Below are 139,924 nucleotides of genomic sequence, written 5' to 3' on the forward strand. Positions count from 1 at the left end.
AAAGGCTGCACTCAGAGCCTAAGGTGAAGAGACGGCAAGAAGAGTTGGAGGTAGTAGGATGTCGCAGGATTATCTACAGGGGGTCCAGCTTTCTGGGGACATTACAGGGATGGTCTGGCTCGTAGCCTGGTCTGGCTCGTAGCAGTCCCTGGAAGAGAATACCTCGTCGGAAAGCCCAGTGTTGCGGGCAGAGGAAGCCGAAGTGAGGCGAAGCCAGAGCCAGCCCAGCGGTCCCCTCCGACCCCGCCGCGCCCCGAGACACCGAATTCCCGCGCCCAGCCAGTTCTCTAGGAGTTGCCAGGGCAACGGACGCCGATTCTGGCCTCGCGCGTTTTCCAGACTGAATCTCCCCGGAGGCGGTGCGCGGCCCGGCCGTCAACCCCCACCAGCTCCTATGGAGAACGGGGACCACACGCTAGAAAGCGAGGAGTGCCAGAAGAGCCTCGAGAACTGCGAGTCTGTTACTGAACAATTCCAGACCCACTCCAGGTGACCGCGCAGGCTGTAGCGTCCCGCGCGCCCTCCCCTTCCCTTCGGCGGGTCCCGCCTGCCACGCCTCGCACCCCGCGCCCAGAGCCTCTTTCGAGCCGCCGTCAGGCCCCAAAGCTGCTATTTTAATTTCCTAAAACTATTACTGTACAGTAAGAGGGCAAACTCTGGAGCCAGACTGCCTGGATTCAATCCTGACGACCCTCTTAGAGGGCCCATGAGTTGAGCAAATTACTTCTGTGCCTCAGTCATCCCATTGGAAAACAGCAATGAGGATTTTAAATACTGCCTACTTCATAGTTCGTACTGAACATTTAATGAATTAACCTGGTTAAGGTGTTTAGTAGAGTGCCGGGTATATAATGCCATCTCTTATTCTTTGATCATTTTTTTAATTTTTATCTTTCACACTCCTTCTTTGCCCCCTCTCTTCCAGTTGTTTATTTTGATAACACAGAGCTGATATTTCTGGAAAAATACATTTTTCCTTTTCAAACCCTTTAAAATCGGTAGGTAAGGAACAATAGATTAGCCTTTATGTAAGTACTTAAAATTCTCTAAGCACTGGTGCCAGATGGCCCAGCTCAGAGAGTCAGAGAGAGAGAGAGAGAGAGACAGGAGAATGAAAACCACAGCTGTACTGGCCCGGCCCTGGGGCCTGACCCAGTGATACTCTTCCACCAACTCAGTCTCCCTAGCTCAACTCTGTTAAGTGGATTCATTTGTTAAAATCAATCAGGGTACACACAGGACCTGGTTTATTGGTTTTGGAAGGCACATGTAGGCTGTAGCCTGTGGTAAGCACCATAGGAACACACTGTCTAATCTGTTCTAGTTGTTTACTTATAGGAATGATTCCTGCTTTGGATTCTTTGGCATTACCTGGTGGGTAGTTCTGCAACAAAACGCACCCTCTGGACTCAGTGAGCAGACTGACAATGCCAGGTGCTCAATGAGGGCATGTTGTCTGAACAAAGGAACCACTGAAACCCATGTTCATTTCTCTTCAGCCACCGGGGCAGTGTGTCACTGACTTGGTATGAGTGTATGAGTGGGAAAGGCTCCAGTATTGACTGAAACGCTGGGATTAAGGCAGAGTTAGTCCCAAGGGAGACAGCAGTCTGCCAATGGACAAAAGCCCTGCCTTTGTGAGGTTGACATTCCAGTCAGGAGACCAATGACAAACAAGCAAACTATATAATAAATAAGTTAGATAATAGTGGTAAGTGCCAGAGAAGAAACAGAGCAGGAGAGAGCAGAGGGAATCCTGTGCGGAGTGTAATATTAGGTACCGTGGTCAAGGATGGCTTGGCCAAGATGACATTGGGATGAAGACTGCTGGCTTGAGAGGGAGCCATGTAAATATATAGGGACAGAGTGTTCCAAGCAGAGGACAGGAAGTGGAAAGGACTGAGCCTGGGTGTTCTAGGACCATCAAGGAAGCCAGCGTGGCTGGGGCAAAGTGACAGGGGAGAGCAGAGGAGATGAAGCCAGAGGTGTGAGGTCGGTGCCAGATGGTGTGGGACTAAATCACTGTGAGACATACAGTTTTGAGTTTAAATGAGATGATATGATTTTTTTAACACTGCCAAGCAATTCTCCAAATTCTTAGTGGACACTGAGTGGGTGTTCTACAATTTAACTCAATTCTGACACTGTCTACCTAGCGCTAGTACCAGATCCCACAGGTTAAGTATTCAGTCTCACAGGACTGTCCCTCTTTTTTCCCCTTCAACTGCCAACAGCAAGTCCAGGTTTTCACCTGTGCTTCTGACCACGAGTTATAAACTGGGGGTTCCACAGGTTTGATCAACTTGCTAGAACAGCTCACAAAACTCAGGTTGCCAGTTTTCTTATTAGGTTATTTGTTTATTACAAAAAATATTAAAGGATGCATATGAACAGCCAGATGAAGAGACACATATGGTGAGGCCCAGAAGGGACTCGAGCACAGGAGCTCTGTTCCTGTGGAGTGTGAGGTGTACCATCCCCTCTGCACGTGAATATGGTCTTGTTCACCAACCTGTAAGCTCTCTGAACCCTGTAACTTAGGGATTTAATGGAGATTTCATTATGTAAGCAAGATTGAGTAAATCATTCACTTCTGATGATTGATTCAACCTCCAGCCCCTTTCTGGAGGTAGGAGTGGGGAGTGGAACCAAAAGGTCCCTCTAATAGTGGCTGGTTCTTCGGACAAATGCCCCCATCCTTAAGGGCTGTCCAAAAGTCCCTAATTAACAAACTCAGGTGCTCACGTGATGTTGAAAGAAGTTTGTTATGAATGACGAAAGATACCAGTTTACCTTTTCCACGCTGAAGCTGTTTTAGAAACTGAGGACAAAAGACACAAATATTTGACAAAAGATGCTCCCATTGCTCTTGTTTAGGAAATTCCAATGGTTTTTGGGTGCTATGAGGCACAAAGAGCAAAATATCAATATATATTTATTTTAAACCACACTATCACAGATGGGAAGCCATGAGGGGATTGGAGCAGAAGAATGACATCATCTAGCTAAACTTTCAACAGGATCTCTCGGGTTGTGGTTTTGATAGTAGATTATAATGAGGATAATGGCTGAAACCAGGAAAACAGTTAAGCATCGTAGGGGAGGAAAATACTTTCTTCTCAACATTTTTAGGTTATTGGCTGAGACAAACCCCCACACCACCCCCCACTTTCCTGTAATATAAAATAGATTAACAGGAGAAGAAAACAAAAATTTAATAACATATATGCCTCTTGTATACATGAAGGATAACAGGAAAATGAAGTAAATCCCTGAAATAGCTGAAGCCACCACCTTACATATCACCTGTAGCTAAAGACAAAGGCTGTTATGGGAGGTTACCAGGGAAAGTATGGTAAAGTAGGGTAAGATTTGTCAATCTAAGTCAGTGCCCTCTGCATTGATGAGACCCTCTTCCTGTGGTCTACTCATCCTTCTCTTCTTGGCACAGAGAAGAAGACCCTTAAAATGGAGATTTCCTTTGTAAATAAAAATTTCTCTTACAAGAGGGCAACCTTTACTATTTGCAAAGCTTCTTCTGTGTCTGCAGTTTCTCAAAATAATCAAAATAATCCTTATACCAAAGAGATGGATTTTGGGATGCCACATTCTATTAGTTTTCTAGTCTGAGTTCAAAAAAGAGGTCTAGGCTGGCTACTATCAACTTGGGAGTGGCTGCCACAAAGATGGATCCAGAGCTGGGAAACTTGGTGAGATAACCTAGAAAGTGAATGAGCCTGCAAAGAAAAGTCTCTTTGAGCCTTGGGGCCTATCAAAATGGTATATTCTTTGAAGAGGAAGAAAGAGAAGCAAATTTTCTTTATTTTAAATTGAGCAGTGCACCACAATAAAAGTTGAGCATACCTAATGTTACCAAACCCAAATTTGTGTGACTGATGCTTTGAAAGGCCAAAACTCAAAACATCAGAGCATGGGGTAAGGAAAGGTTTATGGATCAAGAAGGCACCAGCTGAGAAGATGGGAGACTTAATAGTGTCTCAGATCCATCTTGCTCACTGGACTAGTTTGAGAGTTTTTAAGGGCTTGGGAAAATACATAAGCAGAAGGGCTGGTGGGGGCAAGCTTTAATTAAAGGACTGTGGAACTTGGCCATTCATGTTAAAGGAGCATCAGCGCTGGATCTTCCCAGATGATGAGCCCTTTTGGTAGGTTTCTGGTCTTCAAGTTCTGGTTTGTCCCTGTCCTTTGGTTTTGGGGAGAGGAGGGAATGAGACTTTGGTTCCTGGTGCAGCCGTTGGAGGTCAAAGCTCTCTCCTCTGCACAAGCTTGGGCTTCAGACTTGCGGTTTTGGTCTGTTGTCTCTGAAAAGCAACCCAATATCTTATTAAATAGGATAAGACCATTTTGAGCTGGTTACACTAATACTATTTTCTTTGACTCATTCACTAATGAGTATTTATTAGGGTAGACTATTCTAGGGTTCAAGAGAAGTATCATTGTATTGTATTAGGAAATATTCATTGATCTGTTTTCTATAACAAATTAACACATTAATTTTATATCTAGTTTATTAAAAATTATAATTGTTATCTTTCCAAAACTATATTGTGCATAACAACCAAGCTATTATTCAGAAATCAAATTATTGAGACTATAAATAAGAGTGTAGGAACCACTTAGCTAAACTTGTTGTGATGTGGTTTCTATTCTAGGCAGTGGGGTTTTCACCTGTAATTAGAGACATTGGGATTTGACAGGAAACTGAAGGATGAACCTTCAGGTTTCACTTAGATTCTGAATGGGCTGTATCTTTCTGAATCAGTCCTACAATAAGTTAGGACATAAGGAACATTAGAGCTACAGTCCTGTTCTCACTAGGGATGGAAAACAGGAACCTGTCACTCCAGGCTCATGATGTTAGATGAGTTATTTACTGTATTTGAACCTCAGTTTTCACATCTTCAAAACAAGAAAGTTAATATCTCTTTTAAGAGATTATTGAGAGTATAACCTGAGGGGAAAATGTGTGTGTTGATGCATATGTCTTAACAAAACATGTGGGATGAATTAAGTGCTCATTACATAGGCACACATATTATTTTTAGGTACTCTAATGGGGGTATCTGTAAAATTTCTGAACTTAATTTAAAAATATTTTACTGTAGTACTTCAGTATTATGACACCAGAAGGCATAACTGAAAACATTATTGTACATTTAAAAAATCATATCCTGAAAATGTTTTTTGGTTTTTATTTTTTATACTTTTATTGTTTTCAAGCTTCTTGGGATAGAATTGACATATAACATTGTATTTTTGTAATACTAACTATCCACAGTTCATACACTTACTGCCCACAATAGATTTTTTGCTTATAAAGCTAAGGAACGAAAGAACATGCATGTGAAGCTTAATAAAACATGAAGTTGAATAGTAAAAAGGAGTGCTTGGCACTGAGGAGGTAGAGGATGGCATTCGTGGACTGGAAAGGTGAATCACAGGGCTCCGTCAAATGTGCAGCATTGTAGATTAAAAGAAGCAGGTAAAGTTCAGTTGGAAGTTTGTATTTTTTATACTAATGTAGCAGCACTCAGGGTGCAGACAGAAGGCAGAAACCTTACCAGTATTTGAACAGGTGAGGTTTTTTCTTTTCCTTATTAAACATTAACAAGGATTTTTAACTAGTAAAAGGCAGTGAAGTGGCAAAACACTTAAGCAGTTACAGTAGATGCAAATGCAGAATGCAGTCGTAACACCCAAAGGCTGAAATGAAGTCCTCTCTTAGATGCGGCTAGTGGCGGAGGAACTGGCCCAAGCTTGGAGATCCCCATCTTCATTCCTGGGGGTCCTGAGTTTCAAAATCTTGTTTTTTTTTCCTTTTAGAGGAGAAAAATGTAATTTTTGTTTTACCCTTCTGGGTGGTTGGCTGAGACCCCCTTTAATAAAAGACAGGTTAACCAGAGAAAAACAGAAGTTTAATAACACCTATACCTCCTATAATTTGAAAAAAATATATATATCTCCTATACACCTGGGCAATACCCAGGAAAACAAATTAACTCCTATAACTGATCCAAGCCACCATCTTAAGTACTTCTTACAATGAAAGAGTAAAGAAGATGTAGAGGGGAGAGGGGAAGCCCGTCGTGGGAGGCAATCAGGCAAAGCCCGGTGTGGTTGTGTGCGACGTTAAGCCTGAGCCTTCTCTACTGATGAGTTTCTAGAGATTGAATCTCCCTTCTCTTCATGGTAGAGAGAGAGAGAGAGAGAGAGAGAGAACCTTAGAAGCGTAAATTCCCGTATAAATGCAAATGTCCCTTACAGAGGGCAACTTCTACTCAGCTTGGAATTTCACCTGTGCCTGCTGTTTCTTAAAAACAATCATCTCAAGATAATACTTACGCCAAAGAGGCATATTTTGGGGTGGCAAATTCTGTTCCTCTTCGGCATGGAAATGCTAAGAAGCATCCCAGAGATGCTCTTGAGTTCCCAACATAGTTTTCCTGACTCCACCGAACACCAACAACCCAGCTAAAAGCAGTCACTTCAGCCCTTAGAGTGACTACTTTCTTTGCCTTTGGTTAAATGTTTCTGGGAGGAAGCATTCTCCCCTTGGGAACTAAGACCTCCAAGCTAGCAGATCATAGAAATGTGGGGCCAGGAAGCAATTTCAGGAGTGGGTGATTAGGTGTATTAGCACAAGATGTAAATTCCACTACTACCTTTTGCTTCCTGGACCCATAGCATGGGAGAGGGAGCACCACCACTGATTCAAAGTATAGCACCACTGTACTGCATCTTGTAAGACAGGACCACATCCTTTCATGGACTAGGCTTTCAACTGCCATAAGTGAATCTTCAATAAACTATTCTATCTTTCCATTAAGCCAGCCATACAGGGTGATGGGACCTGTGATAACACCAGTCAGTTCCACTGGCATTAGCCCATTGCTGCACTATTTTGCTACAGAATTAGTACCTTGATCAGGAGTGGTGCTATGCATGATGTCATGGTGGTAAATAAAGCATTCTGTAATGCTTTATCAATGGATGGTGGTTCTGGCAGATGCATTATGGTCAAGGAATGCAAATTGGTATCTAGAATATATGTCTGTCTCAGAGGGTCAGTGTTATCAGCTTACCACCAAGTGGCTGACTATCCCTGTTCATCGGTTAATACTTCCATATTAGGGAATCAGTATTGATCTTTGCTGTTGACTGATTAGGCACTCAATGCTTGTCACATCCAGACCTGCTCTGGTAAGGGGAAGACCATGCTGTTGAACTCCATCTCTGTCACCATAGCTATTTTGTTTTGGTAGGAGGAAAACATTATCCCATCCTCAAGGATGCTCACTGTAAATACAGTTCTGGAGAATGGCCTGTGGAAAGCATGGTAAAGGCTTCACAGTCTCGGCTTGTACAGAAAGAAGGTGCAGGGACGCTCAGGGCCCAGGGAGACTTCTTCTCTGAGTAGTACTGGGCTAGTGAGAAAAAATACAGCCTACTGCAATAAATTAAACCCAATCTAAAATATAACTTTCTGTGGAGAAACACTAGAAATTTTCGTTGAAATTGAGATACGGATGCTCCCTACCCACCCAGATCATACTGTTGACAAGGTATACTTGATGTATACCTTGTATACAACATCAGTATATCATAAGTATACTTGATGTGTGTGGAAGATTAGTTGAAATTTTAGTGAGATTAATAGCAAATCATTATTCTGAATATTAAAAAGTTTAAAAAATTTAAGTAGTCTTTGTTAAATGAATATTGCTATGCCTTAATAGTATTCTTCAAATATGTTGAAAAAAATATGATATTTTACAGCATAGTAGTAATAGTCCTACTCATGACCACCACAGCGTCAATAACAGGTTACATTTCTGAACCACTTACTATGTGACATGCACCATTCACAGTACTTCTAAGTGTTAACACACTAATCCTGACAATGACTGCATGTAATGGGCACTATTATTTTGCAGAAGAGGAAACTAAGGCACAGAAAGTTTAGGTAATTATGTTATGTCACATAGCTAGAATATCAGTTGACAGAAACTCTCACCAGATGCATTATTATATGGTGTTACAGGAAGACCAGAGGTATGACAGGTTTCAGAGTTAGTTGAGTCAATGTTTATACAAAGTCATCAGTCAAAATGATTTCTGTCTTTTTAAAAGCTCATTATCTATGTCCTGGCTTTGCCCCTCTGGCTGGACCTTCTGGTGGTCACCAGATAACTGTGGCAATTCTTGGCATCATTTCTTGTCACATGTGACTGACATGTGACAATGTTCACAGTCACAGAGAAAACCTCTCCCCTTGGACTCCTGTGTAGACAGAAGTGCAGACACAGTGTCTTCAGATATGGCACTGAAAAGTCTGGTAATTCTGTTACCACTGGTATTTAACTAGATGTTGATAAAGGAAAGAGAGCAAAGGGAACTAGATATTCAACTTAATAAAATGGGAAGCATAAACCCGCTTGCTAGCCAGGAAACTATAGCTCCACACCCTGGGGGATTACAGCATTTCTGTGCCAAGGGGATTAACACTCCTCCCTTTCCCCCTCCAATACCAGATTGGTGGGAGGCACAGGGGGAGGCTCAGGATCACAGAGGCCTAACTAGAAGGTGCACACCCATGCAAAGCCCATGGAAATTTGAGAAGTTGATTGGTGTTTTTGAGAAAGCACCTGGTCAGTCCCAAACCTAAGCTGGTTATAACCCCAGGGGAACAAAGAAGCTCTCTCTCTCTTGCTCATGACCTGCACTTGGAATGTACACACACCTGTTCTCTGCATGGCCGTGTGGCCCATGGATATGCAGCTCCACACACCACCTCCAGGAGGGAGCCTGAAACAGACTGCAGCTGGAAACGCATGCTAAGCTAGCCAAATGCTGGACTGGACTTCAGTACTGAGCATAACCTCTGGATAGTGGCCTTCCTCCTGGCCCTGCTGAAGACAAGACTGGACTTTCTCTGTGGCGATATGGACAGAGATGGGACACTGGGAAGTCAGGAGGGGAACCGCCTTCATTGAATATCATCAATAAACCACACCACAGAGCCTGATTTCCACCAACAACAATTTCACTTGAGCTTTTATAGCTTTCTTTTTTTAGCTGACATTTCATGAACCAATAGGCATGGTACGTTTCATCAGCCTCAAAAAGAAACATTGCATCCAGAATATTGGCCTTCTTGTTATTATTTGAAGTGCTTGTCATTAAAGGTCGGTGGGAGGAGTTCACAGATACTTGCTCTTGGCCTACTCAAATTTTTCAAGAACTGACTTTGAAAATCAAATACAATACAGTTACGTGATCGTCACAAAGAAGCAGTTCTCAAAACTTTTGGTTTCACGACCTCATTACAGTCTTAAAAATTGGGGGCATCAAAGAACTTTAATTTATGTTTTCTCTATTCCTAGTGATCATTTAAACTTATGATAAATCAATTCTGGGTTAATATAAGTAATATTTCACAGAAAAACAGACTGTATTCTCAAACCAAAAACTTCAATAAAACTACTGTCCCTTTTTTAGGTTTTTGCAACTCTTTTCAGTGCCCGGCTTAATGAAAAAAACCTGAATTCTCATTCAATCCACCATGCAGTCCTGTACCCTGCTGCCTCTGGAAAACTCCACTGACCACTTGTAAAAGAATTATAGTGCAAAGGCAAACAAAATCTTAATGTTATTATGAAAATGATTTTGACCTTGCGGGCTCCCTGAGAGTCTTGGAGTCCCTGGGGTCCTCATACCCCACTTTGAGAACCACCATCTTAAATTAGTTTTTCTTGATATGCCTGTGCATAATATAATATAATGGTCTGAAGTGGTAGCACACATAAAACAGTAGATAAGATACATAGAAGGGGCTTATAAATTGATCAGATCTCAGAGAATGGAAATGAGTATCAGTGGAGCAAAATGCTGCAGTCCAGGAAATAGGGTAACCCATCAGAGTCCTGGTGAAAACCCCGAATTATCAGCAGGTAATTCAGAGGTTTCCTCGTTTTACTAATCCCTCTTTAAAATATAATATGATTCGTACAAAAATATACTCACTAACATATATTTTTAGGAAACTATCTGCTACATAAAGCGCATTTAATCTTTTTTTAGACTTAACATATCAGATGATTTGAAAGTTGGGTTTTTCAGCACAGACCATGCCACTCAAACGGAGTCCAGTGAAATTTCACCATTAAAAGAGTTAAGCTCATCTACACAAAAGCTAATGCAGGTAAAGCTGGATTAATTTGAAACTTCTGAAATAATTTTTTAAGTATTAATTGCCTTTATGTCTCTTTTCTTGACAGACTGAAATGATTAAAAAATTAAAAATATTAGCATCTTTTACAAACTGAATTGGATGACAGTTGTGCTTTTAAAATTTTTCAATAAGGCCCTGGCTGGGTGGCCCAGTTGGTTGGAGTATTGTCCTATACACCAAAAAAATTATGGGTTCGATCCCCTGTCAGGGCACTTATGTGAGGCAACCAATTGATGTTTCTCTCTCTGTCTGTCTCTGTCTCTGTCTCTCTCTGTCTCTGTCTCTCTCTCTCCCTTCCTCTCTCTCTAAAATCAATGCATATATTCGGGTGAGGATTTAAAAAAATTATCAATATGAACTATTACTTATAATTATGGCATATTTATGTTGTGCTTATGTATGTTTTTTTAGTGAGGTGTTTTGATACTCTCTTTGTAATTCGACCACTGTGAACATTTTCTATGCATGATACTTTTTAAAAATTGTAGAAAGAAGAGAATAATATAACAAATAACTATGTTCCCTAACATGTAACTTGTCAAATAGTTACTTTGGAATCTTTTTTATTGTAAAGAAACAGAACATTTCATGTATGTCAGATATCAAGAGTTATTATTAAATTTCCTAATACATAAAACTGTCACATGGGTTGGCATCTCACTACTATAAATACGCTTGTGTGCTTTGTTTCTGTTTCTTCACTTAACAGTAGAACTTGAAAAGTATTCCCTAATAAGATTTCCACATTTGTTTCACAAGTGCATCATATCACAGAAACGTGCATATGTATTTAGCTGTCCTCTTATTGATGGACATTTTGATTACTTAAAATCTTTTACTGTGATAATTCTGTACAAACTCACATGCCAGCAACTCTGTGGTAGAAATTCTTAAAAGGGGAATTTTTGAGTCAGAGGATATATGCATTATTCATTTTGAAGGATATTGCCAAATTGACCTGCATAGAGTTTGTACGAATTTACACTCCCACTAGTTAACATCTGAGGCTGTCTCTTTTCCTACATATTTGACAATTTGTTGTCTTTTTAAATGACTTTGGGAAAGTTTGATAACTGCATTCCCTTGCAGCTAAGGATGTCTAGATGACTAAGTTCTGGTCAACAGAATTTAGATGGAAATGTCATCTGGCTGCTTTGAGAACTTTAGTTTTTTTTTAAGATTTTATTTATTTATCTTTAGAGGGGAAGGGAAGAAAAGAGGGATAGAAATATCAATGTATGGTTGCCTTTCTTGTGTCCCCCGCCGGGAACTGGCCTGCAACACAGGCATGGGCCCTGACTGGGAATCGAACCACGATTGTTTGGTTCCCAGGCCTGCACTCAATCCACTGAGCTACACCAGCCAGGGCGAGAGCTTTCTTAAAGACACAGTTTACATGCACTTTCTATGTGTTAACTTCTCCCTCCCACTCCCCCTTCCCTTCCTTCCTTCTTTCCTTTTTATTCTCTAGTGTCTTTTGAGTTGTTGGTTGTGTTTTGGTCATATATCTAGAGTTTATAGTATCAGTGGGAGTCTATGGTCCAACAGGAGTTTGTTTGACCACACCAGGATCCCTGTGCCTCCTTTCTTCTGAACAAGCAGTCTGGTTCTTGTTGGCAAAGCCACAGGGCTGGTTCTTCTAAAGGCAAATTCATCTCTACTTGTTCCAGCAATTAAAGGAATTTCTCAAGACTTCACTTGCTCTAAGATATATTTTTTAATGATTTCTTAACATAGTACCATTATATAAGGAGAAAGGAGTATAAGTCAGTGTCTGTTCAAATCTGGGCTTTTCTCTTTTCAGCCACATAGTATTAGACTAGTTAGTTACTTAATTTCCCAAAGCCTTGATATCCTTACCTGCAAAATAAAAGCATGCACAGAGCATGAGGATACTAAAATGTGATTCTTTCCAGGGTGCTTTCTAAGCATCAAATTCTAAAGTGGATGTAAATTAGATCCCATTTGCAGAATTTGGAAAGGGAATGTTGCACATCAGACCAGTGACTCTCAGCTCTTAAATCAGATCAAGAGCAATAAAAAAGGAGATCAAGAGGTAAAGAGAAAAAAAATTGCGAGAGCAGTTTCTTTTGAAAGCACTTGTGCCATGCTCTTCGTGCGGAATAGGGCAGCAGAAGTGATCTTCCTCAGCTGACAGCTAGTAAGGCAGGCTTTTATGGAACTTGAAATGCTTTCTGTTATTGGAAGACATAGAGGGCTACTGCTTGATTGCTTGATACGTGTGTAAAGAAGCTAAAGTGGGTTGGGACAAGAAGACAGAATGGCTAAACTGGGATCAGTCTACACTTCAGAGTGATTGTTTTCTGTGGACCAGATGTGGTCTGTGAGAGAGAGAAGAAGAAGGAGGAGGAGAAGGAGGAGGAGGAAGAGAAAGCGGGGAGGAAAGGGAAAAGGGAGAGTAGGGGGAGGAAGGGGGACAGGGGAAGGAGAAGAAGAAAGAGCAAAGTGCTAGTCAATGTGGGATATTCCAGGTCCTATTCAATAGAGTGGTCTAGGAAGACAGAGGACATCAATAGCAGGGAAAGGGAAAAGGAGAACTCCAGATTCACAGGGACTGAAGAAGGGGCAGCCATGATCGCCACAGTAGAGAAGCGTCTGCTTGGGTCACTAAGCATCCTCGGGAGAAAGGGTCCTGGCAGGAAAGAGGGTCCCAGCAATGGGAATCTCTGGAGAAGTGATGTCAGTGCCCAAGAGAAAAAAAGTTAGTTCTCTCAGCCTGCCAGTCTGGGGGGGGGGGGGGGGGTGAAGCCACCCCACCACGTAGGAACAGCCATGCTCCTTTATCTCCTCAACCCTTTCCATGTTGGAGACCCAACAACTGGAGTGTGAAAGGAGAGGTGAGACAGGAGAGAGTTCAAGAGTGGATCACACTCTTTTCCTTAAAGACAGGCAGCTACTGCCCTTATCTCTTGGTGCACAGGGAGAAGTCTCACCTATGAATGAGGTTGGAAGTGGTCATATTAACTCATAGTGGGCATATTCCACATGATGTGTTTGAGGTTGTGATTTGAGTCATGGTAGGACTTCTGTTCTCAAGAATGAACAAAAAGTCATGGAATTGCCTAAAGTTTTCATTCAGGACAGGGGCAGATTAACTAGGAATACATTTTAAATGGACTGTGAGAAACAAAAATACATTGTGTTTTAATGATCATGAATAATAATGATCAACACACTGGTTATATAGTTAAGTGGTTGGATAGTAGATTCGTAACAAATAGTGACTTAGCCCATCTCTTCTGATCCAAATTTCACATCTGTAAAGCTATATATTTTGAGGTATGATGAAAGATCATTGTTAGCACAAGCGTTTTATTCTGTATGAGAGTAAATTACTAGGAACCTCCTCTCTCTTATTCCATTAGCTTATAATCCTTTAGCAGCACTTCTCAATACTGCATACACAGTATTTGACAGGTAATCGTAAAAGGCAGTCCAAGCCCTGGCTCAGTAGCTCAGTTGATTAGAGATTTGTCCAAATACTCCAAAGTTGTGAGTTTGATCCCCAGTCAGGGCATGTGAAAGAATCCACCAATGAATGCATAAATAAGCTGAACAACAAATTGATGTTCCTCTCCTTTCCTCTCTCTTTCTAAAAAATCAATAAAATTTTTTTTAAAATTAAAAAGACAGGACAATCCCCTGACCAGGTACCCAGGTTACATGCCAAACACTAGGCATGGTGTTACAAGTCTAAACACAGAGGACCCTTACTCTGTATAATAATGCATATTTTTCTTTTTTTAGATTATTAAATCCTTTCAGGTAGATTTTGGGTTCCTGAAACAATTGCTTCAATTGAAGTTTGAGGACCGTCTTAAAGAGGAGTCTTTCAATCTCTTTACTGCTCTACACGACAGGATTGTAATGGTCGAAAAGCATTATCAACAGGTAGAAGTACTCTCTTTGTGTGTGTCTGTGTGTGTGTGTGTGTGTGTGTGTATGTGCGGATTGATCTTGTGCTTAGATATGTAGGTACTACAGTCTTGAACTTAGCAACTTTTGAGGGCAATTTAATTTGGGTCCCATATAATAGCAACATAGAGCTACATGGAGCTATATGATACATACAGCTTTGCTGCGTGTCAGGAACTTTTCTAAATAGCCTGTATATGAATTTATTTAATCCTTACACTAACCTTATGAAGTAGCACCATTATCCCTCTTTTATAGATGAGAAAACTGAGGCACAGAAAGGTTAATTAACTTGCTCCAAATCACCAGTTTAAAACTGCTGAGTTTAGGCTCCAGGCCAGTTTGATGACCTGGCTCTCAGCCACAGTTTTATGTGCTCTTGTGCTTTAATGGCTTTTGGGATCCAAAGACATGAAAACTCTGCTGCTTTGAGGAATTTCTTAAAATCTTTGGCCAAATTAGCATATTTATCTGTCATTATGAATAGGCATCACTCTTACTTCTCTGTTATAAAACAAAGAATCCAACTCCATCTATTGTTGACCACAGCAATTTAAGTATCATAAGCCGTCTAAATCAGTTTTCTCAAGTCCCTTAAAAATCCTGAAATGGAAATGCTATTATCCCTGATCTACAGGAACTGAGCTGCCAGCCCTGGCTGGTGTAGCTCAGTGAATTGAGCGTGGGCCTACAAACCAAACAGTCACCAGTTCAATTCCCAGTCAGAGCACATGCCTGGGTTGCAGGCCAGTTCCCAGTGGGGGTCACACAAGAGGCAGCCATACATTGATATTTTTCTCCCTCTCTTTCTCCCTCCCTTCCTCTCTGTCTATAAAAATAAATAAAATCTTTATTAAAAAAAGAGAACTGCGCTGCCAAAATTAAGTACTATTTTGCTGTGTATAATACACACCCACATTTTTGTGCGCATTATACATGGGATTATTATACCTTTGACATATAATCATTAGACCCATGCATAATGCCTATTCTTATCTTTCCCTCAGTAATTTGGGCATAAGAGTATGCATTATACATGGCAAAATATGGTAACGTGCTTAAAGGAAGACAGATAGTAAGTAAATGGCACAATGATACTGAAACCTGATTCTTCCTGACTCTAGACCTACTGTTGTTTACACTCCATGCTAGAATCAGCATTGGTATCAGAATCAAGGGTATTTTTCTAAATGTACCATCGTTCATTGTAATCCTAAATAACAATGGTCAAATGATTTGATTAATCAGACAATGCACAGTTTATGGATTCGTGGCTCTAGATTTCTTTTCTTGAGCTATCCCATTCAAAAAGCAGAAGGACCAGAAGAGGTTGTGAATGCAAATAGATTTTACTACTTTCAATAGCAGTTCTAGAAATACACTAAAAAGACTTTGATATATAAAATGGAATAAAATCTTCAAATTATCTGTATTTATTTTATCCATGTAGACTCTATTGCTTTGGTTACATGTAAATAAAAAGTGGAATGTATTATAATAGCTGTAGCATAGGAGAAACGATTATAAAATAAAGTTTTTAAGAGGTTGTGATGATTTGAATGGTTTTATACTGAGTTCCTCCCTGATAGGTGTGAGAGCTGTTTTCAGAAATACATTGTGGTGCTCACTGTACTTATTTTTGGATTGCAGAATGAGGATAACATAAGAAAATGCTACAATCAGCAGTTGGCAGATGCCATAGCTATTATCAGAGGAATGTACAGGGTGAGTTTTTAGTGCTGTCTGGGCAAGGCCAGCTTTATATCCTGGGAGTGAACAGAGTGTAGCTCACTATGGCTTCCCAGTCTGTGTTACGTCGATGTAAAAATTCAAACCTCTAGATAATTTTTATAAGAGTTTATTTGAGAAAAGCTGATGGCATATGCCAGCGAGCAAGATCTCAAATGTTCTTCATAATGATAGTTTTGTAACTACTTTTATGCATTTAAAATCAAAGGGGGAATGTAAGGAATATTATAGGGAGGTGGGAGAAAGCAAGGTGGAGACTGGATTACAGGTTAACGTGATTATGTGCACTCTTGAGGGTGATTACAGTTTGTTTCAAAGGTGTGTTAACCTAGATGCACAGAAACAATGGCTGTGGCTTGCCTGAGGTAAAGTCAAACCTTTTATTAAAATGTTGTGTGACTGGGGTGTGACTACCCACCATGATCTGCCCAGTCAGGAGTCTATGATCAGCTCACCCTGTGAGGTTACTTTCTATAGATTCCCTTTTGTCGTCCAGCACTTACCTTTGAAGATCTGTTTTCTCAATTCTTAGGTTCCTGAAAAGGGATGAGGCCTACGATTGTTCATGCTCACATTAAACGGAACAAAATAACACATTGTGGTGGTGGATATAACTTTCCAGATACTGGAAGATTCCAACTGGGCATCCAAAGTGCTGGGCACATGATGAAATAATCCAGCTTGGTGACAATGCACTTGAATAGAAGAAGGTCAGATAGTCTTAGGAGAGAGTTCAGTGGGTCCATTGTAAATCCCAGTAAATCATCTCTGGCCCTTGATGGAGTAACTTTTCTAATGATGAGGACACTTCTACCTGCCAGACTGGTGCTCCACTTCCCTATGTAATGGAAATATTCATAGTCTTCAATGGTTACTTTTTAAAAATATATTTTATTTATTTATTTTTAGAGAGGGGGAAGGGAAGGAGAAAGAGTGGGAGAGAAACATCAATGTGTGGTTGCCTCTCATGTGCCCCCTACTGGGGACCTGGCCTGCAACCCAGGCATGTGCCCTGACTGGGAATCGAACCAGCAACCCTTTGCTTCACAGGCCCGTGCTCAATCCACTGAGCTATACCGGCCAGGGCCAATGGTCATTTTTTAGGCTTCATAAAGACCTTGTCCTTCTTCTACTACAAGTATAAATACAGAGTGTTTAAGCCACTGTCAGCTGTTCGTTCAGTCACTTGCAGCTGAGAATATCTATCCCAGGACCCATTGCTCTGAGTCTATACCCAGATCTCTGAGTCTATACCCAGTTGCATTTCCAAAGGTGGCCTTGACATATCCCCAAACACCTGCTCCTCTACAGTGTGACCTTGCTCTTCTCCCACCAGAGGGAGAGCATAATTCTCTTCCCCTGAATCAGGGCTGGACCCAGCGACTTGTTCATAAACACAGAATGTGGAGGAAATGATGCTGCATGACTTTGGAGGCCAGGTCAAAAGAAGCCTTGCAACTACATCCTTATACTTTTGGAATGTTTGTCTTCTGGATTCTACCCTCTGATTCCAGCTGCCATGGTGTGAGAACCCCCAGCTATTTTGAGGGTCTATATGGGGTACTTGGCCCGCAGATCCAGTTGAGCCCAGCCTTCAAATCATCCCATCTCCAGCCATTCATTCTTCCCATCCAGACATTATGGAGCAGAGATAAGTCATTTGCTATGCCTCTCTGACCCACGGAGTTTGTGAACACAATAAATGGTTGTTTTATGCTAATAAGTTTGAGGAAATGCAGCAATAAATAGATAACTGGAACAGTATCCCTACACTCATATCAATAACCAATTTCTTAAACACATTTGTTGGATAGATTACTTCTCTAATGGTTCGGGCAGCACAATATAATATTGTAGTTGAGAGTTAGCATAGTGTGTGTTTTTTAAAAAAGACTCTGAAGTCAGACTATTTTGGTTCATATCCTGACCCTGCCACTTAATTGCTCTGTGACCTCAGGCAAAGTACTGAATCTCTCTGTCTCAGTGTCCATACCTGTCAAATGAAGATCACAGAAGTCCCTGCCTCCTAGGCCTGCTCTGAGGATGGAATGAGCTGATCTTTGTGAAGCACTCAAAGGGCGCCTGGCACCTGAAATGTGCAATATTAGCTCTTGTTAAATAAACAAACACTTTCTCATATTCACGGCACTCCTTGGTATTTTTTTCTGACCCTTAATTATCCTATCTCAGTATTTAGGAGGGCAGTGCCTTACCCATTACACTACCGGGGCTTCTAATTCTCCTCTCTTAGTATTTAGGTGCGTAGCTTTCTGTCTCCTGACTGCAGAATTCGGATATGATCAAGAGCTTTAAAGATATCCGTAATCATTATCAATTTTTATTATGTTGAACCATATGAAATTGACATTCTTGGAGTCAAAAAGGTCAAATATCGAAATTTTATAAAGTGATGACAGCAAGTATACTTATTTTATATCTAATCTTTCAGGGAATGAATATAATGTTTGAATATTATGCATAATACTTCCTGTAGATACTCTCAGGCTATTTCTTCTGAGACTTTTTAAAACAAATCATGAATGCATTTCAGTTTTATAAAATATGAACCTTATGCATCTACTGAGAGGCCATTTGATTTTTCCCTTAACCTATTTCTAATTAATAATGTGATAAAATTAATTGAGTTTTTAATGTTAAATCAGGCTTTCTTTGTATAAGCCCAACTTGGTCGTGATATGTATTTTTTGGAAAATTTTCCTTGGCTAGTGTGGCTCAGTGGATTGAGTGCTGCCCTGTGAACCAAAGGGTCACCGGTTTAATTTCCAGTCAGGGCACATGCCCGGGTTGGAGGCCAAGTCCCAGTAGGGGGTGCGCAAGAGGCAACCACACATTGATATTTCTCTTCCTCTCTTTCTCCCTTCCTTACCCTATCTCTAAGAATAAAAAAATAAAATCATTTAAAAAATTGTTGTTGAATTTAATGTGTTAATATTTTGCTTAGGATATTTCAAATCTACATTCATCAGTGAGGTGACCTGTTTGTTGTTTGTTTATTTGTTTTTGGTTTTTTGCTGTCCATGCTGGGTTGGATATCATGGCAGCTTCACAAAATGAGTTGGATGGACTGTCAGGCCTAGTTTGTTCCCTAGGATCATTGGCATAAAATTGGAAATTTTTCTTCCTTGAATATTTAGGATTTGCCAGAGGATCCAGCTGGGCCTGGACAGATTGATTGATTGGCATTATTTTGGGCTCATTCAGTTTCCTTAACAATTATAAGACTATTTGAGTTTTCTATTTCTTTTGAGCTGGATATAGTGAGATATTTGTCCAGGACCTTGTCTATTTCATTTAAACTCAAAAGCCTGGTGAAATAAAGGCTTACTAATATATGCTTTATTGCTGTTCTATATCTTAATCCTATATTTTAAACCCCACTACATATTTTTATCACTATTTTATCTATTTTCATTGAGTTTTTAAATATCACATGTCTTTTATAACTAGAAATTCTATCTGGTGCTCTATGCTTGATTATTTAATTTTTGTTTTTACAACTCTTGCTCTTTGTTCATAATTTCAGTATGGTTATTCTTATGTGTTAAATAAACATATTTAAATATTCTTGATTTATATTCTATGTTTCACAATTTCCATAACTTCCATCTTTGAGTGTCTGATAAGTATTGGCTGTCACTTATGATGTGTCTTTTACTTTGGGGTTTCATGATTTTTGTGACTTCTTATTTTTGTGGGACTTCTGTGAAGTCTGAAATACAAGTGGGTTATAGTAGAGAATATTTATACTTCCCTTTGCGAGACTCCTGGATTTGTGACCATTTTAATCTAATTTTCAGCTAGATGTATGACTTTGGGCCATAAAACTGTGGGCCATCTTATGCTTATAAGAAATTTTTCCCCTCCCTATACTTGGAACCAAGTTTCCAGACACAGGAAGTTTCACTTTCTGTGGGGTGGGAAGGGGTATAGAGTTCCAGGTGGTAATCCTAGATTGTTCTTGTACTGAAGGGGTAGTCCTCAGGTATCTCAACCTTTCTTAGAATTGCCATGCTGAGGAAGACCTAGGTAATGTCTTTTCTCAGTGCCCTATAAAAAGGTGTGAACCAGGGTTCCAGTTCACCTGGCTCGCCAATGTGCTGGAGTGAAGGCTGGCTTCAGTATGCACACTTCAGTGTTGTTTTGGTTTCAACATCCCTTACCTTTTGTTTATAGGTGTATTTTACCCATGTTATCTAGAATATTTGTTGTTTACATTGAGAGGGTAATTCAGAATTCCATGAATTTTTTAATATGTTTTCATAGTACTTTCTGTCTTCAATGATTTCTGGAACACTGATATACTTCTAATGCATATCAGATGTTCTAAAAATGTGTCTAAATGACTATGGTACTTCATATATACTTTTTATACTTCTAAGAGTAGAAAGTCCTAAAATAGTTAAGTGCTTTATATTCATCAGTTTTTTTGTAAACATGTGCTGGTTAAATATGCTTAGCCAACAGTATATTAGTTGTGGTTAGCTGGTTTATCTAATTTAAGAATTGTTTTAATGATACAAAAGTGATTATTTGAATCTTTGCTTCGGCTTTTTGGTATGACCTCAGAAAGCCTTCCTAATTCTGGCCACCCAATTTGTAAAACAGGGCTTAGTCATAAGAAAGAACAGAACAGTATTGGAAAAACAACCGAAGTGTACACTTTTGGTTAAAATGTAATTTTTGATTAAGTGTAAATAACTCTCTGCTGCCACCTGGAGTCCAGCTGAGGATACAGGTATGAGTACTTTCTCAGCTATGGGGCAAACGTCTAAATCCATTCAATTTTAAAAACAATTTCTTGTGTATTATTATAGTATTGTGTACATTTCAAGGTAAAATAAAATATTTTCTAAAAATGTATTAACTCAGATTCAGGTAAAAAAATAGAAAATACGCTGGCATTTCAAACACAAGGATTTAATAAAGGGGTCGGAGAGCTTGTAAAAAGCTCTTGGAAAGACTGGAGGAGCAAAAGTCAGGGATACTGTCACTAGCTTTCAAATTAATAAATGATTTTCCAATGTCGCTCATCAAATATATTTTCCTCTTCTATTGATTTATGATGTTTTCCTTATCTTTAAAGATAAATCGAGTTGGGCATATTGAACATTTTAAGAGTCTATTGAGAACGGATCTATTCCTGTTGGGCAGTGCCCAGCCAGAAGTGGTTAGGACTGCAACACCATGCCAATAGGGGCATTCCACTCAAAGGAGCATTCCACCAACAAGACTTATATAGAGAAAAGGTGGGAGCAAAGCAAGGACAATTTGGTTATAGCTTAAGCATTTGCCTTATTTGGAAAAAGCCTCGTTGACTGTTTGTGATTGGTTGTCCTTAGGTTTCTACTTCTTAACCTTGAGGCATTTATTTACTGGCTTTGGTTTTGTTAGGCTGCTAAGGTATTAGAACCACCTCAGTCTAATAGCCTCCTTGTTAGTATATTCATCATATACCAACAATAAGGTTTATGTCAAAGTTACTTAGGGTGTTTTGTAGCTCTGTGTTAACATTATCTATGCAGCGTTGTGGCCTTCCATTGCTTTTCTGTAGTAAATATTTTTAGAACTACAATGTGTTTTAATATATGGTAAGTTTAGGTCTTTTTTCACTGAATCTCTCAAAAATGTCTTAGCTTTTTATTCTTCCAGATAAACTTTATTTATTTATTTTTCTTCCACTCCAAAAAAACTTCCTTTGGCACTGTTATTAAAATTGAATTTGTTGGGAATTTATTCAGTCCCTGGTCAGGTAGCTCAGTTGGTTAAAGTGTCACCCTGAGAGGCCACAGTTGCAGGTTTGATCCCTGGTCAGGGCACATACAAGAGTCAACCAGTGAATGGATAAATAAGTAGGACAACAAAGTGATGTTTCTCTGTCTCTTTCTGTCTCTCCCCTCCCTCTTCTTATTTTAAAATCAAGAATTAGAAAAAAAGTAAATTTACATATAAATTTTGGAAGAAATTTGTATTACTTATTCAATCTATCAAGCTTATTTCTTGATTCACATACATGAATTTTATTCTATGTATCTCAGTAAAGTTTTATGATCTTATTTATGGAGGTTGTATATATTTTTTATAAAGTTAAGTTCTTTCTAAACATTGCATTTTGGTATTTAGAGGGGATTAAATTTTCTGGACTCTGACTTGTGAGACCAAGCTGGGTTGTACCTCACCCAGGGGCCATTTCTTTGGATTGTAGGAATTTCCCTCCCTGGAACCTTGTAAATAGCATTATGTTGAAAAGCAGGTGAGAAAAAAACCTGATCATATGGAATGGCAAGAAACTAAAGTCTATACAAGAAAAGAATTACAAGTCACCTCAAACTCACCATCACCCAGTTGTGCACAGCATCTTCCCCCGTAACTCTGTGCTTTCTCCTGAGTCTTCTGGCCTTAGCTGGTGGCACAACAGTTCAGCCAGTCTTCCCACCTAGGAATCTAGGAGTCACTCCCTATGCTGGGTATCACAACCCAGCCTTCAGGAGGTCACACACTTGTGTGATCACTTCCTTTATCTCCTAGAGTGTGAGCAGGACATGGGACTTGCTTCTAATCAATAAAATACAGCAAAGGTGCACAATGATTATATGAGGGAAGAGTGTAGTTCCAGTCTTGCGGAGTTTCTCCTTTGTTGGCTTGGAGGAAGCAAGAGGCCATGTTTAAGAGCCCCAACATTTGGAAGGACAAAGAACTGTGGATACCTCTGGAGCTGAGGCCACTCTTCAGCTGACGACAAGAAACTGACACCCCCACTCCTACAGCCAGAAGGATGAGAATCCTTCCAACAACCTGGGCGAACGCAGAAGCAGGTCCTTTCCCAGTTGAACCTCCATTGAGACCATCACCCTGAACATGTTGATTGGCAGGCTAGTAGCCCGTAAGCAGAGGACTCACCTAAGCTGTGCCTGAATTCCTGACCCTCAGAAACAGTGAAATAATATGTGAATGTGTTTTAAACCACTAAGTCTGTGGTAAAACTGTGACCATAGATAATGGCATAGGTAACAAGTGAACCCTTATATTTTTTGATGAGCTATCATTTCCTGCCAGTTTGTACCTCTGAAATCCTTCTCTTTCTCTCACCACTGAATAGCTCAGGCTGTCAACATTGCTTTCCTGGCCAGCAGTTATCTTCTGGTCTCCTAAAGTCCATTGTCTGCCCCGTCAAGTGACTGGTTTTTCAAAACAAATATCCCATCACATCATCACCTTGTTTAAAACCCATCAGTATCTCCTCCGTACCTGTAGGATGACATCTAGACCCTCAGCATGGTCCAGAGGGCCTTATACGTCTCCTCTCTTATTTCTTTCCACTTCTTGGAAAACTTCACCCTCCGGCAGATGAGCTACGTGCATTCCCCTGTGTCCTTCTGCATACCTCAGGTTATTAGTAACCTCCCCGGAATTTTCACGGAATGTCTCTTCTTGCTGGAATGCTCTCTTTCCTGAATCACCAACACACTGAACTGTGTCGCAATTACATACTTATGGACTGGTGTGTACACTAAACTTTTTATTCTTGGGACCATGGACTAACTTTTATTCATCTTGGCACTCTGCTTCTTGAGAACCTGATACACAGAGGGATTCAGGAAATACTTGTTGAACAAAGGGCTGAACACCAAGACAGGTGCCAGGAGAATTTGACCTACACTATGATCCTGGAAATAGATCATCAGTTTCTAGTAAAATATTCCTAGAACAAAGGCAATGCCTAAAGCTGAGGGTTTTAACTACTCTTTCCCTCAATCATTGATTCATCCACCCATTGGCTGATTTTGTAATAGAGACAAAAGTGGTCCTTACACTCAAGTTATTCACAATCTAGTCATTATGAGAGATAAGAATCTCGGCAACTGCCCTGATTGGTGTAGCTCAGTTCCTTGGGCAGCATCCCACAAAGGGAAAGGTCACTGGTTCAATTCCAGGTCAGGACACATGCCTGGGTTGCAAGTTCAGTCCCTGGATGGGGCACGTGTGATAGAATACCGATTAATGTTTCTCTCTCACACCAATGTTTCTCTCCCTCTCTCTCTAAAGAGAGAAAAAAAGAATTGCCTCTTGGCAATTGCAGGAAAGACCTTTGAGAGGAAGTGATTCTTGAGTTAAGCCTTGAAGGATGACAGATGATGAATTTTTGGTGAGCTGAGGGAAGAATAGGAGGAAGACAAGGAAGCGGCCTATTTGACAGCCACTGGCATTAGGTGCATTCGTAGAGGCATTAAGGTGCCAGGCCCAATCAGGGAGCTGCAAATGACTGGGTGTGTCTGGAAAATGGGAGGGCTAGGGAAAGTGGTGAGGAGTGACACAGGACAGTGAAGCTACAGAATTAATATTTTATCTTGGAAACATCAACGAATTCTAAGCAGTTTTCATGACATGCTCAGATTTTCAGCCTTGAAAGATGAATATTTTTGTGTGCTGAGGAGACTTGACAAATAATACTCCAGTTTTTTACCCAGGTTCTGGACCATTCAGAAATGAAGTTGGGGAGCCAGCAGATGGAATCGTCGGTTTTACTAAGGAAACAGACTGCCTAGTGCCAAACCCCAGAGTCAGGCAGACTTGACTGCCATTAGAGGAGCAGCGGCTGGGCAGGTCTTTTCCTGCCAGGGCTCAGCATGTGCTTCTGCAGTGCTTATCCCAGAGGGCAAGGGAAAAGGAAGGGGAAGGCCAAGGTTGACCAACTCTTTTCTTCCAAGATCATAATCATATCACTGAGTGAAGGATGTCACCCATGTGGAAGGAAACAGTATTCCTAGATTTTTTTCTTTCTCTCTTAACTCATTGAATTTAACCATTGAGTCTATTATCAACTAAGTGTGTGTGTGAGCCCTGGGGGAGAGGAAATCCCTGCCTGTACCTTCAGGATGCAGCCCCCAATACTACCTACTGCTCCTCTGGGGATCCTGAGACCCCTAGGACTCAGAAGACTCAGGTTAGGGTTAAAAGAGTACATTGTTCACCTTTAACTCCAAGGTCATTTTGTACCCAACACTGAGAATTTACTTCCTAGTCTATTTCTTACCCCAGATTATGTCCCGTATGTGGCTTGATATTGTCTATGAAGAGGTTTTACCCGTGATCAAATGACATCACAAAATTATTCTAGTAATGAAAAGCTAACAGTTATTCCCAAGATAGTAATATTAACCCCTTTTACTTTTCAAGTGCTAAAAGAAAAATTAACATGCAAATATTAATTCTTCTTGTAGGACCAAAGGAATTAAAATCCAAAATAAATATTCTTGCCATTGTGAATTCAAAGATCAAAGACATGTATGCCTCTGCAACACTAGGGAATTGTAACCCACCCCACCATTCTTTTGACATTGTTTCTGTACGTGCTGACTCTGACTGATTTGTACCTTATAGACGAACCACATGTTTGTGTAAGAATCATAGGAACTAACTTCAAAAGGTACAGACTGTGGCCTTCAAGCATTCCCGCTCCTGAGACCTCTGAACATAAAACCAAGATGACATAAAACCAGGATGACAAAGACCAGGATGGTGCACACCAGACCGTTTCTTGATCATTTGCAAGGCTCCTATCAGAATAGACTGTGATGGTCTGCACATGGAGAACTTTGTTCCTCTTCCCTTCTCCTTCCTTATGAAAACACCTGCCTGCACTGAAATGTTAAGATGGGTTTTGAGACAAGAGTCTGCCATTTTCTTAGACTGCAGGCATCTGAATAAACCACTTTTCTTTTCTGCCAGCAACTGTCTCATAAGTTTGGCTTTCTTTGTGGCAGGCAGCTAGACTTGCGTTGGGTCACACCTCCCTTGTCTTCTGTTGCATCTGAGCCAAGCTCTCAGTAGCACAGTGTGGTCAAGAGATCTGCTCCAATGTAGGGAGGCTCCAACGTATAAATACATCAGTGCATTGGGCATAAACAGGAGCCATTTTTCTTGCTGCCAGAGCGGGGGTTACTATGGAAAGGAGACAGGCCATAATAAATACTGTGGTGTTGGCTTGGAACTAAAGGTCTAGATCTGAATTTAGGGTCTTGAGATACAGATGTTGTATTAGGGTTCTCCAGAGAAACAAAACCAGAAAGACACTTGGAGAAAGAGAAAAAAAAAGAGAGGGATTTTAAGAAATTTTTTGTGTGATTGTAGGGGCTGAAAATCTGTAAGGTAGGCCAGCTGGCTGAAGACCAAGGGAATAGTTGAGGCTACAGTTCAAGTCTGCTGACAGCATTGCCTCTTGCCCTGGGGACCTTAGTCTTTCTCTGAAGGCCTTAAACTGTTTGGATGAGGTCTTCCTTTTTATTAGACCTTTTTCTTTTTATTTATGAAACTTTTTATTCTTTTGAAGAACTGTGACCCTCTCCATACCCCCAAGTCCAGAGAGATGGGGCCCATCCTAGAGAGAGGCTGGCTGAGTTGTGCACTAGCTCCTACTGAAATTTTAAATGAGTCCCCAGGGGTTGTTTGTGCCATGTTTTGTAGGTGGTTTGTGTTTTCAAGGTATCATCCTGATTGGTCATCCTGTCAGAAGCATCTTTGTTTGGCTGTATTTCAAGGGTTATACAAATTCATCACATTCAGAACATTAAAATTAGTGAGCAAATAATAAAGCAACCCTAGAAGACTGGTCTCAAGATATAGAAAGAACTCAGTGGTGGAAGGCAGGTGGGTAGGAGAGGGGTGCTGAGGTTTCCCAGAGCAGGTGGCATGTTACAACTCACCTGGGTTGAAATGACAAATAGTAACAACAATCATATATGTTAAGATATCATACTTATTGGGAGCTGAGTATCTTGTAGACACTGTTCAAAATTGTTTACATGCATTATCTTTTGAAATTCTCAATGATTGGGTGCTGTTATTCTTTGTCCCATCTTACAGATGATAAAACTGAGATATAGGGTCCTGGATGGTGTAGCTCAGTGGATTAAGCATGGGCCCTTGAAGCAAAGGGCTACTGGTTCAATTCCCAGTCAGGGTACATGTCTGGGTTGCAGGCCAGATCTCCAGTAGGGGACACATGAGAGGCAACCACACATTGATGTTTTTATCCCTCTCTTTCTCCCTCCCTTCCCTTCTCTCTAAAAATAAATATAATAAAATCTTTAAAAAACACCAAAACTGAGATATAGGGGGTCTGAGAAACTGTTCAAGGTCACAAAACTACTAAGGGACTGCAAAGCTGGCCTACAGACACGGCTAGCCTCTAATGCCATTCTGCTTGACTGACAGTAGAAGCTTGTTAGCTGGGGTTGGGCCTCGAAGAGCAAAAGCATAGAGACCTGTGGCAACATGGCATTTCAGAGAAGTTGCATGCTGACTATCAGTACTGATAAAATGCCCCGTTTGGGTGGGAGGAAGTGGAGAGAAGGCTAACACGAGTTAGTGGCCAGGTAAACTGGCAGCATATTGTGAAGGGTGCTGTCTTGTGTACTGTGCTGAAAGAGTTGGATTTTAGCTTGTGAGAGATGCACTTCAGAAAGATCATTTTGACCACAATGTGGAGATTGGTTGGAGAGCACAAAGGAGGAGGCAGGCAGGCAAGTTAACAGGCTATTTCAATAGCCCTGGCAAACAAGGCAAGGACCGCAAAGGCAGCGGGACAGAGAAGGAAAGGTTGGGTTTGGGAGAGGTTTTGGAGTGGACTGAACAGATTTGGAGATTTGGTGAGGGAGCAGAGGGGCTTACAATGACAGTAAATGGGTTTGGGGCATGTGTTGTGGTTAATGGGGGGAAACAGAAAGGATGACAGTGAAGACGATGAACTCTGTTGGGACCCGCTGAAGCTGACGTGGCTGGCAACACCAGGGTGCTAGTGGGACGATGTGTCCTGACCTCTGAGGAGCACTTGATTTGTAGGCGCAGCTACAGTGAATGGGAAGGTAGAGCTACATAATCAACACCATTCTTTAAAAATCACCCAACTTAAAAAGTGATGTTATCATATAGACTATTCTAGATTCACTCTTCTTAAGTGTGCACATTCATATACTGACTTTTAAACTAGTGCTGTGTAGGGTATGTCCGTGTTATGTGCCTGTTGAGACAATTAATGCCACCATAATGTATTATTTTTCTCAGTCTACTGGTGTTCATTATAATGTAGAGCAATTTTAGTTTGTAGATCTCTAACTTTTTGAAATATGGTATTAAATATATTAGCAGTATGCTTAGGTTTTACTCTGTTTCTTGTATGTGCATGTGCCCAAGTGTATTAGTAATGAATCTATGATAAAAATAAAATAGTTCTTCTGTGATTCCCTCAAGAGTACAAAATAGATACTATGGTTTTGAATGTCAGTGTTGAAAATGAAATTTTTATGTGCTGGAAGTCAGTAATGGCATTTAGTTTGTAAGCGTTTCTTACCTGTTTTGGTTTTGTGATACAATTCTTCAGAGTAATGATCATGAACAAGGAAGTATTTAAATGCTAAAAAAGCCTGTCAAGACATGGTACTTATACTCTAACCAATGAAAATAGCAGAACTAATTAATAAAGCTGGTTAATATAGAGAGCAAGGGGAGTTCTAAAAATATTTTGAGTTCTCAATTAAATGGTACATAATTAAAATTGAGTATTTGCAGAATGTAAAACATGTAAATAGTGAGTAGCATATAAAAAACTCACCTTGAATGGTGATCAAAACACGCTGATTAAAACAAAAATAAAACAGTATATTTACTTATTGTCACATTTTAAGTGACAATATAGGATGATTCAGGAAGTGTCATAAGATAAATATCCTTATACTCAAGGTAGGATATAAATTAAATAATCTCTGAAAAAAGAACTTTATAAAATGAATCAAGGCCACTAGAACATTCATATACATCGGCTGGAAATTCTACTTCTAGGGGTCCATATACCAAAAGAAAACTAGATTTGTGGACAGAGACTTATGTATAAAGATTAAGTACAATGGAAAACTTTAAAAAATAATTATTATATAAATTGTGGCATTTCTATAAAGCAGAATGTTATACAATCAGTAATTAAGTCTGTATAAAATGTTAATGATATGGGAAATGCTCAAGGTATAAGCTCAAATGAACTAAAATAGGGGCAATCCTATATGTGACAGATGAAATCAATTAATATTATAATAATTTACTTCAAACTAATTTGTAACTGGGTTTTTAAAAAATTAACCTCTATTTGATTAGGGTCATCAAAAAACAGTTTATTAGGTTTTTAAGAGAAGCACAATGTAACTATCTTTTCTTCATGCAAAGAGAAGGGGTATGATATGTTAGAATTAGGTAATTTTACAATGGTTATACACATAGACCCTGAAGATTATTTTTTTATGCCTGATGGTTCTTAGCCACAACTTTGCATTAAAAACATCCTCTATTTTGCCCTGGCCAGGTGGCTCAGTTGGTTGGAGCCTCATCCTGTCCCTGTGCACCACAAGGTTACAGGCACTATGGGAGGCATCTGCTGGGTCTTTCTCTCTCGCCTTGATGTGTTGATGTTTCCCCCTCTCTCTCTGTCCCCCTTCCTCTCTCTAAAATCAGTAAAAACATATCCTGGGGCGAGGATTAAAGAAAAACTTTAGAAAGCCCCTCTACTTTAATGCATATTCCTCTACTCTGGTCTCAGTTTCTTAAGTTTCCAAATGAAGCATAGTTGGTCTAGATTAAAGGTCAACACACCATTTCTGTGGGAAAAAAATGAAAAAAAAAACAATACTTTTTTCCACATCTCCATTCCAAACCATTAAGGAAATTAGTTTACTTCCTTTTTTACACATTCAGACGATTGCTGTCTCTTTTTAGAGGAAGACTGAAGTAGCACATTCACCACCATCGTGGGAATTTACTATTAAACTTTACTGCTACTATTTGCAGGACCAATGCAGTTGAGTCAGACTGCACACTTTGTTTTGTGTTTTATAGGATAATACTGTGCTACAGGCTGTGACACTTCAGCATATTGTTCAATGTATTGATAAATACATTTACTAAAAATTGTGTGCAAGTTACAAAAATAAAATAACTTACAATACAGTAGCTTAAATAAAACATGAAATGGCTTCTGTGGTGCTAGCCATGGTTTCTGATTTTTAATGCTGCTCCCTCTACTCACCTCCCCGCCCCCACCAGGAATTCTTTGAGGTGGAAGAAGAGTTGGCTTCTATGCATGACTCAGCTGCTGCCAAAATAACTATTTTGTTTAAAAAACTGAAGGACAAGGAAGAATTGATTAAGGAATTAAGAGAAGAATTAGAAAAACATGAAGAATTTGGATTTCAAAAATCTGTAAGTTTTAAAGCAAGATCAATTAGTTGTAATATATATAAATAAAATTATAACTATCTAAAACCTTGGATTAAGAATAAAGGAAATACAAGTAATGTGTCTTGGGGCATCTCTTCATAACATAGGCCAGTCCAATCCTTTTCTGCCTAATGGCACATTCTAGAAAACCCATAATAATTATAAATTGGAGCAATACAATCATTCTCATTGTTTCAATAATGGCAATAAAATAACCTATCTCCCACTGCAACAATGTTCCCACTCTAGAGTAGCATGGGAATAGACTTTTGTTTTGATTTTGAGGCTTGTCACCCTTTTTTGCAGTCAAGATAGTTTGAAAGACATCAAACTATCTCTCCATGGAAATCAGAGGCTCCCATGAAGCCTATTTGGAGTAGGGTGGCCTTCAGGAAATCCTCAGGAAGGAAATTCTCAGAGGGTTTCCCCCCAGTTCTCTATTGAAATGGGAGCCAGAAGTTGCTTCACTGCTCAAAAAGCTGATGGGAACAAAAATGGAAAGAGAAAGAGAGCAGAATGGACAGCCTACACTCCTGTCAAAGAGAAGAATTGTAAGAGTTGTTGAAAGTGTGGACCCAGCCCTAGCTGGTGTAGCTCAGTGGATTGAGCACGGGCCTGCGAACCTCTTCGTGGTTCGATCCCCAGTCAGGGCACATGCCTGGGTTGCAGGCCAGTTCCCAGCAGGGGACCCACGAGAGGCAACCATACATTGATACTTCTCTCCCTCTCTCCTTCCCTTCCCCTCTAAAGATAAATAAATAAAAATCTTTAAAAAAAAGTGTGGACGCTGAGGGTGAATTCATTTTCATCTCAAGCCAGCTCTGAGCCACTAGGCTATCCTGGCCCAATACAGTCCACAGCCATGGAGGGGCTTTATTCTTAATTTCTGAGAGTGAGAAGCTGATCAGGTGAGTAGGAGAGGCTCACAGAGAGAATGAAATAACAGTCTATTGAATATCAACTAGCAGGTGCCAAGTGCCTCCTGAGTAGTACCTCCCTTCATCTCATAGCTTAGTGAGAAGCAGAGACAGGGTGGCTAAGCAACCTCCCCCTAGGCAGACAGCTCCTAAATGGTAAAGGTGGTGGGTAAACCTGAATCCAGGTTTATCCACATAAACCTGGATCCAGCTGAATCCAGCTGAATTCAGCTGAATTCACAGCTGAATCCACATCCCACTGAAGGAAGTGGAGCTTTGTGGATTCAGAGCTCAAAAACCACAATAAGAATTAAAGGGTTTTTTATATACACACGTATATGATTATATTATTATAATGTCTATTATATTATTATAATGTCTATTATATTATAGTGCCTTTTATTACAATTAATATATTTTACATATGTATGGGAGGTCTGTCCAGAAAGTATCCTGCCATATACTATGACAAATAGAGACATTTCTTGAAGAAGATATAAGAAACATTGCACACAGGACAATGATGCCTCAGTCCCCTTTAAAGTAGGCACCTTGGGACCTCACACAGTTCTCCCAGAGTCTCTTCTACTGTTCAAAACATTCTGCAAAATCCTTTGTTGAAATTGCCATCATGTGCTCCATCGTATTTTCCTGAATCTCATCTGCAGTTGAAATCACTTTCCTTTTAAGGTGATTTTAGTTTTGGGAAAATCCAGAAGTTGCAGGGCACCAAATTTAGGCTGCAGTGGAACTAAGTCACCTGGATGATTTGATGTTTCGCCAAAAAACCTCTCCACGAGATGTGATGGGAGGGCAGCACATTGTCATGGTGAAGCCGCCAATCACCAGTTGCCCATAGCTGTGGCCTTCTGAATCATCCAAATAGTTTCCACAGAGAAATGCTCAAGCTTAACACAAAATATGATGCACATTCGTTGCTCTACTGGCTCAGTCATTTTGAATGTGATGGTAACACTGCACACGGGCTCACTCAACAGCATCTACCACCCCCCACTGACTAGTACAGTGAAGTTGTCATTGTTCACACATGCACACTCCAGTCCACTGGTTTTGGCTGCCAGGTTACATTGATGTCCCGCAAACCGTTCTCATTGTATTAACAATGGCTTGACTTTTCCTGGACANGATGTTCTCTGCTTCCACCTACTCCTTTCTTTGTGTGTGTGTGATCAGAGTTGCTGGGCTCCCGCTGAGTCCTCTGTGGCAGACGCTCCAATGCTGGCCGTAGACAGAAGCCTCTGGGCCCTGGAAGCTGCAGCAGCAGCAGCTCGGAGGTCTTTACGCGCCGGCCAATGGCTGCTGGTCCCGCCGCTGCTGCTTTTAACTTTACTCTGGGGTGCCTGGCTCCCGAGGGCAGCCGGCCCTGCCGCTGCCCTTGACTTTTCTCAGGGTTGCGGGGCTCCCGATGAGTTCTCCGTGGCAGACGCCCCTGTCGCTGGGCACAGACGGAAGGAAGCCTCTGGGATCCAACCACTGCGGCAGCCGCGGCTCCAAGGTCTTTACGCCGCGCCGGCTGATGGCTGCCCGTAAATTCCATACTTTAAACTTTAAAGTTAGAAGAAACAAGGAATTTAATATGTACCATTCTAAAGGACTTTGTTTACCAATTGCTGAAGCAGTATTTGCTTAGTTTAATTTATTTGAATTATTTATGTTCCAAAAACAAAAAATTGAGCATCTTCTGAGCAACATAGTATTAAGTATTATTAACATAAATCTTGTAAAATTGAGTAGTGAGTCTTTTTGCGTGTTCTGATTGCCTTGTAGGAGAAGGCATATCCAGTTTTTTCATTTACTTTTTAAAAAATGTTTTCCTGTGTCTATATTTATTCTTAATTTTTGGGGGAAAATAATTTGATGTAAAAGGCTAAAAAACTGCCTTAGTTTCAGATGTTAATTGTGTCTAGGCCAAAGAAATGTAGCATTAATTGGCAAAGCCATTTTAATTCATTTATTTTCCAGTTGTGAACTGGAAAGTGAATCCTGCCTGGCCAAGAAAGAGTGATGAGAAGAATCCCTGTAGTACTAGATATGAACTGCTTTGAGTTCTTTGAAGAAAGATAAGCCTACAAATTCTAGTTATCATTTATGAGGCACTACATAAGTTTTTATGACCATCTGGTTTACATTGCATGAAGTGCACTGAACAGGCCTCTGGATTGTTGATCATGTCCCAATTCGGCAACAGAGCTCATTACACTAAAACATGAGGTCTTACTTGGAATGTTTACCTCTCTCAGTGTCTCAACCAGTGAACTGGTCTGTCTGGATGTCCTGGGTGGTGGCTTTGTGGATGGGTGGTGGCTTTGTGAGGAGGAAAGGAGGGCATCCAAGAGACCCTGCATATTGCACTGTAATTTGCCCCCAAGGAGCCACATCAGTTTTTCTGTTAACCTTTTAAGATCGGAGGAAAGTGAATTGCATATTAACTGGGTCTATACGTTTCTCCCAGCCTCTTAGGACTGCAACTAAAACATACAGCCTCAGCCTCCCACCTAAATTGAGGGCTGCACGGCACCAGTACTGTGTGCATTACAGGAACACGGACAAAGTGCCACAAAAGCAGATGATGTATCATAGAAAATAAATCTCTGGAAAAATACCAACACCTTTCTTTAATTCTCTAAAAACAAGCTTTCCTAAAACCCCATGCCACTTAAGTTCTAGATGATATATTGGCTTTTTATTTAAATTTTCATTTTATACACCTGCTCCCTCTAGTGGAATAAAAAAAGTGTGAGACATCAAGTATCTGAAATTAGATTTGGAAAACAGAATACAGAGAAGCAATTAGAAAAGTTTCAAAGTAGCAATGGGAATAACTTGGGGAAAAAAGTTGAAACCACCAGACTGTATAAACAATAGGGGAACGCTCTAATGTGTTCTTACTGATAGTCAAATCTCCTAAGTAGCTTTACAGTTAATAAGTAGTCCTAGTGTTTCTCCAAGGCTGTTTTTTAAGAGAAATCTGACAAGAATGTGAAAGCTTAATAAACAGCTAGTTTAAGTTCTATTTATAACAAAATTGAAATCAGAAAAGGAAGCTCTTTAAGTTACAGAAGCCTCCTCTCTCCAGGTCAGGCATCCTTAATGTTGAGTTTTCCTGAGAGCATCTTTATTCGAGGACTGAGCTTCTTTTCAGGATTAGTTCTATAGGAAACTGTTGTGACTTAACTGCATGCCACTGTAGTTATCAGGCTGTCATGCCATTTGTTAATAAATCCCCTTGAGAACTGCCGAAACAGGCTAACATGTCAGACTAGTGCCGGTGTGTGTGTGCATGTGAGAAGGAATTTTAATTGCAGTTGAAGTTGTTCTTCTGAAAGACATTTCCTTTTTTTTACCCCCACACGTATGAGCTGTGCAACTGTCACTCGTGCACCCTCCCAACAGGTGAACATAACTGTTTGTTGTTGACAGTTTTGAAAGAGAACCGTCATTCAAGACTGGCAGCTCTGCAGGGCTTCGCTGTCCCAGCATGCCACTTTCCTGGTTGTCACTCATTGGGAAAGCACCTGCTCTGCTCTGTGACTGTCACGCAGCCTGGGCATGCATACGAATCCTACTCCACCCCCAGCATCAAATTGAGATGTCCAAGTAGTATACATGGAGCCTGCAGAATTGAAACGCCAATGTGGCAAAAGGGAGACTGCTGAGAAGGCACACGCAGTGCTCTCAACAGTACTTCTCAGACTTGATTGTGCATGTGGATTGTCTGCAGCAATTGTTAAGAAACAGCTTCTGATAGTCCATCTGGGCTGGAGCTAAGATTCTACATTTCCAGTAAGCTCCCAGGTGATTCTTTGGTTCCTTAGTGTGTGGACCACGTTTTGAGTAGCAAGGTTCTTGAGTATGCCAGTTTTCAGAAACAACTCTTTCAAGGACAGTGTGGCATTCACACACCTGGCAATAGTGAATCTGCACGTCCTTGTGGCTGTTCACAAGAGAAATAGTGCATAAACCACCACCTGAAGTCCTAGTTTTCATGTGATAGAAAAACTTTAAATTGTCAAGTTCCTTTATCAATGTAAAAGTAATTACAGGATGGTCATAGATCACACAGAATTTCTCATTGATTGTAATGTGGTTTTAAATTAGCTACATTTAGTTCACCTTTTAGTGATCTTCCTAACCTTGGTTTATTAATGTAGTATATTTTAAAGAAGTCTCATGATTTAAGTAAGCTAAAACTAGTGGTGTGGGCAGATGGTAGAAGGAACACCATCACAAAACCTGCCACTCAGTGTAACAGATGACCGTAGCAGCCCAGAACTATCCCTTTGTTCATTTTGCTAATGAGTGTCCTCATTGCTGTGGGACTCTGCATAGTTAATTACTTGCAGTTCCTACCGCGGACAGATGGTGGAGACAGAGCTAAAGGTTAACCTCACAAGAACAGAGCTGTGAATGGCTACGGGGAGAAAAAAAAGCCTTTGCATTAAATGTGTTTTCCTTGTTTCCTGCTTTTATACCAGATTTTTAGAAAATGAATTTAGGCATTACCTGCTACCAGTTAACAATTTACACTTCACCTGATTAATTCAAATAGTTCTTGTTTAGTTCATGGTGATGGGTGCTCATGCAGTCCACTGTGGATGTTCAAATTCTGCCACTCTTAGGAAATGTATGCGTAAGCCTACTAAGTCAGATATTGTTTGTCTGTTACTTAAAATCCTTATTTGTTTGTAAATACATTCTGTGATAGTCTCAAATTTAACCATATAGAACAAGAAATTAATGACTGGATTCCCCCTCTAGGAAGAAAACAGTGCTGTTTATTAACTATTAGGTATTTTAAATAGGAATGAATTGAGCTCAAATAATTTAAGTGAAATGGTAAATCAAACTTGTGAAAACTTGTAACTAGGCTTAGTAGAAAATTTAACATTATTTTAAGTATTAACTCTGATATAACTACATTGGTAAGTTGTTAGTTTTTAAAAGAACAACAAACTCACTTATTACCACATTTTGTAATGTAATACAAAACATTGTAGCCATTTATTTTTCTTTTAAACCATCATGATTACAGAGGAAAATATTTTAATAATTTACTTTCAACTATCTCTGAAGTTAAACGAACATACAATTCCAAAAGGAAAGCAGTGTATTGGGAGGAATGATTTTGTTTTAGAGGGGAAACTTTGTTCTCGTGTATTTGCAGCCATGGCATCGCTATAAAAAGAGTAGGTTATAATTCATTCAAAGATTACTTTACAGTTCAAAAGTATTTCCAGTATCTATCAATTTTGAAACAAGACATGTAGAACTTTCTATCTCTTTTAGCCTAATATAATCACTTTTAAACATACTCTTTAATATTTTGAGAAGGCATAATCAGTCTAATATTTTACCACAATGAAACATAAAGTTCTGCAACAGCTTCCTCAACCCATTACATCTTAATTTCAAAAATAATGTGAGGCAGTAAAATGTAGACAGTCATAGCAAGTATGTTCAGATGTTTTCATCAGCTTTGAAACAGACAAGAAGAAGAAGAAAGAAGAGAAGCTGTCCTAATACGCTTCCAGTGCACAAGAAAAGCCTCTCCCATAATGGACATGGCAAGATTTAAACAAAAGACTCACATAATAAAAATGTAAATGAGTTTGCTTTACTAAAACTATAACTTTAAAGTCTTTTGTTGTAAGTTATCCTGAAACCTTCTTACAAGGTAATCGCTGTTTGCATAGAGATTTAAACCGAAGTCTTCAATAGCATTAAACGCCTGCACAGCCCCAGTGTGACAGGCATGCAAAGCCATGTTAATGTTCAGAATATGAATTGCCTCTGGGTGGCTCCTCCACCCAGCAGAAAACCAACTGTGTGCATATCCGTGTGCCTGATGGACTCCATGCGGCTCCCAGCCTGAAAACGTCACCACTTTGACATGTGATGTGCTCCTCATGACACTGGCGGCGCTGACACTGGGAAATGCCACAAAGGCAACAAGCCCCCCTCCTTAACCGTACACTTTGCTACCCCCTGGTGCTGCCCGTCCATGGTCTCCCCAGCCTGCCTAGTTACGGGCGGACAGCACTTCAGACACACACAGGAGGAAGTGTGGGTGGAGTGGCCCAGCTGCCTCCCCGGACACAGCCCCCGTAATGAATTGACCTGAATGATGAGGGCACACAAACAGTATGATATGCATTATTCCTGTCAATAAAATGTCCCCATGTGCTGTGGTCTTTGTACAGAATGCACTGCAGCCTTTCTTCCAGCAAGCTCTATTTAATCCCCTTCCTTTTTACTATTCATATTATAAGTGTGTAATAGAATTCAGAAAATTATATGATAGCTCTTCTGTATCTGTATTGTCTTAGGTTGCATATTTAAATCCTTGACTCCCTCCTTAGAAATATAAAATTCCCCATCTTTCAGGACTCTTTGGCCATAGAGAGCAGCTTTGCAAAATCAACTCCAGAAAAGGAAAATTTAGAGTTCAAAGTGGAAAATGAGAGACTGCTTCAAGTCATTTCAGCACTCGAAGAAGAAATCCAACTCAGTCTACAAGAGAATTCAGCATTGGGTAACATTTTAAAGAGCATGTATACATTGGTCACTTATAAAATTCGTAGCTGTGTTCATCTTTTTCCAAACATACATTTGTCTGGTTATTTACATTTAAAAGATCAGTTTGATAGCCCTCCTTGATTTTATTTAAAATGGCATTCTTTGCTTGGAACAGAGAATATATTTTATATGTAAATATTATAATTGCACTTCTCAGCCACATCATTTTAACTCAGGGCATTTTTTAAAATTTTATTTTCAAGCCAACCATTGACCTTTGGGAAAAAATGTGCTAATCAATGCTCTATTTCCTTTAGAAATATTATACACAGATAGAAACATTTGCCAATTTCTATTTTATATGCTTAATTATGTAAAATTGGTAACATTTAAATACCTATAAATACATATTGGGGTATGCTTTGTGGAGAAACTGAGTTAGCCTTTTAGGAAAATATGCTTTGACTTACTACTTATTTATCTTCAATTCTGATAGATTTTTAGTACAAATTTTCATTTGTATACCTGTGATCTCCCCTTTTTTTACATGCCATGAACATTGGTCAAAGTTGCATTTTAATCACCAAAGTTAGATTGCTTGAAGTATTTTTCACTTACTGTTATCTTTGATTTTATGTTAATTATATAATGTTGCCTTTAATGTGCAGTATGAAAAACAATGAGTAAGCAACAAAAAAGTCACAAAATATTGACAAGATCATTTATATCACAATATCCCTTGAATATACAACTATACTCTGCCAGAGTACTTTTGCTCCTCTTTTGATGTGGTGTAACAGTGCTTTTTTAGGTTTGGGGAGTCCTGACTGAGTCAGAAACTGCCACCTGCTGAAACACTTTGTATAGGCTATGACTACCAGCAAAAGTGTCCCTTGAAAGTATTGATGAAAAGATTTCAGCCCTCTGCCACACTTGAATCTTGAACTTAGTTCTTAATCTCTATCTGACCAGCCATCTAAACAGCAGGAAGAAGGCTGTGAATGTCAAGGGCACTCGTGAAGGTCACAGTCCTGCTAGGACTTGTGTCCACCATGCCTGCCCATGGTGTACAGCCTGCCTGGAAGCAGGCAGTTTGAATACAGGGCATAAGCTTGTAATTTCATGGTTGGTCTCTCTCTCCTTTTGTTTATAGAAGATGAAATTATAAGTCTGAAAGAGAAGGCAGAGAAGGATAATAGAACCATTCGAAAGGTACTATAACCTTTTTACATTGATGAATGACTCTTTTAAATTGAAATATCAGCCCAGTTGGTGAAATAATGTGTGTCTCTCTTGTCCTGTGATGTGAAGTCAATTTCTGTATTTAATGTCTCTTGTTATTTGGGTAGGGTCTCTAGTTACAAATAAGGACTCCATCTTGATATTGACTTAATGCACAGATACTTCTTTTATTTGATGTAACTGAGTGTCCACCTTGTTGACTGTGAAGAATCGAAAAGTTACATAACACAGGAAAGACAAAGATATATTTATGGAAAAATTACATTGTTAAGCATGATCAGTGTAGTCTCAGGGCAGCCGTTGGTTTATGTTCATCTTTCTGTATATGAATGATCTGGACTTAATGTTATCTAGGAAATTTGCATTTAGCACAGGGAATTCTTTTGGTGTGCAGATCGAGATTCTAGTGCATTCAGAGCAGCGGAACTCAGCACTTCCTGCCCAGCACGCACAGGTCGGGTGCTCCTGCTTTGTGCTTTCTTAAGTCAGTGTATCACCACTGTCTCAGCTTTCAAAACACTTTTCAATGGGGTCAGTCTTCCCTGCCAAGCTAGAAGCCCCACGAGGGCAGAGACTGCGCCATCTCAGTCTCTGGGACAGTCCCAGTGCTGAGCGCAGTGTGTGGCACCCTTCAAAATATTCTTGCACTCGTTCATAGAATGAGACTGTATTTAGAATCCATAAAATTTCCAGAATTTATAGATGAAAAAGTGAATTTTTGTGTATGGAAATATATGAAATTTTTATTTACATTAAATACATTAATTTTTATTTATTCCAACTAAACATACATGCTTTCTACAAACCAAATGAAGTATCAGTCTTTAAATAAAAATTAATTAAGATTAGATAAAATTAAACATTCAGTTTTTCGGTCACACTGGCCACATTTCCAGAGCTCAGTCGCCACATGGGCCTAAGTTTAGGTTCAGATTGCAACTTTAACTAGGTTATTCTTAGGTTTTAGGTAAAATCATTATCAAGAACTATATTTTAAAGACATGGCCTGGCTGGTGTGGCTCAGTGGATTGAGTGCTGTCCTGTAAGGACATGGTTATCCTGATGGGTCAGTTGAGGGGATGTTTTCTATGATAACTGAATCTCTCATAGAGTTCCACAAAGCCATTTCCCTTTCCTGTGCTCCGCCCCCCTGCTCCCCTGCCCCCTGCCCCCTTGCTCTCCTGCCCCCCTGTCCCCTGCCCCCCCTGTCCCTGCCCCCTTGCAGCAGTGACAGTGCAATCCCACTCTTACAGAGATCATAGAGTCTGTGAACAGACAGACACCTTCAACCTTTTTGGCATCAAACTCTGAGGTTAAAAATAAAATCTCAGCTTTCGAGTTTCACTTAAGAGTCTACAAGGGAACAATTTCAGTTTCTTTAAATGTTTCTAAAGCTGTTCAGTCTATCTGTCACTGGTAGAGGTGAGTTGTGCAAGCTTTCTCTTCTCTGTGAGGAGTATAAGAAATTAAAGTAAAAAAAAACACCTCACCTTTTAGCCACCCATTAGACAGAAACATACCCTGGGAGTGGCCACTTATACCTGTGTGAGCTTCAAGATTCCAAGTATGGCCTCAGCTTTCCAGGTCCTCACTGCCCAGTGGCAGCCACTGGCCCCATGTGGCTACCGGACACTTCAACTGTGTCTAGTGTGACTAAGAAACTGACTTTTTAATTCTATTTCATTTTAATTTTTTGAAATTGAAATGTAAAAACTGACACTTGTTTCAGTTATTGGAAAGCCTTTATGTCTATTTTGAATAACTTTGGCATGTGAATTTACTTTTTCATCTGTAAATATTATTAATTTTATGAACTTACAGTGTGGATAGAATGCAAAAAATATGTGAGCGCTTTGTCAACTGGAAAGCACATCAAGGGTTGTTGAGCAAATGAGAGCTGGTGTTTACTGGTTTACTTTCAATATCCTTCACTAAATCAGTTCATTTATCAAGTGCCTTTTAGTGCCATGCATTACTGCCAAGATGATATATACAAGATATATACATTTTATATAAATAGTATATTTTATGCACACCCAGACCTCCCTCTGTGGAAGAAATCAGGTCTAGAGGGAGATATTAAACTAGAGGGCAGTGTGATAGGAACTATAATAAAAGTGCACACAGAGAAGAGATGCCTAGCTTTACCTGGAAGGTTCTATGATGGGTTCACAAAGAGTTCCATGCTTCCCTCATGCTCTTTCTCAGGTTGATTTTTCCAAGTAGGTAAAAGCTGGGTATGAGTGCGAATACATAAGCCACGAGATATGTTTGCGAACCTGTTTGTGATTTGGTATGGCTAGAGTATGAGGCAAGAATCTGGTGAGACCATGTGCTGAGTATTTGTGTTAGGAAGAGGGGAAATCTGGGGTATGGGGAAGAGCGAAGCAGGTAATGAAAGAATGGAAAGGGCAGCTCAGAAGACTGAATAAGTCACACGTTCCCTTTTTTAGCCACGGATGTAATTAAAAGCAAGTTGAAAGTGGGACTGAACTTAGGAAGGCTGACCTCTTGCCATCTTTCTGGGCTAAGATGGGGTTCAGTAGCTTTTTTGTTCTAATTTCAATACTCTAATAACAGCTGGATCTGTATTCCAGCTGTGGTCACAAAAAGAATTTCTTTCTGGGAGGCAGACAGAGCAGCAGTCAGTGATTGCAGCCTGAGGTGTGATCTGCTTCAGGACGCAGGCAACAGATAGTGCCGCAGTGGGGCACTCCCAGCCTGGGGTGTGAGGGACCAGGGAATGTGGGAGGAAGGACGCTGAGCTAACTCCTGAAGAGTGGTCAGAGCTCCAGAGAAAGAAAGGATGAGAAGGAGGTGGGAAGGGTAAGAAACATGCAGAAGAGAAGTAAGTGCACGTGATTTGCAGTAGGTAAAGGGTATCTGAGAATAAGTGGTGTCGAGAAGCAGGACACATGGCAGAGAATTATTATTCATTCGAAGAGGTTTTGAATGACCTGAGTGCACTGGGGAGCTCTGAATATCGAGGCAGGATTCAATTTCTGTTTCCTGAGGCAAACAAACAGGAGAGAGGAAAATCTAGAGCCAGAGAAACCAGTTAAGAGGTTACTTGGATAAACCAGGGAAACTATAAAGTTCTAAAATAGAATGAGGACCATGACGTTGGGGATGATGAGGAGGGATGCACCCCAGACATGATTAAGCAGCAAGGGCTGTGGTCCTTGGTGAGGCTGGAGGCCTGAGAGATTAAGGAGAGAGAGAAGTTAAGGCTGGATAGCATTCAGATGAAAATGAGAACAGGGTGGTAGAGCAGGGGGAGAAGCAGGAGAAGGCATTTCAGAAGCCATCAGGAAAAGAATCTCAAAAAAGGAAGGAAACACTCACAGATGTCAAATGTTGCCTACAGGCCAGGTGTGCTAAAGGCCAAAAAGGGAAAATTGGACAATTTAGCTTTGGTAACAAAATGACCCTGGTCCTATGAATGAGAGTTGTTTTACTGGGACGGTGGAAGCAGCCGAGAAGGGGGGTGCAGTGAGCATGGACACTCTAGAAATTCAGCTGTGGATGCCAGGGAGAGGTTGGAGGGTGGAGTGGGATGGAAGGTGTATTTCTAAAGCAAGTCAATGGAAAGAAGAATGAGGGTAAAAGAACAACAGAGGGAGGACAATACTGATGAGAGATCTGAGAAGGCAGGCGGGATTGGGGCTAATGGCCTTGGTGTTTACTGGTAACTGACCCCCATTGGAGGCTTGGTGACACTTCTTTCCAGACCAAGGTGTGATGGCTCCACACAAAATCTTTTCCTTTCCTTCCACCCCTCTCATTCTTTTGTTTCCTGGAAATCTGCTGTCAACTTCCCACATCTTCAACCACACTCCTCACCCCACTTCAGGGCTCTCATCTAGCCCGTCCCCAGTGTTCTCCAGCCCTGGTCAGGGCCTGCCCTGTGCTACTGGAGATAACACCATCCTGTCTTTCAGCAACATTGCAAACGTATGGAGTTTCAACGCAGAGTAGCTGGGCCCTCCCTCTTCTGTCACTTCACGTGGATCTAATTAGTAGCCCTTTGCACTGCCTACTACAGCTCTCCCAGCCTTCACTGCTTTTCTCAACTCCAGTGCCCCATTCCTCTGCACTGCTCCCTGGCTCACAGAGAACATGATGGACACTGGATTTTTTTTCTCCTTGGTAATTTCTTAGTCTGTCACTTAGTTTACCTTTACTCCTTGTCATCAGAAGAGGGGACATTCTTCTTTGCCCTGACTTCTCCTTCCACCTGTTTGCCTGACTCCATCTCTTCCTTATTTTCTTCTGGGACCTTTCTTCATCGGCCTTTTTCTCTCTGGCCTTTCAAAGCCATGGCCCTTCACTGTTCTTCAAATATCATTTATAAGAAAACCAGCCCCCTTTTCACCACCACCCCCCCATTGCTAGTTTTTCCTGTTGATCAGGTCACAATGAGATTCTGATTGCCCTTAGTCATTTTTAACCTTTTTCCTTCTGGAATTTTCTGTTGTACATGACGGGACTATGCCCCATGTCACAGGCACCCTCTACAACAGTGCTTACTTCTGATCTTTCTCATACTTTCTTCATCCCTTCTGAAGCAACATCTGTCAGTGGCTTCCTCTCCTCCATCTTCCACTGAAATACTACTCTTGGGGATTCTACTAACCCTTGGTCTTTTTTCTGGCTGACTTCAGACTCTTGCATAACTGGCACATCTGCTTACCAGTGACTTCTAAACCTTTCTGTCCTGCTTCAGGTTTTCCCTAAACACCACCTGCTTAATTTGAACTCTGTCCTCATCCTCAATTTGAATGTCACTTGCACTGGAAAGACTTCTTTAAAGGTGCCCATCCATCCCCTTTGGTAATTAGGGACTCCTCTGTTCTCCCACATTCTTGGGACTATTAGCTCCCTGCAAGGCAGGAACTATGTCTTGTTGTTCATTTATATTCTAATTAGCCCTAAAAAATATTTGTGGGAAAATGTCAAAACTTGAACTCATCACCCCTCAAATCTGGACTCTGCCATGATCCTCATTTGAATTAATGACATTGCCATCCATCCAGGGGACCAGATGACAAATCTAGAGTCCTTCTCTATTCTATCTTTCATATCTCACATCTAACTGGTAACTAGGTCTGTAGACTTTCCTTTCCATCTCAAATCTCCTTTCTCTGTAACAGCACTGCACAGATTTGGTTGAGGTCCTCATCATTTCCACAGTCTTCATTTTTTTTGTCTCCATTCTCTTTCCTTTTCAAACCTAGCTTCCACACTGCCTCCATGGTTATCTATATCCTAATCTAATGTGCTGAAACCTTCAGTGGTTTCCCACTGCCTTCAGTATAAAATCGGGCTACCCCCAAAGTGTACTGAGTGATTTTTAAATGTCAGGAACAACTAAACACTTTTACATTTGCTATCTCAAATTCTTTCCACAATAACTCTTTATTATCCTAATTTTACAGAAGAGAGAACTGAAGCTCGAAGCATAGCATTAACTTACCCACACAGCTAGTGAGGGGCAGAACTTTGATTTGAACCAGAATCATTGAGTTGTTCTGCCTTTCCATCCTTAACTGTCCTGAGCACAACCCCCCATAATATTACCCTGACTCTCCTTCTCCCATCATTTCCTGCCATTTCTGTGTGGAAGCACCATGGGTCTCACAACGCCAAAGGGTTCCAAATTCCTCCATTACCCCATGCTTGTCTGTTTGCACCGCTGTTTTGTTGGCTGTTTTCTCCACCTTCTTCCTTCTCCAATTTGTTGGAAAATTTTTCTTGTTGGAAAAATAAGTCTCCTACTTATTTTTCAAGACCCTTTTCAATGACTACTTCTGTGATGTTAACACTGGGAATGGCATATCTTATTATAATTATGGTTGTTAGTTATGTGGATTTTTATGCTTTTTCATGACCCAACGATTTGATTTCGCATTTGTTCATATGTTTTCTAGTCATTTCACCTTGTCCTCCTACCACACTGCTGATGCTGCCGGGGAAGGGGTCTGCTGTAGCTCATTTTCAAACTTCCAAGCTGAACAAATGTCAGGAATCTAAAAAGCATTTCCTACATGTTTATCAAATTAATGAATATAGGAATTAATGGAATTGAATGGATGTCAACACCCAGGGTTGAATTTTATCAGTGTATACACCACACACAAATTTAAAATACTGAGGCAAGTCAGGAGCAGAGTGAGTCATGGCTGTTTTTAATTGCATGAAACATGGTTTGATCTGCATAGGAATATAGCACGAAAACCCTAAATAAGAAATGGGTTCTGTAAAGGGTAAATTGCTCTTTTTCACAAACTAGGACTTGCTTTATTATGTATTTATATCACATTTTGGAGGTGAGGTGAGGAAGATTGTAAATAAATTGGCATTTTCTGTGTACATTTTGCTTGTTTACATGACAAAAATACGGTAATTATATGGTAATATATTATTATTACATGGCCATCTGTAGACATTTAATTTTTTCTTTAAAAATATCGGGATTCATTTTTCTCATATTCAGAATCAAAATATATTTCACTAAATCTTTTGAAGGGTAAGTTCAGCTGTTCTGTTTTTTAATCAAAATGTAATGTTCTGTTTCAGTTAGCTGATGGTAAAGACAAATTAAGGCTTGAGCTTGATGCTGAAAAAGTATTAGTTCAAGAAATGGTAAGGCAATTTACATTATTTCCTAATAAATTGGAATTCAAGAATTTAATCATGAAAATTTTATAAACTGTATTTGTAACTGTTTTGTCATCTATTCATTTTCACTTTATCAATAATCTAAGTGTATGCGTAATTATAAACATTTTTAAACGATCACTTGAGTAGCACTATGATAAATATACTTACTATGTAGAAGAGTCTTATATAAATATTGTTATAATTTAAAGCAGTGTACAAAACTTTTGAATTTCATTATGGAGAAGAAAAGAACAAATATGAGAGCTCAATATTTTGAGGGATTTGCTATTTTTAGTTACAATTTGCCGTAAATGACAACAAAAACAGGACCCCGTTAGATATTTTGGCATTCTGCGTTAGTCTCATAAGAAAACACTGCCTTTTTATGTTCTTTTAAGAGAACTTTCCAGACGGCTGCTCTTTTATCAGTTGACTGCCCACCCCCAGCCCCCACCCCCCCGCCCCAGTTTATGGGGTTGTACTTTGGCTTTCAACTGATTAGGACTCGTATGTCTTTGTTACAGTAAACTGACTGTGTTTATTATAATCAAAAAATAAAACACAGCTTGACTTGCGTTCTAAATGTGCTTCAAAAGAATATGATACTGTTTAGAAGAGAAAAGGTTGTTCATAGGAAATCAACACCACTTCAGATATTGAAACATTCCCCTTTTTACAGCTTGTCACACTTTGTGCCAAGTCATGACTGTTTTTCTAACTCTGTTTTGTTACTCTCGGCACCATGTGTTTTGGGTTCCTTGTCATAGAAATTAATGCAAAACAATGCTCCCGGACTACAATAAAGCCTTCTATGAAACCAACTTGTGAATGCAGGCCAGAAAAAAAATGATGGTTAGCTAGTCACAGAAACCGTGTGTTAACAAACATGTTATTTTGAGCCCTTTACTTTTAAATACCTGGCATATAAAAATCAGCTTCACTATTTGTGTGTACTTGGTGGTGGATCTCTTCTGTCCCGCCCCACCCTCTTCTTTCCCAAGTCCAGGAGTTGCTTCTGAAAACAACTGAATGTGTTTGTTGTCCTTAAACTGGAAAGCGTGGTTCCAGAGGGTCAAACAAATGTTACATTGTCAGTCAGTTTGTTAGCAATGTGAGACAAGAAATTAAACTACTTACTCTGGAAGTTTGTGCCTATACTAGGACAGACCCCATAGTTTTTGAACCACTTTTTCTCTTTATTTGAACTGTAAGCAGTTAACTGGTGCTATTCTATTGCCCACAGGGGAACCAACCACCTTTTATTTTGTTGTTTAGAAGTGTGTTGAACCCGCTTGTTGCCAAGCAGCAAGATCTTTCATCACAAACCTCACGACAACACAAGAGCCTCAGTACCTCAGAACTAGTTTGGGGGGTCCATGTTTTCAGTGGAGGGAATGAGCTTATGACCAAGGTTTCCATGGCAGGTCTTTGGGCCCAGCAAGGTTACTATCGGGTGCCCATTACCCCCTCAGGACATTTTGCTATGCGCTGGGAGGGAGGCTGGCTTTGTGACTACTTGGACTCCCTTTGTTTCTCGCTGGAACGCTTTATTCCAGAAATGAAGATTTGTGATTGTGCCTAGTTGGAGGAGTGGGAGAAAGTGGAGTAACTGGAGTCATTTTATAAAAATTAAAACTCTTTCTCCCTGAAAGGTTTTTGTCTCATGCTTGCCTATGTATTTTATTTTCTGGCCTATTAAAAGCCTAGTTTTAAAAGCCATAGAGCTGGTAGTAAAAAGGCATGATCAATAAGTATAGGTAAACAATAAAATATCCTTAGATTGGTTTTAATGGAAGCATGTGAAATAATTTTATGCTTCCCTGTGATTTCTACTCTTAGTGGCATATGACACTATATTAATTTTAAGTGTATAACAAAATGATTCAATATATGTATAAATTGCAAAATGTTACCATGATAAGTTTTGATGGATATCAATTGTCATGCAGAGTTAACACTTTTTTGTTATAGCTATTAAGATTGATTTTCCGAACAACTTACAAATATATAATACATATTATTAACTATAGTCACCATACTGCACGTTAGGGAGGATTTATTTGCTTTATAAGCGGAAGTTTGTACCTATCAACTGCCTTTACCCAATTTGCCCCCTCCATCCCTTGCCTCTGGCAACCACCAATCTGCTCCTTGTTGGTGTCTGTGAGTTCTGGGTGTTTTTGTTTGTTTGTTTGTTTGTTTGTTTGTTTTTTAAGATTTCACTGTAAGTAATATGATGAGGGATTTGTCTTTCTCTGTCTTACTTCACTTGGCATAATGCTTTTAAGGTTCATCCATGTTGTCACAATGGCAAAATTTCATTCTTTTTTTATGGCTAAGTAATAGTCCATTGTATATATGTACCACATCGTCTTTATCCATTTGTCTATTGATGGTCACTTAGGTTGTTTCCATGTCCTGGCTATTGAAACTAATACTGAAATGAACATGGGGTGCATGTATGTTTTCAAGTTAATGTTTTTTGATTCCTTCGGATAAGTCCCCAGGAATGGAGTTGCTGGGCTACATGGTAGTTCTGGTTTCAGATTTATTGAGGAATCTCCCACAGTGGCTGCACAGCTTTATATTCCCACCATGGTGCACGATGGTTCCCTTCTCTCCACACCCTTGTCAACACTAGTTCCCTCTTGTCTTCTTGGTGACAAGCTATTTTAACAAGCGTGAGGAAGCATCTCATTGTGGTTTTGATTTGGGTTTCCCTGATGATTTGTGCCGTTGAGAACCTATTGGCCATTTTAATATCTTCTTTGAAAAAAAATGTCTGCTCAGACCATCTGCCTATTTTATAAGTGGATTATTTGCAGTTTTTGATATTGAGTTGTATATTTTGGATATTAATTCTTTAGCAGATATATGATCTCCAAATATTTTCTCCTATTCTATAGGTGCTTTTTCATTTTGTTGTTTCTGTTGCTGTGCAGAAGCTTTTTAGGTTAATGTAGTCCCACTTGTTTATTTTTGCTTTTGTTGTGCTTTGAGTATCATATCAAAAAATTATTGCCAAGACCCATGTTAAGAAGCTTTTTCCCTATGTTTTCTTTTAGGAGTTTTATAGTTTCTGGCCTGACATTTAAGTCTTTAATTCTTTAAATTTAATTTTGTAAGTGGTTTAAAGTAGAGGCTTAGTTTTATTCTTTTACTCGAGAATGTCTAATTTTCCCAGCACCATTTATTGAAGCATATTTTCTCCATTGAGTACTCTTGGCTGCCTTGTCAAATATTAGTTGACCACATATGTATGGGTTTATTTCCGAGCTCTTGATTCTGTTCCATTGAACAGTCGTGTTCTATATGACTGTTTTTATGCTAGCACCATTCTGGTTTGATTACTATGTTTTATAATGTAGTTTGAAGACCAGAAACTACTGTATAGTTTGTCATCAAGAAGTATAATACCTCCAGCTTTGTATTTTTTTCCTTTAGAATTGTTTTAGCTTTTGAGGGACTATTGTGATTTTATATAAATTTTAGGACTGCTTTTATTACTTTAAAAACTGTCATTGAGCCCTGGATGGTGTAGCTCAGTGAATTGAGCATGGGTCTGTGAAGCAAAGGGTCACTGGTTCAATTCCCAGTCAGGGCACACACCTGGGTTGCAGGCTAGGTCCCCAGTAGGAGACACTTAGAGGCAACCACACATTGATGTTTCTCTCCCACTCATTCTCCTTCTCATCCCCTCTCTCTAAAAATAAATAAAAATTAAAAAACCTGTCATTGAAATCCTAATAGAAATTCCATTGAATCTATTATAGTTTTGAGTAGTATTGACATTTTAACAATATTAATTCTTCTAACCCATCAACATGGGATATCTGTCCATTTGTTTGTGTGTTTTTTTTATTTCTTTCATCAATGTATTGTAGTCTTTATTGTACAGATTATTTATCTTGGTAACATTTATTTCTAAATGAGTTATTGTTTTTGATGCTATTGTATATGGGGCCATTTTCTTTAATTTTTTCAGATAATCAATTGTTAGTGTCTAGAAATGCCACTGATTTTTACATGTAAATTTTATAGGCTATACTTTGATTTATCTTGAAGCTAACAAAAAAAGAGTCTCCTCATCAGGAAAATGCCATAATCATAATTGAACTCTTACCATTAACTGACTTTTCATCTGTGTCATCCCCCTACACCTTATTTCTGGAAACAATTCAGACTTGAGTTACAAAGGAATTACAAAGATTGCTGTAGCCCCTCATTCTAGGGGCAAAACACTGATTATTATAATTGGCCCTGAGTCCCCAAACTAGGCTCCTTATTGCCTGAATTCCCCCTAAGTCATGCTTCAAGTCCTCCCAGGCTTATTACAAGTAACAAGGCCACTAAGTATGAAAACTAACATTTTGGTAACCCAGACATTTACTTTAAAAAAATGTATGACTAAAATAGACTTCCAGCCAAGATGGAGGCATAGGTGGAAACACTGTGCCTCCTCACACAACCAAGTTTAAAAACAACAAAGTTTTAGTAACAAAAACACAGCCAAAACACAGAAAATTGAACTATAGAGAAGTCTGACAATAACAAACCTTTCAGCCAAACTGGTAAGAGGGGCCAAGCCAGTGATGGCGGAGCGGAGTTGCGCAGGAAAACTCAGCCAGACTGACCCAGGGACCCAGGTGCGCAGCGGCAGTTGGCAGATCCCAGGCGTGGGGTTGCGACAGGCGGACCCAGTGAGGGCACAAGGCAACTGGCTGACCACAGTCACACATTCGTGTGCAGATAAACCAGGCGAAGGAGCGAGCAGTGAGACAGACTGCCCAGGCCCCAGTGGCAGGAAGCAGCAGAGGGGCCCGCCATTGCTCCTCTTTGACCCCGCCCCTACATACAGCGCCACAACCCAGCGACTGAGTTGCCACACCCTGGTGAACACCTAGGGCTCTGCCTCTCATATGTAACAGACACAAACAGACCATAACATCATGGCTCAGGAAGAATTCAAAGCCCCAGAGCCGATAACTCTAAGCGACCAACAAATAGCCAACCTATCAGATGCACAGTTCAAAACACTGGTGATCAGAATGCTCACAGCATTGGTTGATTTCAGCCACAAATTAGAGGAACAAATGAAGGCTAAACTAATTGAAATGAAGGGAAATGCACAGGAAACCAATAGTGATGGAAAGGAAACTGGGACTCAAATCAAGGGAGTGGTCCAGAAAGAAGAAAAAAATGACCAAACAAAAAAATATAAAGAAACAAGAATTCAAAAAATGAGAAGAGGCTTAGGAACCTCCAGGACATCTTTAAACGTTCCAATATTGGAATTATAGGGGTACCAGAAGGGGAAGAAGAACAGCCACGAGTGGAAAACTTATTTGAACAAATAATAAAGGAGAACTTCCCCAGTCTGGCAAAGGAAATAGACTCCCAGAAAGTCCAGGAAGCTCAGAGAGTCCCAAAGAAGGTGGACCCAAGAAAGGACACACCAAGGCACATCATAATTACATTAGCTAAGATTCAAATGAAGGAAAGAATCCTAGAAGCAGCAAGAGATAAGGGGACAGTCACCTACAAAGGAATTCCCATCAAACTGTCAGCGGATTTCTCAAAAGAGACCTTACAGGCAAGAAGGGGCTGGAAAGAAGTATTCCAAGTCATGAAATCCAAGGGCCTACATCCAAGATTGCTCTATCCAGCAAAGCTTTCATTTAGAATGGAAGGACAGATAAAGTGCTTCTCAGATAAGATAAAAGTCAAGGAGTTCATCATCACCAAGCCCTTATTATATGAAATATCAAAGGGACTTATCTAAGAAAAAGAAGATAAAAAATACTAACAGTGAAAGGACAGCAAATTCACAGTTATTAACAACCACACCTAAAACAAAAGCAAACTAAGAGGACAGCTAGATCAGGAGCAGAACCATAGAAATAGAGATCACATGGAGGGTTAGCAACAGGGGAGTGGGAGGAGGAGAAGGGGGAAGAAAGTATAGAAAATAAATAGAATAGACGGTAGGTAGAAAATAGATGTGGGGGAGGGCAAGAATAGTATGGGAAATATAGAATCTAAAGAACTTGAGACATGTGGACATAAACTAAAGGGAGGGAATGGTGGGGAAGGAGTGTGCTGGATGGAGGGGAATGAAGGGGAGGAATAGGACACTGTAATGGCATAATCAATAAAATATATTTAAAATTTTTTTTAAATGTATGGCTAAAATAAATAAATAAATAAATGTATGATTAAATTTCTGAAAACCTGAAAACCATCATATATTTCTGGTGGGAACAGATAAACCCAAGACCCAAGGGGAGGGCCTCTAGTAGTTATCCCATCTTCCACTGCGGTATGTTAGCTTTGGGGTTCAGATAACTTGTGTCTGAAGTTTCTGGTCTTCAGATCAAAGTAGACTGTACTCAAAGGGCCTCATCTGCACCTGGACCTAAGGTAATGAGATCCAAAATCAAGCTGATGCTATAATAGCATGAGATCTTTGGAGGCCACAAGGTCTCCAAACATAGGGTGAGGGTAGATATGTTTTACACATTCTGTCTTTATCTTTAGTCTTGGGTAATGTCATTATGATGTGTCTTGCTGTGTACTTCCTTGGTTCCAACTTCTTTGGGACTCTCTGAGCTTCCTGGACTTCCTGGAAGTCTATTTCCTTTGAGAGATTGGGGAAGTTCACCCTCATTATTTTTTCAAATAAGTTTTTAATTTCTTGCTCATCCTCTTCTCCTTCTGGTACCCCTAGGATTGAGATGTTGGAACATTTAAAGTTGTCCTGGAAGTTTCTAAGCCTGTCCTCATTTTTTCGAATTCTTGTTTCTTCATTCTGTTCTGGTTGAATGTTTATTTCTTTCTTCTGCTCCAAATGGTTTGAGTCTCGGTTTCCTTACCTTCACTGTTGGCTCCCTGTACATTTTTCTTTATTTCACTTTGCATAACCTTCACTTTTTCCTCTATTTTGTGACCATACTCAGCCATTTCTGTGAACATCCTGATCACCAGTATTTCGAACTGTGCATCAGACAGGCTAGCTATCTCTTCACATCTTAGCTGTATTTTTTTCTGGAGCTTTGATCTGTTCTTTCATTTGGACCATATTTTTCTTGTCTTGGCATGCCTGATACATAGTAAGGGGCGGAGCCTTAGGTATTTGCCAGGGTGGGGCAACCCTCCCTGCTGCGTTGTAGTGCTGTATGTGGGGGTCCAAAAGGGAACAATATTGTTTGCTTGGTTCTTGTCAAGCTTTCAGTCACTTCCCCTGCTACCCACAAGCAAATTGGGCCCTTCTGGTGATGATTCTTTGGGTGGGTGGGCTTGTGTATGCTCTAGGACCCTATGGGTCTCTTCAATGAACTCTCCTGTGAGGGTGGGAGTTTCTCCCACTGCTGCAACCCCTACAGATTTTTCAGTCAGAGGTTTTGAGGCTTTATTTCCCTGCACTAGAATCCTGGGTTGTGTGGTTTGCCTTGCTCCCCAGTTCTTTCTTCTGGTTTATCCACATGCAAATGTGAGACTGCCCAGTCTACCAGCTGCCCCCTTGCCCACCTTGGTCCTCCAGCTGCTGCCTTGCTGTGAGTCCTCTCCACCCGGCTGCCCGTCTCCACCCCTCTTACTGGTCTTCTTTAACTCCTTGGTTGTTGGACTTCCATGCAGTTCAATTTTCTGTCAGTTCTAGTTGTTTTTTGTTTTTAAATTTGTTGTTGTCCTTCTTTTGGTTGTGCAAGGAGGCAAAGTGTAACCCTACGCCTCAGTCTCAGCTGGAAGTCAGTTATTAAAATATTGTTGACTATATTCACTATGGTTACTTTGTTTCATTCTTTTGATCTCAGCCAAAATATTGTCACCTTAGGAGAGGTCTTTTCTGACCACTTCATCTAAATTAGTCAGTCCCATCTTTATCAGTCTTTCTTTATTGTCTATTTTGTTTATCACCGTACATTTGACACCTAGGATAGTATCTGACATATGGTATGCACTCGATAAATACTTATGAGGGATGGTTTATTCAATATTTCTAGAAATTTCTTATAGAGGTATGGAGAAAGTTATTTTTAAACCATTATAATGGAGGTGAATTGGAACATTCCCCTTGAATTTAAACCCACCTAAACATAGTCTTTCATGAACATCAGCTACTGTCCTCCCAGATCCTAAGATTTTAGGAGACAAGAGTTGTGTTCTATTGAATTCTGATCTATCAGTAGATCAGAGATGTTTTTGAAAATACATTGTAGCTGATGTTCAGACACAAATGAGGTTAATGGTTAGATTTATTTACTATCATTTTTTAATTTCACAAAAAGATTACCTGAGATTAAATCATTGGCATTACTTAGAAATTTATATTATTAAAAATCTTAATATTGTTGAAGCATACATTAATAATATATATTTTCTCATTTGTGACAATATAAACGGACTTTGAGGAAATTATACAAAGCAAAGTAAGTCAGATAGAGGAAGATAGATACTATATGATTTCAATTTGTGTAGGATCTAAAGCAAAATACAGAAAAAAAAAAAAAAACCCTGCTTGGGCCAATGTGGTTGATTGGAGTGTGGACCTGTGACCAAAAGTTGTAGTTTAGATTCCCAGTCAGGACATATGCCTGGGTTGTGGATTCATGCCTGGTCTGGGTACATGTGGGATGCAACTGATCAATGCTTTTCTCTTGTATTACTATTTATTTCTCTCCCTTCCTCCCTAAAAGAAAAATGAAAAATATTCTTTTGTGAAAATTTAAAACAAACTCATAAATACAGAGAACAGATTGGTGGTTGCCAGAGGTGGGAGGTAAGTGTAGGTGAAATGGATGAAGGTCAGAGGCATGAATTTCCAGTTACAAGATAAATAATTCATGGGGTTATACAGCAAGATGACTATAGTTAATAATACTGTATTATATATTTGAAAGTTGTTAAGAGAGTAGATGTTAAAAGTTCTCACAGACAAAAATTATAGCTGTGTGGTGATGGATATTAACTAGACTTTTGATTATCATTTTGTAATATATAGAAATATTGAATCACTATGTTGTCTACCTAGAATTAATGCAATGTTATATGTAAATTGAATCTCACATTTAAAAATATATTGATAAAATGTGTTTTATTCCTGGAAATTATAATAGACTTCATTACATTATTGACATTTGACTACTTCATTACATTAGACTTCATTACATTATTGACTACTAAATTATCTAAATTTTCTCCTAAAAAATCTTATAAGGCCTGAATTTTATAGCTATTTTAGTAATGTATGAAACAAATTATCACCACATTACCAAACAATGCACATTTACAATTTCTATTATGCTTACAGCCATCAATAAATGCTAATGACTTTAAATATTTACAATTTTGTCTATTCCTGTTTACTTCTTTTAAATGCTTTTTTCCATGTACAAACTTATGCTCTAATTCATATTCATCATTTTAACTTATTTTCCCACAATGGTTTTGTTAGTCTAATGGTTTAAGATACTCTTTCATTGTTATAGGAAGTTTTACAGAAAATTCTCTTTTTAATTCTTTGCAAATGATAACAAATGATATGGGCCTTTAACTTCACAGATTAATAAACATAAGGAAGAAATGGAAACGAGAAAAAAGTTAGAGACCCTAAGTGTCAAGGTTTGTATTTAAGTTCTTTTTTACCTTTATTCTGTGCTTCTCGTTTTGGCATTGGGATTGAAGAATCTACACATAGCATATGGGATTTGCTATGTATAGCAGACATCTGAGTTTGAAAGAGAAGATGCTTGACAGTGAGTCAAGAAGTGTGGATGAGAGACCAGGAGACTGATGTTGAGAGAAGTGAGAAGGAAAGAGTGAGTGTAAGCAGCCAAGAAAGCAAGCCCGGCATAAGGAGAGTGAAAGGTATCATCCTCGTGTACTGATGCTCAGGCACAATGCCTTCCCTCCAGATCTCTGTCCCTTTCCTCCTAACTTTTATTCCCTTCCCCCATCTTCTTGCAAATAAGGTAGAAATCTTAAGCTACCACATCACCCCATTCCACTTTTCCAGGTGCTGCCAGAAAACATTGATCTGATGGTATGTTTTTCTTTGTACATTAGCATCAATGGGAGGAGTGCTGGGTGTGGAAAGCCCAAATTGCAAATTAAATTAGGCCAGGGGGGATTGTGGGACTGGGAACAGTAGCAGATCCAGGTCCTTTGGGACTGAAAACTTTAACCCTGCAATTCCAGCTCAGAACAAAGGAGGAAAAGAAAGGGACATAAATCTGAAGAATGAAGCGAGAATAACAAAGTTGATTCTTTTTTGTGTGCCAGAGTGCAAGATCAGCCGATGCAAAAAAGGCAACTTTATTGCTACGGTCCTCAGGAGCCAGGATTCCATCCAGGACAGGAACCATTTCGAGGCCACATTCTGTCTCCATCAGTTCAATGCATGTTAAGACCAAAAGAATTAAGACTCCAATGAAATCTTTAAAGCAAGAGCACCTTGTGGTAAGAACTGCTCACATGACCACATCCTATGATACCCTCATCTGCACATGGGCCCCTGTTCTGTTAGCAATATTGCAACCACACACCGTACCTCACATCCAGCATTAACAAGATCACCAGTCTCAATACACTTGCTTCTCCCTACTCCTTACACACATCTGGGCAGGGGCTCTGGCTGCTCTTCTCTACACCAATCATCCTTGTCACTTACCCAAGAGAATGCCACTGCTATCCCCAGCTCAGTGATTTATTTATCTTAGGCACTATGCCATAGTAGATCTCTGTTAAATTAGCAGGATAGAGAAGCCATATTCCAACCACTTTCTAAGGCATATAATCTCTAACTCATTACTGCCCAATATCTATCGGAAGCTTACCAAAGTTTCCCTGAAGGACACGCAGGTAAACAGAATGTTTGCTTATAGTTTTCTAAATAAGATACCTGGATTGACTCATGCTAGTAGGGCCAGGCAAGCAGGAATTATCTACTATTGCTATCTCTATTCACCTTCATCCAAAATAATCAGAGTTGCCTTTGCTGGATCTGCAGCAGTGCTGTTGATCCACATAAAGGGCACGTCAAGAAGTAGCTTGGTGATGTTCAATTCAACATGGCTTCTTGTGTGGGCATTGCTGAGGCACTGCTCATGGCATTACACAATGCCTCCCCTTAGGATAGTCCTGTGGGGAACTTTCTTCTGCTTTTAGAGGAATAGTTGTATTTTCTCTGAGCAATTGATCTTTCCTGTTGACACTGTGAATTGTGTAACTAGTTAAGACTCCTTTTCCACGTTGATTCTCAGAAAGGTTAGAAGCCAATTGGTGACTCATCTTGCCAACACATAACACTTCATAGACAGTCCCTCCACATGCACGTTTTGGTTTCCTATACTCAGTCTTATTTCTACATGTTCCCACGTTCTTCTTCTTCTACAGGGAACAGAATCTGCCTCCCTAACATTCAAAGCGTGGAGGAGCAGAGCAGAACCATTCTCTTGTATCATCTTTGCTCCAAACAAGCACAGAGAAATCTAGGCCTCTCCTGCCAACTTCCCAGGCAGATGGCTCACTACTTGTACCCAGCAGAGGAGTGAGACAGCAGGTAGAGAGAGGGCAGGGTGTTATATTAGTGGAAGTCATTCCCCAGGAGTTGAGAAAAAGCATTGTCTTTTAAAAGCATTTCTATTTTGCAGAGAGTTAGGAAGTATAGACCACTGGAAGCCGGTGCAATTCCTCAGGAGGAGAAAGACATTTAGAGGGGAAGTTGGCACATGAACCACCAGGGCTTGGGTTTTAGAAGTAAGATTTTCAGAATCCAGGTCTTGAGAAGTTTTTTTTTAATTTTAAAATTAGTTATTTTTTCTCATTTTTTAGTTGTTTTTCAAGTATAATTGTCTCCATTTTCCTCCCACTACTCCCCACCCCCCACCAGGCCATCCCCATTTTCCACCCTTGATCCTATCCCCCTTTGGTTTTCTCCATGTGTCTTTTTTACGTGTTCCTGAAAACCCTTCCCTCTTTACTCCCATTATCCTTTCCAACCTCCCCTCTGGTTACTGTCAGTTTGTTCTTAATTTCAACGACTCATACACCCATACAAAGAACAACAAAACAAAAAACAAATAAACAAACAGAAAAAGAACCCCGCCCAAGCAGTGCTGCCTGCTGTTCAGCAGGCAGGCTATTTTCTCAGGCAAGGAAACCAGCCATACTGGGTGAGGGACTTTAGTCCAAGCCTTGGATTAGGAAACCTATGATCAAGGCAGCATCCTGCTCCAGAAGGCTCTGGCAGCTGCCAGAAATCAGGTCGAGTGCCAGAGTTCTGTGCTCCAAGGCTCTGCGATGAATGCGGGGCTAAGTTGGCAACTGGGACAGAGCAATGGGTCCTCCATGCAGCAACAGGGGGAGCTGCCCCGTCCCTACAGCAAGCCCAGGGCTGTAACTAAATCCTACAACTCCAGTTTAGAAACTCCAGTGTCCTCAATTTACAGATTGAAATTGAGTTTCCAAAATCACAGCCACAAGGGGCAGAAATACTGCCTATTCTTACCCACAGAAAATGCACGAAAGGAGAGACAAAGGCAGACATGATCTCTGAGAAAGTGACATTTCAATAGAATTTTCTCTTAGTGTAACAGTTTTTCCTTCTGATTGCAATGATGGTTATTTTGCTGTTTCCAAAACATAGCAGTACATTTTCTCAGCTGATAGACTCTGAAGTTAATGTATAACAATAAGTAAAAATTGGGTGAGAGAAGGGGAGAGCTGAGATGGCTGGTGTTTATATCTTTATATTAATTAACTTGATTTTACAGTGTAATGTAGTTTTCTAGTTCATCATTGTTACTAGCATATATACTTCAACAGTTAATAAAAATTCTGTGTTATAAGGGCTCCCTTAAAGCACCTTCCTCTGTGGTCTGTTCTTCACTATAGATTAACTATATGTGTATGCACTCTGATCATAAGTTTTTATTTCTTTCTTTTAAATATTTTATTATACTCAGGTAGCTGGACATCTTAAAAATTACTTTTAAAAGTTTATACTTACTACATGTAAATGTCCAAAGGGAGAGCTTGCTGCAGGAACTTTTAAATCAGCCATTTAACTTATCCAATTAATCATACTCATTTTTTTGAAATCTGTGTCATTTGGTGGGAACAGCACACATGCTTCACTCGGCGGAGTACACAGTGATAAACTGAGTGTTTAGCCAGTCTGAAAAATGCGATATGAACACTGCTGTCTGATTTCTATTTATGAACGATTTCACAACTTAAAATTTGTATTTGTACAGTGTTTTTGTGCAAAGTTTATTTTTGATATCTGTTAAACATTTCAAACACTAAGGTTTCACATATCAAGGTTAAATTGCATTTCCAGGTTTCCCCTACCCCAACCCCCCAACCAGGGTAATTTGTTAATTAAGGTCGCACCCACCGAATGCTTCCCTGGAAGATTTCTGACCTTCCATGGGGTAACCCGGTGTATGCTGATGGAACATATGGTGTGTGCTTAGATCTGCAGAAAGCATCAGCACCCTTCTGTGTGGGAAATGGGACAAGGGACAAAGTGAATCGTGCTCCCATTCTTAAAGTTCACGTAATACAAAGCAATTCGTATATTATACAAGATTTTAATAAAAACTCTAGAGCATTATTCTTTTCATTAAAGAATTGTTAGATGAAATATTTTTGCAATAGTTTTTCAATTATAACCATAGTCACCATACAAACTAGTAAGTTTTGAAAAATTATTCTTACAGGATGCAGAATTATTATTATGGCTACATAGTATTATAGGCTAGGTGGGGAGGGGAGAATCTTTTCTTCTGGAACTTCCATTCCTCTCTTCGACAACCTATTCATTTGACTACATTGCATATGAAGTTCAAAATAAATGCCATCTGACAAGAAAATAATGTCATATGTTCATTATTTTATTATTTTATTCTTCTTTCCTCTTGGCTTGGTTTGATAAAGTAGGCAGTTAATAGTTCTGCAGAGCCTTGTGGAAAGCCAGGATTTTGCTCACTGTTAATTTGGCCACAGGGTGAGGGGAGGGCACAGAAATACAGAGGAAGGACATCTGCGCATGTGCATAGTCTTCAGAGGCTGTCAAAGAATATTTATTGTATTTTGATAGATTATGTTGACACAAAAGAATTTCCTTTGTACTGGATCTTTTTCTTGTACTATGAATAGTTTTAAAATACATAGATAGTTGAAATCATATATTACAATTACTTGTTTTATTTTAAAATCAAAATTTTTGTTTACCATAAAAATGAATTCATCTTTAGATTCTGCTCTCAGAGAACTGAAATTAAAAATCTGAATAAAATCTTACTTAAAATCCAACTGAAAGATGGCTGTTACTACAGTGTTTTATTCTGATAGTTTGATAAATTGAATACTTTCAGTATATTTGGAACTGAAAATATTTTAGTGAAAATAATATTTACTACTTGCACAAATGAAAATTTTTATTTGCAAGACCACTCAGAGGCTTATGATTTGTCTCTTATTTATTTTGCCAGAGGACGATTATAACATTCATTATTTGGAGAATTTATGGTATTTCAGTATCATTTAACTTAAGGACCTAAGATATTACCATTGAAATCAGGAAAAGATGAGTTTTAGATTGGTGTCAATTATTACTCTTCCCTAGACATTTCCAGTCATGGAAGCAGCTGCTAGGTCCTCGCCACTTGTAATGTCACTGTAGTGGCAGCAGAAGAAATGTCATCCTTGACCTTGGGGAGCACACAAAGCAGCCGTCTTACCCCTCACTGCGTGGTGTTGCTTTATTGCATCTGCCAGGGGTTCAGCTGTGGGTTTCTCTCCAGTTCCCATTCGGAGTTGAGACCAGTCTTAACAGCAGGTCATTTGGCCAGAGTCCTGACACGGTCCAGACATGGGTCTTACCTGCAAGAAGACTGAACAATTTGATATGTTGTCACTCATCCTAACTGCCATTATGGCAGATAGCAATCCTGTTGCTGGGTGCTATGAGTTCTATTATATAGAACTGCTTCACACTGATGCTCAAGGCCAGAATTAAATCCAAGGTAGCCACAACATTTCTACCCTGGTATTGGACTGTTGGCTACCCTCTTTGGATCTAGCACTACCAATTTGTCAGTTTCTCCAGCCCTGATTTCTTCAGGCCTGGAGTCTCCAGTTTGCAGCTTTATCCTCAAATCCTAAGGGTATGTTTCTGTAAGTTATGATACATACCAAGTTTTTTATAAATGTATTTCAATGGATGGTGGTATTTAAAGTTTTCTTCATTTAATATCCTTCCTTTTCCTCAGTGTAATCTAGTTTTGTTAACAAGAAAATTTGAAATTGTAGCCCTGACTGGTGTGGTTCAATGAGTTGAGCAACAGCCTGCAAACTCAAAGGTTACCAGTTTGATTCCTGGTCAGGGCACATGCCTGGGTTGTAGGGCCAGTACAGGGGCATATGTGAGGGGCAACCAATCGATGTTTCTCTCTCTCTCCCCCTTTCCCTCTCTCTAAAAATAAATAAATAAAATCTTTAAAAAAACACTGAACTTTCAAAGAAAAGTTATTTGTTTTCTCATATTTATTCATGTATTATATAGTACTTTTAACTTGTATATCTGATCAAACTTAGATAATCAGTGATGGCTCACTGAATTGAGTCCATACTAACCAAATCTAAACAGTTTTCAAGTTTTGTTAACCTGTGCAACTCTGTCACAGAATCAAGGTACACATTCATTTAGGCTTTAAAGGTTTGAAAATAGCTTGAGATCTTCACCAATCTCAAGTGGGATTCCTCCCTTTGTTGAATATATGATTGTATGTAAATATCAGGAATAGAAAAACAAGTTACCTACAACCAATGTCATGAACTGTTATGGATGAACCCCTATTTGGTTTCATGCCACCAGAATTGGTGAACATGTTTCTAAGCAACCTAGAATGTAATTCAGGTGGTCTTTTCTCTAGATGAGAATGTGCAAGTGTAGTCTAATTAAGACACGTAGCATTTCCATCTGGTTTACATTAAACAAGTCATAAACATATTTTAAAAGTAATTTTTATATTAAAGTTAGAAAGATCTCAATACACAATTTTAGAGCCTTATACCACCATTGGAAGAGCTAGAAGAATAAGTGTTAGGAAAGCAACAGAAAAAGATTTCAGATTAATGCATCTAATAGCTGGTTGATAAAAGATGAGTAAGAAGTCAGTGCAATTGGTAGGTACCTTTGGAAATTTCCCACCAAATTGCTTTGTCTCAGCAGTAAAGAGTGTATTCCTTGAATGCTTTCCAAAAAGTTGTTATAAAAGTCGTAAAGCAAGTCCACTTGTCTTTCCTTTGCATAATTTTTCCAATGTTCTCAACAAAAGTATAGTTCCTTGGAATTCCTGATGTGTTGTAACCTTCAAAATTTTAAAGCTTAATATAGATATTTTCATGTAGCAATAACTAATATAATTTATCATAATATGATTTGCATTTGACATCTTCATTTATGCCATTTCTGGAGCTTTCATCTATTTACACAGATCTAAGTTTCTATCTGATATCATATTCCCTCTTCCTGAAAAACTTTTTTATTATTTTTTTCCCAGCTCTTACAGTATAGGTCTGCTGGCAACGAACTCTCTCAGCTTTTGTTTGTCTGAAAAAAAATCCTTATTTTATCTTCATTTTGACAGAACTTTTCTTAGTGTAGAAGTGTGGGTCAACCATGTTATTCTAATGCTTTGAAGATGTCATTTCATTGTTACCTTGCATAGTTTTTGACCAAAAAAATCTACTATAAATTTTCACTTTGTTTCTCTAATGTGTCTTTTACTTTAGAATGCCTTCAGGTGTTTATCTTTGCTTTTCAACAGTTAGACTATAATGTTTTGGGGGTGTTTGTTGTTTCTCTTTTTCTTTCCCTCTCTTTCTCTCTCTTGATAGAACTTACGGAATTTGTGCTTTGATGTATTTTATTAGCCTTTGACTATCATTTAAATTTTCTCTTTTGCCCCATTCTCTCTCCCTTCTCCTTTTGAGGCTTCAGACTGTTTGATATTGTCCCACAACTCTTGGATGTTCTGTTTAGTAATTTTGAATTATGTTTCCTTTTTGTTTTAGTTTGGGGAATTTCTTTTGGCCCACCTTGAAATTCACCGATTGTTTTCCTCAGCTGTATTGAATCTACTGATGTGTCCATGGAAGAAATTTTTCATCTTTCATATTGTCTTTTTCATTTCTAGTATTTTTATTTGACTCCTTTTTATATTTTCCATCTCTATCCTGAAATTCCCTCTCTGTGATATATCATGTATGTTGTTTACCTTTTGTCCTAGGTTCTTTACATAGTTATTTCAAAATCCCCATCTGACAGTTCTAAGACTTGGGTGACCTTTGAATCTGCTTTTGTTGATTGCTTTCTTTCTTGACAATAGGTTCTTCTCTGCTTGCTCTTTAATGTGTCTCATAATTTTTGATTGAATGCCAGATATCATGTGTAGGCTAGTAGAGATTGAAGTAAACAGTGTTCATACCTGAAAATTCCATTTCTTATATTCAACTCTTGCTGTAAGGGATTTAGCTGGTATAGCCAGAAGTTGTACTGAGTTGATTTGGGTTGTTGCTATGGTTCCTTTTACTGGACCACAGCCTAGATTTTATTTTTTTGTGGAAAATGTGCGCTTAGAGCGGGAGCAAGAATAACAGAGCACTTTCTCTGTGTGCTCCTGTATCCTTAGCTTTCAGCAGAATTTGTCTACCCATGCCACAGAGTGGGTCTCTCTTTATGTATCTAAACTTCCCTCGGTAATAGACTGCTATTGCCTGGCACTTCATAAGTGAGGGCAGAGATGGTGTTCCCTTGTTTGAATCAAAACTCGGTCTCTGGAAAGTGCTGTGTGCCTGTCCCTCAGAGGTGATCTTTTTCTGGATTTCTACCTCTCCTCCCTGTGGTGGTCTACCTCTGCCTTGTATCTGAAGCTAACCTTAGAAACGTGTTTCCTATCCCTCCTGTAATACTAGGAAACTTCACTTGGTATTAGTACAGTCTCTAAGACTATCACCAACCACTCATCCAGAGAAGGAAAATGTTGCTTTTATTTTCCCCTTGCCATAATATGTCTTCATGTATGACCTGTAAGTAAGAGATTTGCTGCCTTCCCCATCCCTTTGTAAAGTAGGTAGGGCTTGGTGCCTAACACTTCTCTACTCATCACCTTCTTTGAGTCTGATTGGCCAGAGAGTTTGCTTCCCATCTTTCAGGGGCTTAAGACTTTTGTTTCCTAGGATAGAAGGGTTGATCCCCTCCCAAGCCTGCATTAGCACAAGACCTGTCCTGCCCTCAGTTTTTCTCATTAGCATCTAGTAGGAGACAGTGAAAAAAGCTGTAAGCATAAACTCCTCTTTCAACATATGGCCCCAGCTACTTCAGACCACTCTCCTAACCCTTCCAAAGTTCTTTATATTTCAGCTTATTTTTCTTACCTCCTTATGTTGCAACTTGCATGGTGCTGTCTCTGCTATAGGTGAGACTGTAATCATAACTCTGCTTGGAGAGACTCATCCCTCCGGAATGCAGGTTACCTGGTTGTGACTTCAGTTCTCTGATAGGTTCAAGAAAAGTTGCTTTTTGTACTGTATCTGGATTTTTCTTGTTGTTAGTCTGGAAATAGAATTTTTTGCATCCTATGTGGGAACCAGAAGTCTGAATTTCTTCTATAAAACAGTTTATATTTATACAAACTTGGCTCAATAAAGAAATGTCAAAATAAGAAAGTAAAAAAGAATCTTGCCACACAGAAATAATCATTGAAAACCCCTTATGACCATCCCTTCAGGCAAGTCTTTTTTTATATATGATTTATTGATTATGCTATTACAGTTGTCCCATTTTCCTCCTTTATTTCCCTCTGCCCTGCACACCCCCTCCCACCCATATTCCTCTCCCTGTAGTTCATGTTCATGGGTCATACATATAAGTTCTTTGGCTTCTACATTTCCTGTACTATTCTTAACCTCCTCCTGTCTATTTTCTACTTACCATTTATGCTGCTTATTCTCTATACCTTTCCCCCACTCTCTCTTCCTCCCACTGATAACCCTCCATGTGATCTCCATTTCTGTGATTCTGCTCCTCTTCTAGCTGTTTGCTTAGTTTGTTTTTGTTTTAGGTGTGGTTGTTAATAACTGTGAGTTTCTTGTCATTTTACTGTTCATATTTGTGATCTTTTTCTTAGATAAATCCCTTTAACATTTCATATAATAACGGCTGGGTGATGATGAACTCCTTTAACTTGACCTTATTTGGGAAGCGCTTTATCTGCCCTTCTATTTAAATGAAAGCTTTGCAGGATAGAGTAATCTTGGATGGAGGTCCTTGCCTTCATGACTTGGAATACTTCTTTCCAGCCCCTTCTTGCCTGCAAGGTCTCTTTTGAGAAATCAGCAGGCAGTTTTATGGGAACTCCTTTGTAGGTAACTGTCTCCTATTCTCTTGCTGCTTTTAAAATTCTCTCCTTATTTTTCATCTTGTGTAATGTGATTATTATGTGCCTTGGTGTGCTTCCTTAGGTCCAACTTCTTTGGGACTCTCTGAGTTTCCTGGACTTCCTGGAAGTCTATTTCCTTTGCCAGATTAGGGAAGTTCTGCATTATTTGTTCAAATAAGTTTTCAATTTCTTGTTCTTCCTCTTCTCCTTCTGGCACCCCTATGATTCGCATGTTGGAATGTTTAACAATGTCCTGGTGGTTCCTAAGCCTCTCCTCATTTCTTTGAATTCTTGTTTCTTCATTCTTTTTTAGTTGAATGTTTCTTTCTTCCTTCTAGTCCACACTGTTGATTTGAGTCTCATTTTCCTTCTCATCGTTTTTGGCTCCCTGTTCCTTTTTGCTGTATTTCACTTAGCACAGCCTTCACTTTTTCATCTAATTTGTGACCATACTCAACCAATTTTGTGAGCATCCTGATTACCAGTGTTTTGAACTATGCATCTAATAGGCTGACTATCTCTTGGTCACTTAGTTGTATTTTTTCTGGAGCTTTGATCTGTTCTTTCATTTGGGCCTTTTTTTTTTGTTCTTGGCACACCTGTTATGAAGTAAGGGTCAGAGCCTTAGGTATTTGCCAGGGCAGGGCAGCCCATGTGGCTGCATTGTGATGCTGTATGTGGAGGAGGGGTCCAAGAGAGAATGGTGCTGCTTGCTCTGCTCTCTGCCAGCTTTCAGTCACTTCCCCATTTACCCACAATCAAATTGGGCCCTTCTGGTGCTGATTCCCAAGTGGGTGGTTTGTGTACATTTTAAGTCCCTGTGGGTCTCTCCAATGAACTCTCCTGTGAGGCTGGGAGTTTCTTCTGCTGCCGCCTCAAGCCTCACAGGTGTTTTCAATCAGAGGTTTGAGGCTTTATTTCCCCACACTGGGACCCTTGTTTGTGCTGTCTGTCTTGCTCCCCAATTGTTCCTCCCAGTTTATCTGCATGCAAATGTAGGAGCACACAGTTTGAAATCAGACACCTTTCTGGGCCTGCCCACCACAGCCTTGCCCACCTTGGTCCTCCAGGCACTGCCTCGCTCGCTGCAAGTCCTCTCCACCCTGGCTGCCTGTCTCTGCCCCTCCTACCCATCTGGATGAATGTTTCTTCTTTAACTCCTTGCTTGTCAGACTTTTATACAACAATTTTCTGTCAGTTCTGGTTGTTTTTTGTTTTTAAATTGTTTTTGTCTTTTTTTTGGTTCTTCAAAGAAGCACAGCGTGTCTACCTATGCCCCCATCTTGGCCCGAAGTCCCCTTTCGGGCAAGTCTTGATAGAGATTTGCACCCACAACAAGATTTTGGGGAACTTCATTCAATTCCGTTGAATGTATATAATCACTCATGTGCAGTATTTCACTCCATAGAAGTAGCATAATTTAGTTAACCAATTTTTATCAATTTACTGGTGTCTTCCTGAGATATTGTTTATGCCTTTTTTGCTGTTATAAACAATGGCTTCATCATCTTTAAAAGAGCCATTTCCATCATGGAAGAATTTTGATCACAAATTTTTTAGATTGGATAATTTGACAGAAGATATGTGCGCTCCTTCTACATACCTGACTTCCTGCAGTGAACATAACGTCTAGGAAGATCTGAAAGCAGGTGAGGAGGCCAAGCCTACATCATGCTTTGTGGGCTTCCACCCCTTGAGAAGACATGCATGAGATGTGCACATGGCCTGGATTAGCTTGGGTTTGACAGGGCTTCATAGCCCAATCATCTGCCACAACGTTTCCGAGGCCCTGGGCGAGCGTGGAGTGGCACTCTTGGGGCACATCAAATGAGGAATTCTTGTCTTGTTTTTCAAAGAACTCTCTAGCATAAAGATGTTGTTAGAAACAAATTCATTAATTCTATATTTAGATAGATGTTTTGTTTTGACTATTTGCCTGTGCAATGATTAGTGCTTGATTATATAAAACCTTATGTTTTAGTCTCAATGTTCTTACTTCTCAAGTCTCTTCTCTCCAAATTACAAAAATATGAGGCTGGTTCTCATTCCTTCATGTGTTTTTTTCACTCCTTTCTCCCACCACCCACCACACACTGACACATTACTGGTGTTCAAAGAGTCGTTTGCTTAGGAGGCCAAAAAATGTTAATATAAAAATCAAGATTAGTGAAGTTTTAGGGACAGAACATCACCATTCTTCAGGATGAGTTAGAAAGATTGGTTTGAAAGTAATAGAGTTGATGGTTTAAAAGAGAAAGAGGCAAGGGGGCATTAAGGCCAGAAAGAAGAGTCAAAGTTTCAGAAGAATTATGTTTGTGGAAATTAGAAGAAATGAAAGAATATAATGGCTCCCTCGTTGACAAGAAAAAAAGAAGAAAGAAGACGTGACAAGGACTATGATGCTTTACTGTAGTTAATAAACATAATGGCACTTCTTCTGTTATGACAAAGCTTGGCTGTTGATTCCTAATTTAGAAGATTATATACTTTTTAGATGTCATTTTTAAAAACATTTTCAGTGCTTAAAATAAGGAGCAAATTTAAGAACCATAACTTTTATAAAGAAATATTATTTCTTAATTTTATGAATTTTCAGTTTTATATATCTAAATTCATAAGAAAATGAGAAATATTTGTAAGAAATTATTTCTAACTAGAACTTTTGATTATTTTTACCATTGTTAATTTATATTTTCCTACCTAAGAAGCTATCTACTTTGATGTTAATATTGCCATTTATTTTCACCTCTAGCTATTGTTTAGCAGTCTAATATTTGCACCTGTCAATGAAGTAACCACATAAAAACCAGCATGTGTATTCCAGAGAAAATGGAATGTCAGCAGCTGATAAAACAAAATGACAATTTAATGTAGACAGAGTGAAGATTCAACAACCCATGCTATAGCTAAGTTGAAATTTCAACTCAAACTGGAGAGCAAACACTTCAGTCTACTATAGTACTTTTTTTTTACTGAAAAAAAGCTATCTTTGTCATTGTCAGGGTATTGTCTTTTGAAAGATTGAATAATTATTTGCTTTACAGAAAATATGCTTTAGTACAGTCTTATCTCTATTACAGTTGATCATTTTATGAGAGTTAGAAAAAGGGAAGCTTGAAAATTGGAACTAATTTTTACCGTATATGAATTTAAACACATCTTTTAAAAAATAAAGTTTCAGTTACTGATAAGACTTTGGATGTGGTGAAATAAATAAATATAAATGTCTTTCCACAGGGACACTTATTTTGTTTTACCAGTTTGCTTTTCTAACTTTCTATGTATTTTCTTTTTTAATTTGGGTTACTTTTTTTTCTGTTAACATCTGTGTAAATGCCCTCCAAATCTTGTGGCTTTTACCTCAATGATTCCCTAGGTCCATGTTAACCAAATGGCAGTGAACTCACTCTGAACTACTTGTGCCCTGGGCAGGGAGACATTTCAGGTGGATCAAGCTTTTTGAGGACAAATAGGTACAAGGATCCCAATAAGTTCATGCCTTCAGTCACCTTGGTGAACCCACTTTTTTAAAGCCAAAGAAGGCTAATGATAACAAAAGACTTTTGATTGTTTTTGTTAAATTGGTGTTGTTTTGCCTTAAGCTTTCGCTTTGGCTAGTTTCCTGTATTTTGAGCCTTGGAAAGACTGATCCATGGTGCTGGTGGTGGTAGGTGATAGCTTCTTCTAGGAAGTTTGAGATACAGTGTAAACAACTAAGGGCACAATTTTTTAGATAGATCTGGAACCACCAAAGGGCTCTTCATTACTGTGGGCACTGATGGAGTAGGAGTTAGAGTTTAGAGAACTAAGAATGATGTTTTAGGGCTCATGTCCAAGCTAAGTTAGGCTGGAGGATTCTCCTATCAGCCAGGGATAAATTAGAACAGAACATCAGCCATGCCTAGGCATAGCCTTCTATCCCTGACCTTATGCTTTCTATTTGTATAACTTTTGTGAATGGCCTTATTCAAGTCTTCAGCTGATGACTCCAAATTCTATCTGTAGAATGGACCCCACTTCCAAATTCCAGGCCCTTGTCCCAATTACCTATTAATATTGTTGTGTGATGGTGCCATGGGTACCTGAAACTCATGGTCTGAAACTGCATTTACTGAATTCTTCCAAAGGAAGGGAAGGGAAGGGAAGGGAAGGGAAGGGAAGGGAAGGGAAGGGAAGGGAAGGGAAGGGAAGGGAAGGGAAGGGAAGGGAAGGGAAGGGAAGGGAAGGAGGGAGGAAGGACAAACTTGCATACAAAATTGTCCCTATGTCTATTAGTTTTTCTTATCATAGTGAATGGTACCATTCTCCATCTAGTTGCTTGAATAAGAAATTATAAGTGGGTCTATTGCCATTCAAAAAAGTGCCCTAAATTCTACCTCTTTCATAATTCCTCTCAAATGTATCTTCTCTACTTTAGCCCTGTTTTATTTTCTGTTGTATCTTCAATGCTTAGAACATTTCTTGATACATAGCAGAAATTTGGCAAATATTTAGCAAGTGAAAGAACAGCAACAACAAAAAAACAAAGTCATTGGCCCTGTAGGAAACAATTAACTTAGGAAACAGACACAGACTTTAAGAGATATTTTTAAAATAAGCATATTTTGGAAAACATTAAGAAAAACTTTTGTCCAGTAAGCAAGCTGCTATGAAAAAGAAACAATCTGAGGGAAAAATAATTTTTTGGAAATAACAAATTAAAAAATAGCAATGAACATGTTGAAAAATAAAATTGACACAGCTGAAGATCTAAGTAGTAATATGAAAGACAAAGAAAAAATGTCTCTTAGGAGTAGTGCATAAAAACAGACAGAAATTATGAGAAAAGTTAAAAGATATAAAGCAATGTGTTCAAAAGGAAAAAATGTTTAAATTCTAATTCTTATATCCAGCTAAAGTCTTAACTGAGTATACAAAAAATATGCATGATAATGTGGACACAATAAAAGGAGAAACTAGGTAACTCAAAAATGAGGAAAGCTAGAAAAAAATTAAAAGTTGAAATATTAAAAAAAACACTTGAGAGTTCTTTCAGTGGCAAACTTTAGTAAAGGGTCTGCATGTTCTTCTATATGGATAGTTGTATTATTTGGTCCTGTAGTAAATAATATTTACGTAAATGCATTGTTAATGTTATTTACTGGATTTCGGTTTTTAGAATCAATGTGTGGATAATGCATGGAGGACCTATTTATAGTTAGAGAACAATGATATAGATATTGACAATGTAAAAATAACATTCCTTCTAAAAACTTGGAAGTTGGTTGAGGGAAGATTTTGGAAAACATACAAGACTAAGTAAATTTCCCGTTTTTCACTCTGACCAGTGTGGTTGGGCATTGCCCCACAAAGCAAAAGGTTACCAGTTTGATTCCTGGTCAGGGCACATGCTTGAGCTGCAGGTTCAGTCCTTGGTTCAGTCATGTTAGAGAGGCAAATGATCACCTTTTCTCTCTCACATCAATGGTCCTCTTCCTCTCTTTCTTCATTCCTTGTCCTGTCTTTAAAAATAAATACATAAAGCCTTTTTAAAAAATTTCCATTTTTCATGGCAAAAATTAACATATCAAGTAGAGTAGTTTACATATATTGAAATTATAATAAAGGCAACAACATCTGTGAATAAAAAATCAGTCATGTGAGGGGTCAGAGAGTGTGGAAAATAATGTGAATGCTCTAAAATGTTAACATTTATTTGTGGGGAGCCCAAATCAATAATAATTATTGTTTTTTAAGTATATTTTATTGATTATGCTATTACAGTTTTCCCAAAATTTTCTCCCCTTTTTCTCCTCTCCACCCTGCACCCCACTGCTCCATCCCCCTAGCTCCCCCCCCCCTTGATTCATGTCCATGGGTTGTACATATAAGTTCTTTGACTTCTTTTTCCTGTACTATTCTTAAAATCCCCCTGACTATTTCATACCTACCAATTGTGCTTCTGATTCCCTGTACCTTTTCACTCCATTCTCCCCACTTCCCCTACCCACTGATAACCCTCCATGTGATCTTCACTTCTGTTATTCTGTTTCTCTTCTAGTTGTTCACTTAGTTTTTGTTTTTTTAGGTTCAGTTGTTGATAGTTATGAGTTTGTTGTCATTTTATTGTTCATATTTATGATCTTCTATTTCTTAGATAAAGCCCTTTAACACTTCATATGATAGGGGCTTGGTGGTGATGAACTCCTTTAACTTGACTTTATCTGAGAAGCACTTTATCTGCCCTTCCATTCTAAATGACAGCTTTGCTGGGTAGAGTAATCTTGATTAGAGGTCCTTGCCTTTTATGACTTTGAATACTCTCCAGCCCCTTCTTTCTTGCAAGGTTTCTTTCACAAAAGCAGTTGATAGTCTTATGGGCTCTCCTTTGTAGGTAAATCTCTTTTTCCTCCTTGCTTCTTTTAGGATTCTCTCTTTCTCTTTAATCTTAGGTTATTTAATGATGAAGTGCCTTGGAGTGTTCCTCCTTGGACCCAACTTCTTTGGGACTCTCTGGACTTCCTGGGCTTCCTGGAAGTCTATTTCCTTTACCACATTGGGGAAGTTTTCCTTCATTATTTGTTCAAATAAGTTTTCAATATCTTGCTGTTCTTCTCCTTCTGGCACCCCTATAATTCAGGTATCGGAACATTTCAGGTAGTCCCAGAGATTCCTCAGCCTCTGTTTATTTTTTTGGATTCTTGTTTTTTCATTCTGTTCTGGATGGATGTTTATCTCTTCCTTTTGTTCCAAATCGTTGCTTTGAGTCCTGGTTTCCTTCTTGTCACTGTCGGTTCCCTGAATAGTTTGCTTTATGTTATTTTGGGTATCTTTCATTTGTTATTTCATTTTTTGACCAAGCTCAATCAGTTCTGTGAGCATTTTGATTACCAGAGCTCTAAATTTTTCATCAGATAGGTTGAGGATCTCCTCCTCACTTAGCTCTTTCTGAGGCTTTGCTCTGTTCTTTCTTTTTGGCCGTATTTCTTTGGGTCATATTTCTTTCTCTGTTCTTTCATTTGGGTCATATTTCTTTGCCTTGGCACACCGGTCTGGTTGTTCTGGTTGACTGTTTCTTTATTTCCTTCATTGTTGGAGCTTCATGCAGTTTGACTTTGCATTTCTAGTTGTTTATTGATTTTAGATTGGTTGTTATCCTCCTTTTGGTTGTGTGAGGAAGCAAAGGATTTCTACCTATGCCTCTATCTTGGCCAGAACCTAGTTTAATCTACACTCTATACTTTTCTGTTTGTAGTTTATTTTTAAAATAAGTGCCTACATTATCTATCATTTAAAAATCTAAGGTAATTTGAATGAAGAAGTCAATAGGTTAGTGTATAGAAATAAACAGTAATGTATGTGGAATGTCTGACACAGAGTAGGCACTGAATTAATTTTAGTTTTTATGGATGTTATTACAAAATGTGTTAATATGTGGTAGCTGATGTCGGGTGGGTTCTCTCTGCCCCTTTGGATATAAGCAAAATTGGGCCAAGCCAATTTTGTGCTTTGCAGTAGCCTACAGTGTGTCCCACAGTTTCTGCAGATACCACAGCATCTTCTGGTGGTTGTCACTGCAAATGAGCTCTCTCTTCCACTGACCTAAGTCAGTTTCGGAGTCTCACTGTACTCTACTTGCCATCTCACTTCACATTTTGTTTAACCAGATGCTGAATTCAATCCAGTTCTGGGATTTCTACTAAAAACACCCACTCTCATGACACCTTTGCATTTGTATGTTTAAGGAGATTGAAGAAGGTTAATAGACAGGAACAGTTTATATCACCAAGATGCCATTTCAAATTGAATATTGGACATCACCCTGGCCACTGGTCAGCTGTGGCTTGACTACATACTAGATGGCTAGCATCTCTAACCATCTAGTCTTGTCTCACCATTTTCTCATCCATCTCTCTCCCCAGCCCACACTTCTGATTGTCTGGGGGAGCTTGAGATTCCTTTCTTTTATTTTATTCTGCCAGACTCTCTGACTCTTATTCTCAGACCCTCCTTGGCAAACCCCACCCCATGAAGAAGAGCAACAAATCAAGGGTTTTGGAGTCACATAATCCACTAGAAAAGGTAGTGGTGGCAATAAGGGACATTTTTTCTGTCTGTTGTTTAGGAATATAGCAATAGCTAACCAAACAAATGTTTGTATTCAGTATATTTTCTCACTGCTACCTACTCTCCTCCTCATCAGAAAGGTATAGTAGCAAAAATTCACTTTGAATATCATTTAAAATAAAAGATTTTTTAAAGCTTCTGTCTTCACAGATAACAACTACCCATTTCAGTTTTTAAAAGTATAATGGTAATGTTTAACCAAAAGTAATACATTTTAAAAAACAGTAGTGGGAAAGTTGGTTTTAATGGCCCATAATTGTCCAATTGAAAATGCAATATATAGCCCTTGCTGGTGTAGCTCAGTGGATTGAGTGCGGGCCTGCGAACCAGACGATCGTGGTTCGATTCCCAGTCAGGGCACATGCCTGGGTTGCAGGCCAGTTCCCAGCAGGGGACGCATGAGAGGCAACCGTACATTGATGTTTCTCTTCCTCTCTCCTTCCCTTCCCCTCTAAAGATAAATAAATAAAATCTTAAAAAAACATTAAAAAAAAGAAAATGCAATATATAAACACTGAGCTTTATAAATTGGGTAAGGCAGAGAAGAGCCCTGTGGGGCTATGGTTGGCATATTTTGAGTCTCAGCTGCCTTTCTTTGACTTACAGAGAAACCACATCTTTATGCATTAATTTGAAATGTTATACAGGTGGGGCAAAAGTAGATTTACAGTGGTCCATATGGAAAATAATAGAATAATTAATAAATAATAACAAAAATAAACTTTGTGTTTTATGTACTCACAACTGTAAACCTAATTTTGTCACACCTGGATTTACCTTGGTTTATTTCTTTGCCAGGTTAGACCTGAAACAGTTTTTGAGACACATGAAGAAAAGATGGTGAAAACAGAAGAGGTTAAGGTATAATAACAACTAATATGACCATTATTAGTTACCTAATTATTGTTCATATTGATGCTGGCTATTCCTAGAAAGTAACAATGATTTTGATGGAGAATTAGTCATAAATAGACAGAGGACATGATTGCTTCTATAGTATGATCTGGGGTACGTCCCTGCCATGCTCAAAGAAATCTCTCTCATTCTTGAAATGCCTACAGTTCCCCTGTTAGAGATTCATTCCTTTTGCAAAAACATTTTCCCTTGTAAAATGTAAATAATAGTGAAAAATAATAAGAAGCTCTAATGTGATTGAGTTGGTCAGATCTTTTCCTGAGGACAGTTTTGATAGAAAGAGAAAATAGACGAGCAACTGCTGCCTATGATAATGAGCTGGAGAGGTTGCTATAAATAAGGGAAAGCAAAATTTAGAAAAATGGGTACCTGGTAGGGAGAGGGGTGATAGAGATAAATTTGCTTGCTTTATAATTCTGTGTAGAGCTGGCTGTCTTTAAGTGAATCATTTACAGGCAGTGGAGATGTGGGATTTTAAATTTTTCTAATTCATAGGAATTTGCAAGTAAATGTAACTCATTGTTCCCTTAAGTTATTTTTGATAGTTAGAATGTGCATGCTATGTATTATAATAGCTGTTCAGGTTCATGGAGAAATAGTGTGTATTGTTATGTAATTAACTTTGTGATGTATTTTCTATTGAAAGGCTGAAGAAAAACGTGGTTTGGAGAAGCAAATAGAAATATTAAAGGCTAGTTTAGAGAATGAGAAAAAAAAGGCAGAAAGGTACTGAAAATAATGATTCATAACTGTTCATTTGTACCTAATACAAAATTTAACCATCTATAAATTTATTATAGGTGTAAAAGGGAGTCAGAACGGATAAGCAAAATCTGGGAAAGGAAATTCTTTACTCTCAGGAACAGGTATAGTGTGTGATATATACAAATTCCAGATATAAAAATGACTAATCATCTTTTAAGGAAATAAGGAGGGATTTTTCTGTACATAGTAATTAATATAAAATGAATCATACCATTTTAAGAAGAAACACAAAATAATTGGCCTAAAATAGAAGAGTAGTCAAGGTCACTTCAAAGAAAAATTAAAACTGTTTTATTCCTAATCTCAATGTTTCAACTTTTAAAGTCTCAACAGGATGGACAGTGCCCAGTGATATCTGCTTTAGTCAGACCTACATGATCATCTTCCTTCACAGGGCTGTTAAAATGTTTTTATGCTCAATTGCACATAATCATATTTAATTGGTCTATATTTTCTTTGTAAAATTGCTTGATATACTAGATCCTCTTCCCTTTTTTAGACAAAACCACACCAACTCTTTAATTCTCAGATCTAATTTTCGTTGCAGTTATTTTAATTTATTTTCCCTATGTCATCTTTGTCTTTTTCAAAGATGGAGAAAGTAAAAAAATGGATAAAGTGACACTGTAAAATTCTGAAAAGCTTGACAGCAATGCCAAGTAGAAAAAAATGCAAGGTTAGGTGTGAGATCCACCAGTTGGTGAACACCCCACGAACCTTGGAGGATACCCAGGGGTTCTGGTAAGGTCGGTTTTGAACACTTCCTGCTTCACTCTGTCCCCAGGAAGTTCTTTTGACCACATACAATGGGGTTCACCAACCTATCACGAGGACTCCGGCATAGGCCTGGGGCCGGCTCATGCATGGCTGATGTCAGGGTTCCTCTCCCAACATGAGATGAAAACTATAGCCCTGAGGGAGACTTTGGGCTCACTTTTATTCTTTGTCCAGCCCCCTTGCTCTTAGACTATTCTAGACTACAACATATAACAAGCAGGGAAATTACTATCACCAAAATTTATCTCTAAGTCCATAATTTTTGGTGGTTCTAAGGCCAAAAAAAAAAAAAAAAGAGAGAGAGAGAGAAAGAGAAAGAAAAGCATGCTTTTTTATTTCTCATCCTAACATGTTACACTAAAACTCAATATTCTATTATTTTGGTTCCTGCCATAATTTCCTGTAGATTCTCTTTTTTATCACATATTGATAATTTCTTTGCAAGATTTTTTTCTCAGTCAAGCATCAAGACAGGATAGATTCAATGCTCATCTGATGTCTCAGGTCACACTTTAGGCTCACACCTAACTTTATGGGGTGAAAATGCCCTACATTTGCACTGTGTTTCATAAGCATACACTATTTGTCTGTATAAAATTATATACATTGCTGTATATATTGCAGGATCTCATCCTTGTGGTAAAATGTTCTTTCCACTTCTGCTTGTGTTTCACTCCAGTGCTGATAACTACTCTGTGATCTGGAAAAAATGTGCATATTAATAGCTTCCCTGACCCCTCACAGAGTTATTATAAGGATAGCATATACATACAGATGAAACAAGAGATTAAGGTGATGAAACAAAGAGACTAAGAACAAAGAAGAGCTTAAATACGCACTTAATTTTATTTTCTTGCATGTGGACTTTGAGCTATCTCTGAAACTGAGTAGAATGTCTTTCCCTTATTGATTTCTGTAGGATTTACTTTCATCCTTAAGATTTACCTTGTATCTGTCCCTGTGGGATTCATCCTATACTCAGTGAACATTTACAACAAGAATGTCTTACTTTTACTTCAAACTGATTTTTCTGTTAACCAAGATGTTGATAATTATATTCATGATTTTGGTCTCTGCAGATTTTATCCTGGTATCTAAATATTTAGGACACCAGGAAGTATTAGACACTTTCTCTATGTTTTCTTTTTTTAAAGTTTTTTGTATTTTTTCCATTAGAATTTAGTCCCCTCATTCCCTCTTCTCCACTCCAGTCATCACACTGTTGTCCATGTCTATGAGTCCTTCCTCCTTTTTGCTTAATTTCTCCACCCCTTAACTTCCCCCTTTCATTTAGTTGACTAAAAGAGCATAATGTCAGTATATAATGCATTAAGTCTCTCTGGCTTGGTTGCATCACCAAGTGTTAATTCAAGGTGATACACCCAAAACATAGAGAGTGTATAATCCAGAGTGCTATGTCATGGTGTGGTATGGACATTAATTTTAAAGTTGCAAACTTGTGTGTGCTAAAATGATTATTTCACTTTACAGTTATAGGTCATATATCAGGAGCAATCATTTTGTTTAATAAAAGAAAAACTTCACCTTAGCCAGTCAAGGTAACAGTTTAATTCCATGATTTCTCAGCCATTTCATGACTTATAGTCAGTACCAGTCCAAGTCAGAGCTTCTTCTCAAAGCTTTTTTTTCCCTGCTGAGTTGTCATTATTTCCAGAAAGACTGAACTTAAGCAGTGATGACAAGGGCAGAACTTAGTCTTCCCTCTTATCATGGCATGCTTCGTTCAGCTGCTGAAGTCACCATTGCCTTTTCTCTCAGCATAAATGGTGCACAGTTGTGGCACATTACCCCAGGAATAGCTCACTAACTTTGCTGATGCTACAGTAGTGCAGCCACTCCCACCTTAATTGCAGGATTTTGTCTGGAGGCACCCTTCTGGGCCAGGATGCAAAATCAATATAAAACAATCAGTTACATTTCTATACACTAACCATGAACTCTCAGAAACACAAATTTAAAAACAATCTCATTTACAATTGCATCAAAAGAGAATAAAATATTCTTTTTTTAGGAATAAATGTACCAAAAAAGTGAAAGATCTGTACAATGAAAATTATAAGACATTGATGAATGAAAATAAAAAAGACACAAATAAATGCAAAAATCCTCTGTGCTCATAGATTGGAAGAATTAATATTCTTAAAATGTCCATGCTACCCAAAGCCATCTAGAGATTTAATGCAATCTCTATCATAATTTTAATGGAATTTTTCAAAGAAACAGAAAAAACAATTTTAAAATTTGTATAGAACCACAAAAGACTGTAAATAGCAGTCTTGAAACAAAAACAGTCTTGAAAAAGAACAAAGCTGGAGGCATCATGCTTCCTGATTTTAAACTATAGTATAAAGCTATAGTAACTAAAACAATAGGGTATCAGCATAGAAGGTATTGGCATAAAAACAGACACATAATGAAAAAAGGACAGAGAACCCAGAAACAAACTCACACATAAGGTCTATTCATTTATGCAAAGGAGCCAAAAATACTTAGTGGGGAATTATTCCCTCTCAGACCCCTCCCCCCACATACAGCACTATAATGCAGCCACGTGGGTTACCCCACCCAGGTGAAAACCTAAGGCTCTGCTCATTATTATGTAACAGGCACACTAAGACAAAAAAAATATGGCCCAAATGAAAGTACACATCAAAGCTCCAGAAAAAATGCAACTAAGCGATTAACCCTATCTAATGCAGAATTCAAAACACTACTAATCTAGACACAGAAATGGTTGAGTATGGTCACAAAATAGAGGAAAAGTGAAGGGTATGAAAAGTGAAATAAAGAAAATGTACAGGGAACCAACAGTGTAGAGAAAGAAACCAGGAATCAAATCAATGGTTTGGAGCAAAAGGAAGAAATAAACATTCAACCAGAAGAGAATGAAGAAACAAGAATTCAAAAAAAATGTGGAGAGTCCTGGCTGGTGTAGCTCAGTGGATTGAGCACGGGCCTGTGAACCAGACAATCACGGTTTGATTCCCAGTCAGGGCACATTCCTGGGTTGCAGGCCAGTTCCCGGCAGGGGCCAGTTCCCAGCAGGGGATGCACAAGAAGCAACCATACATTGATGTTTCTCTTCTTCTCTCCTTCCCTTCCCCTCTAAAGATAAATGAATAAAATATTTTTTAAAAAATGTGGAGAGGCTTAGGAATCTCCAAGACAACTTTAAACATTCCAACATTTAAATCATAGGGGTGCCAGAAGGAGAAGAGGAAGAGAAAAATTGAAAAGTTATTTGAACAAATAATGCGGAAGAATTTCCCCAGTCTCACAAAGGAAATAGACTTCCAGGAAGTCCAGGAAGCTCAGAGAGTCTCAAGGAAGTTGGACCCAAGGAAGCACACAGCAAGACACATCATAATTACATTACCCAGGATTAAAGATAGAAAGAGAATCTTAAAAGCAGCAAGAGAAAAGGAGAGTTATCTACAAAGGGGTTCCCATAGGACTATCAGCTGATTTCTCAAAAGAAACCTTCCAGGCAAGAAGGAACTGGAAATAAGTATTCCAAATCATGAAAGGCTACATCCAAGATTACTCTATGGAGAATCCAAAGAACTTATATGTGTGACCCATGGACATGAACTAAAGGGGGAAATGATGGTGGGAGGGGAGGTACAGGGCATAGGGGAATAAAGGCAAGAAAAAATGGGACAACTGTAATAGCATAATCAATTAAAAAATACTTGGACTTCTGGCCAAGATGGAGGCATAGGTAGACAAACTGTTTCTCCCTGCACAACCAAAAGAAGGACAACAACAATAATTTAAAAACAAAAAACAACCAGAACTGTCAGAAAATCAAACTGTATGGAAGTCTGACAACCAAGGAGTTAAAGAAGATACATTCATCCAGACCAGTAGGAGGGGTGAAGACAGGCAACTGGGCAGAGAGGACTCATGGCACGGCAGCAGCTGGCAGACCCAGTAAGGCGGTGGATTGTGGAGCAGGGTGTTCAAGGAAGGCTGCAGCTGGCCAGCTAGGCAGCAGTGGGAGGGGCAGTGAGGCAGTGGATTGCATACTGGGTGGCCCCACATTTGTGCACAGATAAACCGGAAAGAACACCTGGGGAGTGAGACAAACCATACAACCCAAGGCCCCAGCACAGGGAAATAAAGCTGTTCAAACCACTGATTGAAAACACCTGTGGGGATTGAGGCGGTAGCAGAAGAAACTCCCAGTCTCACAGGGGAGTTTATTGGAGAGACCTACAGGGTCGCAGAACATACAGAAGCCCACCCACATGGAAATCAGCACCAGAAGGACAGAATTTGCTTGTGCAAAGCGGGGGAAGTGACTGAAGTCCAGGCAAGAGTGGATCAAGCGCTATTGTTCCTCCTGAATCTCCTCCCCCACATACAGTGTCAGAACACAGCAACATGGGTTACCCCACCCAGGAGGAATACCTAAGGCTCCTCCCCACCCTACCTAACAGGTGCATCAAGACAAAAAAAAAATGGCCCAAACTAAAGAACAGATCAAAGCAACAGAACAAATGCAACTAAGCAACAAAGAGATACCCAACCTATCAGATACACAGTTCAAAGCACTGGGGATCAGGATGCTCACAGAATTCGCTGAATTTGGTCACAAATTACATAAAAAATAAAGGCTATGCTAAGTGAAATAAAAGNGGCCCAGTTTGCTTGGGGGAAGCAGCAGAAGGAACTAAAATCCAGCAGAGTGGAGCAAGCGCCATTGTTCCCTCTCTGACCCCGACCCCACATACAGCATCACAACCTAGCAACTAGGTTGACCCGCCTGGGCAAACACCCATGGCTCCAACCCTCACTATGTAATGGGCACATCAAGACAAAAAAAATGGCCCAAACTAAAGAACAGATCAAAGCAACAGAACAAATACAACTAAGCAACCTATCAGATGCTCAGTTCAAAGCACTAGGGATCATGATGCTCACAGAACTGATTGGTTTTGGTCACAAATTGATGAAACTAATGAAAAATGAAGGCTATGCTAAATAAAATAAAAGAAAACGTACAAGGAACCAATAGTGGTGGGAAGGAAACTGGGACTCAAATCAATGGAAGAAAGGAAGAAAGAAGAAAGAAGGAAGAAAGAGACAACCAAACAAAAAAGAATGAAGAAACAAGAATTCAAAGAAATGAGAAGAGGCTTAGGAACCTCCAGGACATCTTTAATGTTCCAACATCTGAATTATAGGGGTTCCAGAAGGACAAGAGAAAGAGCAAAAAACTGGAAAAGGTATTTGAAGAAATAATGAGGGGGAACTTTCCTCCCCAATCTGGCAAAGGAAATAGACTTCCAGAAAGTCCAAAAGCTCAGAGAGTCCCAAACAACTTGGACCCAAGGAAGCACACCGAGGCACATTATAATCACGTTACACTAGATGAAAGGTAAGGAGAGAATCTTAAAAGCAGCAAGAGAAAAGGAGACAGTTACCTACAAAGGAGGGACCAGAAGACTGTCAGCTGATTTCTCAAAGGAAATCTTGCAGGCAAGAAGGGGCTGGAAAGTATTCCAAGTCATGAAAGGCAAGGACCTACATCCAAGATTGCTCTATCCAGCAAAACTTTCATTTAGAATGGAAGGGCAGATAAAGTGTTTCTCAGATAAGATCAAGTTAAAGGAGTTCATCATCACCAAACCCTTATTATATGAAATGTGATTTATCTAAGAAAAAGATAAAAACATGTATTGTAAAATGACAGCAATCTCACAATTATTAACAACCACACCTAAAACAAAAACAAAAGCAAACTAAGCAAACAACTAGAACAGGAACAGAACCACAGAAACGAAGATTACCTGGAGGGTTATCAGTTGGGGAGTGGGAGGAAGAGAGAGGGGGAAAAAGTACAGAGAATAAGTAGCATAAATGGTAGGTAGAAAATAGACAGGGGAAAGGCAAGAATAGTATGGGAAATGTAGAAGCTAAAGAACTTATAAATATGACCCATGGGCATGAACTAAAGGGGGGGAATGTGGGTGGGAGAGGGTCTGCAAGGTGGAAGGGTGTGAAGGGGGAAAATGGGACAACTGTAATAGCATAATCAATAAAATATAGTAAAAAATATCTAAGGCAAATCTTAAGAATCAACTTGAATTTCAAAATTATAACAAGTGAAAAGTGGTATGTTATGATTGTTAATGTATATTATATAAGTGTTTAAAGCACACAAAATACTCTTTATTATTTACCTTTACTCAGATATAAATTTACAGTTAATAAAGGTTAAAAAGGTGAAAGAAAGAATAAATAATAGGTTTATTATGTTGGCCTTTAGGAAAGAAGGAAGAGACATAGTATTGGAGTAAAAGTACAAAGAGAATTTAAGTGTATTAGAAGTTTTTACAAATTTGATTTAAAAAACTACATTTTTGACCTATGAAAACTACTTGTAGGCATCTATCTTACAGAAATAATAGCAATAATATATTAAGAAAGCAAGACTATTCAATGCAGCATAGTTTAAATGGAAAAAATTAATTAGCCTTATATACATGGATAAATTATAATCCACACATATAAGAGGACCAAGTGGCTATTAAAATGAATGAGGTGTATCCAAATATGTTGATGAGGACTGCTGTCCAAAACAGAGTGTTAAATACAAAGGAAAAATTGCATACTAATGTGTACATGATTCTAACTTTTGTAAAATATGTATTATATAATGTTACAATGGACATGGGATTGCAGACATGTCATCAATATCCTGTTTTCATATCCTTTGTGTATATTCCTAAAAGTGGAATTGCTAGATCATATGGTAGTTCTATTCCTAATTTTTTGAAGAACCTCCATACTGTTTTTAACAGTGGATGAACCAGTTTACATTCCCATCAACAGTAAACAAGTATTCCCTTTTCTCCACATCCTCACAATTATTTGTTTCTTTTTATTGACAGGTGATACCCATCTAACAGGCATGAAGTGATACGTCATTGTGATTTTGGTTTGCATTTTCCTTATGGTTACTGATGTTGAGCATTTTTTTTGTATCCCTCTTGACCATCTGTATGTCTTCTTTGGAAAAATATTTATTCAGTTCCTCTGTCCATTTTAAAAAATTATTTTATTGTTGTTCAATTACAGTTGTGTGCATTTTCCCCCACTACTGGACCCCAGCCAAGCCCATCTCCCTCCTTTGCTTCCAATCTCTCCCTTGGTTTTGTCCATGTGTAGAGTTGTTCCTGAAAGCCCTTCCCTCCATTATCACCTCCAGCCTTCCCTCTGGTTACTGTCAGATTGTTCTTAATTTCAATGTCTTTGGTTATATTTTGCTGGCTTTTTTCTTTTGTTGATTATGTTCCAGTTAAAGGTTAGATCATATGGTATTTGTCCCTCACCACCTGGTTTACTTCACTTAGCATAATGCTCTCCAGTTCCATCTGTGCTATTGCAAAGCATATGAGCTCCTTCTTTCTCTCTGTGTAGTATTCCATTGTGTAAATGTACCATGGTTTTTTGATCCACTTATTTACTGATGAGCACCTACGTTGGTTTCAGCACTGGCTATGGTAAATTGTGCTGCTAGGAACATGAGGGTGCACAGGTTCTTTTGGATTGGTGTTTCAGGGTTCTTAGGATATAATCCCAGCAGTGGAATTTCTGGGTCAAAAGGCAGTTCCATTTTCAGTTTTCTGAGGAAATTCCATACTCTTTTCCACGGTGGCTGCACCAGTCTGCAATCCCACCAACAGTGCACTAGAGTTCCCTTTTCTCCACCTCCAACACTTGTTTGTTGATTTGTTTATGATGGACATTATGACTGGTGTGAGGTGGTATCTCATTGTGGTTTTAATTTGCTTCTCCTTGATGGCTAGTGATGCTGAGCATCTTTTCATATGTCTCTGGGTCCTCTGTATGTCCCCCTTGGAGAAGTGTCTGTTCAAGGCTTTTGCCCATTTTTTAATTGTTTCTTTTTTGTATTCCTGGAGTGGAGTCACGTGAGTTCCTTATATATTTTAGAGATGAAACCCTTGTCCAAGGTATCATTGGCAAATATGTCTTCCCACAGAGTTGGTTCTCTTTTCATTTTTTAGAATTATTTTTTATTCACTATGCTACTACAGTTTTCTCATTTCCCCCCCTTCATCCCCCCTCCACCCTTCCCTCCCAACCCTCCAGCATTCCCCCCACTTAGTTCATGTCTGTGGGTTGTACATATAAGTACTCTGAGTCCTCTGTTTCCTGTAACATTTCTATCTCTCCCTGTCTATTTTATGCCTACTAATTATGCTTCTTCTTCCCTGTATCTTTTCCCCACTTATACTCTCTTCCCCTTCCCCACTGAAATCCCTCCATGTGATGTCCATTTCTCTGGTTCTGTTCCTAGTTGTTTGCTTAGTTTTTGTTTTCATTGTTTGTCTTTTCTTTTAGGTTCATTTGTTGATAGTTGAGAGTTTATTGTTGTTTTACTGTTCACATTTTTTATCTCCTTTTTCTTAGATAAGTCCCTTTAACATTTCATATAATAAGGGCTTGGTGATGATGAACTCCTTTAACTTGACCTTATCTGGGAAGCACTTTATCTCCCTTCTATTCTAAATGAAAGCCTTTCTGGATAGAGTAATCTTGGATGTAGGTCCTTGCCTTTCATGACTTGGAATACTTCTTTCCAGCCCCTTTTTGCCTGCAAGGTTTCTTGTGAGAAATAAGCTGATAGCCTTATGAGCACTCCTTTGTGGGTAACTCTCTCCTTTCCCCTTATTTTTTTTAAAGATTTTATTTATTTATCTTTAGAGGGGAAGGGAAGGGGAGAGGGAGAGAAACAACAATGTATGGTTGCCTTTCGTGTGTCCCCTGCTGGGAATTGGCCTGCAGGGAACTGGCCTGCAACCCAGGCATGTGCCCTGACTGAGAATCGAACCGCGATCGTCTGAGTCGCAGGCCCGCGCTCACCCCTTATTTCTTTTAGGATTCTCTCTTTCTCTTTAATCTTGAGTTATTTAATGATGATGTGCCTTGGTGTGTTCCTCCTTGGGTCCAACTTCTTTGGGACTCTCTGGACTCCCTGGGCTTTCTGGAAGTCTATTTCCTTCACCACATTGGGGAAGTTTTCCTTCATTATTTGTTCAAATAAGTTTTCATTTTCTTTCTGTTGTTCTTCTCTTTCTGGCACCCCTATAATTCAGATATTGGAACATTTCAGGTTGTTGCAGAGATTCCTAGGCCTCTGTTTATTTTTTTGGATTCTTGTTTTTTTCATTCTGTTCTGGATGGATGTTTATTTCTTCCTTTTGTTCCAAAATCGTTGCTTTGAGTCCTGGCTTCCTTTGTGTCACTGTCGGTTCCCTGAATATTTTGCTTTATTTCAATTTGAGTATCTTTCATTTTTCGACCAAGCTCAATCAGTTCTGTGAGCATTTTATTTACCAGGGCTTAAATTCTCCATCAGATAGGTTAGGGATCTCCTCCTCACTTAGTTCTCTTTCTGAGGCTTTGCTCTGTTCTTTCATTTGGGCCATATTTCTTTTTCTTGGCACAGCTGATAGGTACTAAGGGGGGAGGGCCTTAGGTATTCGCTTGGGCAGGGCAACCCTCCTTGCTGCACTGTGGTGGTGCTTGTAGGGGACGGGCCAGAGAAGGAACAGGGCAGTTCGCCTGCTCCTCTCTCGCGGACTTTTCAATAGTCTCTTATGTGAGACTGGTGGAAACTCCCACCATGGCAACAGCAGCCATAGCCTACAGTCAGTTTTGAGTCTGTTTTCCTCTTAAGTCAGGCCTCCCACACAGCCCTCTGAGCTTGGCAGCTAATCCTGCCCCCACAGTCTGCCAGGTTGCCATGGTTTTTCTAAGTCAGCCCACGTGGTCTGCCGCCTTACCAGTCTGGTTGTTCTGGTTAATTTTTTCTTTAATTCTTTGGTTGTTGAAGTTCCATGCAGTTTGATTTTCTGACAATTTTGGTTGTTTATTGATTTTTAGACTGCTTTGTATCATCCTTTTGGTTGTGAGATGAAGGGAAGAGTTTCTATCTATGCCTCCATCTTGGTCACAGCTCCTTCTTTTCATTTTAGTGCTGTTTTCTTTTGTTGCTTTTGCTTTGGGTTCAAATCCGAAAACTCATTGCCTAGACAAATGTCAAGTTTACTCTCTGAGTTTTCTTCTAGAAATTTTATACTTTCAGATTTTAAATTTAAGACCTAATCCGTTTTTATTGACTCTTGTATATGGTGTAAGATGGGGTTTAAGTTTCATTCTTTTGGGTGTGGCTGCCCAATTTTTCCAATACCATTCATTGAGGAGGCTGTCATTTCCCCACTGAGTATTTTTATTTTGAAATATTTTATTGATTATACTATTACAGTTGTCCCATTTTCCTCCCTTCACTCCCCTCCATCCTGCACACACCCTCCCACCCACATCCCGCACCGCCTTTAGTTCATGTCCATGGGTCATACTTACAAGTTCTTTGGCTTCTACATTTCCTATACTATTGTTACCCTTCCCCTGTCCATTTTCCACCTACTTATTTTCTGTATCTTTTCCCCATCTCTCCTTCCACCACTTCCCTGCTGCTAATTCTCCATGTGATCTCCATTTCTGTGGTTCTGTTCCTATTCTAGTTGTTTGCTTAGTTTGCTTTTGTTTTTGTTTTAGGTGTGGTTGTTAATAATTGTGAGATTGCTGTCATTTTACAATACATGTTTTTATCTTTTTCTTAGATAAATCACATTTCATATAATAAGGGTTTGGTGATGATGAACTCCTTTAACTTGATCTTATCTGAGAAACACTTTATCTGCCCTTCCATTCTAAATGAAAGTTTTGCTGGATAGAGCAATCTTGGACGTAGGTCCTTGCCTTTCATGACTTGGAATACTTTCCAGCCCCTTCTTGCCTGCAAGATTTCTTTTGAGAAATCAGCTGACAGTCTTCTGGTCACTCCTTTGTAGGTAACTGTCTCCTTTTCTCTTGCTGCTTTTAAGATTCTCTCCTTACCTTTCATCTAGTGTAACGTGATTATAATGTGCCTTGGTGTGCTTCCTTGGGTCCAAGTTGTTTGGGACTCTCTGAGCTTTTGGACTTCCTGGAAGTCTATTTCCTTTGCCAGATTGGGGAGGAAAGTTCCCCCTCATTATTTCTTCAAATAACTTTTCCAATTTTTTGCTCTTTCTCTTGTCCTTCTGGAACCCCTATAATTCAGATGTTGGAACATTAAAAGATGTCCTGGAGGTTCCTAAGCCTCTTCTCATTTCTTTGAATTCTTGTTTCTTCATTCTTTTTTGTTTGGTTGTCTCTTTCTTCCTTCTGGTCCATTCCATTGATTTGAGTCCCAGTTTCCTTCCCATCACTATTGGTTCCCTGTACGTTTTCTTTTATTTTATTTAGCATAGCCTTCATTTTTTCATTAGTTTCATTAATTTGTGACCAAAATCAACCAGTTCTGTGAGCATCATGATCCCTAGTGCTTTGAACTGAGCATCTGATAGGTTGCTTAGTTGTATTTGTTCTGTTGCTTTGATCTGTTGGGGCCATTGGGGCCATTTTTTTTTGTCTTGATGTGCCCATTACATAGTGAGGGTTGGAGCCATGGGTGTTTGCCCAGGCGGGTCAACCTAGTTGCTAGGTTGTGATGCTGTATGTGGGGTTGGGGTCAGAGAGGGAACAATGGCGCTTGCTCCACTCTGCTGGATTTTAGTTCCTTCTGCTGCTTCCCCCAAGCAAACTGGGCCTGTCTGGTGCTGATTTCTGTGTGGATGTGTTTGTGTACATTCTAGAATCCTGTGGGTCTCTCCAATTAACTCTTCTGTGAGCCTGGGCGTCTCTCCCAGGATCTCAACCCCCACGGGTGTTTTCAGGCTTTATTTCCCTCTGCTGGAGTTCTGGGTTGTACTGTCTGTCTTGCTCCCCAGTTTTGCCTGGCTTGTTTGAGCATGAATGTGGGACCACCGAGTCTTCCAGCTGCCTCGCTGGTGGCAAGGATGCCTGCTGCCACCCCGCACCTGGGGTCCACCCGCTGTCATCTTGTGTGCCCAGGGTCTGCCAGCCACCACATTCTTTTGCCACGACCACTCTCCACCCAGCTGCCCAACTGCGCCCCTCCTACAGCTCTGAATGAATGTGTCTATTTTAACTCCTTGATTGTCAGACTTCCATACAGTTCAATTTTCTGTCAGTGATGATTGTTTTTTTTTTGTTTCTAAATTTTTGTTGTCCTTGTTTTGTTGTTCTTGTTTTGTGTTTACCTATGCCTTCATCTTAGCCAGCAGATTTGCCTTACATATTTTAAGTGCTGTATAATATTATAGATTACAAATATTATACATGACTTACAGGTTATTTATTCTTCCCTTATTGGAGGATATTTAGATTGTTTCCAATATTTCACTAACACAAAAATGCTGCAATAGACATTCTTGTTTTTATCTCTTCTTGTACAAAAATTGGTTTACAAATATGCATCTCCAGGAGGAATTTTTAGTCATAGCACCATTCTGTCAGAATCTACTAGGTTATGCTGCAGTAACAAACAACCTTAACATCTTAGTGGCTTCAAATAACAATAGTTTATTTCACTCATTCTACATTTCATATGGCGCTGTTCATTGTTATCTTCACTATAGAGCCCAGGTTGATACAGCATTTTCTACTTAAAATATTTTCTTAGCAGAGGCAAAAGAGACAGAGCAAACCATGTACCAGCAGGGATTAAAGTTTCTGCCCAGAAATGACAGAAACCACTTTCTGTTAGCATTTATTAACAAAATGTGACACATGGGTTTAATTTCAAGGTGATGGTAATATATTGTCCTTTCATGGGGAGGAAAATGACAGGGAAGGGTTCACCAAATGTGAGCAAACAGTAATCTGATCATTGACTTTGGATGTACACATCTTTGCCCTGATTAGGTAAACCAGTCAGGATTTAGTCAGGAAATACATGAACAAAAAAATGTGTATCAAGAAGTATTAGACAAGACTTCCAGTACAGATGAAGGTTTAGTTTCCATCTTGGCTCACCTCCTCTCAGAAGCACAGCAAAAATTACAACTGAACTACAAAACAGCTATCACCTAGAATCATCAGAAAATCAAACATCATGGAAATCCAATAACCAAGGAATTAAAGAAGTCACATTCATCCAGATGGGTAGGAAGGGTAGAAAGGGGGAGACACAGAGACATGGAACAGGTAGTCCCACACCCACATGTAGTGGATAAAAATAGAGAGGGATAACTCAGAAGCAAGGGATCCCAGCCCCACACAAGACTACCCTGCCCAGGGATCCAGTGCAAGGAAGATAAGCCCCCTTACTTCTGCCTGTAAAAATCAGTGGGGTTTGTGACAGCAGAAGATACTGAGGGATTCTCATCCATCTCTTTTTAAAGGACCAAAACAAACTTAGGACTTGTGCAGACTCATTCCCTCTGGACTCCAGCACCAGGGCAGCAGCTGGAGCAGCACCAGTGGCATATGGGGAGAAACTGAAGTGTCTGGCATCAGAGTGAGTTCCAGAAAATAGCTTCCTCCCAGACAAAACTCCAGAGGCCAGGTAGTTGTCATTGTCCCTTTTCTGAGCCCTCCCCCAAACAGAGCCACAGACCAGTGACACCATACCTCAGACTCCATCAACCTGATTAACACAGGTTGCCCCACGTTGGCAATTACCTAAGGTTCTACCCCATCCAACTAACAGGTGCATTTTTCTACAATAGGCCATCCTACTAAGACAGGGAGTCAAAGCAGCTCTACCTAATGCACAGAAACAAACACAGGGAGGCTGCTGAAATAAGGAGACAAAGAAATATGGCCCAAATGAAAGAAAAGAACAAAACTGTAGAAAAAAATGAAACAAAATGGAGATAAGCAGTATATCAGAAGCAGAGTTCAAATCGCTGGTTGTTAGGATGCTCCAGGAACTCATTGTGTACTTCAACATTATAAAAAAGACCCAGGCAGAAATGAAGATTATGCTAAGTGCAATAAAGAAAAACTGACAGGAATCAACAGTGGAGTGGATAGAATCAAGAATCAAGTCAATGATTTGAAACATGGAAAAAAAAAACATTCAATCAGAACAACAAAAAGAAAAAAGAATCCAAAAAATGAGGATAGAGTGAGGAGCATCTGGGACAACTTCAAATGTGTCAACATTTGAATCATAGGGGTGCCAGAAAGAGAAGGTAAAGTTTGAGAAACTGAAAACTTATTTGAAAAAATAATGAAAGAAAACTTTCCTATTTTCGTGAAGGAAACAGACATACAAGCCTAGGAAGCACAGATATTCCCGAACAAGATGAACCCAAAGAGGACCACACCAACACACATCATAATTAAAATGCCAAAGATTAAAGATAAAGAGAGAATCTTAAAAGCAGCAAGAGAAAAACAGACAATTACCTACAAAGGAGTTCCCATAAGACAGCTGATTTCTCAAAAGAAACTTTGCAGGCTAAAAGGGATTGGCAGAAAATATTCAAAGTCATGAAAAGCAGGGACCTACAGCCAAGATTGCTCTACCCAGCAAAGCTATTGGTTGGAACTAAAGGGCAGATAAAGGGCTTCACAGACAAGAAAAACTAAAGAAGTTCATATCACCAAACAATTACTATATGAAATGTTGAAGGGACTTAGTTAAGAAAAAGAAGATCAAACAATGAACAATAAAATGGCAATAAATACATACGTATCAACTGAATTTTTTTAAAAAACTAAGCAAACAAAAATAGACAGAATCACGTATATGGAGAACATTCTGACAGTTTCCGATGAGAGGGATTTATGGGTGAATGAGCAAAGAGGTAAGGGGATGAAGAAGTACAAATAGGTAGAATAGCCATGGGGATGTACAGTATAGGAAATAGACTAGCCAAAGAACCTGTGCATGACATGAACTAAGAGGGGGTGTTGCCGGAGGGAATGGGGGGTGCTTGGTGGAGGGGGACAAGGGGGAAAACTGAGACAAATTTAATAGCATAATCAATAAAATATATTTTAAAAAAGAAATATTAACTAATAAAAGGTGGTTAACTACTAAAGGAAGTAAAGAGAACTTCAGGACTAGAGGAGTAACATAATGTATGAAGCAGCTTCTACCTCTAGGGCTGAAGAAAAGTTATTCTCCCCAAAAGGCGGAGATTTAGACCTCTGGCAGGTATACCTGTGGCCCATGAAAGGTAAAAAAGTTCACTGAGGCACTGTCACACAGCCTGGTGAGCAGGAAATTATCAGCTTTTTGGTTTTAGTCACACTTGTAGCTATGTAGTGCTACATTATTATGGTTTTGATCTACAAAACATACATCTAATCTCTTCTTAGAGCTTCCTGTGTGATTGAATGCTGTAATTCTTTTGTTTCTTCCTACTTTCTAGACAAAGGTTGTGCAGCATACTCTTGGCTTTCTCTGCAGAACATGCTTTCCTGAGAGTGAATTCCCTAGTTTTAGCATTATTTGCAATATAGATAGATTTGAGAATTTCCCAAATTTTTCATATATCTGTTGTGCTTTGATATATTGTAATCATTGTTTTTGTTGCTTAATTTCCCCTATCTTAAAGTTAATTGGAACCCATTAAAATTTAATAGTATACTTTTGACATAATCTTTGATTACTCCCTTAACAATAGAATGTCCCAGGCTTATCTCATACATTTATTGCTTTAGTTCTAGAAACAGCCATTTCTGAAAGATATCCTGGTTCATTTCATGGAGAAATGTCTTTAAACCACAGTCTCAGCCCTCAGGGTGCTCACTGATACCATGTTGCCATTGTTCCTGTGCCTTTCAGGGCTGAAAAATATGTAATTTTGAAAATAAAAGAAGAAACAAGTTTATATTCATATTTTAAAGTGTTTAATTGTTTTTTTCTCTTACGCTGAAAATTCTAGTTCTTAACCATATGAGCATCATACTAATTTGCTCTATCCTATGATTTCTATACATTCAAATTTTACTATTGCTTTTATTTCAGCTTTCATGCCCTTAAGAATGAGATGTTTACCAGGCACACATTGTTTCGTCAGTTTGCAGTGCTCGCTGATACATCCTTCAATTATGTTGTAAGTACAAATGGTACTTAGGTGCTGTTTCTTTGATATTTGCACATGTCTGTCTTTATTTAACATTTATTGAACTCCTGCCCTCACAGGCTCTGGAGATAGTATATAACAGTCACTCTGGTGGATAGTGAGAGCATGAGACGAGTGCCAGGACCCAAATAGCTCAATCTGGTGTGAGATATAGATGCATACACAAATTGTTACAATGTTATGTGGTTGAGCTACAGTAGAGGCATGTGAAAATTTCAGAGGAGGGATTACTCATTCTAGCTGGGAAGAAATTATCAGTCTGACCATTTGTGAGCATGGGTGGAATGTTAGGAAATATCAAAGCTCAAGAAGCCAGTCATTTCCAAAGGGTAAAAAGAGATTAAAGAATCTATCCCTGGGGATAGCTTTGGGTAGTATGGACATTTTGATGATGTTACTACTTCCAATCCATGAACACGGTATATGCTTCCATTTATTTGTGTCTTCCTTAATTTCCTTCTTCAGTGTTGTATATTTTTGAGTACAGGTTTCTTACCTCCTTGGTTAGGATTATCCCCATGTATGTTATTTTTCTTGTTGCTATAGCAAATGGGATTTTTTCCCTCATTTCTGTTTCTGATATTTCATTGTCAGGGTACAAAAATGCCTTTGATTTCTGAATATGGATTTTGTATCCCACTGTTTTGCCAAATTCCCTTACTAGCTTGAGCAGTTTTGGGGTGGAATTTGTAGGGTTGTTTATGTACACTATCATATCGCCTGCAAACAATGACAGTTTTACATCCTCCTTTCCAATTTGGATGTCTTTTATTTCTTTTTCTTATCTGTTGCTGTGGCTAGGACTTCCAATACTATGTTGAATACAAGTGATGAAAGTGGACATCCTTGTCTTGCTCCTGATCTTACTGGGAAAGCTTTTAGTTTTTGTTGAGTATTATATTGGTTGTAGGTTTTTCATATATTGCCTTTATTATGTCGAGGTGTGCTCCCTCTACTTACACTTTGCTGAGTGTTTTTATCATAAATGAGTGTTGTACCTTATCAAATGCTTTTTCCACATCTATTGATATAATCATGTAATTTTTGTTCTTTCTTTTGTTTAAGTGATGTATTGCATTTATTAATTGTGAATATTATGCAATTCTTGCATCCCTGGGATGAATCCCACTTGATCATGGTTGCCAGCACTTTGTTGAGGATTTTAGCATTTGTGTCCGTCAGTGATATTGGCCTATAGTTTTCTTTCTTTGTTGTGTCTTTGTCTGGTTTGGGATTGGGATGATGCTGGCCTCATAAAAAAAGTTTGGTAGTATTCCCTCTTCTTGGATTTTTTGGAATAGTCTGAGATGTATAGGTGTTAGCTCTTCCTTAAATGTTTTGTAAAATTCTCCTGTGAAACCATCCATTCCAGGGCTTTTGTGTGTCAAGAGTTTTTTGGGGTTTTTTTATTACTGCTTCAATTTTACCAGCTATTATTGGTCTATTTAGGCTTTCTGCTGCTTGGTTCAGGTTTGGAAGATTATATTTTTCTAGAAATTTGTATATTTTACCCTGATTTTTAATTTCTGGATGTATAATTGTTCATAGTAGTTTCTTATGATCCTTTGTATTTCTGTGGTTTCAGTTGTAATTTCTCCTCTTTCATTTCTGATTTTATTTATTTGGGTCCTCTCTCTCATTTTTTCTTGATGAATCTGGTTAAAGGCCTGTTGATTTTGTATATCTTTTCAAAGAACCAGTTCCTGGATTTCTTGATCATTTGAATTGTTCTTTTAGTCTCTATGTTATTTAATTCTGCTCTTATCTTGATTATTTCCTTCTTTCTGTTTGCTCCGGGCTTTCTTTGTTGTTGTTCCTCCAATTCTTGTAGCTGTAGGATTAGGCTGTTTATTTGAAATGTTTCTATTTTTTTTAGGTAGGCCTGCATTTCTATGAACTTCCCTCTCAAGACTGCCTTTGCTGTGTCCCATAGGTTTTAGAATGTTGTGTGTTCATTTTCACTTGTTTCCAGAAACTTTTTTATTTCTTCCTTGATATCATTATTAACCCATTCATTGTTTAATAGCAGGCTATTTGGTTTCTGTGAGTTTGAATATTTTTGTATATTTTTCTTTAGGTTGGTTTCTAGTTTCAAGCCCTTGTCGTCTGAGAAAATGCTTGGTATGATTTCAGTTTTTCTGAATTTGTTGAGGCTTGCTTTACTCTATCATGTAGTCTGTCTTTGAAAATGTTCCATATGCATTTGAAAAGGATGTGTATTTTTCTTCCTTGGGATGAAAGTTTTTATATATGGCAGTTAAGTCCATTTGATCTGATGCATCATTCAGTTTCATAATATCCTTGTTGACATTCTGTTTAGATGATCTATCCATTGTTGTCAGTGGGATGTTAAAATCCCCTACTATAATTGTATTGCTGTCTATACCTTTCTTGAAGTCCTCCAAGAATTTTCTTCTATATTTGGGTGCTTCTATGTTGGGTGCATATAAGTTCACAATATTTATGTCTTCTTGATGGATTCTTCCTTTGAGAATTATGAAGTGTCCTTCTGTTTCTTTTTTTATGGCTTTTGTTTTGAAGTCTATTGTGTCAGATATAAATATTGCTACCCTGTTTTTTTCCTGTCCATTTGCTTAGAATATTTTTTTCAAACCCTTAACTTTCAGTCTATGTAGCTCTTTTGTTCTGAGGTAGGTCTCTTAGAACAAAAGACCCATCTTAGAACATCATATGTGTGGGTCATGTTTTCTTATCCATTCTGCTACCCTATGTATTTTGATTGGAGCATTTAATCTATTCACATTTAAGGTTATTATTGATAGGTACTTATTCATTGCCATTTTACTCCCTTTGTACTTGTGTTCCCTTCTCTCTCACTGTTTTTCTTCCTCTTCTTAAAGCAATCCGTTTAACATATCTTGCAATGCTGGTTTAGTGAAGGTGTATTCTTTTAGCCTTATTTTGTCTAGGAAGCTCCCTTTTTCACTTTCCATTTTAATTGAGAGCCTTGCTAGATAGAGTAATCTCAGTTGCAGGTCTTTGCTTTTCATTACTTTGAATATTTCTTGCCATTCTCTTCTGGCTTGTAATATTTCTGTTGAGAAGCCAGCTGCTAGCCTTATTGGGCTTCCCCTCATATGTTACTTCTTATTTCTCCCATGCTGTCTTTAAAATTCTCTCTTTCACTTGGAACTTTGCCATTTTAATTATGATGTGTCTTGAAGTGGGCCTCTTTGGGTTCCTTTTGATTGGGACTCTCTGTGTTTCCTGGAGTTGCATGACTTTTTCTCTCATCAAATTAGGGAGGTTTCCATAATTACTTTTTCAAACAAGTTTTATATTCCTTGCTCCTCTTTTTCTTCAGCTGGTGTCCCTATTATATGGATATTACTCCATTTCATGTTCTCCTGCATTTTTCTTAACCCCCTTTCATTCTTTTTAAATCTTTTTCCCTTTTCTTGCTCTTTCTGGGAGTTTTTTTCTACCTTGCCCTCCAGCTCACTGATTTGATCCTCTGTTTTATTTAGCCTGCTTTTCATTCCTTCTACTGCGTTCTTCAATTCAGAAATTATATTCTTCATTTTCGCTTGGCTCTAGTTGATTGTTTCTATGTCTTTTTTAATGCTGATATAGTGTGCAGTAAGTTCCTCATAGCTTCCCTGTATTTTTTGGTAATCCTCACTGAGCTCACTGAGCTTTTTTATAACCACTATTTTGAACTCAGTGTCTAATAGTTGACTTGCCTCTCTTTCATCTAGCAGTATTTCTGGGGATTCTTCCTTTCCTTTCAATTGGGGGTTGTTTCTTTGTCTTCCCATTATTTGTGAGACACTTCCTGTTTGCTTCTGCTTCTTAAATTGATCTGTTTTGACTTCCTGGCTTGTAGTGTGAAATTCCTTGGTAGGAGACCTGTAAGATTCAGTGGTGCAGTCTCTTTGATCTTCTGAACTTGATGCCCTTGGGATACTCTTTCTGCCTTATATGCTGGTTCTCTGAATGTAATTGGGTTTTGATTGTTGTTGGATCCTACTTTGGTGGGTCCTTCCCTCCAGATGGTTGACTGAAGGTCACTCTACCCACCACATCTGTGTGTTGTTGTGCAGGTGCTGCAAGAACAATACCACAAAGCCTAGGAAACAAACACACACCTGAAAAAATAACTCCCCCAACAATCCCACTATCAACGGCAAATGAGCCAATATTAACAAGGACATAACAAGATTAAGACTATTATAATAAAGGAGAGCAGATATGAGATGACCTACTGAATGAAAAGTGATTTTGAGAGGGTAGAGGGAGGAGCACTAATAAGAGTTGGGAGTTGAAGCAGTGGGAAGAGAGAAGGTAAAAATTACATCATGAATAAAAAAGGAAATGAAGAATGTGGAAAGGAGTATGAGAAGAGAAGCATATAGTATTAGGTTTAAACAGAAATTAAAATAATATAAAATAAAATAAAGTGAGAGAGAGAAAAAAGGAAGGAAAAATAGTAAGTAATTATTAAAAATTAGGGGGCCAAATTTGGGAGAAAGATCTACTACAATACTATCAACAGCAAATGAGCTAAAATTAATATAGGTGGTATGGGAGTGAGAGGGAAAAAAGAAACAAAGAAAAGTCTAGGAGATGTTTAGCAAAATAGGATGTGATTTTGAAATGATAGAGAGAGGGGGAGTACTAAGAATGAGGAACAAAAAGTAGGCTAAAACAGGGAAAAATTTAAATTTGGAATGTAAGGAAAAAAGTGATTAAAGACAAAGAAAAGGGCAGGATGAAAGAGAAATAGAAGACAGGCAAAAGAGAAAGAAATAGTTTAAGATGGCAAAATTAAAATTTCAGGTAAAAAAAGTAGGAGAGGGGATCAGTAAAATTTGATATTTGAAACAGATATTTCAAATATTAAATTTGATATTTGAAATTAGTGAAGCTCTAGACATAAAATTGATAAAACAATACAACAACAACTACCCCACCCACAACCAACTAGCAAAAATTATTAAAGGTGGAGAGAGAGCACAAGTATTCTTAGAGCAGGTAAAAGGATGTGAGATGACCCTTGACAAGAAAATTGGTTTTGTGTGTCTGGATGGGGGAGAAATAGTAAGACTGTGGAATGGAAACAAATTGTACCAAAAGACAAAACAAAATTTGAAATGAAAATAATGTGAGGCAAGAGGAAGGTAAAATGGGCTAAGAGGATGAAGGAGCAAAATATGTGATTTGAATACACTATAGTATAAAACCTAGTGACTTAATATGTACAAACTTGCTAGACAAGAAATGAATGTTAAAAAGCAACACAGAAAAGAAAATACCACAGATCATGTAGAAGACCACAGTGGATTTTGTCTCAATAACCTCTTGTATTTACCACTTTTTTTTTCTTTCTGGATATGCCTGTGGTGATGTCAGATGTTGACCCCATCTGACCTTAGGCAGCCTATTCCATATGTCCAGTAATCTTCTGTCCTCGGCTGTCTCCTTCAGTTGTTAATGTAGTCACTCTGCACTCAGCAGTCAGGTTTAAGCATGTTGGGGAGGGCCAAATCCCTCCTGTGGTGGGGACTACTGTTTCCCCTCAGGCTGCTGCTGCTCAGAGGAGAGTGGTTTGCCTGAGCACCATGGCTGCTGCCATAAGGGGGATGAGTCAGCCCCGGGATGCCAGCATCTATTCTCTCAGTCATCTGCTCAGAGCTTCAGTCCTTAGTCTCTCTTCAACTGTCGCCAGATCACTCTGCTCTCGCCTTTGCCAGAGCCCAGGGTAAGTGGCTGCAAATAAAAATTTGTGTTGGCCCTTTAAACAACTCTTACATCTCCATCTGTCTGTCTCTGCATCTCTGCCACTTTTTTTGGTAGTAGTTATCTGTGTACTTTTTGGGCTCTGGTGCTCTAGGCTGGGAATCCTAGCTTAAGGTTTAGACCTCATTCTTCTCAGAATGATCTAATCAGCTGCTTAATTATCCCTCCTGCACTACCACTGTGGGTAACCAGCCAGCCTCCTCAAGTCTCTACTAGATTCTGTACCAAATAGATTGTGCCAAAGCTGATTTTTCTGTCTGTCAGAGGCTATATGACTTCTCTCTTGCTATTGTTTAGTTGCTCGTTCTGAGTGGTTTCTCCACAATTGAGTTGTAATTCCAGAATGTCTCTGGGAGGAAGTGAGTATGACATCCATTCACTCTTCTGCCACCTTCTCCAAGCTTTCCACCTGAAACTTTTTTAAAGGAGATTTTGTTTATTCATCTTTAGAGGGGAAGAGAAGGAGAGAAATGTCATGTATGGTTGCCTCTCCTTTGTCCTCTGATGAGAACTGGCCTGCAACCCAGGCATGTGCCCTGACTGGGAATTGAACCACAATCCTTTGGTTCACAGGCCCACACTCAATCTACTGAGCTACACTAGTCAGGGCTCCACCTGAAACTTTTAAGCGAAGTAGTCCTTAGTTTATATATGTAGTCAGTTCAGCAAGAAAAATATTGGAAGACCCATGAGAATTCTATGCTACTCAATATCAGGCTTCTTTTAAGATTGTCCAGTAAGTTTTTTCTGGTCCAAATTTCAATTGCCCAGGCTTTATGAGACAAACTTCTAAATCTCAAAATTATACCACGGGGATGTAAAGAACAACATAGGGAATATAGTTAATAACATTGTAATAACTATGTATGGTGCCAGGTGAATACTAGGAATATAAGGAGGAACATTTTGTAAATAACATGATGGTCTAACCACTGTGTTCTACACGTGAAACTGATGCAAAATAATACTGAATGTAAACTGTAACTGAAAAAAAATTAATCTTAAAATTATGCTAGTTTGAGCACATTAAAAGGTCCAGTCTTTCTTTTGAGAAACATCTTGACCTTGCCTTCAGATATTTATGGAATCTGTCTTCCTGTGGAGGTGGTGTGGTTCTCTATCTGCTTTAGAATACACCTATGTGCCACTGCTTATCTGGAGTCCAGGATCCTGAATCCATACACATCCACACAGTATGTAGGCACTTAAGACACTCATCAGAGTTGATAGCAAATATTTAAGAAAAATAATGAAAAGAACAAAGAATAAAAAGCGGTAAGTGAGTGAATCAATGAGTTTTGGCTACACTAACATCTTCCCTTGGTTCCCTATACTCTAGTCACTCATCCACTCCACAAATATTTATTGAGCACAAGCACCATGCTCTGCACTGGGAATAAGGTAGTGCACATGACAAATATCGCTCTTTCCTTTATAGACTATAATATAAATTCCATGAGATTATGAACTGGTCTGTCTTATAAAATGTTTCACTCACAGAGATTAGAATACTGCCTGATCTACAATGTCAAAAAGATAGACATTAATAAACAAATATCGGACTTTAAAGTACATATTAACTTCCAACCAAGATGGAGGCATAGGTGGAAATACTGTGCCTCCTCACAGAACCAAGTTTAAAGACAACAAAGTTTTAGTAACAAAAATGCAACCAAAACACAGAAAATTGAACTGTGCAGAAGTCCCACAACAATGAACCATTCAGCTAGACCAGTAAGAGGTGCGGAGTCAGTGGCTGGTGGAATGGGATTGGAAAGGAAAAAGGGGCCTGACTGACCCAGGAGTGTAGGCATCAGTTTGCAGATCCCAGGCATGTGGTGGCAATGGGTGGACCCAGTGAAGGCACAAGGTGGCTAGCTGACCATGGTCACACACTTGCCCACAGATATACCAGGCAAAGGAGCGAGCAGTGAGACAGACTGCACAAGCTGGGGCCCCAGCGATGGGAATTAAAGCCTAAAAGCACCAATTGGAAAAACTTTTGAGGTCGAGGTGCCAGGAGAAGCTCCCAGGCTCACCAAGAGTTTGTTGGAGAGACCCACAGAGTCCTGGAGGGTGCACAGGCCCACACACCCAGGAGCCAGCACCAGAAGGGCCCTGTTTGTTTGTGGGAAGCAGCAGAGGGGAACAAAATCCAAGAGAGAGCAGAACAAACGCCACTGCCCCTCTCTGACCTTGCCCCCACGTAGAGCATCATAACCCAGAGACTGGGTCACCCCATCCTGGTGAACACCTAAGGCTCCGCCTCTCATACATAACAGGCATAAACAGACCAAAACAATCTTCTTCATCTGGCTCAAGAAGAACAGCTTAAAGCCCCAGAGCCAATTCTTCTAAGCGAACAAGAGATAGCTAACCTATCAGATGTACATTTCAAAATACTGGTGATCAGGATGCTCACAGAACTGGTTGATTTTAGTCACAAATTAGAGGAACAAATGAAGGCTACACTAAGTGAAATGAAGGGAAATGCACAGGAAACCAGTAGTGATGGAAAAGAAACTGAGACTCAAATCAAGGGAGTGGACCAGAAGGAAGAAAAAAATGACCAAACAGAAAAGAATGAAAAAATAAAAATTCAAAAAAGTGAGGAGAGGCTTAGGAACCTCTAGGACATCTTTAAATGTTCCAACATCCAAAATATAGGAGTACCAGAAGGGGAAGGGGAAGAGCAACAAGTGGAAAACTTACTTGAACAAATAATAAAGGAGAATTTCCTCGATCTGGAAAAGGAAATAGACTTCCAGGAAATCCAGGAAGCTCAGAGAGTCCCAAAGAAGTTGGACCCAAGAAGGAATACACCAAGGCACATCATAATTACATTGGACAAGATTAAAATAAAGGAGAGAATCCTAGAAGCAGCAAGAGATAAGGGGACAGTCACCTACAAAGGAGCTCCCATCAATCTGTCAGCGGATTTCTCAAAAGAGACCTTACAGGCAAGAAGGGGCTGGAAAGAAGTATTCCAAGTCATGAAATCCAAGGACCTACATCCAAGATTACTCTATCCAGCAAAGCTTTCATTTAGAATGGAAAGACAGATAAAGTGCTTCTCAGATAAGATCAAATTCAAGGAGTTCATCATCACCAAGCCCTTATTATATGAAATGCTAAAGGGACTTTTCTAAGAAAAAGAAGATGAAAAATATGAACAGTGAAAGGACAGCAAACTCACAGTTACTAACAACCACACCTAAAACAAAAGCAAACTAAGAGGACAGCTAGATCAGGAGCAGAACCATAGAAATGGAGATCACATGGAGGGTTAGCAACAGGGGAGTGGGAGGAGGAGAAGTGGGTAGAAGGTACAGAGAATAAGTAGCATAGATGGTAGGTAGAAAATAGATGGGGGGAGGGCAAGAATAGTAGGGGAAATATAGAATCTAAAGAACTTGAGACACGTGGACATAAACTAAAGGGGGGGAATGGTGGGGGAGGGGTGTGCAGGGTGGAGGGGAATGAAGGGAGTGAACTGGGACAACTGTAATGGCATAATCAATAAAATATATTTTAAAAGTACATATTAGAATAAGTGCAATGAAAAAATTATTTAGCATTTTCTTAATACTGAAGTATACTTTGTATATGATAAAATGAACAAATATTAGGTATACTATTTGAAGAGTTTTTTCCCATGTAGCCATCACCTAAATGAAAGCATAGAACATTTCCACCATTCCTAAAAGTCTCCTTATGTCCCTTTTCAGACAATAGCTCACCCAGATTCTTATGCCAAACATTTGGTCTGATTTCTATCACTGCAGGTTAGTTTGCCTGTTCATAAAATTTATGTAGATATGATCAGACATTATGTAGTCTTTTATGCTTGGCTTATTCTACTCAGCAGAGTGCTTTGAAGATTCATCCATGCTATTATGTGTTCCTGTAGCAATTGTTTCTTTATATTGCTCAATAGTAATCTATTGAATGAATAAACCATAATTTGTTTATCTATTTTCCTCTTGATGGATACTTGAACTGTTTCTAGTTAGGGGCTATTTTGAAAAATAAATGCTATAGACACTCTTGTACAAATCCTTTGGGGAAATATGTTTTTTGTAACTCTCAGACTGGAACTTAAGAGTGTGTATGTTTAACTTTATAAGAAATTGCCAACATTCCAAAGTAATTGTATCATTCTACTGGCCCACCAGCAATATTTGAGAGTTCCTATTGCTCCATGTTGGCACCACCTTGATATTGCCAATTTGCAAATTTTAGCAATGCTAACACACTCTCTCTCTGAAGTTTCTACTTGTATTTCCCTGACAATTAATGATATTGACCATCTTTTTATGTGCTTGTTGGCCATTCTTAGATCTTCTTTTCTGAAGGGACTATTCAAGATTTTTTGTAAATGTATTAAAATATGCATAACATAAAATTTACCATGTTATACATTTTTATGTGTACAGCTCAATAATTTTAAGAACATTGACATATTTTAAAACAAATCACCCAAATCCATTTTTTTCGTATAAAACTAGAACTCTGTACCCATTAAACAACAACTTTCCTCTTCCTAAGCTCCCTGGGCCATTCTTTTGCCTCTATTCTAAATAAACTTTCTCTTTTAGTTTGAAAAAAATCCAATTCCACCTCCACCAATCTGTCTGGTTTTAATTACTATCAAGTTTTTAAAATCTTTCTTGAATTTTCTCTCAAAGAAGCCCTAAAAGGAAAAGGTCTATTCCATGGGTTTAAAGGAAAGGATTTCCCCCAGACATATTTGAGCAAATAGGTTTTCATATCTTGGTTAACTAAGTGCTGAAAAACATTCTACAATTATTTGATTTGATCATTATTTGTCCTTGAAAACATAGTACATATCTTTTGTGTCTTTCAGAAACTAAAACCTGTATTTGTGCACTCTAAAATGAACTTGGTGATGGATTCTACATCTACTGGAACCGATACTCCTTCTCCTTTGGTAGGTAGATTATTTCCCCCCTATTAAACATTTAACCAGTCAATATTATTCAGCCCCAGTAATGAAACTTTCTGGTTAAATCTACAGATACACAGCAAGTACTTGGACACAGGCAGTGATCAGAAATCCCTTCTGCCTTCATTAAAAGATAAGAATATTTGATGTTGGAAAAGAGGTTCAAACACAGAATGAATGGGTACTTAGTCTAGAATAACATTGCTTTTCTTTGTTATCCCAGAGTGTTTGGTGTTCTGAATGAATGTATGACTTTTTTTCAGACAATTTATAAAACTGATACACAGATATGCCAAATAAAAGAATGTTGATACATATTTCTGAATATTGATTGCTGCTAATCGGAAAATAATTTAGACATATTTTAAAACTAGAGACAATCTCAAATAAATTTTTTTCTTTTCTATTATTTAAACTGCCTCCAACCTGATTCTCCTTTTAAATTCCTCTTTTTCCAACTTAATAATTAGAAAAAACATGCCTATTTCCAGCATATTTTATCTCCCCTCAATCCTTACAGGGTTTTAATTGGAGTCTTTTGCAAATGGAAGTATGTTTTATCCATAAGTTTCTGTAAGTCTTTGTGGGTACAACCATACTTCCTTTTATTTAAACTTCAAAACCAAAATGCAAACCCTACTTAGTTACCTCTTTCTTTAATTGTCTGTGTTATAAGCAGTCTAGCTGAGGGTTATTAAGTGGCCGGGTGGCAGGGTGATTAAGTAAAATTTTAAGAATCCATTCTTTAAAGCTATTAGTGGACTCTACTAAACAAGTTAGATTGACAAAATATGACATTATTAGTCTGAATTATTATTATTGAGGATAACCCCAAAGGGTGTCAATAATTTTTATTTTTCATGTCTGAGAATGTTTAAAAGTAGACTTTTATAGTAAATATTTTAATGCAAGGGAGAATTGTGTGATAAGAGTTTAAATCCTGGACCCTAATTTAAAAATCTTCTGCTTTTTGAAAGCTCAGTGGATCTTCAGCACCGAGAAACCTCCTTCTGGGCTTCCATGCAATGAAGAAGCTATTTCTGTAGTGCTTACGTGTATCGGCAGTATTTGTTTCAGAGGTGTCTGCCCTTGGTACAGAGGTCTCGTTCAACTGTCACAGTGTTGGTTAACCCCTAGGCTGGCATTTAGATTACAGTAAGGCTCAGACTGGTCTCTATAATGCACAGCTATAACCTTTTAAAGGTATCCACATTTAAATGAGTGATGAGATCTGTTGAGTTGTTGGAAATTCCAATCCATACAGTAAGTTATTTCTAAAACATTTAATGTATTAGGAGAAGAGAGAGTTTATGATGTATCATGAAAATATAGCTTATTGAATTGGAATCTGTGGTTGGCCAGAAATTTTAATTAACAGCAGAATTTTATCCCCCCAAATTTTCAGTTGAGGAGTTTCCATCCGAATCTTACTCAGCCAAGCAAACCAACCATTTTTCAACAGTCCATTTGAGGTAGTACAAATGGACAGCTGAAACAAATGTTACTCCCTTTTCTCTGTCCTAAAAACGCAAAAGGTGAACTTATTACCCGCCTGTCTACTCAAAACCCTCCTAAAATTCATTAGTCCAGTTTTCACCTAATTAAACTGAATGTAAATTAGTAAATTATATAAACTGAATGTAAATGTTTCTTTTATGATCCATAATTTTGCAGTATGCCAGAGCTCCATATTCTAAATATAAATCTGCATTGCAGAGGAGGTGTAGGTGACAATGTTCACACCAAATACCTCTGAACATAACCCTGAAATTTCTTTCTACTAAATCTCAGATACAGCTTTGACCGGTCTTGTTCTTCCCTCTGAAGTTCTTCCCTTTGAAGAAATAACCCAGTTAACAAAAGTTTCTAGTTAATTGGGTTCCAGTTAATCCATATAATGGTGTTTATTTCTTTTACTAGAAATAAATTTTTGCTTTTAATAAAAATAAATGGCCCTGGCTGGTGTAGCTCAGTGGATTGAGTGCGGGCCTGCGAATCAGAGGATTGCGGTTCGATTCCCAGTCAGGGCATATGCCTGGGTTGTAGTCCAGTTCCCTGCAGGCCAGCTCCCAGCAGGGGACACACAAAAGGCAACCTTACATTGATGTTTCTCTCCCTCTCTCCTTCCCCTCTCAAGATAAATAAAAATAAATAAATAAATAAATAAATAAATGAATGCCAGGAGGCATTTTGGGGGAGTAAATGAATCTTTTAGTGGTTGTGGCTCCTGAGTGGTAGTTACAGTAGGCATCCAAAGAGCCAAATTGTCTTTATGAAACAAGTCACTCTGAGCTTCTCAGATTATTTCAGAAGGTTGAGTACTTCCCCCACTTCAGGCTCTTAAAAATAGTTTAATATATTGTTAGTGTTTTGAGGCATTCATTTACAGTACACTATTAAAGAGATGTTTAGTTACTTGACTTAGAGACAAATCTTCATTATTTTCTCTAACGTGGCAGGGAGAGTTGCTCTACTATAACCCATCTGGTGACAGAAGCCATATTAAGCTCTTTAAAGTCACTGTTTTATTGAGTTCCATTTCTTAGAATATTAACATTTTAAATATCTTGTTGAATATGTATCTTTCCTGTTACAGCATCCTTGGTGCCACGTCAAAGACTGAGGATCTTAAACTGGCAGTGACCAAAGGGGCAGGGGTAGAGGGATAACAGGGAGAAAGAAGGAGAAGAGGCAGGCAGAGGAACACAAATAGAGGATTCATGGGCAGGGCCAATGGAGGGGATTTGTTGCGGGAGCTGCAGAGGATACGGTAGGGATGAGCAATGGGGAAAAGTTGGGACAACTGTAACTAAATAACAATTTTAAAAAGCAAAAGAAAATGAGGTTCTTAAGTTGCACTTTCCCATCACAAGATAATTTAAAAAACTGTGTATTGCTAGAGGGAAAAGGGGGCAGGATAGGTAGAGGTGAACAAAAAGGGAAAGGGGGGAAATGAGGATGGGAAGAGACTTTGGGGCAATGGTGCACAACGCAGTGTGCAGATGAAGCTTTATTGAGTTGTACACTTGAAACCTGTATGGTTTTGCAAACCAATGTCACACCAATAAATTTAATTTAAAAATAGTAAAGTAGTCTAAAAGTTTTTAAAAATTGTGTATAGCTGACATTTAGTGGATGTAGGTCCTGTTTTTCTTTTACATTGTGACTTCAATCCTCACAAAATTCTAAGAGGTCAGAACTGCTTTTCCCCAATTTATGGAGGAGACAATTAGATAAAGGTGGGTTTAGGAAGCTGCCCAGGTTACACTGCAAATAAGTGAAGGAGCTTAATTTCAAACCCAGAGAGTGTGGCTCTAGAGCCCAAACATGTCACCATTCAGTCACACTGACTTGCCCCAAGACTCATGCATGTGTTGTCTCATTGTCAACAACACAATGGGATAACACAGGATGTAACAAAGGCCTCGGAGGTGGAGAGACTGTGGTTCCCATCTCAGTTCCAGCCACTTACTGAGTAAGGAACTTCACAGTTTTCTCTACCTGTGTAAACTGGAGAGGGTGACTGTATCTCATAACTTTTCGATGAGGATTAAGTGCGATAACATGTGATGTGCCTAGCTAACCCTATCCCTACCTTTCTTCCTGAGCTGTTGATAATAGACTCCCCAGTCTCCAAAATAAAGTTTACATTTTAATGGCCACATGGTAGCCATAATGATCTAAGCAGTAGGCTAGTGATTTAAAAGAGCTACTCTCTCCATTAGTTCTTTAGAAACCAATTTTCTACCAATCACAAGTATAAAAATAAAATCCATCATTAGCATTAAAATATACAGTAGCTATTTTGCAAAGTGAAATAAAATATAAAATATATTTTAAAACAATGTTATATCAGGTAACATATCTTTCCTAAGCATATTAAAAATAAATTTTTGTTATGTTTCAAGTTTTAACCCAAAAAAACTTTAAAGAAAACAACAGTCATACAACATTAGAAAAAGAGATGAAGTGGTAAATAAATCTTTGTTAATCAAAGAGAATAAAAAATGAGGTACAATACTATCTACAGAATTTCAAAGCAGTTTTTTACTCAGTCCTAATTATCCCAAGAGAGGCCAGGTAACATTATTAATTTGTTTGCTACTAAGAGTGATAAAATTTGGGATCTGAGCTGCCCATTGTGTACTGTTCACTGCCACAGATTTTATGTACTCAAGAAGACCTTTCTCACAGTCCAGAAATTAGTTGCTATTGACATTGTAATCTTTGTAAATGTCCTTAATGAGCTCCAAAGACACGGATCACATAGATAAAACCTCAAAGTAACAGTGACTCTTTAAGTGGCTTGTCAGTAAGAGAAAGCTCAAACATAAATATCTTAAACACAGGAGAAACCCAAATTTAAACCTAGATTACATTGTGTTGCTAATTCTCTGAGTTTTTAGGAAAGAATCATCGAAGAGGTAATTTAAAGGCTCTTAATAGCGGAACAATCTCAGTATATTTGAAAGAATTTTAAATTCTTTCTTTTCCTCCTCTGCAACATTGGACCTGAAAAGTTCTATTTTTACTAAGTGTAATTAAAAAATTATAAAAGTAAATATTAACTGAAAGTGTAGTGCACTTGCTCCTTTTTTTGTCTTAAATACAAAAGTCATTTTTACAGCCAAAGAAATTGGAACTTAGCAATAAGGAAAAAAAGTTTAGGCATAAATGTTAGCATTGTTTTATATATTATTTCTAGACTTCAACTATAATTACCATAATATATAGTAAGGATTCCTATCCAAATGCATATTTACTAATATTGATACATATACTACATATATACATAAATAATACATAATGTTGTTTAGCATGAAGTTGATGGAATAAAAATGATAGAAGAAGAAATAAATGAATTATGAATTACATACCAGGACTAACCTGATTTACTAAACATAATGTATTAAGAGGTGTGTAAATGTTAATAATATTACTGCCACCAACTTGTCTACTACTTTTTTTTATTGTCACCAATTAGTTATTATTCAAATAGTATATTTCTAAGTAATATATGTCATTCTTGTCTTTAAGATTTGGGATGATTCTCAACTACTTTTTCTTAAGAATTTTCCTTATTCTTTATATCTATAGTCTAAAGATATTTCCTTTTAATAATATTCCCCAACATTTAATTATAAATTTTAAAAACTAAATTTATTAGGGTGACATTGGTTAATAATATTATATAACTTTCAAGTGTACAGTTCTATAAGGCAATATCTGTATACTGCATTGTGTGCTCACCACCCAAAGTCTAATCTCCTGTCACCATATATTTGACCCTCTTTATTCTCTGGTAACCACCATAGTATTGTCCGTGTCTATAAGTTTGTTTTGTTTGTTGATTTCTGTTGTATATCCCTCAGATGAATGGAATCATACGGTTTCTGTCCTTTTCCATCTGACTCATTTTGTTTAGCATAATACTCTCAGGATCCATCCATCGTTGGGAATGACAGTATTTCATTCTTCCTTATGGCTGAATAGTATTGCATTGTATGCATGTACCACATCTCCTTTACTCAACCATCCACGAGAGGACACTTAGGTTGTTTCTATAACTTGGCTACCATGAATGCTACAGTGAATGTGGGGTGCATACATCTCTAAAGATATTTTCTACTTGCAGTATAGGATTTATAATATTAGAAGATAAAGTCTGGAAGATTAGCAGCATGCCTCTTAATATACCCTTCCAAACACAGCGAATCCTCAATGGCATAGAAAAGAGTCAAGAAAACCAATTGAATTAGGGAATTGATCACAGAAATCAGAAGTTCTCTGTGTAACTGAAACTCTGACCATATATCAGGTAAGGGATTGACAAATGTAAAAGATGAGAATGAAAGATAATCCATGCCTTGAAAATACAGCATTAATCTTTGAAATAAGTAAGCAAATTACTTTGAATTTGTAAGACCCTAAACATTTAGTAGTAAAAATGTCAAGACTAACAGATATTAAGAATTTACTTCATTAATTTGATGGACTCCCTTGTATTAATTCAGTCTAATGGTGCTTTTAAGTAAATGTAGACAATGTTTCATATAAAAATGCCACTAAGTGCATTGCTAATGATGCACAAAACTGGTACTTGGTGCTCTCCAAAGCATGAAGCATGAGACAAGAATGTTTTCTAGTGCATATTATTAGTCAGTGGATGGGCCATGAGTTGGACTCCAGCCACCTCTTGGGATCCTGTGGCCACTGATTTCATCCCCAACATCAGCTGCTCTGTTGCTGTCCACTCATACGAGAGACATTATAAACCATATAAGCCTTTATGGTGGTAACAAAATATTGAGAAAGGGTTTAGTGTAGAGGCAAGTAGGTATTAATTTTCAAATTTGGGAAGAGTTCTGTTATAGAATGAAAGATCTTACAATTTACTATGTATAAATTTATGCAAATTTGTGGACACCTCGAGTGAGCTGGAAATGACATCCTTGTATATGAAAGATACCATATGAAAATTTCTTTTTTAAAAATATATTTTGTTGATTATGTTATTACTGTCATACCATTTTCCCCTCCTTTATTCCCTCCGCCCTGCACATGCCCTTTCAGCCACATTCCACCCCACTTTCTTTCATGTCCATGGGTTATACATACAAGCTCTTTGGCTTCTGCATTTCCTATACTATACTTAACCTCCCCCTGTCTGTTTTCTACCTACCATTTATGCTATTTATTCTCTGTACCTTTTCCCCCTCTGTCCCCCTCCCATTCCCCTGCTGATAACCCTTCATGTGATCTCAATTTCTATGATTCTGTTCCTATTCTAGTTTTTTGCTTAGTTTGGTTTTGTTTTTGTTTTAGGTGCAGTTGTTAATAACTGTGAGTTTGTTGTCATTTTACTGTTCATATTTGTGATCTTCTTTTTCTTAGATAAGTTCCTTTAACATTTCATATAATAAGGGCTGGGTGATGATGAACTCCTTTAACTTGACCTTATCTGAGAAACACTTTATCTGCCCTTCTATTCTAAATGAAAGCTTTGCAGGATAGAGTAATCCTAGATAGAGGTCCTTGCCTTTTATGACTTGGAATACTTCTTTCCAGCCCCTTCTTGCCTGCAAGGTTTCTTTTGAGAAATCACCTGAGTCTTATGGGAACTCTTTTGTAGGTAACTGTCTGCTTTTCTCTTGCTGCTTTTAATATTCTCTCCTTATCGTTCATCTCATGTAATGTGACTATAATGTGCCTTGGTGTGCTTCCTTGGGTCCAACTTGTTTGGGACTCTCTGAGCTTCCTGGACTTCCTTGAAGTCTATTTCCTTTGCCAGATTAGGGAAGTTCTCCTTCATTATTTGTTCAAATAACTTTTCCATTTGTTGCTCTTCCTCTTGTTCTTCTGGTACGCCTGTAATTTGGATGTGGGAATGTTTAGAGATGTTCTGGAGGTTCCTAAGCCTCTCCTCATTTTTTTGAATTCTTGTTTCTTCATTCTTTTCTGGTTGAATGTTTCTTTCTTCCTTCTGTTCACACCATTGATTTGAGTCCCAGTTTTTTTTCCCGTCACTGTTGGTTCCCTGTACATCTTTTCCTATTCATTTAGCCTTTATTTTTTCATCTAATTTGCAACCACATTCAACCAAATCTGTGAGCATCCTGATTACCAGGGTTTTGAATTCTGCATCAGATAGTCTGGCTATCTCTTCATTGCTTAGCTGTATATTTTTTCTGGAGCTTTGATCTGTTCTTTTGTTTGGGTCTTTTGTTTGGGTCTTTTGTTTGTTTGTTTGTTTGTTTCAGGATGCCTGTTACATAGTAAGGGGTGGAGCCTTCATCTTGGCCACAAGACTGAATATTTCTTTCAACTGGGGGAGACCAGTTGAAAGAAATTTCCACTTTGGAAATTAAGGGTAGAAAAGCTGGTGTTTATAAATGTCAGGAATATACAGAAATGTATATTCCCAGAAATGGGATCAATGGGTCAAAAGAAAGATCCATTTTTAACTTTTGAAGTATCTCCATACTGCTTTGCACCAGTCTGCATTCCCATCAACAGTGCAAAAGGGTTTTCTTTTCTTCATATCCTCACCAGCAATTGTTGTTTGCTGGAATATTGATGACAGACATTCTAACAGGTATGAGATGGTATCTCATTATGGTTTTAATTTGCAAATGCAAATTAGAGTTCCACTCTAATGATAAATGACATTAATAAGCACCTTTTCACATGTCTGTTGGCCATCCATATGTCCTCTTTGGAGAATTGTCTATTTGCCCATTTTTTCATTGGGTTGTTTGTGTTTTTGGTGTTGAGTTTAGTAAATTCTTTGTAAATTTTGGATATTAATCCCTTATCAGATATATCAGCAAATATCCCATTCTCTGAGTTGTCTTTTTATTTTGTTCATGTTTCCTTTGCTGTGCAGAAACATTTTAGTTTGATGTAGTCCCATTGTTTATTTTGCTTGTTTGTTTCCCTTACCTGGGAAGATATATCTGATAGAATATTGCTACAAGCAATATTCAAGATTTTGCTGCCTATGTTTTCTTCCAGGATTTTTATGGTTTTGGGTCTAACATTTCAGTCTCTGACCCATTTTGAATTTATTCTTGTGTGTGGTGTAAGAAGGTGGTCTAGTTTCATTTTTCTTCATGTATCTGTCCAATTTTCCCAATACCATTTATTGAATAAACTATCTGTAGCCTATTCTATGTGCTTGCTTCCTCTGTTGAATATTAATTTACTCTGAAGGTATGGGTTTATGAGTTCAACTTCTTTAGTGTAGCTTTCTCATCTTAAAAGAAACAATCACTTGGAAAAAATCAGGTGCAAAGAAAAATGTTGTTTACTATTAAATTCTACACAAATGTAAGCTAAATGTAGTGAAAAGTAAAATAATTGTATGATTTGTGTTTTCACATCAGTAATAATGAATTGAGGGAAGGCTTAATTTTCTTATAGATATATTTAAAGTAGAAACTATTTTTTATTATGAAATATTTCAAATATTCAGAAAATACATAGTTAAAAGTTGAACATCATCTGGTTCTGTTAGATCTTGTCATGCATCGTTCATAAAAGAAATAAAACAGTGAAGATAGAGTTGAAGCTTTCTGATAACCATTTCCCTCCATCCCCCAGAGGTAACCACTGCTCTGATTTTGCAGATTTTAAAATATTCCTACAAACACACACCCACTATGCATAAATATATATAATTATGCTATATAAGATATATATATATATATATAACATTATTTGGTGTGTTTTCAAGTGTTATGTAAATAATAGTGGAATGTGATGTACATATACTTTTTCCCATACATATTACATTTTTGAAACTTAATTACACTATTTTGCTGTATGTAGCTTGAGTTCACTTATTTTACCTATTGTATAGCATATTCCATTGTATAAATATACTACAGTATATTCATTCTTCTGCTGATGGGAACTTAGAATATTTTCATTTACTTATTTGTTTTGATACATTATTTTTATTTTTATTTATTTATTTGTTTGTTTTATTGTTGCTCTATTACAGTTGTCCCAATTATACCCCATTGCTCTTCTGTACCCTGCCCACCCCTTGCTCCCACAGTCAATCCCTGCCCTGTTGTTCATGCCCATGGGTCATTTATACTTGTTCTTTAACTAGGCCCTTACCCATCTTTCCTCCCTTATCCCCCTCCCCCTACCCTCTGGTCCCTCTTAGTCTTTTCCTTGTTTCCATGCTTCTGGTTCTATATTTTTCCTTTGTATTGTTCATTAAGTTCCACTTATAGGTGAGATAATATGGTACTTGTCTTTTGCTGCCTTATGCTTATTTCAGAGTATTATGCTTATTTCAGAGTATTATGCTTATTTCACTTAGCATAATACTCTGTAGTGTCATCCATGCTATCTGGAAGGATAGGAATTCCTTCTTTTTTTCTGCTGTGTAGTATTCCATTGTGTAAATGTACCACAGTTCTTTGATCCACGTATTTACTGATGGGCACTTTGGCTGTTTTCAGCAATTGGCTATTTAAATTGTGCTGCAATGAACATTGGGGTGCATAGGTTCTTTTGAATTGGTGTTTTGGGATTGTTAGAGTATAATCCTGGCAGTAGAATTGCTGGGTCAAAAGGCAGTTCTATTTTTAGTTTTTTTGAGGAAATTCCATACTGTTTTCCACAGTGGCAGCACCAGTCTGCGTTCCCACCAACAGTATACTAGGTCTCCCTTTTCTCCACAACCTCTCCAGCACTTGTTGTTTGTTGATTTATTAATGATGATCATTCTTAGTGGTGTAAGGTGGTATCTTATTGTGGTTTTAAATTGCATCTCTCTGTTGGCTAGTGATGTTGAGCATCCTTTCATATACCTATGGGCCCTCTGTATGTCCTCCTTAGAGAAGTCTCTGTTCAGGTCCTTTGCTCATTTTTTAACTGTAGTGTTTGTCTTCCTGGTATTGAGTCATATGAGTTCTTTATATGTTTTGGAGATCAAACCCTTGTCCAAAGTATTGTTGGCAAATATGTTTTCCTATATGGTTGGTTCCTTTTCACTTTGATGGTGTTTTCTCTAGCTGCACGAAAGCTTTTTAATTTGATGTAGTTCCATTTGTTTATTCTTTCCTTTATGTTCTTTGCCCTAGAGAATGTATTGCTGAAAATACTGCTATGTAGGATATCTGATATTTTAATGCCTGTTTTCCTCTAGGACTTTTATGATGTCCTGGCTTAGGTTTAAGTATTTTATCCATTTTGAATTCATTCTGGTGTATGTTGTAAGTTGGTGTGGTCTGGTTTCATTTCTTTGCACATACATTCCAAATCTCCCACAACCATTTGTTGAAGAGGCTATTTTTAGTAAATTTTATGCCTCTGTCTTCTTTGTCAAATATTATTTGACCATAGAGACATAGGTTTATTTCTGGGCTCTCTATTCTGTTCCATTGATCTATGTGTCTGTTCTTACACCAGTACCAGGCTGTTTTGATTACAGTAGCCTTGTAATACAGTTTGATATCAGGTATTCTGATCTCTCCCACTTTGTTCTTTCTCAATATTGCTGCAGCTATTCAGAGTCATTTCTGGATCCATATACATTTTTTAAATGTTTGTTCTAAATCTGTGAAATATGTCATTGTTATTTTAATAGGGGTTGCATTGAATCTATAGATTACTTTGGATAGTATGGACATTTTAATGATGTTGATTCTTCCAATCCATGAACATGGTATATGCTTTCATTTATTTTTGTCTTTCTTAATTTCTTTCTTCAGTGTTCTGTAGGTTTCTGAGTACAAGTCTTTTACCTCCTTGGTTAAGTTTATCCCTAGGTACTTTATTTTCTTGTTGCTGGAGTAAATGTGTTTTTTCTTCCCAGTTTCTGTTCCTAATACTTCATTGTTGGTATACAAAGTTCCTCTGATTTCTGAATATTGACTTTGTATCCTATTATTTTGCCAAATTCAATTATTAGGCCAAGTAGTTTTTAGGTTTCCTATTGGGTTTCCTATATATACTATCATGCCATCTGCAAACAATGATGATTTAACTTCCTCTTTCCAATTTTGATGCCTTTTATTTCTTTTTCTTGTCTGATCACTGTGACTAGAATCTCCAATACTATGTTGAATAAAAGTTGTGAAAGTGAACATCCTTGTCTTGTTCCTGATTATAGGGGGAAAGATTTTAGCTTTTGCCCATTGAGTATGATGTTCACTGTAGATTTCTTGTATATGGCCTTTATTATATTGAGGTATGCTTCCTCTATTCCCACTTTGCTGAGCATTTTTATCATAAATCGGTGCTGCTGTACTTTGTCAAATGCTTTTTCTGCATCTGTTGATATGATCACGTGACTTTTGTCTTTCAGTTTTTTTATGTGGTATGTTAAGTTTATTAATTTGTGAATATTATACCATCATGTGTCCCCAGCATAAATCCCACTTGATCATACTGTATGATCTTTTTAATGTATTGCTGGATCCAGTTTGCCAATATTTTGTTTGGGATTTCAGCATCTATGTTCATCAGCAATATTGGCCTGTAGGGTTTTTTTCTTTGTTGTGTGTTTCCAACACACAACACACCAATTTCCAACTTGGTGTTGGAATTAGGATAATACTGGCCTCATAGAAAGAGTTTGGGAACCTTCCCTCTTCTTGAATTGTTGGAATAGTTTGAGAAGGGTAAGAATTAGTTCTTCCCTAAATGTTTGGTAAAATTTGCCTGTGAAGCTGTCCAGTCCAGGGCTTCTGTGTACTGGTAGTTTTTTTATTACTGCTTCAATTTTATTGGCTGTTAGTGGTCTACTCAGGCTTTTTGCTTCTTCTTGATTCAGTTTGGGAAGAATTATATGTTTCTAGAAATTTGTCCATTTCATCCAGCTTGTCAAACTTCTTGGCATATAATTTTTCATAGTAATTTCTTACAATCCTTTGTATTTCTGTGGTTTCAGTTGTAATTTCTCCTCTTTTATTTATGATTTTTAAATTTATTTAGATGTTCTCTCTTTTTTTCTTGATGAGTTTAGTTAAAGGTTTCTCAATTTTGTTTATCTGTTCAAATACCAGCCCCCAGATTTATTAATTCTTTGAATTGTTCTTTTAGTCTCTATGTCATTGAATTCTGCTCTGATCTTGATTATTTCCTTTCTTCTACTCACCCTGGGCTTTCTTTGTTGTTGTTCTTCTAGTTTTTGTAGACGTAGTATTAGTTTGTTTATTTGAAATGTTTCTATCTTTTTTAGGTAGGCTTGTATCGCTATAAACTCTTTCCTCAGGACTACCTTCACTGTGTCCCACAAGTTTTGGGGTGTTGTGTGTTCATTTTCATTTATTTCCAGAAACTTTTTGATTTCTTCCTTGATCTCATTGTTAACCCATTCATTATTTAATAGCATGCTATTCAGCCTCCATAAACTTGAATGTTGTTGAGTTTCTTGCTTAAGGTTCTTTTCTAATTTCAAGCTATTGTGATCTGAGAAGGTACTCGATGTGATTTCAATACTCCTGGGTTGAGGCTTGTTTTGTGACCTACCACATGGTCTATCTTTGAAAATGTTCCATGTGCAATTGAAAAGAATGTGTATTTTGCTTCTTCAGGGTAAGAGGTTTCATATTTATCAATTAAGACCATTTAATCTAGAGTGTTGTTCAGTCCCACAATATCGTTGTTGATTCTTTGTTTGGAAGATCTATCCATTATTGAAATGGGGTGCTAAAATCCCCTACTATGACTGTGTTGCTCTCAATATCTTTCTTGAAGTTCTCTAAGGTTTTCCTTATATGTTTTGGTGCTCCTATGTTGGGTGCCTGTATGTTCACAAGGGTTACATCTTCTTGATTAATTCTTCCCTAAAATATTATACAGTGTCCTCCTTTTTCTCTTTTTATGGCCTCTGTTTTGGAACCTATCTTATCTGATATAAGTATTGCTATTCCAGCTTTTTTTCAGGTCCATTTGCTTGGAATATTTTTGTCCATCACTTCACTTTCAGTCTGTGTAGGTCTTTTGTTCTGACCCACAGCATATATGTGGGTCATGTTTCCTTGTCCATTCAGCTATTCTGTGTCTTTTGATTGGAGCATTTGATCCACTTACATTTAAGGTTATTAATAATAGGTACTTATTCATGGCCAATTTCCCTCCTTGTTCTTGTGTTCCTCTTGCCCTCTTTTTCTTCACCTTCTTAAAGCAGTCCCTTTAACATCTCTTGTAATGCTAGATGGTGGATATGTGCTCTTTTAGACCTTTTTGTGGGGGCGGGGTAGAAACTTTTTATTTTGCCTTCCATTTCCAATGAGAGTTTTGCTGGGTATAGTAGTCTTGGTTGCAGGCCTTTGCTTTTCATTACTTGGAATATTTCTTGTCATTCCCTTCTGCCTTGTAGTGTTTCTGTTGAGTAATCAGCTGATAGCCTTATCTAATAACATATCTCTTGTATGTTATTAGCTCTTTCCCCCTTGCTTCCTCTAATATTTTCTCCTTCTCTTTAAATTTTATCTTTTTTGTTATGACATGTCTTGGAGTGGGCCTCTTTGAATTCATCTTGAATGGGGCCCTTTGTGCTCTTGGGCTTGTATGATTTTTTCCTCCCTCATCATGTTAGGGACATTTTCCATCATTACATTATCAAACAAGTTTTCTATGCCTTGCACCTCTTCTCCTTCTGGCATTCCTGTGATATTAATATTGTTACATCTCATGTTGTCCTGCAGTTCTCTTAAGCCCTCTTCATTCTTTTTGAATCTTTCTTCATTTTGTCACTCTGTGAATTTTTTTCTACCTTGTCCTCCAGCTCACTGCTTCTATCCTCTGCTTCATCTAGCTTTCTTTTAATTCCTTCTTCGTGTTCAATTCAGAAATTGTATTCTTCATTTTCTCCTGTTTCTTATTGATAGTTTCTATGTCCTTTTTCATGCTGATATAGTATGCAGTATAAGTTCCTTATAGCTTCCCTGTACTTTTCGGTAATTCTCACTGAGCTCATTAAGCTTTTTTTATAACCATTATTTTGAATTCAATGTCTGATAGTTGTTTGCCTGTATTTCATTTAGTACTCTTTCTGGGGATTCTTCCTTTCCTTCCCATTGGGAGTTGTTTATTTGTCTCCTCATTTTAGGAGAGACTCTTCTTGTTTGTTTCTGCTTCTTAGATTGATCTACTTTGACTACCTGTCTTCATGGCGTGAACTTCTATAGGAGGAGACTTGTGGAGTTCAGTGGTGCAGTCTCTTTGATCTCCTAAACTTGATGCTCTTGGGATGCCTTTTATGCCATTTATGTTGGCTCTCTGGTTGTAATTGGGTTTTGATAGTTGGATTATTCTTTGATGGGTCCTTTCTTCTGGTTGGCTGACTGATCATCCACCTACCATGTCTTGTATGCTGTTGTGCAGGTACACTTTTTTTTTCTTTGTGGATCTGCTTCTGGCAATGTCAGTTGGTGTCCCAGTCTGGCCTTAGGCAGCCTGATCAAAACTACCAGAGATCCACCATCAGTGGCTAACTCCTTCAGTTGTTAATCTAGTCACTTTGTAATCAACAGTCAGGCTTAAGGACCACAGGTTGGGACAGAGTAAGTTTTGGGGGCAGGGCTATTGCACCTTAAGCTGATGCTCTTTGGAGGGGAGTAGTCTACCTGAGCATGATGGCTCCTGCAGTATTCAGGATGACCCAGCACCAGGATTCTGGTGGCTGTTCTCTCAGTTCTCTTCCCAAAGCCATCATCCCCAGTCTCTCAGGCACCTCTAATCCTTTCTGATCCCCTTTGCAGAGCCCAGGGTAAGTGGCTACAAGTGAAAATTTATACATTGGCTCTTTAAAAAGATTCTTTGCACCTGCAGCTGTCTGTCCTTGGCAAAGGACAGACACATAACACTCAAGAGTGTTATGCTAAGTAAAATATCAGACAGAGAAAAACAAATACCTTATGATTTCACTTATATGTGAAATCTAAAAACAAAACAAAATAAAACAGAAACAAACTGGTGGTTGCTAGGTGGAAGGGAATGAGAAAATGGGTGAAAAATGTGGAGGGTACAAAAAAAGTACAAACCGCCGGTTATATTAGAATAAGTCATGGAAATGTACAGCACAGAGAATATAGTTAATAATATCATAATAACTATGCATGGTATTACATAGTTACCCAATTTATCATGGTGATCACTGCATAAGGTATATAAGCATCTAATCACTATATTCTACAACTAAAATGAATATATGGCATATCAACTATAATTGAAAATAAAAATTTTAAATGAAATAAAAATGATATCTGGCATAGTAAGTCCCTCTTGGTTCTTTACTTTTTCTTATGAATTTTAGGTGTACCATTTAAAGATTCATGGAGAAAAAAACTGTCAAAATTTTAATTTAAAGATTGATCTAGAAAGAATTAACATTTTTATAGCATTGACTTTTTGTTATTATTAGGAATGAAATTTTTTCTATGACATATTCTTAATATCTATCACTGTTGAATATCAGATTTTGTATTTTGATTTTGGTTCCAACAAATTTACCAAACTCTACTGGTTATAATAGCTTGTCTGAAAAGTCTCTAATCATTCCTATGTGCATCATCTGTAATTTAAAATACTTGTCTCTTTCCACTTTTATGTACTATTTATTTTTTCTTTTCTTTTTGCACTGGTATAGTTGTCAGTCTAATGCTAAATAGGGCAATCAGTGTCACCTTTGTCTTGTTTCTCTCTTAATAAGACAGTGTCTAAAATGTCACCATTAACTCTTATGTATGTTTGACATAGCTCTTCATCAACAAAAATATATCCTATTAACAGATATGAATTCTACAATATCCACAGTTCTTTCCCCTTGTGTGTTCATAACTTCATGATATATATATATATATATATACTTTTTGTTGTTCTTAATTCAGCTAAAATTTATAAATTTTAGTTTTGCTAAAGTACTAATTTTGGGCTTGTTGATTTGCTCTACTATTTTTGGTTCTCTGATTGAATTTATGTATTTTACCTATTATTTCCTTCTATTTTGAAAGAATTTTATTTTTCTCTATTTTATTCACTTTTTTGTTTTTACTACACTTTAATAAATGCATTTATGACTTTACAAAGTATTTTAGTTGTATTCCATAAATTTTGACATATAGTACTTCAAGTGTTGCTTAGCTCTAAATATTTTATTGCCATCATGATTGTTTCCTTAACATATGAGATTTTAAACATGCTTTGTTGAGAAGATTGCTTTACTTTTTTGTATTGTATTTTATTTTGTTTATTTATTTTTATTGAATTTATTAGGATGACATTGGTTAATAAAATTATATAGGTTTCAGGTATATATAATTCTATTAAAAATTCCCTGTATAAGAGCCCTAGCTGGTGTAGCTCAGTGGATTGAGCACGGGCCTGTGACTCAGACGATCGCAGTTCGATTCTCAGTCAGGGCACATGCCTGGGTTGCAGGCCAGTTCCCTGCAGGCCAACTCCCAGCAGGGGACGCACAAAAGGCAACCATACATTGATGTTTCTCTCCTTCTCTCCTTCCCTTCCCCTCTAAAGATAAATAAATAAAATCTTTTAAAAAATTCCCTGTATAAGTATTACTAGTTTACCATCCAAAATCAATTTCTTTCCATCACCATATATTCTTCCTACACACTCTTCTACCACCACCCCCCACTGCCTTATCCCTCTGACAATCATCATACTGCTGTCTGGCTTGAGTTTTTTGAGTTTTGTTTTTTGTTTTTGCTTAATCCCTTCATCTTTTTCACAAAGCCCTACAACCCGTCCCCTCTGACAGTTGTCAGTCTGTTCTCTGTCTCGAGGAATCTGTTTTCATTCATTTGTTAGCTAAACATATAAGTGAAATAATATGGTATTTGTATTTGACTGGTTTACTTCACTTAGCATAATACTCTCCAGGTCCTTCTAATCACTTTACTCCTTTTTTCCTTTTCAATTGTACTTTATTGATTATACTGTTAGAGTTGTCCTAATTGTAATGCCCTTTACCTACCCACCTAGCACCTCCCATCCCCTCAGGCAATCTTCACCCCTTTGTTCATGTCCATGGGTCATACATTTAAGTTTTTTGGCTACTCCATTTCCTGTATTGTACTTTACATCCCCATGGCTATTCTGTGGCTGCCAATTTGTTCTTCTTAATCAATCCCTTTACCTCTTCACACATTCCCCCAAACCCCACTCCCTTCTAGCAATCATCAAAATGTTCTCTGTATCCATAATTCTGTCTCTGTTCTTCTTGTTTACTTAGTTTGTTTTTTAGATTTAGCTGTTGATAGGTATGTGTTCATTGCCATTTCATTGTTCATAGTTTCAATCTTCTTTTGCTTATATAAGTCCCTTTAACATTTCATATAATAATGGTTTGGTGATAATGAACTAAATACTTTAGATTTTTCTTGCCCAGGGAGCTCTTTATCTGCCTTTTAATTCTAAGTGATAGCTTTGCTGGGTAGAGCAATCTTGGCTCTGAGTCCCTGTTTTTCATGACTTTGAATATTTCTTGCCAACCCCTTTTAGCCTTCAAATTTTCTTTTGATAAATCAGCTGACAATCTTATGGGAACTCTCTCATATGTAACTAACTTATTTTCTCTTCCCACTTTTCAGATTCTCTTTTTATCTTTAACTTTTGGCATTTTAATCAGGATGTGTCTTGGTGTGGGTCTCTTTGTGTCCATGTTGTTTGGGAGTCTCTGAGCTTCCTGGATTTGTATGTCTATATCTTTCACCAAATTAGGGAAGAGTTTTCAAACTCTTGCTCTTTCTCTTACTCTCCTTCTATTACCCTTATCTTGCAAATTCTGGGACACATGAAGTTGTCCCAGAGACTTCTTACACTATCCTCATTTTTTACATTCTTTTTTCTTCTTGTTTTGACTGATTGTTTTATGTTTCCTTATGTTCCATACCATCGATATGATTCTCGGCTTCATGACATTCTACCATTGATTCCATGTAAATTTTTCTTTATTTCCATTAGTTTATCCTTCATTTATGCCTGGGTCTTTTTTATGTTGCTGAGATTCTCACTAAGTTCCTTGAGCATCCTTATATCCAGTGTTTTGAACTCTGCATCTGATACATTGCTCATTTCTATTTCATTTAGTTCTTTTTCTGAAATTTTGATCTGTTCTTTCATTTGGGCCATGCTTCTTTGTCTCATCATTTAGGCAACCTCCCTGTGTTTGTTTCTATGTATTAGGTAGAGCTTCTATGACTCCCTATCTTGGTAGTGTGGCCTGATGTAGTAGGTGTACTGTAAGGTCCAGTAGCACAGCCTGTCTTATCATCCAAGCTGGGTACTCAAGGTGCACCCTCTGTGCAGGCTGAGTATACCCTCCTCTTGTAGTTGAGCCTTGATTGCTACAGGGATTAGGAGTACCCAGTCAATGGGAGGGATTTAGCCAGGGAAGTCAGCTGCAAGGACTGACTATGACCACTGACCATCAACACTAACCCGTGTGGAGGATTAGCCATGCAGGGGCAGAGTGGTAGTGTTCCAACATGGCGTGTAGCTTTCCATGGGATTTACCAGTTCTAGGGTTTCCCCAGTGGTGCAGGCCAGGGTCAGCCCCCACCCCATGTTTCTACCCAGGACCACCCAGCATGAGTTGCAACTATCTGCAGATGGCTCCTAATTGTGCTTGTTTTGGAGGTTCCCAGATGAAGCCAAACTGATCCAAAGCAGGCTGCTGCTGGTGCTGGGTCTGTGGCCACTTAGCCAGAGATATGAAGGCTGGGGGCTCACTGATACTGGTTTTTGCTTCCACTATTAACAGCTGTAGTGGGCTGTTGATTTGGTGGTGTGGAGCCTTAAGGATTTACCAGGGCAGAGCAAACCATGTGAGCCAGAATGATGGAGTCTCCGGTATGGCCCTACCTACCTGCTCTGTGGGTCTGTGGGGAGAGGGCTTATAAAAGGAATAATGGCTTCTGTCTCTGCCTTTCTGTCTAGGAGAATGTTATCCCCCAGCTCTCACCCTGATAATAGACAATTGAGTTCTTCCCTATATGCTACTAGTGCCTTTCAAGCTGCTCCCCTAGTGATGGAGTTCAAAGAGAGAGGGTCTGAGCAAGTCTGTGTGTGGGCCCTTTAAGAGGCATTGCTTAGGAATCTAGTAGTTCCTTTTACCACCTCACCCCTTGCTGGTTTTTATAGCCAGAAGTTGTGGAGACTTATCTTCCTGGCACTGGAACCCTGGGCTGGGGGACCCAGTGTAGTGCTAGGGCCCCTCACTTCTGAGATATTCTTTCTGAATGTTTATCCACCACACATGGGTGTGGGATCAGCCTGTTCCATGTCTCCATGTCACCTATCAGTCTGGATGAATATGGTTTCTTTCATTCCATAGTTGTTGGATTTTCATTGAACTCAGTTTGTGAAGGTTCTGAGTGACGATTGTTCTGTAGTTTAGTTGTAATTTTGATGTGGTTGTGCAACGAGGCAAGCTGTGTTTACCTATACCTCCATCTTGACCAAAAGTATGATTGCTTTACTTTTATTGACTTCTAATTTAATTATATTTAAGTCAGAGCATGTGGTTTGTATGACATTGATCCTTGAAAATTTGTACAGATTCACTTTGCAAAGTACTTTGTACTTCATATTTACCTTGAAAGTTGTTTTTGTTTTGTATTTTTGAACGCATATTTCCACACCTATTAAGTTGTCGTATTAATCTGAATATTGTCTATTCCTCTAATCTAATTTGTGCTTAATATCTTATTTTCTAAAAGAATATAAAAATATTTCACTATCGCCCTGACTGGTGTGATTCAGTGAGTTGGGCATCATCCTGCAAACTGAAAAGGTCACTGGTCTGATCCCCAGTAAGGGCACAGGCCTGGACTGTGCGCCAGGTCTCAGCTTGAGGGCATGCAAGAAACAACCAGCCAACATTTCACTCACATATGGATGCTTCTCTTCCTCTCTTTTTTCTCCCTTCTCCTCTTTCTCAAATTAATTAAATGCTTTTAAAAATCTCACTAAGAATTTATCAGTTTCTCTTGGTAACTGTTTATTTTTGTTTTATCAATTTCAAAGTTATATTAAAGGCACCCTAAATTATTATATATATTTTGGTAAATCATTGCATGTAGTATTCTTTATTTATAGTAATTCCTTGATGCTTTGAATTCTTTTATGTTTGCTATAAATAACACTATACATGTAATATGTTTCTTTTTATTAGGATGTGCATTATAACTCTTTTTTCATCCTTTTATTTTCAATCATTTTATGATTATTTTTGCACTCTCTCTCCCTCTCTTTCTCTCTTTTATATTCACCCAAGGATGTATTCATTGATTTCAGGAGAGAGAAAAAGAGAAACAGACAGACAGACAGACAGACAGGCAGACATTGGTTGCCTCCAGTATGCTCCTGGACCTAGGACCCAATCCACAACCAAGGCATGTCTCCTGACTGGGGATCAAAGTCACAACCTTTCAGAATACAGGGCAATGTTTCAACCAGTGAGCCACACCAGCCAGGGCTGCTTTTTCTTTTTTAAGCAACTTAAAACCAGATCATTTTCTTTTTAGCTCTCTATGATAAGATCTACTTTTTAACAGATGAATTTACTCTATTTACAATAATTATAATTATTGATAAATGTAGACTTATTTTCTACCATTTTATTTTTTATTTTCTGATATTTTTGCTTTACTTCTTATTTTCTTTCATGCTTTCTTTTGGATTGATAGTTTCTATATTTTTTGTTTTCCCCTCTGCTGGTTTGAAAGGTACAAGCTCTATTTTTTATTTTCTTTTAGTGTATATATGTTAATATATATATATATACATTATATATATATACACACTACATGTTAGCTAGTATATGCTTTAGTATGTATAATATTAAAAAGTACTGTATTTTGGACTTCTGCCAAGATGGAGGCGTAGGTGGAAACACTGTGCCTTCTCCCACAACCAAGTTTTAATACAACAAAGGTTTAGTAAACAAAGACACAGCCAAAGAACAAAAAATTGAACTATATGGAAGTTTGACAACAACGAACCGTTCAACCGGGACTGGTGAGAGGGGTGTAGCCAGCAGTGGAGCAGGGTTGAGCAGGAAAGATCCCCTGACCCAGGCACACAGGCAGCGGGGTAGCAGCACACAGGCAGCCAGAGTAGCAGCATGGACCCAGTGAGGGTGCAGGGCAGACTGACCACAGTCACACATTCATGCGAAGATAAACCAACAGAGTGAGCAGTGAGACGAACCTCGCAGGCCCCAGCAGGTGGCCCTAGCAGGCGAACCCAGTGGCAGAGGGCTGAACGCGGTCGCACATTTGGGCACAGTGGGACAGGACACATGGCCTCGGCGACGGTAGCAGCTGCGGTGGCGAGGTGGCAGCTGCGGTGGCGAGGTGGCAGCTGTGGCGGCGAGGTGGCAGCTGCGGTGGCAACGGCGGGAGGCAGCAGATGGAACCGCCATTGCTCCTCTCTGACCCAGCCCCCACGTAGAGCATCATAACCCAGCGACTGAGTTGCCCCGCCCTGGTGAACACCTAGGGCTCCGCTCCTCATACGTAACAGGCACGAACAGTCCAAAATATGGCTCAGGAAGAACTCAAAGCAGCAGAGCCAATAACTCTAAGGGAAAAAGAAATAGCAAACCTCTCAGATGCACAGTTCAAAATACTGGTGATCAGGATGCTTACAGAACTGGTTGATTATAGTCACAAATTAGAGGAACATATGAAAGCTAAACTAATTGAAATGAAGGGAAATGCACAGGAAACCAATAGTAATGGAAAGTAAAATGGGACTCAAATCAATGGAGTGGAACAGAAAGAAGAAAAAAACATCCAACCAAAACAGAATGCAGAAACAAAAATTCAAAAAAAAATGAGGAGAGGCTTAGGAACCTCCAGGACATCTTTAAACGTTCCAACATCTGAATTATAGGGGTACTAGAAGGGGAAAAGAAACAGCCACGAGTGGAAAACATATTTGAACAAATAATAAAAGAGAACTTGCCCAGTCTGGCAAAGGAAATAGACTTCCAGGAAATCCAGGAAGCCCAGAGAGTCCCAAAGAAGTTATACCCAACAAGGAACAAACCAAGGCACATCATAATTACATTAGCCAAGATTAAAATGAAGGAGAGAATCCTAGAAGCAGCAAGAGATAGGGGGACAGTCACCTACAAAGGAGTACCCATCAGACTGTCAGCGGATTTCTCAAAAGAGACCTTACAGGCAAAAAGGGGCTGGAAAGAAGTATTCCAAGTCATGAAATCCAAGGACCTATATCCAAGACTGCTTTATCCAGCAAAGCTTTCATTTAGAATGGAAGGACAGATAAAGTGCTTCTCAGATAAGGTAAAATTCAAGGAGTTCATCATCACCAAGCCCTTATTATATGAAATGTTAAAGGGACTTATCCAAGAAAGAGAAGATGAAAAATATGAACAGTGAAAGGACAGCAAACTCACAATTATAAATAACCACACCTAAAACAAAAGCAAACCTAGAGGACAGCTAGATCAGGAGCAGAACCATAGAAATGAAGAACACATGGAGAGTTAGCAACAGGGGAGTAGGAGTAGGAGAAGGGGGGAGAAGGGGGGAGAAGGTACAGAAAATAGCATAGACAGTAGGTAGAAAATAGATAGAGGGGAGGGCAAGACTAGTAGGGGAAATATAGACTCTAAAGAACTTGAGACACGTGGTCATAAACTAAAGGGGGGAATGGTGGGGGAGGGGGTGTGCAGGGTGGAAGGGAATGAAGGGGGGGGGAATAGAACAACTCTAATGGTATAATCAATAAAATACATATATATAAAAATAAAAAATTAAAGTACTGTATTTTCATGGTACCTTAGTAAGATATGAAATTCTAGATTGTCAATTATTTGTTCCTGTACATTTTGTTATTGTACCATTAAATGAGCATGTCCTCAGGGTTATGTGGAATTTGGTGGATTATTTGTGGTCATTTCATGTTTTTTATAATAGTTTTTAAAGTAGTAGTAATTTAGTTTTTATTCTCGATGGTCTATAGCTTTAGTACAGTGTACTTAATGATGTATTTTTCTTTATCAATATTCAGAGTATAACTTGCATCCGATGATTCATCTTTCTTTTTTTTTTTAAAGATTTTATTTATTTATCTTTAGAGGGGAAGGAGAGAGGGAGAGAAACATCAATGTATGGTTGCCTTTTGTGCATCCCCTGCTGGGAACTGGACTACAACCCAGGCATGTGCCCTGACTGGGAATCGAACCGTGATCCTCTGGTTCGCAGGCCTGTGCTCAATCCACTGAGCTACACCAGCCAGGGCTGATGATTCATCTTTCTTATTTCTAGGAGTTTCTCTGCTACTGTCTTTTGTAGTTATAGATATTGCTTGTACAGCCTTCTCTATGCTATTTTCTTATTTCTTATCAGCTTCTTCTCTATGTCTCTAATCTAAATTTTCTATTTTTTAAGTATTTTATTTATTTATTTGCTAGAGAAGAGAGGGAGGGAGAGAGAGAGAAACATCGATGTGAGACAGAAACATCAATAGGTTGCTTCTTGTATGTGCCACAACATGGAACCAAGCGTGTAACCCAGATATGTAACCTGGCCAGGAATCAAACTGGTGATTTTTGCTTTGTAGGATAATGTCCAAACAGCTGAGCCACACCAATCAGAGCTAAGTTTTCTCAGTTTTATGTTTACTTCTCTATTGTGCATATGAGTAGATTCCTCAATACTACCTTCCCATTTTCTAATTTTTTTCTTCAGCTGTTTCCAGTGTATCCCATGCTTTAATGATTTATTTTAGTGATTTTTTTCAGTCAATTCTTTTTCATAGCCACTAGTCCTTATTTTATACTGGCCTATTTTGTATGATAATTTATTTTTCTTGAATTAATGGATCCTATCAATTATTTTTGAGCATGTTAAGCATAGACATCTTAAAATCTTAGACTATTTCACCAACTACAATTTATTTGGAGTGAATTCATGTTCTAATGGATTTTCTTTTTTTTAAATATATTTCATTGATTATCCTATTACAGTTGTCCCATTTTCACCCCCTTCACTCTCCTCTGCCCTGCTCACACCTTCGCACCCACATTCCCTGTCTTTAGTTAATGGCCATGGGTCATACATATAAGTTCTTTGGCTTCTACATTTCTATACTATTCTTATTCTTCCCTTGTTTATTTTGTACCTACCATCTATGCTACTTATTCTCTGTATCTTTTCCCCCTCTCTCCTCCTCCCACATCCCCACTGATAACCCTCCATGTGATCTCCACTTCTGTAGTTCTGTTCCTGTTTTAGTTGTTTGCTTAGTTTATTTTTGTTTTTGTTTTAGGTGTGCTTGTTAATAATTGTGAGTTTGCTGTCATTTTACTGTTCATATTTGTGATCTTCTTTTTCTTAGGTAAATCTCTTTAACATTTTCACATAATAAGTGTTTGGTGATGATGAACTCCTTTTACTTGACCTTATCTGAGAAGCACTTTATCTGCCCTTCCATTCTAAATGAAAGCTTTGCAGGATAGAGTAATCTTGGTTGGAGGTTCTTGCCTTTCATGACTTGGAATACTTCTTTTCAGCTCCATCTTGCCGGTAAGGTCCTTCTTGTGAAATCAGCTGACAGTCTGATGGGAACTCCTTTGTAGGTAACTTTCTCCTTATCTCTTGCTGCTTCTAGGATTCTCTCCTTAATTTTAATCTTGGGTAATATAATTATGATGTGCTTTGGTGTGTTCCTCCTTGGGTCCAACTTGTTTGGGACTCTCTGAGCTTCCTGGACTTCCTGGAAGTCTATTTCCTTTGCCAGACTGGAGAAGTTCTCCTTCATTATTTGTTCAAATAACTTTTCTACTTGTTGCTCTTCCTCTTGTCCTTCTGGTACGTCTTACAATTTGGATGTGGGAACATTTAAATATATCCTGAAGGTTCCTAAGTCTCTCCTCATTTTTTTGAATTCTTGTTTCTTCATTTTTTTCTGGTTGGATGTTTTTCTTCTGGTCCACACTGTTGATATGAGTCCCATTTTCCTTCCCATCACTATTGGTTCCCTGTACATTTTCCTTTATTTCACGTAGCATAGCCTTATTTTTTTCATCTACTTTGTGACCAAATGCAACCAATTCTGTGAGCATCCTGATGACCAGTGTTTTGAACTGTGCATCTGATAGGCTGGCTGCCTCTTTGTTGCTTAGTTGTATTTATTTTCTGGAGCTTTCATCTGTTCTTTTATTAGGGCCATTTTTTTCTCTTGACATACTTGTTATGTAGTGAAGAGCAGAGCCTTAAGTGTTGGCCAGGGCAGGGTAACCCACGTCACTGTGTTATAATACTGTATGTGGGGAAGGGGTCCAAGAGGGAACAATGGCACTTGTTCTTCTTTCTGCCATCTGCCAAATTTCAGTCACTTCCCCTGCTTTCCACAAGCAAAGTGGGCCCTTCTGGTGCTGATTCCCAGGTGGGTGGGTTTGTGTACATTCTAGGACCCTGTGGGTCTCTCCAGTGAACTCTCCTGTAAGGCTGGGAGTTTCTCCTGCTGCCTCCTAACCCCCACAGGTGTTTTCAATCAGTGTTTTGAGGCTTTATTTCCCTGTGCTGGGACCCTGGGTTGCCTGGTCTGTCTCGATCCCCAATTGTTTCTCCCAGTTTATCTGCACACAAATGTGGGACCATCTCTCCACCAGCCGCTGGCACAGCCTTGCTGGCCAGCTATTGCCTTGCCCACCCCACTCCACAATCCCACGCTGGATCCACCAGCCACTGCCTTGCCACAAGTCCTTTCTGCCCAGCTGACCGACTCTGCCCCTCCTACCTGTCCAGATGAATGTTTCTTCTTTAACTCCTTGGTTGTCAGACTTCTATATCATTTGATTTTCTCTCAGTTCTGGTTGTTTTTCATTTTTAAATTGTTGTTTTCCTTCTTTTGGTTATGTGTATCATCTACCTACATCTCCATCTTGGTTGGAAGTTCTCTAATGGCTTTTCTTGATGTTGTATTTCCAAGCTTTCTATTATTTTGTTTATACCAAAACTTTGTTTTACAAGCTCAAATTTCTCTCTCTCTCTCTCCCCCCCTCACTCTCTTTCCCTGAATGCAGTTATGTGACCACTTCTATCTGTACCAGTCTCACACCCAGTTGACAAGCCATTCTTTAAAAAAATTTTATTGTATTTTTTTCATTACCATTTAATCTCCTTACATCTCCCCATTCCCTGCAATCACCACACTGTTGTCCAGATCCATAAGTCTTTTTTCCTTTTTGCTCATGCCCTCCACCCCCTCACCTCCCCACCATTGTCATCTGCTGTCTGTCTACAAGTGTCTCTATTTTGCTTGTTAGTTAAGTTTGTTCATGAGATTCCACATATAAGTGAAATCATATGGTATTTGTCTTTCTCTGACTGGCTTATGTCACTTAGCATAATGTTCTCCAAGTTCATCCATGCTGTCATAAGGGGTAAAATTTTCTTCTTTTTTATGGCTGAGTGGTGTTCCGTTGTGTAAATGCCCCATAGTTGTTTTATCCACCCCTCTACCAATGGACACTTGGGCTACCTAACCCATTCTTACAAGCTTCAGTGTTCCTGTACTGCTATGACCTTGGGGTCTTGAAGTCCACAAGCCATCAGGTGGCTTGTCACAGTTCCTGTGTGTGAAGTAAGGGCCCTAGAACCTCCTTAGGCCTATAGTTTTCTATAAAGCCATAACCCCATCTTAGAAACTGTTTGTATTCCCTCCCCCACAATTTCATTTAGTTTCAGCTTCTGGCTAAAGGAGTGGATTTGTTCTTCACCTGACATGAAGCACATTTACCTTTTGTTACCAGAAAGAAGTGATCGGTATGAATTTCTGCAGCTGGAACCAAACAGCCTTGTGGTTTCGGCCTGTGTATTGGTTTCCTAGGACTGCCATGACAAACTGGGTGACAAATCACAGAAATATATTGTCTCACAGCTCTGAAGGCTACAACTTTGAGCTGTGGCAGGGTTGGTTCCTTCTGACAGGTACCTGTGAGGGAGAACCAGTTCCTTGCCTATCTCCAAGCTTCTGGTAGCCTTGAGGTTCCTGTGCTTACAGACAGTATTCTCCCTGTATCTTCACATCGTCTTTCTCATGTATGTATCTGTGTTTGTGTCCAAATATCTCCTTTTTATGATGAAAAAGACATATTAGAATAAGGACCACCCTGATGACCTCATCTTAACTTCATCACCTGCAAGGACTGTATTTCCAAATAAGGTTACATTCACAAGCACTAGGAATCAGGACATCAACATCTTTAGGGGGGACATGATTCAGTCTAATATCCTGATTCACTGTTTTACATTTTTTATCAAGGAAATGTTTGTCTTGTTTTGCCCAATATGTCTCTTTGTTTTTCTTTTAAAACTGTATTTATCACATTCATACAGTATTCTAGATCATGGACTCACTCTACCATTGTACTCTGTCCTTCCCCACCAGAGAAATTACAGTATGTTCAAAGCAGTTTTCTCCATAAGACCAAAGATCTTTCATTTGATTTCAGTCTTATCTTACATATTTGATCTGTTCTGAGAACATTTTACATAATAAACAATAGCCATTTTGATATATAATTATCCTATGTATCAAAAGCATGCATTAAATAGCTACCATATTTTTTTAAAGGACATTTGAAAAATGTTGCATCTTAGTAAAAGTCTTTTCCCCTGGTGTTCCATCAGTGAAATAGACAGTAAGTTATCTTTTCCACAAAAGGATGTATTATATGCTGAACTGTCTCCTCCCATTATCCCCCCAAAAGATTTGCTGAATCCCTAACACCTGGTCCCTGGATTGCAACCTAATTTTTAACATAGGGTCTTGACAGGTGTAATCAAGATAAGATGAGGTCAGGAGAATGGGCCTTAATCCAATACAACTGGTGTTTTTATGAGAAGAGAGAAAGTAGACGCAGAGACACACCAGGAGAATGCCATGTGATGATAGAGACAGAGACGGAAGCAGTGCAGGGGCAACCCAAGGAACACTGGGGATCTACAGCCACCACCATAGGTTAGGAAGGAGCAGGGAAGGTTTCTACCCAAAGTCTGACAGGGAGCATGGTCCTGCCACCATTTTGCTTTGGAACTTTGAGTCTCCAGAACTGTGAGAGCATAAATATTTGTTGTGTTAGACCATCTCTGTGGCACCACATGTCCCATTAGCCAAGCCAAGTCTCATGACCAAGACCAGATCCATGTGGGAGGGAATTGCAAAAGCCATGGATACCAAGAGGGCCACAGTACTTAAGTTTCTAGGTTTCATCTTCTTTTTATTAATCCACCCATTAATTCAACAGACTCTATGAACACCGACTAGAAGCAAAGCCTTGTGCCAGGCACTGAGGATAAAGTGAGACTTCTCAGTCCTTGGAAATTTGAGTCTGACACAAAGACTAACACACTCAATAAAAGTAATACCAGGCTTTGCAGAGGTAGGACAGGCCTGAGACCTCTCTGTTCTCTTCACCATTGCTGCAAAAACTGCTACTTCATTACTCAGGATTATCTTTTAATAGCCTCTTCCCCCCCAAAAAGGTGGGATACTTGGATGATCAAAAGGTGGTGGTCAAAAGAGAAAAACTTATACTTGTAAGTCATGTTATGTACAACATGATGACCGCAGGTAACACTGCTGTATGGTATATTTGAAAGTTGGTAGGAGAGCAAATACTGAGTTCTTATCATGAGGGGGAAAAAGTTTTTTTATCTATATGATATGATGGATGTTAACTAAATATATTATGGTAATCATGTCACAACACATGAGATCAAGTTATACTTTAAACCTTAAATGTACACATTGCTGCATGCCAATTACAGTTCAGTAAAACTGGAGAAATAATAAAATGAAAATATAAAAACAAACATTTAAATGTTTTCAATATGTATATTTTAGAAATTATAACTGAAAAATTACTGTATTTCCTTGGTAACATATAAATTCAGGCATGAAATTATATAAAAACAACATTTCTACAAAAATATCCAAATGTCTAAAGCAGTTTGCAAAAGCAGTTAAACCCTTAGTCCTTAGGACCCACATTGTTCGATCGCTTATAGGAATGTATGGCTGCTGTAACTTCCAATGGAAATCTCTTTAAAAATAACTGTCTGAAACTTCCATATTAAATATATTTATTTTTCCCCAGGACCAAAACAGATTGCATTGGGAGCCCAGTCTTTCATAAAGAGGGGGGTGGGGAATAGAGCTGGGCCTTCATTTTCTCACAAAAGGCACAATGTGAAACGCATCTGTGAACATTGCATAATTTGTTATGTTCTACAAAGAGGTGGGTTTTTGTTAAACACATACCAAAGCTATTTGGTACTGTTTCACCAATAATGTCTATTCAAGTCCAGAAAAGAAACTGGCCTCAGAAGAGTGAAAGGAGAGTAAATTTTTCTTTAAAATTAGATACAGATTATCACTTCAAAATGCGGGAGGGAATTTTACAAGTGACGGTGCACTGATTAGCTTTCCAATGGACACCCAGTCCTTTATGAAGCACATACTAGCTGTGGTCAGCTGTGACCAATGTGGTTTATTACTCTCTAGAAGAGCTGAACTGAGATTACCCATCTAATTTAATTGAGAAATGTTGGATGAACTTGAACTATTTCATGGACATGAATGACCAGAGAATTTATTTGATAAGACATTAAAGGCTGAATATGGTAACTGTCTCTTTGATGGCTAGATACCGACATTTCTTTAGTTCATTAGCATGTCTTTCATATTTTTTTGTTCTTACTCTTGTGATAATTGCATGAGCAGCTTAAATAAAAAAGGGTAAAAAGTTTTTGCATAACATCATTATGAAAAATTACACATTACTTTTTGTGGCAAATATTCATGACAGTTTTTATTTTGTGCAGCCATCAAACAGTGACATTAGTGTTTAAAAGGACCCTAACAATAATTAAATTATGGGAAAACTAATAAGCCCACTGTTTTTTCATGTAATAGTCCTTAAATTATTCACAAATATTATTTTCTAATTTCATTAAGGAAAAATGTCAGGAAGTTGGCATGTTATTCACCACCAATCTCTGTTGCATTACTTTGTAAACTGGGCAGTGTGAGCTATCATTACAGTGACTTTATCAATAATATGGCACAGAGGGCAGCGTCAGATGATAAAGGGCCTTCTCTTCTTGTGTCTGCTAATATTTAAGGTAAAGTCTTCTGTATCCCCAGTGACTAATACTAACTAACATATAATCTAGATATTTGCATCTTTTTCTTGCTGTATTTAAATACTATACCTTTTAAACTCTTCAGAGAAATGCAGCAATAGAAACTCTAAGAATAGATTACAAAATCTAGTGACTCTTTAAGTGGGATTTTTCATTAAAACTTTGCCATTAAAATAGAAAGGCCTATTGGTTGTGCCCATACAAGCATAATAAATTGTATATGTTTGTGATACTGAATGACTCTTGCCCATATGCTGCACTGCAAAGCTACATGAATGAGGCATTTACCAAATCAGGCCCACCACATTAAACAGAAAAACAATCTTTATTCATGGTAACTTATCAGTTTCAATTAATCAACCTCAACAATGGAAATTCTGATGTGTTCAAGCAACTTGAAAGCAATAGGTCATCTCCAGGGCAGCCATGTTGTGTCTTTGTGCCTAAGGTTTCAAACAAAGCTACATCTCTAATAAATAGACATACATATGCATACATACATGTGCATATATATACATACCAGTGAATGGCTACAGATATGCCATGTGGTATCGGTAAAAAGTATGTTTTTCTTGATGATTTTTATCACAGCACATGTAATTGTTTTCCTCCAAGTATTACTTTTTGAGCTCTGCAAGTTTAAACAAAAGGAAAGAAATTTCCATTGGATGACCATCCTTTCACTTTCTGTGCTGCTATGTGAATAGCATTGTGCAAACCATTCCAATGGTTTTGAAAAGGGGTAACCATTGGTTTGATTTGGTTACACGGTTTAGCAAAGAGCTCCCTCCCACTGCCTTAGGGTCTGTGAAAGGTCCGTGACCTGTTTAGAACGGCCAAGTGAAATGTCATGTCGCCCCTCCCAGATGGGAGTATCTGCATTCATTTGATCAGCATAAAAAATGATTGGGGATGGCGAGATCAGTGCTTTTGAATTGCAATTTATAGCAGTTTACAAAAATGCACATTGTTGGAAAAGAAAACATGGAAGTGTTTCTTTCTAAATTGCATTACCTGTGAAATGTCATTAGTCTTTTAAGGATATTTACATTCTTTTTTAAACATTATTTAGAAGGCTTATTTCAACTGAGGAAAACCAGAATTTTATTACATTATGATTTTGTAACTTGTATTTTGGTTCAATAGCAAAATTTAAGGAAAACAACGTTTGAGTTCTTAGGTTAAACATAATTTACCATTTCCATCTATTAATTGTCTAAGATAGTCTTTGCTACTCAGTTGCCTTAGCAGAAGATTCCCTTACCTTTCCTAGATTATACACGAGTTTCACTTGTTGGTAAATGCCTTGTTTGCTGATTTCTAATAGTGAGTCTAAAATCACAGGCATACTTAACTCTACCAGCTTTCCAATATTCCTTCAACAGTTTATTACCAAAACTTCTTTGTCAGATGAATACTTTCTAAATTATGGTACCATTAGACTCATCTACAAGGATGCAGAGTTTCATAAAAGAAAAAGGTCATTTCTTTGTCATTCATTTAATGTATAAACAATACATGGACTTTACCCAAAAAGTTGACTCAGGCTGTTCAAGTTCATTAAGGCTTAACACCTTGATGAACCACATTCTGTCGTGTAGAAAACAACTCCCTTTATACTCTGTTCAGGAATCTTCAACACTCCATCTCTTCACCTTAGGCAGTGGGTGGAAATGACATCATTTTAAATAATTTTTCTTTTAGTAAGAAAAGTTACCTTGAGAGAAGGCCTTCAGGACTTCCTTGGTTGATCCTTGACTGGGCAAAGAAAGGCCCTGCTTCAGAAAAGACTTGACCCAGATAGTCTCCCTAGCACTCCACTTTGAACCTCCCATCCATTGAAAGCCGAGGTTGTCACGTTTTTATCTTTGTTCATGTTAAGCTTTGGAATGACAGCCTGGCTCTGTGTTCCCCTCTCCTACTACCCGGGCTGTGAGTGTCCACATTGACACCTACCGGTGACGGCAGGCTGCAATTCTTTGTTGCCTTCTCCACGCCTCTGGCTTTCACAGGGATTAGCTCAAGGCCTTTGTTCCCCTTCAAAGCTGGAACATCACATCCCATGTTTTGGCTTTCCTGTCTCAGACCCCCAACGCTTTCCTCACAATTTATGCACCAGGTGAATGTCCCTCCCCACAGAGCAGAGAGCCCTGCCAGTGCGGGGCGGGGTGGGGGGGGTGGGGGTAGGGCAAAACCTCCCTATTTCCACCTTCAGAGCACTGCCAATCTGGGTTTCTTTACTTAATCCCTAATGTTCTATTTCATATGGAGGGAAGATGGAACACATAAGTGGAAATTTAAATCTTAGATCCCTGGACCCCAACATAAAACAATACCTCTCTTTTAAAGTCTCCTACAGTGGCTCTTAATTCTAGAGAAGGAACTCTGGGCAGAAGAGAGCCGGAAGCCGGGACTATTTCTACGGTCTGGGACAGCAGAAAACTGTCTCAGAAGGTAACTCAGCCAACAGTGACGCGCTGACAGAGATGCACAGAGCTAAGGGTGAGGAGTTGTTTACGCATAGTAATTAAAACAAATTTAATGTCTCTTCATCGTTCCGCATTTTTAGTGAGGTTATCACTGAAAGAAGAGCCTTTGAGGATGCCGTCGATACCCCAGAACACCCCAGTGAACGCTATGGATAACGAACGCAGCAGGACCCTGGGCTGCGCAGAGAGGGACCACAGAAGAGGGTCCTTACCACCCTGGCCTAAAGAAGTGCTGGCCCCTCGCAAAAGATGCTATCTCAGAATTTCTAAGACGTTTCTAAGGTAGCTGTTCTGTGTCGGGATTAGTTTACTAACACCAGCACGCACTGGAAGAGAGCGCAAAGCGCTCCTGCTGTGTGCACCTCCCCAAGCCCTTAAGGAAACCGCTCGCGGGTGCTGGGTGAGCAAAGAGGACAAACCCCAGGGGCTGCCAAATCCTTTTGATATTTGCTGGGCTCAGCAGAGCGCCCTAGCGCCTTAAGGTGGGAAGGAACAAACTTAAACTAAAAAGTTCCGGGGCACCAAACTCTCCAATCCTTCCATTCTTCCTATTAACACAAGTCAAACTGACTTGCTGACTCCTGCCTTGTCCACTGATTCCCCAAGAAGGTAAATGTAAGGCTTGGAAAGGGACTTAAAATTTTCTCTGGAGAGGACCATTCTTGTTTTATGTGGAACAGGGTTCCTCGCCTTATTTGAAAGCCATAAACAATTCTTCAACTAGTAGGAAAATTCTTTGAAGTTTTGCTTCCTGGTAAGTTTCAAGATCAAGATTCAGGGATCCACCCTTTCTGAAACGTCAGGTACCACTTACTGAAAGGCAGATTTGCTTTCTTTTGTGCCCAATGTTCGATTTGGTCAAGTTCCCCTAACTTCAAGTTAGGCCTTGTCTGTAGCCCAGTTTCTGAATCATAGGTCCTAATTTACAGTTTTCTAAAGCTATTTATTACGTCTCAAGAAATATATCTGTGGTAGCTATCACATAAAGTTGTTATGCTCTGAGGCAAAAGAAAGCGGAGAGCCAATCTACTTGTGCGTAAAAGGCACCGGATTTAATTGGCGGGAGATGTGTTATATTCAGCGCGAGTACATGGGGTGGCACGGCGCCCTGGAGCCTTATTCGAGCTTCATCTACTATGCACTATATGCCACCGTCTCTAAAGGAGTGTTGCCCTAGAAACTTGTTTTAAATCTGCTGCTATATATCAACACCTTGTTTTAGCAGTCCTTGGCTGAATTACAGTTACACAGTTTGGCGCTTCTTTCAAATTTCCTCCCATCAGTTTGGCTAAAGAAAGGAATTTTTCTCCTTTAGAAATGAATTGGCTTAATTAGTAAGTAGATTAATGGCAATTGCTGGTGAGTTGGTTTCCAGCAGAGTTTCACCAGAGAGGGTTAATCGGAGTCAGGTCTGGAATCTTTCCCAGAACTGGCTGCCAGCCATTTCCACCAACCAATCAACCCTACAAGAAATGGAGGAAATGAAATAGAATTTATATTCTCTGCGCTGTTAACCAACACAGAAATTCCTTGGAAGCAGCCTCCGGGTTGGGTGCAGGAAAGACTGTTTCATTTCAAAATTTTCACACAAGCCTTGAAAGGTTCCACCCTCAAGATTCCTCTAGGGACCAAAGCAGAATTTCAAATGGCACAATGAGTGTCTCCACAAAACACTGAGGGTGCCTTGGAAATGACTGAGGCTCTGAATCAATTTCAGGTTTTAGAGAAGTTGAGAAAATCTTCCAAGTCCCTCACTAAACCTACCAGAAGCCTTTAAGAAGAGTAGTTGTGTTTTGCAGGCTTTTCACTAATTTTTTTCCATAGTGATAAAAATGCATTCATAGTTTAACTTGCAGCTGCATTAGTCTTGCAAAAAAGAAAAAAGAAAAAAGTCCCTGCTGAGAAATGCATATAATAGGAAAAACAGATCTGCTGGACAGCAGTGTAATTAATGCCAGAAAGGGCTGAGGCCGGTTTCATAGTTTGTCTTTTAAGGATATCAAGACGAGACCTGGTGAAAAATGACGCACGCTTTAGCATTTCAGAAAGCTGGCGACTGGCAGTGCTTTTCCTTTTTCCTTTGACTTTCTGCCTCAGAACAAAGAGGTCGGCAGAACTAGCTAGGTTGTAATGAGTTCTATGTCCTTAGCACATTAAGTGCATCATGGAAACATATTGTATCGAAATAGTTTGGAGGAGAATACTGGGGATGAAAGAGAATGGGTGCTTTGATCAGCTCCCTGGGGTCCTGAGCACGCACAGACTGACTTGCAAGGAGTTATTCAGCTCCAGCTAGACACACTTACAACACCATTCAAAGGAATTTGCATATCTGTAATTTATCACATTGGTCCAGAACATTTTTGCAAGGTAAATAAAAGTTGGCTGAATAAAAAAAAATCAATCATCACAGATATAGAGGAAACTGTGAGGCCAGTCTTTCCATTAAAAACATAAATTATATGTCCAGGAAAGCATGACGACTTTGAGTCTAACCTTATTTTATAAAACGTCAGTAAAGCTACAGGTTAAAAGCACTGACAAAGACGAGAGTGGCCACTATTTCTTTGTACTTCCCCTTTAGGGGAGTGTCTTTGCAGCTTTCCACTGGAATAAAGGCAGAAAATTGAATGAGATGTGTGTGGCTTTAATCAGCCCACGACAAGCAGAGAAAAATTAGTATATACTTTGAGGAGATGTTAAAGATGGCTTAATCTCCTGGGCATCTGCAGGTGCTAAGGTTAAATCTCATTTCTTCTCCTGTGGATTTCATTGCAAAGCCCTGATTGCTGAAGCTCAAGAGGATGAAATGTCCTCATATCCACTCAACAGAAAAAATTTGCTTTCCAATGTCCCATGAGAACAAGTGAAAATTTAACAGGCAGCCATTGTTCAGAGTTTTTAAACAACCCAGTTAAACAGCAAACAAGAATCTTCAACTTGACCTTGGAAAAGGCTGTGTGCCTGCAGATAATCTATCAAACAACTCTGGATGACAATGATATATTTCAAAGTATTGTCAGATGAAAAGATTGATAAATTTGCTGCTGCAAAGAGAGAACTTTGGAAACAGGCAACAAGCAATTCAGCGTGCTGTTGCCTCTGCTGCCTTCTGTGTCCTCACCGCCCCATCCCCACCCCTCCACTCTCAGCCTTGGGGCCAACTCAGTAGAAGAAGGCCAGTAAATCAGCTCTGTAATATTTCTTAAGGGGCACGGAAAAGCTGTGAACAGTACTTCTCATATTAAGCGCAATATTTCTTTGCTTTCGTGGGGAACAAAAGTCATAGCAAGACGTCTTTATGGCTAATTCAGCCAAAGGCACATCCCGGCTCCCCCCACAGAAAGGTCACTGTCGTTGTGTTTGGTCCACCGAGGGGGTGTTTTCACACTGAAAACTGAGCCAGCTGTCCCTGTCATACCCTCGCCATTGGAGACTTCACCCTAGCCATGGTTATTAGGCACACTCTACACCTGCAAAATATACCGATTTCCAAGACTTTTCAAGACCCCCCTCCCTGTTCTCATGCCCCCTCCTTTTTCGTCTACTAAACTTTGACAACACAATTCAAGCCCTGGATGAAAGCGCTGCACGAAAGAGGAAAGCTGGGGAGGGGGCAGCCCAGCTAGCTTCTCATGGTGTCTATTGAGCAGCCATCAAAGAAATGAGGCGTCAAGTTTGTTTTCAAAAGTAAGAAAAAAAACTTCCATATAATTGCTAAGAGACATCACACATTTGCTATTGCCACAAATGAGAATTGTTGAACCCTAATATTTGGTTTTATGTTTTAGGTGTGGAGATGCAGCCAGGCGTCCTTCATTTAGAAGTGGCTCTTTACTATTTTTTTTTTGTATTTAGCACGTCACTGACCAAGTTCAGAAGATCATTTTTCTCTGAGTTGTCCCACATCTCTTCTTCTTTAAAATCCAAATACCAACACACTGTCGTTATACATTTCAAAACTCTTTCCCAACTGGATTTCACAACTCCTCCTGGAAACATCTACTAGCTACCTCATCAATATTCCAATGCCAAAGGCTTGCATTCAAAGATAGGTGACTACTTAGCTGCCTGGGGGGGAAACTCTCAGCGGCCCAAACCAGAAGGGAGCTAAAGGGGATCCTGTGCAATCACTGTAAAGAAATGGTAACATTAGAAATAATTCAGAAAACAATACTTTTAGAGTGATATTGCCCTAAGTACCAGTTCTTCTAAGGCAGGGGTGCAAAAGTAACCAGCTTTCTCTAGGAGCTCTTGGGGATGGGGTGGGGTGGTACGAGAAGGAGAAAGGGGGACTTAACTTGGCCGCGGCGCCTCTAACTCCAGTCTTTGTCCAGTCCTTTCACTCAGATTGCGAAGAGCTACATACATGAGCATTCCCCAGAAGTGGGCAAAA

General features: G+C 38.7%; 1 protein-coding gene across 1 annotated transcript; it reads left to right on the plus strand.

Annotated features, from left to right (window-relative positions):
* Positions 1-347: 347 nt before the first annotated feature.
* On the plus strand, positions 348-102,623 carry CUNH10orf67 (chromosome unknown C10orf67 homolog). Its single transcript, XM_037037220.1, has 17 exons — positions 348-489; positions 10,102-10,222; positions 14,021-14,164; positions 15,839-15,913; positions 30,044-30,199; positions 37,540-37,687; positions 38,825-38,883; positions 45,493-45,558; positions 55,135-55,194; positions 55,589-55,615; positions 55,855-56,031; positions 73,929-73,991; positions 74,692-74,771; positions 74,846-74,911; positions 91,516-91,603; positions 102,261-102,344; positions 102,432-102,623. The coding sequence occupies exons 1-17, from the start codon at positions 395-397 to the stop codon at positions 102,504-102,506; spliced, it is 1,584 nt and encodes a 527-aa protein (XP_036893115.1). The 5' UTR covers positions 348-394; the 3' UTR covers positions 102,507-102,623.
* Positions 102,624-139,924: the final 37,301 nt, after the last annotated feature.

The sequence above is a fragment of the Sturnira hondurensis genome, unplaced genomic scaffold, assembly GCF_014824575.4.
Source record: "Sturnira hondurensis isolate 20B ecotype Veracruz unplaced genomic scaffold, ASM1482457v3 Scaffold0022910, whole genome shotgun sequence".
Classification (NCBI taxonomy): Eukaryota; Metazoa; Chordata; class Mammalia; order Chiroptera; family Phyllostomidae; genus Sturnira; species Sturnira hondurensis.

What these genes read in the sequence shown, in the direction of transcription:
- CUNH10orf67 (XM_037037220.1), top strand. Translation starts at nt 395, where the DNA reads ATGGAGAACGGGGACCACACGCTAGAAAGCGAGGAGTGCCAGAAGAGC. An exon ending in TAGAGACCCTAAGTGTCAAG is followed by an intron (nt 55,195 to 55,588) that starts GTTTGTATTTAA and finishes CCACTTTTCCAG; the next exon opens with GTGCTGCCAGAAAACATTGA. An exon ending in GAGAAAAAAAAGGCAGAAAG is followed by an intron (nt 74,772 to 74,845) that starts GTACTGAAAATA and finishes AATTTATTATAG; the next exon opens with GTGTAAAAGGGAGTCAGAAC.